This window comes from Marmota marmota, unplaced genomic scaffold (genome assembly GCF_001458135.2).
Source record: "Marmota marmota marmota unplaced genomic scaffold, marMar, whole genome shotgun sequence".
In the NCBI taxonomy this organism is placed as follows: Eukaryota; Metazoa; Chordata; class Mammalia; order Rodentia; family Sciuridae; genus Marmota; species Marmota marmota.
This window is the reverse complement of record NW_026000079.1, coordinates 6939000-7047265: the sequence shown is the minus strand read 5'-3', so window position 1 is coordinate 7047265 and position 108266 is coordinate 6939000. Positions and strand designations below refer to the sequence as shown.

General features: G+C 37.5%; 1 protein-coding gene and 1 long non-coding RNA gene across 4 annotated transcripts; one reads left to right on the top strand and one right to left on the bottom strand.

The window, feature by feature from the left end:
* Positions 1 to 34715: 34715 nt before the first annotated feature.
* On the bottom strand, positions 34716 to 51947 carry LOC107156855. Its single transcript, XR_001505410.2, has 2 exons — positions 51464 to 51947; positions 34716 to 36040 (listed from the first exon to the last, which is right to left on the bottom strand). It is a non-coding gene; the product is annotated as an uncharacterized LOC107156855 (long non-coding RNA).
* Positions 51948 to 52005: 58 nt separating this feature from the next.
* On the top strand, positions 52006 to 104361 carry Vps45 (vacuolar protein sorting 45 homolog). 3 transcript variants are annotated; one of them, XM_015503027.2, is made up of 15 exons: positions 52006 to 52209; positions 52806 to 52940; positions 55568 to 55628; positions 60274 to 60353; positions 62189 to 62257; positions 62372 to 62509; positions 62962 to 63072; positions 65506 to 65640; positions 66039 to 66152; positions 66566 to 66733; positions 75973 to 76131; positions 76344 to 76451; positions 77492 to 77613; positions 84851 to 84982; positions 103729 to 104361. In XM_015503027.2, the coding sequence occupies exons 1-15, from the start codon at positions 52117 to 52119 to the stop codon at positions 103814 to 103816; spliced, it is 1713 nt and encodes a 570-aa protein (XP_015358513.1). In that variant the 5' UTR covers positions 52006 to 52116; the 3' UTR covers positions 103817 to 104361. The 3 variants fall into 3 exon arrangements, with proteins under 3 accessions (XP_015358513.1, XP_015358512.1, XP_015358514.1); XM_015503026.2 differs by having other exon boundaries at positions 103707 to 104361; XM_015503028.2 differs by lacking the exon at positions 103729 to 104361 and adding an exon at positions 86275 to 87366.
* Positions 104362 to 108266: the final 3905 nt, after the last annotated feature.

Sequence of the window (108266 nt, the reverse complement as noted above, 5' to 3'; positions counted from 1 at the left end):
AATAGGAAGGAATGAATACCTGTTGATCTTCTGTTAATATGCTCGACACCTTTTAAATGTGAAAATATATTATCAATTACATAGGATAGACCTAGGTATTTTGGTAGAAGAATTCGAAGGTAGTTATCAATGTTAAATCTTTAAAAAAATCAAAATATATGAGGTACTAAGGATAATAAAGATCATTCTGTTTTGAAGCTGAAAGGAACCAAGCAAAATCTTGAAAATAGGACCATATCTAAGATGTTGTTGAGGCAGTGATAAGACAGACATACACAGCAATCAAATGTAGTGGGTTGGTGGTGACACCCAAGCCGCCCCCCGGCCTCCTCCCGCCCCGCCCCGCCCAGTAGCAGCCCCGCCTTCAGCGCCGCTCCCGGGGCTGTGGCTGATTTGGCGTTTGCCCTGCGAGTGACCCGGTGCCTTCCTGCCCTGCCTTCCTAAAGCCCCTGGACCGAACGTCTTGAATAGGAGCTGGAGGGTATAGGGTAGACTTTTGAGAATTTTGAGTAGAGTGAACTGGCTCCAAACCTTTGAGAAGGAACAGAAATGGGGTAGGGTAATTCTAGAAAGGTGAGAGGATGGAAATACTTTAGAAAAAAAAAAAATGAGATTTTAGTTACTCTACACAATCATCTGGACTGAGACGGAAAATTAACAGCGCTTCTTCCAAAACAGCCTCCACCCAGTTATGCATTTTCCCTGTTCCTGTGCTCTTGAAGTGAACATACCTTCTCTATAAACGCTTAATATTTACTTGCGTAACAACGATGCCCTGTTGACACATCTGCCTTAGAATGTTAGCACAATCAACAAAAGTTATGTCGCACTTTGTGCTTGTAATAGCTTTTACAGCATTACAGCATAATTCGACTCAAATATTTATTGAATTCCTACTATGTGTAATGCAATGTGCGCAATGATATTGTGGAGGTAAAAATCAACAGTACATAATTCCAGTCATCGAAGATTTTACAATTTAGTAAAATATATAAAACTTTCACATAAGGCAGAACTCACATATGTGCTATGTGAGTTACAGTAAGTTATGAATTTGAGAACATAAATAAGCCATCTGTGCCACATAGTAGAACTTCCACATTTGTTAAACGAATAAATAAACAGGAGAATGTGGAATGTTTCAAATAAGAGGCGTTGAATAATTATCTATGACAAAACAGGACCAGCTCCTGTTACAATACAACCAAAGTAATCCTAAATTCTAATTCATATTCCTAACATTATGGCACCTGGTCTGCATATTCAAGACAGTGTTTATTGTCTCAATTGTGCTCCTTAGGCCTAGGTAAAATAAATATTACAGTTAACTTCTCCTTCCTCTCACTACTTCCTGCAGTTCAGTTTCTGACACCTGAAAAAGGAAACTTCCTAGACAGTAATGACTCTTCAGAATACCCTGAAGTTTAAAAGTTGAAGATTGCTGGGCATGGTGGCACATGCCTGTAATCCCAGACACTCGGGAGTCTGAGGCAGGAGGATAGAAAGTTCAAGGCTAGCCTCAGAAACTTAGTGAGGCCCTAAGCATAGCAAGAGGTTCTGTCAAAATAAAAAGTAAAAAAGGTCTGGAGATGTAGCTCAATGGTAAAGCACCCCTGGGTTCAATCCCCTGTGCAAAAAAAAAAAAAAAAAAAAGTTGAAGATTTAAGAATGAATGGGCCTAGAGTCATGCTTACATATCCAGATCAAGCAAGTCAGAGTGCTTGGCATGGGACATGTACAGAGCCTTCCATACAGGCTAACAAACAGAGACATTGGACCTTGGTTTAAGTATTTAAATGGGGAATCACAAAATTTGGCCACTGTTCAGTGGCAAATATAAGGAGGAGAGTAAGACAAGATTAGTTATCTATGCTGATTCTAACTGGACTCCATTGCCACCCACCCTTACCAGTTAAATTTGAGGTAGGAGGGCAGAATGAGAAGCTCAAAATTCTGAAAGCCGTTTACTACCACTGCCACAGACTCATGAAGACCAGGAATGAGCTGTGCACAGTGGCACATACCTGTAATCACAGCAACCCAGGAGAATAAGACAGGAAGACAGCAAGTTCCAGGTCATCCTCAGCAACTTAGCAAGACTCTAAGCAACTTAGTAAGTCCCTGTCTCAAAATAAAAAAGGTTAAAAAGGTTGGGAATGTAGCTCAGTGGTAAACACCTAGGAGTTCAATCCCCAGTACCAAAAACAAACAAACAAACAAACCAGGTATGGAGTTCAAAGGCACTCTCTCTCTACCCTCAGCACAGGCAGACTCTTTCTTTTGGCAGGATCCATGAAAAGTTTCCAGATTCAAAAACTGGGCCAAGATGCTGGTCCAAGTTATTTAAGTGACCACACATTATAATCCTGCCTGGAAATTTAGGGACCAGGAAGTGATGGGTTTGCAGTTGCTTTGTGCCTATTTCTTGCTCTGACCATCCATCACTCATTGTTGTTTGTGCAATTGCTCAATGGGCTGCTTGTCTTTGGTCAGCCCAGGCTGTGTGGGTAGCAGTGTGGTCAGCTGGGCTGGGAGCCAGGCCACCTGGGTTCTGGTCCCAGCTCAGCCAACCCCTAATCCATTAATTGACTCCCTTCCTATGCCTATGTGTCTTTCTCTCCCTAGAAACTAGAGGCCTCCTCTCTAGTAGTGTACAGCCATTTAGGCTGTCACTATATAGATGCGTAAAAGGAGCTGTCTGATATAAATGTCACAGCAGCCTGAACACAGATGATTATTTTTTGCCCCAGGTGAAATTATAATAGTACAGAAAGAAAGAAAAAAAAAAACAGCAGAAAAAATCCTACCAGTATACACAGTGTACACCCTCAACTGCTATCAGGCTCAAAGTTCTTTTCCACCGTAATGGCCTGTCTTTGTTTACTCTTCTTAGCAATTCTAAGTTTGCTTCAAGGATCTCCCTGACCTTTTACTTGACTTTAAGCAACAGCAAAAAAAACACAACTTTGCATTTCACCAGAGGAACTAAAAAGAGAAATATATTAATACCAGGACTAATGGATAGAATAGGGGAAAATGTTCAGACAAAGTTATGTTGCTGCTGTCCAGAGAAAATAAAAAAAGAGAAAAATTACGTGCATTTATATGCTTTTGTGGTGGGGGAAAAAAAACAAACCAAAATAACTTCCTTTCCACCACCACCACTATAATTTAGACCAGTGGTTCTAAGGAGTTTTTAAAACTATGTACTATACATACCTAGAAACCTCAGATTAACTCAGAATTCTTGGGATTGAAGATCATGCAATGAAAAAAAAATTTATATATATATATATATATATGTATATATTTATATTTAAATCCAGGGTTCTTCTTAAAGGTAAACACCTTCCTGCCCTTTGACCAGCAAGTTTACTTCTAGGTATTTACTTACCAGAAATGAAAATATATGTCCCTGAAAACTTATACATGAATATTCATAATAGTTTCATTTATAATAGTCACAAACTGGAAATATCTCAGATGAACATAAACAGAAAAATGGAAACCTGCATTGATCATACCATGAAATACATTTTAAAAAAATAACCAACCTTTAAACACAACAATATGGATGAATCTCAAAATCATTTGTTGAGGGCCAGGGGTGTAGCTCAGTTGTGAGCATTTGCCTAGCATGCATGAGGCCCTGGGTTTGATCCCAGCACTAAAAAAAAAAAAAATTTGTTTTCAGGGAAAAAAAAAATTATATGACGTTCAAAAACAGGCAATCAGTCTGTTAGAAATCAGCCCTTTTTACCCATGGGAGGGGTGAAGAGTGAATGATTGAATAGAAGGGACATGAGGGAAATTTCTGGGTTGGTAGAAATGCTCTGTATATCTTGATAAGGGTACACATACATCAAATTGCATACTTAAGAATGGTGTGTGTCAAAACTCAACTCTAAATGGATCAAGGACCAAGGCATTCGACCAGAGACCCTGCACTTACTAGAAGAAAAAGTAGGCCCAGCTCTCCAACATATCAGCTTGGAAACCAAATTCCTCAGCAAAACTCCTAAAGCGCAAGAAGTAAAATCAAGAACTAATAAATGGGATGGTATCAAACGAAAAAGCTTCTTCACAGCAAAGGAAGCAATCAAGAACATGTACAGAGATCCTACAGACAGGCAGAAAATTGTTACCACCAGTACCTCAGATAAGGCATTAATTTCTAGAATATACAAAGAACTCAATAAGTTAATAAGTGGGCAAAGGAACTAAACAAACACTTCACTTAAGAAGAAATATGAAAGGTCAAAAATATATGAAAAGATGTTTAACATATCTAGCAATTAGAGAAATGCAAAATAAAACTACTTTAAGATTCCATCTCCAGTCAGAATAGCAATTATAAAGAATACAAATAACAGTAAATGTTGGTGAGGACGTGAGAGAAAGGGTACACTCAGACATTGCTGGTGGGAATGCAAATTGGTGCAACCACTCTGGGAAGCAGAATGGAAATTCCTCAGAAAACTTGAAATGGAACCACCATTTGACCCAACTATCCCAGTCCTAGGTTTATACCCAAAGGACATAAAATCAGCCTACTACAATAACATAGCCACATCAATGTTTATAGCAGCTCAACTCACAATAGCCAAGCTATCGAAACAAACTAGGTGCCCTTCAACTGATGAATGAATAAAGAAAATGTGGTATAGATACACAATGGACTATTATTCAGCCACAAAGAAGACTGAAATGGCATTTGCCGGTAAATGGATGGAACTGGAGAATATCATGCTAAGTGAAATAAACCAGTCCCCAAAATACCAAAGGTCAAATGTTCTCTCTACTTTGTGGATGCTAACCCAAAACAAGGAGGTTGGGAGGGGAATAATAGAAATCCACTGTATTATACAAAGGGAAATAAAAGGCAGGGACAGGGAAGGGGATAGGAAAGACAGTAGAATTAATCCGTGGTAAATTTCCTACCCTTGTATTTGTGTACAGACCAGAGTAACTTCACATCTTGAACAACCACAAGAGTGGGATCCTAAATAGATTAAAGTATACTCTATGTATGTTAATCTGCCAAAGTACATTCTACTGTCATTATAACTAAACAGATTTTTTTAAAGAGTATATGAATTTTACCTCAACTCCAAAAATGGAAAAAAATCCAGTATTCCTTAACCAGCCTATAAGTTTATATGAATTTGTGGATCATCCGATTGTTATTTGCTGATTATGAAGCTCCATGAGGTTAGTTCACAATTTCATGTACAGTAATTAGCATGGTATCTTGACTTATGTAGTCAGTTGTTAAATAGCTGTAGAATGAGTGAATGAATGAATTAGTAGCTAGCTACCATTGTTTGGGTAGCTTATTATTCCATATTTAGACTCTTATAAAAGTGTAACTAGAGCCAGGCATGGTGGCCCTTGCCTACAATCCCAGCAGCTTGGGAGGCCGAGACAGGAGGATGGCAAGTTCAAAACCAGCCAAAGCAATTCAGTGAAGTCCTAAGCAACTTTTGTGAGACTCTGTCTCAAAATAAAAAATCAAAAGGGCTGGGGATGTAGCTCAGTAGTAAAGTGCTCCTGGGCTCAATCCCCTGTACCAAAGGGGGAAAAAATTATAACTGGACCTCTCTATTCTCAGACCCTCTGTCTGCTTGCCTATCACTGCTAGATCATGCTTCCTAAAATATTTTATTGATCTTTTCTCTCTTTTCCAAAGCTATCACAGACATATTGATTGCTTAGCCAATGTCCATCCCCCTTCTTCCTCCTTGATTATAGAACTGTGATTATGTTCAAGTAGCCATCCTCTGTGAGGCTCTGAGCTTAGGGAAGATTGGTCCAATAGTGGAAGATTTGCCTTGGGCAGGGAAGGCTGAATGAGGGCTATGGGTGTGACACTGATGGAGGGCGAGCTTCCGTTCTCCTTGCCATTGCTCTGTTTAGGCAAGTGATAGAGTTCTGACCAGTGTGAGATTCGAGGAGACCTGCTGGAGGTTTGGGGGAAAGATTTCTTTATTCTTACGAAGAGACAGAAAGAATATATTCTCTTCTGCTGATGAACATTCACTTGGAATTATTGTACTGGTCATAAGACAAGCCAATGTGCTAAGGATGGCAAAGCAAAAGATTAAATGGTGAATGGTGGAATTAACCAACCTTGTAGTGGTCATACAACAAAACATTTTTAAACCATTTTGAATTAATTTTTCTGTTACTTATAGCCAAAAACATCTCAACTAATAAAATGTCATCAATAATTCTTCAGTAGCTATAGGGAAAAAGTCAAGATTCCTTAGCCTGCTTGTAAGAGCCTACACTTCCTGATTCACGTCTGGTCCTAACTCCAGAATATAATAATTTATTAATTTCCATCTCTACATTTGTGATCTACTTCCTTTACCATAAGTGGTGTGCTGGTAACTATTAACAACCAGTTCTACAATAGGACATAGGGAGGAGCTTAGATTTGTTGTATTTACCAATTTCCATGGTGCAAATATTCCTACCACTGGGCTGGGGTTGTGGCTCAGTGGTAGAGCACCCGCCTAGCACGTGCAAGGCCCTGGGTTTGATCCTCAGCACCACATAAAAATAAATAAATAAAACAAAGGTATTGTGTCCAACTACAACTAAAAAAAATATTTTTTAAAAATATTCCTACCACTGAAAATTTCAAGAAATTGGAGATACCAAGAGATACGCTTGAGCTGCCTTCAGCACACACCTGTGTTATACTATCCAACTTTCTCCCCTAATCTGCAAGTTTTCTCCCTATATAGAGTTCAAGGCCCAACCTATATCACTTCCTTTTTAAAGACTTCCTCTAAATTCCTAAACTATAAATGTCTTTACCCATCATTTGGAATTTGACAATTGCCTTAAATTATTAATTTTCATAGGTATTTGTTCATAAGTCAACTAATCAATTAATGGGGAAAAAACCAGAGAAATAATAAAAGTACTAAAAGAGAGAAGAGTTCAGTGACACCAGATTACCTTCCTGTACTTCCCAAAGACTTCCTGGGATTAGGCATTAGGGGGGACTCCTAAGAAGAAAATCCCTGCCTGCAGCCATTTGAGCACTCAAGACTGCTGGAGGTACTTTATTATAAATAGGACTTATCAGCTCCCAATTATTGCAAGTGCCAGTCCCTGGGAGAGGAATGTTAGAACATTAACTAAAGGTCTCTTGGCAAGATTGGGTGTGTTCCTATTCTGGTCCTGTCAAATCCCCTGAGGATGTCAAAAATGGGCTTTTAAGGTCATCAGAGGCCAACAGGTAGGAAAGAAGAGAAGCCAGTTCCTTAGGCTGACTGGAATGCCTGCTAGGTGGGTCAGCTTCATCTCCACCTCCCAGGTGTCACACCCTCGAGCTTGGAGGAAACAAATAATTAAGTCTGCCAAGACATTGGCTGAGGCAATGAGGAGAGGCCCAGGAATGAAATAAATGACTAAGTCCCTCGGCCCTTGACTAGGTCAGCATTGGGAGGCAAGGCAAACTGAAGCTACTAGAAACTGCAGAGTATTGGGAGGTGGTGGGCATAGAAGATGTGAGACTGCCTCAAGACCTGATTATTGCTTCAGGACATTTGCTTAAGCCTTCTAGTTAACTACCCCACCCCCCTTTTTATGTGACTAATGGCCCACATTGACCTCTATAGGATCTGCACACTAAGAATGTTTTCCTAAATTATAAATGTATGCTTCTTTTCCTGCTTCAGAGAGCTATATCTAACTGGCATCTACTAGACTCCCTCAGGGATGTACTTACTCCCTGACTACTGCTTTCCAGATTAACGGACTGAAGCATTATAGCTGTTCTGTGTAGCTTGTGGCCTGTGGACCAGCCTGCAGCTCCAGGTCATGGAGAAGCAAATGGAAGTCAGTGTCTTCAGCTGGAAAAGAAATACCTGAATTTGGAAAGTGTCAATATTTTTAACTGACCTTCCTCATAAAATCCTGAAGCCAGAAGAAATTAGTGGAATGAGAAGACTAAGAACTAGGGAAGTATCCATGGATGGGTAAAGAACTCTAGGAGCACCCAGGGAAAGGGGGAAGAAGTAAGAGAAATTTTAAAAGAAAGTACTGAACACGGTAGGAGAAAGGAAGGAAAATGAGGACCTGAATAACGAGAATTGGTAGCAAGAGGCCCCAAGTCAATCAGGGGGTGCTGGCTGTGCAACACTTTTTAAGTGGGTTAGCTGCCCCCAAATAGTGCCCTGCCTCTTCTTCCCTGAGCCATAGGTCACACTCAAGTGGAAACTCCACTATTACCTGCCAGTAAATAATGCTGAATCAAGCACCAGAATGCTTGCCTCCTTATTTAGACTCCCTACATGAGCACCAAGAGATCACCAGAAATGGGAATTGGTACAATATGTGAATTCTGTTGATATTTTTAAGTAACCACTATTAGGTAGAACTTGACACAAGCAATGCCATTTTGAAACATATCCTCCAGGGGGCTGGGATATACTCAGTTGGTAGAGTGCTTTCCTTGCATGCACAAGGCCCTGGGTTCAATCCCCAGCATAAAAAAAAAAAAAAAAAAAAACTCTTTCTTAGAACAAAAGTTACCTCAAGGTCACTGTAAACCTGACCTAAATCTCAGACAGTACTCCCCTATCATACAAAGAAAACCCCCTCCTCATTTTCCCTATGTCTACCCCAGACTATAAGCAAAAGACAGGTCTCAGTCTCCACTGCCCCCCCTTGTTGAGCCACCTCTTCCCTATTTCTTTTACTAGCTTCTTTCCTTACACCCACCATGTATAAGACAAGCAAAGATGAAATCATTGGGGCTGGGGTTGTGTCTCGGTGGTAGAGCACTTGCCTTGCATGTGAGGCACGGGTTCGATTGTTGTCACCACATATGAATAAATGAATAAAATAAAGGTCTGTCAACAACTTAAAAAAAAAAAGATGCAATCATTGCCAGTAAATAACTTTCATGAAAATATGTTGGAAGTCCAAATCCTTCTCAGCTTGACATGTCTTTCATCTTAGCCAGAAAAAAAAAAAAAAAAAAAGCTGGAAGGTGGTGTAGATTATATAGGGACAATGTGACCTGTGATTACAAAGATTATTCTTGAAAAACCTAAAAGGACAATTATTCTTGCTGCCCATAGAGTATATTACCTTTGAATTCCTGCTTTCTATGAGATGTTCCATTTAATCTTTAGCTTCCTCCTCCTTCTTTCTCTATACAAATAGTATTTGTAGGCCTTTATGCCACAAACAGCTTCTGACACTCAGCAAGAGAACCCAGCAGTCACTCCTAGTGAAGCTCAGCCAAGTGAGTTGATTTGTTCTGCCCACCCCTGCGGGATGCCTGCGGGATGCCCCGGTATCAGACATACACACACCTATGATAAGGAAACCCTATACGCAGTTTATACCAGTGTTCCTACTTTAACTTTAGGTTAGTGTTGTTTGTTTTGATGTCTGAATCCATGTCAATAGCTCTACATTTAATCACAGCAGCAATTCCTTTCTCAATTCTCACTGCTACAGTCCTTACTCATTACCTCTGACCCTAAACCATTGTAAAAATTATTTCATAATTGATCTTGTTGGCTCTCATCTCTCTTCTGCCACCTACTCTTGATGCCTGGCAGAAAGCTGATTTGTTACATCATTCCCCTGCTCAAAAACATTCAATTGTCCTTAAAGAAAAATGTATCTACTCCCAATAATACAAATAGTAGTATATGGGCTGGGATTGTGGCTCAGTGGTAGAGCGCTCACCTAGCACGCGGGAGGCCCTGGGTTTGATCCTCAGCACCACATAAAAAATTAATTAATTAATTAAAGGTATAAAAAATTGCATTTAAAAAATAGTAGTATTGTTATCATTGTTGGCATTACCAATAGGGACTATAAGAATTCAGAGAGCTCATGGATTGTTTTGGAATCATTGTATAACCGAAAAATAAAATGCTGTTATTTTAAATAAAAACCAATTGCTGCCACTGACCCTTGAGGGAGATGATATAATCTATACAGCAAAGAAATTATTCTTCACACTGACTTCTTGCCATAACAGAACTGACGAAGGGAATAATGGCCACTGCAAATCTCTGTTCATTCTTCTAGTCTCAGGTGGAAACTGGAAGGGATGTTCCTTTATCTAGAAAGACACATTAAAGAATCTTTGGCCATACTAAAATAAAAGGAATCAAATTATAAAAGAGGAGACCTATGGAAGGTTACTGAAAAAATGAAGAGTCTACAAGAAGAGCAGAGGCCAAACTATATGGCAATGTAAGACCTCGCCATTGCCCCGAAATCTTCAGCAGAGCCTCACATGTACACAAGCATTCTGTGTGGATGGTGTTTTTTTGGTGCAAAAGGAGCAATTGTTTCACATCTGAGTGCTATGTGGTACAAAACAGCAACAGCTCAGGATTGACAGAGCAATGATTCATCCAAGGAACTTGATCAGTAGACAGAGAAAGCATAAGGCACAGCCTCCAAATCCCTGGAGAAACTTGGAGGATCCTATCAAAAGGGGAAATGGCCTTGAGGTGATTACATTTGAATCTCAAAGCACCGAGTAACTTCACAAGAATGGGTTACCATTTCACAAGAGATTAAGTATTTTTCCTTTCACTCACTTTCCCCTGAGTACCACTGGGGCCCGTGTGGCTGCCAGGAGAAAATCAGTACCTCCGTGGTGATGGTGTTGACATTCTTCCATTTTCCTTTCATTTCAAGGGTCTACTCAGAGGCCTGGTCCCTCGTGGGGTTTCTGTCCCTCCCAAGCTGTGGTCAGTAAGCAATTTTCTTCCTTCCCAATATAAATGTTTGCTCCTTGGAGTCATCTCCCCTCCATCCGAGGGGTGGAATCTGGGCAAACCCTTTGGAACAGCAGTATCTAAGGTCTTTTTCTTAGTGAAAAAGAAAATCTGTCTCCTCCCCAGATTTATTGCTGCCCTTATTGCCATTTCTTCCCTGACAGGTCTCCTGTGGGTAAGCGTTGCTAATGAGGGAACCCAGATAATTAGTAGAGGGAATTGGAGTCAAAGAGAGAAACAGTGGAAGACACCATCCTACTGTCCTATTTAGTAAAACCAGTATCTGAACAGAACAATAGGCACTCTCCCTGTGGCCTGAGGGAAACAGTAGACCAGAAAAGAGGCAAAAGACAGGCAGAGAGGGGATTAGTACTAGAGGAGGAATAAGGAAGGGGAGACTCCCCAGGGAAAAATCAGCACTACCCTTGAGAACTATGCCATGTGCCTCCCAGCCCTAAGCCCTGAACTTGAAAAGGCCCCATTCTGTCCTTCCTCTGGCCACATCCCTCCCTATTGAATAATGAATCTGTAGAAGCAGGACACAGGAACTTCTAGAGCTCAAGACTCCTTCCAAGACCACCTGTGGGTGCCCAGGAATTTGGAATTTCCAGCTCAAATGGCCTGAGCCCCTTTCACAGTCTGTGCAGGCCTCTTCCCTCAGCCCCAGTTCTCAAAGGTGAACAGCACTCCTGATGGGCTGGCTCCAAACCACAGCTTCAGGGGTCCAGAAATTCCTAATTTGAACTTGGCATTCTAAGTTGTCTAGAAGGATAAGGATACATTTTATTTCACAAATTATTGGATGATTTTTAAATATTTAGACATATGATATATGGACCTATGTATCTTACCCCAGATCTCACAATGTTAAGGGTAGGCCTATTTAAAATAAAAAGTGCTTAAGACCAGAGAACTATATATTTAAGGAGAAAATGTGTTTCTCTGCTACTTAGTAAAAGCCCATTAACACTTAGATATTTATTTAAAGTTACTGAGTTATCTTGAAAATTTCCTCTGAAATCCAGTAGACCCCTACCATATCTATATATAAAATCATAATTCTCCAAAGATGTTTGGTGTACCTAACTATTGGAACTTGTTGATTTCTTAGTTTCCAACAATGGTGTGGTTCCTATCCTTAGGGGACTTATCTGGCTCTGATCTCATCTCTACTGGGGCAGCCCCTCCCAATCTCTTCTCCTCAGCCTGGCCTCAGTCTCCCTCCCTACCCACCCCCCCAATTTTCATTAGTAGAATTGTAATAAAACAAAAGTCATATTCTTTTAAAAACATGACAAGATTTTCTGTTATTTGGGTTTGTTTGTTTTTTAATAGCAAGTGGAGCCAGGTGCCATAGTGCATGCCTGAAATCCCTGTGACAGGACACTGAGGCAGGAGGATCTCAGGTTTGAGGCCAGCCTCAGCAATTTAGAGAGGCCCTAAGCAACTTAGCCAGAACTTGACTCAAAATGAAAAGGGCTGAGGATGTAGCTCAGTGGTAAAGCACCCCTGGGTTAATCCCCAGTGCCAAAACATAAAAATAAAATAAAACAACAAATGACTTGGCTTATTTGTAGTCCTTTCTTTAAAACAAAAATCAGCTAACAACTGTTTTTTTTTTTTTTAATGACTCATATTTTTCCCTCTTTGGGGTTATATAATTTTAGAAGGAAACGTATTCCATTTTGCTATATCAAATGGCCTATTGTTAAGGCTTTTGCTGTCTGTTTTTTTCCCTAGTGGGAGTGAGGAAGAAGGCAGGCCCAGGTGGGCAGGGTCCTAGAAATGGACTTTAATACCTCCCACAGCAGGTGGAAGGTGTAACAGTGGTCTACTTTATGCTTTGAATATAGCCCTTGCTGCTCTGCCACTGGGACTTATTTTTACAATGGACATGTTCCTTTCTCCTCTTCTCTCCCTGCTCCTCTCTAATCTCTTTCTTCCCCATCCTAAACAGAGTTACCTCAAGAAATGACTGTCTCCAAATTAACAAGTGAATTACAACTCAGGCAGAACACACAGAATGTAGTAGCCTTTGAATCCTTCTTTAGAACCTCCCTGTTCCCTGGGATGGGCAGAATCACAGCCTTGGGGACAGGGCTGTGTGAGTCCCCTGTGCTTCTCCTTTGCTAACAAAGCAATAAAACTTCTTTTTCCTTTTTCTCGAAACCATGTCCTTGTTATTAGATGAGGACTGGGAACAAGGACCAGGCTTTCAGTAACGAGGGAATGAAGCCAGGGGGTGTGTATAAAACTATATTTGGAGAGGTGTGGCATGGGTCAAACATTAATCTGGAGAAGCAAGATCTTGTCATCTCATCAAGTCTAAGGGTCAAATTCAGAGCCAAAAATAGGAGATGCAGTCAGAGATCAGGAACTCAGTACTAACTCAAGTCCACTGGTAAAAGCAGGTATGAGATGAGAGCCCCGTGCTCAGGAGTAAAGCAGGTGGAGTCCTGATGCTCCCTATTATGGGATGAGCAAACGCCAAATAAACCAGGGTCAGATTTAGTGAGAGAAGACACCGCAACACCAAGCACAGTAGAACCAGCTTCTAGTGCTCAATGAATACTCTTCACATGATGAAATGGATTTCTTCACTAGTCAGCAATTTTTATGGGGAATATATAAGATTTATTGAAATATGCATGTTGCTCACAAATTCAGCAGCTTTCCTGAAGAGAGACAGAAGGAATATTTAAAATTCACTAAAACTACAGACGCAGTGTTTGCTTTAGACTTTTTCTTGCTACCAAATACATTATCACGTTCAGTCATTTAAAAACAAACATTTTCTTATTCTAAAACAAAGGAAAATCTAGTCTCTCTATCTGTCTCTTAATTGTACTTCTCCAGTCGGAGTTTAGAACTCATTATGGAAGTAGTGAGTCAGGGTCATTTCCGCAGTCTTCACTTGTGACAAATACTGTGACATTTGCCTCCGGGGTTGAGGAAGTTGATCTGCTGGGGAAACATGGAAAAGAGCCATGTGCACAGGTACTCGCATAGTACAACTCACTTCATGGGCTTCTCTGTGTGACACCCAGCCCCAGCCACAGTGCGTCATCTGGGAGCTCACTGGAAATGCAGACAATAGACTTGTGGGCACAGACAAAAGTCACATAATGACATCTTATCACCATGTCTCTAAAATAGTCTTCTGAAAACCACTAACTACAGATGGGAGTCTACCCTCTGGGCAAATTGGTTGTGAGTCATTCTCCATTTACCTGAAGTTTCATTCAGCTCTTTAGTACCCCATCAGGTTCATCTTATGTATGAACACACACACACACACACACACACACACACACTCTCTCTCTCTCTCTCTCTCTCTCTCATCACACACACACACACACACACACACACACACACATTTGGGGAGCGTACCAGGGATTGAACCCCAGGGGAACTTAACCACTGAGCCACATCCCAGTCCTTTTTTTATATATTTTATTTTGAGACAGGGTCTTGCCAAGTTGCTAAGGGCCTCACTAATTTGCTAAGGTTGGCTTTGAACTTGTGGTTCTCCTGCCTTAGCCTCCCAAGCCACAGGGATTACAGGCGTATACCACCATGCCCAGCCAATGATATATATTTATTTATTTATTTAAGAACCTAAGGGAAAAAAAGAAAGATCTCAAAGTGCCCTGTTACCAAGGAATCCCTGGGGTTTTGTTTTTTGTTTTCTTGAGGGGTTTGTTTTGTCTGTTTTAGAGGGAGTCTCACTAAATTACCCAGGCTAGCATCAATCTCCTGCACTCAAGTGATCTTCAAAAGCTCAGGGAGTCTCTTTATTCAGCAGCAGCAATAGGAGCAAACAACATTAGCATCCACCAATATATTATTATTTGCCCCAATTGAGTAAAAACTTTGTCACAATTAAGTGACAGCTGGAAGTGGAGATGTGGGTACTAGAAAAGACAAGAAATTCCTCTTACCTAGTGTATGTTCTGAAAGCAGAATCAGGAAGAACTAACTTCAAAGGCACTGAGGCAAAAAATATGGAATTTTAGTTCCTAGAACACTCAGAACCACTATTATCAAAAATGTGAAAGATAACAAGCCCTGGTGAGGATGTGGAGAAAAAGTAAGCCTGGTTCTCTATAGGGAATGTAAATTAAAACAGTCACTTTGGAAAATAATATGCAGGTTTCTCAAAACACCAAAAGTAGAATTAGCATATGATCAGCAAACTCACAACTGAATATATATCTAAAAGAAAGGAAATCAGTATATCGAAGAGATACCAGAGCTCCCATGTTTATTTTAGCACTATTCTATGAATAGCCAAGATATGGAAGCAAATTAAGTGTCCCTCAATGAATGTGAGTGGCTTGTTTTAAAATATGGTGTATATACACGATGGAATTCTATACCGGTTTTCTTTCTTTCTTCCTCTCACAGTGCTGTGTTGGAACAGAGGGCTTCATACATGCTAGGTGAGTGCTCCACCACTGAACTACGCCCCTAGCAGTATACAGTCTTTTAAACAAAGATATTCTATCATGTGTAACAACATCAATGAACCTGGAGGACATTACACTAAGCGAAAAGTCAGGCACCGGAAAAAAAACACTGTATGTTCTCCCTCATATGCAAAATCTAAAAAAGTCCAATTCATAAAACAGAAAGTATAATAGTAGGAAGCTTTGGTCAAACAAAGTTTCAGTTAGACAAGAGGAGTAAGTTTAGAGAACTCATGTATAGTTAATAATAATATAATACATATTTCAAAATTGCTAAAAGAATAAATATTAAACATTCTCACCACAAAAAAAAGAATGAGCCAAAGGATATGATCATCAGCTTAATTTAATCTTTTTACAATGTAAACATACATTAAAAAGCACAGTATACCCCATAAGTATATATAATTATTTGTGAATTTTTAAAAATTTAGAGAGGATAACCTGACAGAGTGACGTCAATACTTCCTCCTTCCTCCTATACATGTGAGTGATGATGATTTCACTACTTTATCTGAGAGCAATCATATTTCCTTCGTCATTTTGACATACCAGATAGTGGTCAGTGCTGGGAACATAAGAAACAATGATTTCTAGTGGTGTACCACTTCTTGGCATATTAACAGAAACATTTTATGAGCACTTACCTCCATAAGTCAATGGAATAAGTATTTCATTCCACAAGTTCCAGTCTCTGTTTAGCTTTTCTAAGAGCTTATGATCTATTTTAGATTATAAACTGTAAGACTATTCAAGTAGAAACAATTATGTTTTTGTTGTCAAGAATTAGATGAGTGCAAATGCCCAGATAACCATTTTTCCGGCCGGAGTGTGTCCCTGGTTACTGCCTCTGTATTCCGGGGAATAAAGGATCTCACAAGCTTATGAGGGGACACTATCTTAAAAAGGAAGAGAACAATAAAGAGGATAAAGGATTTGAGCACAAGGTGATGAAGCCTAGCAACAGATGGCTGATGAAGAAAGCTAAAAAGGGAAAAAACACTCATCTCTATATTACCTTGAGTGTTCTTCTCAGAAATTAAAGAAATCATTCTTAATCTTTTAGGAGTTTATTCTGAGATATATAATAAGAATCATAAAGACATAGAGATAGTTGAAAATGGATGCCTCAATATATAGAAATAATATCAGCTACCATTTTAGAGTATGCTGTGGGCCAACAAATGTAAAACTAAAGGACTGGTGATGGTTTTCTTATTTAATCTTCCCAATGGCTCTTTTTTTAACCTAATGATCAATGAAGTTTTATAAAACACCACAATCTTTTCTTCACTCAGTGGTAAAGCATCCCTAAATTCAATCCCCAGTACCAAAAAAAAAAAAAAAAAACACAAAACAACAACAACAAAATAATTCTATTTATATTTGAATTATGTTTGAAGTGAGATCATTCTCAATACTTGGAAGACTTATGTCCAACAAATAACTATTATAAATAAATGCAATTATGACTCCATTGTTTAAGGATGTTTTAGATTTGTACTTCCAATAGATCAGGAATAAATTTACTAAAGAGTTCAGGAGACAGTGGCACATGACTATAATCCCAGGGATTAAGGAGGCTGAGGCAGGAGGATTACAAGTTTGAGGTTAACCTACACTTAGCAAGACCCTCAGCAATTTAGTGAGACCCTGTCTCAAAATAAAAACAAAAAGGACTGGGAGGATAGCCCAGTGTTAGAGCACCCTGGGTTCAATTCCCAGTATCAAAAGAAAAAAAAGGGAAAAAAAAGGTCCAGAAATTTTAGCAATTTAACCCAAGGCGAGTTCTAAGAACACATTCACAATTGCTTCCAGTAGAGGTTGTTCATTCTTTAAATCTCCATAGTCCCCAGGACAAGCAATTTGGGGGTAGCATTCTCCTGACCTCTCGTTTTTCATATGAAGAAACCAAAGATCAGAAATTTATGTAACTCACCCTAAATCATATAGCAGGGTAGTTGCTATGGATTCTCCAAAGGCTGTTTGTTACACAATATTGTCATCTCTGAAATCTAAAAGTCCATATTCCACAAACTGTAATGACGTATCCCTCCAGATGCTCCTTACGCTCTCACGCTTGTGTTCTAGCATCTGAGCCATCTCAAGTTCAGATGTCTTCCAGCAGCACTTTCTTCCAGGGAAACCTGAGTCCCACAGTCAAACTGTGGGTTACTGGTTCCCTCTTGTCCTTACAGACATAACCCTGAGCTCCTCCTAATCCTGCTCAGGCAGCTGGTTCTTCTCCCACTACATTCTAAGCACAGCTGGAGAAAATCACTCCTGCGGACTGGTAACAGTAGACCATTTTAAATGTTAAAAACCACTCTGTAAAGCCTTTGGTCACTATTGCAAACTTTCACCATCATCTCTTTAGAACCATCACCTTACTCTTTCTAAAAAAAATGACCTCGCTTCCCACTTCACAGACAAAATTGAGCCCTTCATGTACATTTGAAAGGATTTCTTTAACCTCAGGTCCTATGTATATGAACCTATATAGACCTGAATCCACCCAAGTCTTACACAAGTTTCTAGATAAATCCTTTCTTCCCAGCTTAGAGGAACTATCCCTGTGTTCAAAGTTAATTATCCCCATATAGTGCGAAGTCCCATCTCCTCCTTTTTCCTCAGGAAACTTTTACCACTAATGTCCCATTTATCTGCTATATTTTCAATTACTCTCTCCCATTTTACCTTCATTTTAAAATACACAAAACAAAAAATGAACTCATCTCTCTTTCTGCTTTCTGACTGTCATTAACTCAGCAACTTTCCTCCATCACACCATCCACCATGATTGTCTTCCTCACCTGTCACCCAGAGCTATGGAGGTGGCCAACCAGGGATTAACGCTCTGAAGCCATGAGCTCAAAATGAACTTTTGCTACTCTTGAAAAGAAAAAGAAAACCAGAAGTTTACACCAAATCTCTTGTTTTTACTTCCTCAAATTCCATTTGCTTTTCAAAACACTTGAATTGGACTTCCATTTCCATCAGTTCACTGAAACTGTTCTAGCAAATGTCTGCAACTACTGTAATAACTACTTTTAATGAATACTATTGTTTATACATTCTATTTTTCATTGAATACAGTTTTAAAACTTTGTTCATGCAGTTATTGCATATTTTCTTAGTTTTTAAATTATATAGATACAGATTATTAGATTTGATTATTATGTTATACTTATGTTTCTTTTTTTTTAATATTTATTTTTTAGTTTCAGTGGTCACAACATCTTTATTTTATTTGTATGTGGTGCTGAGGATTGAACCCAGCGCCCCGCGCATGCCAGGCAAGCGCGTTACCGCTTGAGCCACATCCCCAGCCCTTATACTTGTGTTTCTGATGTGAAAGGAAATTTTTTTCTATTTCATTTTCAAAGTGGTTATTACTGGTTTAGAAAAACACATCACTTTTGTATGTTAGCCTGCTCCAATAATTTGCCCATTTGTTTTCTTTTCTATGTAGATCATTATGTCATCTTCAAATAAAGACAATTTTCTTTTCCAGTATGTACACCTCTTATTGTTCTATATCATCCCATTGGTTTAACTTTCAGTAAATAATGAACAGTAGTCATGAATTCCCTTGTCTGCAAATTCTTCTAAAGTTGCACCATTGGGCTACGGTTGTAGGTCACAGGTAGAGTGCTTGCCTTGCACTTGTGAGGCCCTGGGTTCAATCCTCAGCACCACATAAAAATAAATAAATAAAAATAAAGATATTGTGTTCATCTCAACTAAAAAAATTTAAAGTTTTGAATTAAAAAAAATAAAATTGCACCATTAACTATACATATACTTAATTATTATGTAAAGTATGTAAGTATGTATATATATACATACATACATATAATGTCTTCATATATATATATATCTTCTTATATATAATATCTTAATGTATATTAATAATCTTTTTTTTATATACTGGGGATCGAATCCAGGGGTGCTTTACCACTGGGCTACATTCCTAGCCTTTTTTATATATTATTTTGAGACAGGGTCTTGCTAAACTTTGAGTCGTCCTGGCTCAGGCTCCCAAGTGGCTGGCATTACACGCATGTGCCACTGCTCCCAGTTACATTGAGAATCTTTTATCAAGTTAAAAAATTTCCTCCCTATTCCTTTTCTGCCACGAGTTTTTATTATTTACTCAGGAATGGATGTTGAATTTTATCAAATCCTTTTTATATATCTGTTGAAATTATATTTCTTTTCCCCTTCTGGAGTATCTAGTAAATTTTAGTCATTATTTAATATTAAGCCATTCCTACAAACCCAGAATGAAACCTTGTCACGATGCATTTCTTTTAATGCACTGCTGACTTTATATGCCAATATTTAAGACATTGCACTTGTATTCATAAAAAAGAACGGCCTATAATATTCTTTTCTGGTGCTAATATGTGCAGTGTGGCTATTCTGGGTGGCTTTGCCAGTGTATACACTAAGCTGGAGTGTTCCCTTTTCTTTTCTGTGTCTTTACAATAGTTTAAGTAATAATTATTACTTTTGTCTCCAGTGTTGAAATGTAAACTCCCTGAAGGCAGGAACTGTGTTTGCTCATCATCTGCTAATCTCCCAGCAACTAGAACACAGCCTAACAGTAGGGAGTCAAAAAGTAATGGATAAATAGATCTCTCCCTATTTATACAAAGGCAGATAGTATCTTTTTATTGGTAGTTGTTATGTTTTATGATATTCCTTATAATATCAGGAATTGTGTTATAAGGAATATTATTTTGTATTATAGGAAATATTATAGAATTCCTTATTTCCTTTACTATTAGTTTCTTATATGATTTTTTAACAATATGCTTAATAGTGCCTAGCAAGGAGGAATCTAAAGAATACTTATGAAGCCCGTTGGGGTGGCGCATGCCTGTAATCCCAGCAACTCAGGAGGCTGAGGCGGGAGGATTACAAGTTCAAAGCCAGCCTAGAGAAGCACTTAGCAACTAAACAAGATCCTGTCTCAAAATAAAATGTGAAAAAGGACTGGGCATGTGGCCCAGTGGTTAAGCCCCCCTGGTTCAATCCCTGGTACAAAAAAAAAAAAAGTGAAATAAATTAAAGAAAATTTTAAGTAACTTGAAAGAGCACTGTGCCACCGTATTTTAGATGGGGCACAGGGCCAGGCCTAAACAAAGCTTTTCTCCAGTGACAGCCACCTGCCCTGCACCCCTCATTGTGTTCCTCATTAACCTACTCTTGCTGTTTCTGGCTCGATGCTCTCAGCTGTCCCACAGCGCCTGTTAGGCCTGTTCCTCTCCCTTCTACCTCCATAAAATTTACCTGTCCTATTTTTTATTTCCTCAGGGCTTAAGGCTTCACACAGCAAATCAGACAAACTAATTTTCATTAAAAGAAAACAGTAATTGGAGAAGCAGGAAATGCCTAGCCAATAAATGTGCATTTTAATAAAACATTGGGCTTTTTTTCTGATTTTGAAATTCATGCTTGTTACAGGGAAAAAAATCACAAAGAAAATAAAAAGCACACAAGGAATCTCAGATAAATCATAAAATTTTGGTTTTAATATAGCATAGCGGTTAAGATCCCAGACTCTATTGCCTAAGCTTGAATTCCCACCTCTCTCACTGTCTGACCTTGGGTAAGTTACTTAGCCTTTCTCTGTTTCAGCCTTCATCTGTAAAATAAGGGTTAGTGTTAGTACCTATGATTACTAAGAAGATAAAATTAGTTAACATATGTGCTTAAAACAATCTGTGGGGGCTGGGGTTGTAGCTCAGTGGTGAGCACTTGCCTAGCACATGTCAATTCTTAGCACCACATATAAATAAATAAATAAATAAATAAATAAAGGTCCATTGACAAATTTTATTTTATTTTATTTTTTATTTTTATTTATTTTTTTAATTTTTTAAAAAGGTAATCAATTTGTATTAATAAAGCTAATCAGCACACAGATTCCCTTAAATACCAGGATCTCACCAGATAGTCCATATGCTCTTTAATGCCAAGAAAGGAAATGAAGAAATCTTTTATTGTTTTGCTGGTTTTACCAAAATAAAGTTTTTTTCATCTTCATAAATAGTAATAAACTTCAGAGATTTTAAAGGTTTTGTAGCCCAGTATTACAAGATTTCTCATAATAGTTATCTTGACTTTTGTAAAACAAAGACTATTATATCAAATAGCCCGATTAAGATCAATGATCAACTGGTAGGGACAGTTTCCACTTATGGATTGACTCCACTGATTTCAATTAGTAATTCAAAATTACAAACATGAAAATTTTCACTATTATTTTTAATAATATAAAACAAAGTTTTAAAAATTGCCTAAGTACATTAGTCAAAAAGTAAAAATTTAACGTTAAATGAGAAAATGCAAAATGTAATTATTTTATGGTAACATTAACTAACCTTTATTGTTTCAACTGCTAATTGACTATGTTAGTATTATATATACCAAATTTACTAGTTACTTTTCTTACTGTTTTCTTAAGTAGTAAATAAAATAAAGAAAAATATAAAAGCCATTTTCCACCAGGGATTCCTTACAGTTAGCAGCAAAACCTATCAACAAGGCCACCCACTAGAGAGGAAATTTAGAAGATATGCAAAACCTTTTTTTTTTTTTTCATATGGCATTGTAATCTTTTTTTTTTTAAATTGGTTGTTCAAAACATTACAAAGCTCTTGACATATCAAATTTCATACATTAGATTCAAGTGGGTTATGAACTCCCATTTTTACCCCAAATACAGATTGCAGAATCACATCGGTTACACATCCACATTTACCCCAAATACAGATTGCAGAATCACAAATTTTAAAAATTAAAAAATAAAACAATCTGTGAACCTTAGTAAGGTAAATGTTAAGTGTTTGCTATTATTATTTTGGCAAATATCTTCACAGATAGGCAAGGCAAATCAACTGACAGGCAGAAAAGGGATTTATCTATAACGACACATACTTCTAAAAAGCATTGGAATCATTCTTTACCTAATTTTTTTTCTTTCTTTTTTTGCAGTGCTGGAGATCCAACTCAGTGCAAGTGTTCTACCACTGAACTAAATCAACTAAATCTCTAGTCCCTGTCAGTACTTTTCTTTTCTTTCTTTTTTCTTTTTTTGTACTGGAGATTGAATCCAGGGACACTCAACCACTGAGTGTTGTTTATATTATATTTAGACACAGGGTCTCACTGAGTTGCTTAGTGCCTTGCATTTGTTGAGGCTGGCTTTGAACTCACGGTCCTCCTGCCTCAGCCTCCCAAACTGCTGGGATTACAGGCCTGTGCCACCACACCCAGCAATACCTTTCTTATTTATTTTTGTTTCTTTTTATTTATACATGACAGTAGAGACTATTTTTACATATTCATACAAGCACAGAATATATTTTATTCTAATTAGGATCCCAGTCTTATAGATGTACATGATGGTGAGATTCACTATGGTGTATTCATATATGTACATAAGTTTTTTTTACTTTTGTCACTTAAAATTACACGATAAATATCTTCCCACATTTTAATACTTTTCAACCGTTGATGTTTCAAATGGTAAGTTTGTAGGCAGAATTTAGACTCTGCCTTTTCTTGGCCAGAAACATGTTTTATAATTTGAATTTTAATGCTTTTGGGTGGAGCTTAAACTCTAAGTTACAACAATTCTTACCACTTCCTATTGTCTAAACAGCAAATAAATCTAAAGGCTTTGAGGTATTTTACTTCAAACATGATTTTTAGTAGTTGTATATTATTTCATCCTATGACTAGACAATTCTTAACTAATTTCTATTATTAGACATTTAACTTGTCTATAATGCTAGGAAGAACATCCATTTTAAAAAACCCTCTTTAGATATCTTTATATTTTTTTTACAGCTCTTTTCCTTAGAGAACTTTCCGAAAAGTAGAAATGCTGGGTCAAAGTTTGAATATTATTTATTTCCTTATTTATTTGTACTGGGGATTGAACCCAGGGGTGCTTAACCATTGAGCCACATCCCAATTCTTTTTTATATTTTTATTTGGAGACAGAGTCTCACTAAGTTGCTTAGGGCCAAGATCTTTAAAACATATTGCTTAGTTGCCTTATAAAAAAACTGTATTGCTTTATACTTCCTGTAGCCATTGCCTTGAGCAATTACTGATACTGATATTATCAGTTTTTTAACTTTTGCCAAGAGGTCTATTTCTACAATAATATACATCTCTTAAACATGTCCTATTGAGGACAAAATATTTCCCCACCCTTAGCCTCTCAAACTCATTCTTTTCTCTGCTGCCCAGATAACTAAGTAGAAGATAAGAATCTTAGCTATATCCTTAAATGACCTCCAAGATTACTCAAGTGTCTCTATACTGCAAAGAATTTGCCAGAGGTAAATAACAGGAGTAAGATATGGAATATCTTTAGTCTCTGGTAACCTCTATCATTAAGGTATAAAATTAACATTAATGTAATTACTACTGTTAGTGTTAATAAAAGCAGCAGTTATCATCTATGCTGACTTTACTATGTTTATTAATCCTCGGAATAAACCTTTAGATCAGTATTATAAGTATTATAATAGACAAAACTAAGGATCACACGGGTCAAAGAAGCTTGTGTAAAAGTATATGACAAAAAGCAGTAAAGACAGAATTCAAGCTCAGGCTAATTTAATTCCCAAACCACAATACTAAATGGCTCTATGCATAGTATTATTACTAATAGGCCTCTTTCATTTAGCGCTTTTACTTCCTCAAAAGGCTTTCATACACTTAGTTTGGCCCTGATAATAAGTCTGTAGGATATAATTGAGAGGTATTAGAACTAATTTATAGATTATGTCAGTAAGCCAAAGTTTGTTGCAGTATACAGTAATAATAAATACAAAACCTCTAGTGTCTGTTGTTTTCCATTAAGGTCATAATCAGTACCATATTTACAGTTAGAACATAAAAATTACTCCCATAAGCACTTTGAGTTAGATAGAGAGGACAGCCCTATAGATTTTCCACTCAGACTTCTTTTAGCTGCATCAGGAATGCCAAATACAGAATTATGACAGGAGTTCTGGCCTACTCCAGCCCATCCTCATTCAGCAAGTTTGTTCTTTTTCTGTTTCTGCTCCCAGCTGACAGAGCTACTTTTAAAAAAAGAAATCATTTCTGCAAACACATTTGAAGCAGCTCATCCCTCTGGCTTTTAACAGAATAGGACTCTGACAGAATAATCTAGAAATTGTTTTCCAATGCTCAAATAAAAGTGCTTGAGTTTTTACTATTGGGGGAGGGTGTTATGCCGTTAGATTAAACAAAAAATATAAATATCTGTGTAGGTTTTGGCTTGTCCAAAATAGCAGATTTTGGACATTGCAGCTTTTGGACTTCTGGGCATTTAAAAATGCTCATATGCTGTAAGTGTTATTGCATAATTAATTTTAGAAGCTTTCTTCATAAAGATCAACACCTGTTTCTTTATTCTTAATTTGTTTCCTAATGAGTGATAAATTGGAGATAGAATATTCCAATTCAGGGCAAGGCTGGGGAAAGTTTGAGCCCAGGGAATGAGTGGGCGTAGCAGCAGGAAAGAAAGATAGCCTGGGGACTAACACCTGAGTTTAAGGGACCGAAGGGGAACACCAAGTGCAGGTGTGGGTTGTATGGGTACCCTCACAAAATATAGTGACATTTAGAACACCTAATATCCTCTCACACAGAACTGTCAGCTTCCTGGGTTCTAGAAAAAATAAAAGTAATATGCCAATCTCTATCCCGATTATGGGAGTTACCAAATGTTATGTTTCTACTGCTTCCTTTAAATGTACATCTCTTACATGAGCATGGTGGTGCACACCTGTAATTCCAGCGACTCAGAAGGCAGGAATATTGCAAGTTCAAGGCCAACCTCAGCAACTTATGGAGACCCTGTCTCAAAACATAATAAAAAGGGCTGGGGATGTGGCCCAGTGATAAAGTACCTCTGGCTTCAATCTCTGGTACCTAAATAAATTTATATCTCTTTTATGGTTGCAATAAAAATACATGCTCAATTAATGTTACCACTGTGTGCCAATGACAGTGCTAGGAAAGGATTTCTCATTTTTACAGTGCACCTGCAGAATAGTCAATTATATCTTCCATTGGACAGTTGGGAACACTGGACCCAGTGAGTCAAGTCACATAGCTTGTGAGGGAATAAAGCTAAGACCGGGATTCTGGTTGCTTCAGGTTCAAAGTCAGTCTTTTCATGACATCATTCTATTTCCTGATGACATATCTTTGTCTGCTAATTGCTCATATATTGTTTTGTTATGAAACTTGACCATGTTACTACATGGTCTTCATCATTGATCTTGTGATTGTTCAACATTCCAAATGAGATAGGCAGGCTCGTAGGAAGAAAGAGACCCTTAATAGATGGAGACCCAGAATTATGAGTGACCAGCCATGCTTGTCTTTAATTAGATGAACAAAACCTCCAGCATATGCTTGTACCAGATCAATCAGAACAAAAACATAATCTGCCGCAGCCCGGCTGGCTGGGCAAAATAAGCGGAGGGTGACGAATAACTTGTGTACGTTGATACAGCAGGAGTGGGAGCCATTTATTGCAGGACAGGAGCAGTATTTATACATTCCACACAGCTTATCTAATTAGCATAAACTAGATACAGCAGTCAACCAATCAGGAATCTCCACACTTAATGGCTTGCTTTTGTTACTTCTCAAACCACTCCCTCTGGCATTTTGCCAGGCACCATCCAGACTTGTTTATGAACTCTAACATTCCCCTGGCAAAATGCCAGGTGTTATTTTGACTTGTTTACAGACTCTAACATTTCCCCCTTTTGTTTAATTTAAATAACGACCATAGTGGTTTTTACAGAAACACCATAAATAACCTGCTACAAACAGAAAGGGAGGATACAAAATGCCACAATACCAAGCCAATTGATGGCTCCATGCAAGAAGCCCTTGGAAAAATTATACCAGCAATGACACCATTAGCAAAGATATCGAGTTACAATTTGTTGTAGATTACAGTTTGTTGTCTCAGTCCAGGTAAAGCAGTGTATCAATAGATTAACTCACAGTCCAGGTAAATTACAATCCAGGTAAGTTCTGCAGGCAGCTAGCTTGATCCGAAGTCTCGTCTGTTTCTCAGCCGAAGTCTCGTCCGGTTTTCAGCAACACTGGAAATTCTTCCACCTTGGTCTTTACCGGCACTGGGACGAAGGCAGGAACTCCGGATGGCTAAAGAAAATCCTGTAGCATTCTACTAAGAAAACAACCTTCTGAACAATTTAGTACATTATCTCAAGGTTTTTTTGCATTTGAAATAGCATTAATAGTGCTCATTACTCATCAGCTTCCAGGTGTGGGAGAACCATTGTAGCTTAGTTATTGGCATTGAAAATGACCAAACATCAGGGACACCAGTAGCGTCTTCTGCTGGCTGTAGTGCCTGGGCAGCCCCAGATGGCCCTGGGGAGTGTCCCGGACTCAAACTGCTACTGGGCACAGGGAGCAAGAGCCTGCGAGACTGTGCCTCCAGGTCAGGTCTAGATTTGGGCTCGCGGCAGTGGAAGAGCCAGCTCTCCGGCCAGGAGGCGGGGAAGGGCCAGTCGCCGCCGCCTCTTGGAAAATCCTTGCTGCGCTGTGACTGGCTTGCACACTCGGCAGCCGCCTCTCCGCTTCACGTACCCTCCGGTAAGTATTTAGTAATAGCCTTTTGCTGCAACTTTTTTCCTGATAATCCTTCTTCTTCTGAACTTTCTTTTTCTTTCTGACTAGAGTTCCTGGGCTCTTATCAACACATGCCCTAACTATTCTTGGTTCCACTGGGGTGCCTTCTTCCCTTAGAAATTTACTTCTCACCCCTTCCATATTTTCATCATAAAGACAATACAATACACTGAGACAAAACAAGACACAAACATACTGTATCAATCTTTTCCATTTTCTCGAAATGGCCATTTTTCCTCTCGCCCTATCTGCCTAGGGACGAGCAGATTTGCTCCCGTCCTATCTATGGACAGGCAGCTTTTTTTCGTCACTTACCCCCGAGTGTCCCGGGGCTCCCGGTACGGGCCACCATCTGCCGCAGCCCGGCTGGCTGGGCAAAATAAGCGGAGGGTGACGAATAACTTGTGTACGTTGATACAGCAGGAGTGGGAGCCATTTATTGCAGGACAGGAGCAGTATTTATACATTCCACACAGCTTATCTAATTAGCATAAACTAGATACAGCAGTCAACCAATCAGGAATCTCCACACTTAATGGCTTGCTTTTGTTACTTCTCAAACCACTCCCTCTGGCATTTTGCCAGGCACCATCCAGACTTGTTTATGAACTCTAACATTCCCCTGGCAAAATGCCAGGTGTTATTTTGACTTGTTTACAGACTCTAACAATAATCAATTTAATTGTCACCAGATTCAAAGACCTACACAATGTGCCCACAAGTGATTTATGGCTAGATCAGTTAACCAAGAAGAAATATTCTGAACTCCAAATATCAAATAATTGAAATGAGATTTGATTTTCAAAAAAGCTTGCCTGGGAACTTGCACATTTCTTCCCAGGAAAATCATCCTCTCTGGGAGGTGAAGGTTATCTGCAACCCCTGCCTTTGGAGTGTGTATGTCTTTGTCGTCTTTTAACCAGTCTTTATTGTGCCTTGCTTTCAATGCATCCTAAAATTCTTTTCAGCAGCATAAATCAAGAGCTCTACCAGCTGATTTGAGGTCTCACTACCCCCTTGGAAGGACCTCCTCAAACCTCTATCTGGTGACACAAAAAGTGAAGCCATGGGGCTGGGGATGTGGCTCAGTGGTAGAGTGCTCACCTAGCATATGTAGGGCTCTGGGGTCGAGCCTCAGCACAACATTAAAAAAATAAATAAATAAAATGAAGGTATTGTGTCCAACAACAACTAAAACAAAATTATTTTTTTAAAAAGTGAAGCCATGATTATATAATCAATTATTTTCCCATTTCTGATACTTTTAGGATGATAAATAAAGCTACAATGCATTTGGGAGTGGGGGTACTGGGGATTGAACCCAGGGGCACTTAACCACTGGGACACATCCCCAGCCCTTTTTTGTACAGGGTCTCACTAAATTGTATAGGACCTCACTAAGTTGCTGAGGCTGGCTTTGAACTTGCAATCCTCCTACCTCAGCCTCCTGAGCTGCTGGGATTACAGGCATGAGCCACTGCACCTGCTATAGTGAATGTTTTAAAAACTGTTTTAATAGAATGGTCCTCAAAGTTGAATCCAGGGAAAAAAAAACAGTATGAAATTCAGATCAACTTTCAGACTAGGCTCAGTGGCTCATGACTCAGGCAGCTAAGGCAAGAGGATCTCAAGTTTGAGGACAGACTCATCAATTTGTTGAGTCCCTAAGCAACTTAGTGAGACTGTATGTCAAAATGAAAAGAAAAAGGGCAGGGGATGTAGCTCAATGGTAAAGTGCCACTGGGTTCAATGCTTAATAACAAAAGAAAAAGAAAAAAGCTTTCAGGTGATTTCCATATTGATTAAAATCATTGATTCATCTTACTTAGTGAAAAAAAGAATACTTATGCCAACTTATCAATATCAACAACACATAAAAAATTAAACAATTGGAGGTCATGAATGTCTTGTTTAGTTTTAGAACTGAATTATTCATCTGATAAGATTTATATGTAAGTAACATAAACTCTGTTACCCTGGATAACAAAGTTATTATTATTAATTATTGATATTAATTTATAAGTTAGATATGTTCTTTACCTATGGCTATTTTCAAGCATATATGAAAAATAAGAGCTAGCAAAAGTAACTTTTGGCAATAAAGACATATATCTCTAAGATAATGAACAAAGAGGGTAGGAGAATAGATTGAACAAAAACAAAATTTTTGAAGTTGGATAGTAAGTATCTAATTTAGCAGATGATGCATTATCATACAGATGACACCTTATCATAAATTTTAATTCTTTAAAAATGTATGAAAAAACAAAAATATATGAATATTTGCTAATCTTAAAAAATTAAACACTCTGAGTATACTGTAGAATATATAGTTTTGAACATTATTTTTCTCTTACTGTGACTGAAGTTCAATTTGCTTTTTTTGGCAGGGTGGTGGGGATTAAACCCAGGGCCTTATACATACTAGGCAAACACTCTATCATTGAGCTACATCCCCAGCTTTTTAGCCTCCTTTTTTTAATTTTCTTTTACATTAGCAAAGATCTCTGCTGTTAAATAGCAGCAGTCACAACAGGCATTCTCGTCTTATTCATGAAAAGGCTTCTAATATTTCATAATAAAGTGTAATGTTTAATTAAGTTTTTAAATAGATAGCCTTTATTAAATTAAGGAAATCTCCTTTGTCTACTTATAATAGCTTTCATTAAGAGTGGGAGTTAAATTTTATCAAGTTTTTTTTCAGTACTTTAAATAATTATCTTTTTATTCTTTTTAAAAAAATTTTTTTAGTTGTCAATGGAACTTTTTATTTTTTATTTATTTATATGCAGTGCTCAGAATCGAGCCCAGTGCCTCACACATGGTAGGCAAGAGCTCTACCACTGAGCCACAACCCCAGCCCTATTCTTTATCTCTCAGTACAGTGAACATATTCCCTATTGTCACTTATTTTACTGAGATTAATCTTGATTAGTTAGGATTAGTCAATTCAACAAATATGTATGTACCTAATATATGCAGGTTCTGGTCTCGTCAGTTGGCATGTATTAGGGAACAGGCAATGATTGTATCCCAATGGAGTTTATATTCTATAGACACATCTATGATCTATTTTTCTTTTAACGCATTGCCAAATTTAAATTGCTAATATTAGACTTAGCGTTTTTATATTTACATTCATAAGTGAGATTGATTCAAGTTATGTTTATTTTTGCTTTTATGATAAACTTGTTGACTTCCCTTTCAAAATTAGGCTAACCTTAAGGAAATATATTGCTGAGCACCATGATACACCCCTATAATCCCAATAGCTCCAGAGGCCAAAACAGGAGGATCGCAAGTTCAAAGCCAGCCTCAGCAATTTAGCAAGACCCTGTCTCAAAATTAAGATAAATAAAAAGAGTCACTGGGGCTGGACTGTGGCTCAGTGGCAGAGCACTTGCCTAGCATGTGTAAGGCACTAGGTTTGATCCTTAGCACCTCATAAAAAAAGTGAAATAAAGGCATACTGTCCACCTACAACTATTAATTTTTTTTTTTAAAGGAACCACTGGTTTGATTCCTGGTACCAATAAAAAAAGAAAGAAATATATTGCAAGTGTTCCGTTATTTTCTATGCTATAGGAATATAGAAATAACTGATAAATTTCTTAAGAGGTTTTCTATAACTCACCCATAAAGCCACCTAGGCCTGGAACTTTTTTTTTTTTCTTTTAATTAAAAAATATTTTAAATTGTGATTTTTAAAATTGTTGTAAAACACATAAAATTTACCATCTTAATTTTCCCCTCTTTGGGTGGTGGGAATTGAACCAAATACCTCAAGTTCTCTACATCTGAGCTGCATGTCCAACACCCTTAACCATTTTTAAGTGTATAGTTCAGTAATATTAATTATATTCATATTGTTTGGTTTATTTTCCTCTTAAATTATTTTTACTACCTTTTAAATTGTTTCTATAGATTTTGGTTTATTAGTTCTCTACCTCTTTTTGAGTCAATTTGGTTTCTATTATCCCAGAAATTTCTGATTCACCTAGATTTTTAATGTATTGATCTTAAATAATGTCTAATACTTTCTTATGCTTTAAAATTTTTCCTGTTATGTACTCCCCTTTTTTTTCCTTTTCATGTTTTTATATTTTTCTCCTTTTCTATCTTTCTTTCTCTTTGCATCAGGCCTGCCAAAGATTTATCTATTTGACAGTTACCAAGAATCAGTTTTTTAATATAGTAATTAAGTCACCTTCTCTCTCTCTCTCTCTCTCTCTCTCTCTCTCTCTCTCTGGAGAGGGGATGGAGGAGTCTTGGGGATTGAACCACTGAGCTACATCCCCAGCCCTTTATTTACTTATTTATTTATTTGAGACAGGATCTTGCCAAGTTGCCCAGGCTGACCTTGAACCTGTGAGTATGCTGCCTTAGCCTCCCCAGTCTCTGGGATAACAGGTGTGTGCCATCATGCCTGCTCAAATACACTTTTGTTTAAAATGTTTTTATTTTGTTTATTCATATGCAGTGCTGAGAATCCAACCCAGGGCCTCACACATGCTAGGCAAGTGCTCTACCATTAAGCTACGACCCCAGCCCTCAAATACTTTTTATTGTTTGTTTTCCACCTCATTAATTTCTGCTTTTATTTCTTTTGATGATATCCTTCAGTGTTTTTCAAGGGTTGTCGATGATGTTCTTTGTCTAGCTTATTGAGTTTAATGTGTGGTTCATTGATTTTTCAATCTCTCACTTTCTAGAGTGAAACACTAGTGCATTTCTAAAGCCATACATTTTTTAAAATACCACTTTCTGTATACTTAAAGGTTTAGCTTTGTAATGTTTTCAGTGTTGTTTTAAATTTCAATTTCTATTTACACTTTAATTAAAGAGTTATTTACAAAAGTTTTTTTTTAGAGAGAGAGAGAGAGAATTTTTTTTTTAATATTTATTTTTTAGTTTTCGGCGGACACAACATCTTTGTTTGTATGTGGTGCTGAGGATCAAACCCGGGCCGCATGCATGCCAGGCGAGCGCGCTACTGCTTGAGCCACATGCCCAGCCCACAAAAGATTTTTCTTTTTCTTTTTTTGTACTGGGTATTGAACCCAGGGCCTTGTGTGTACAAGGCAAGCACTCTACCAACTGAGCTATATCCCCAGGCCTATGAAAGTTCTTGTTGGCACTATATACTTTTACCCCAACTCTCTTTTCACATTCGTTTCCACCCAGGGAATCAGTCCCCCACCTCAGGGCAGACACTCTCTAAACTAGCCCCCTCCACTGAGCTAAAGATGAGCATGCCTTCTTCAGCTGGTGGTCCCCAGACACTCACTTTACCCTGCTCCACCTTTCTTTATGCATCTCTTTCCTGGCCCCGCTGAGGCCCTAAGGTAAGGAATTCAGAGATCTGTTATTACCATATTTTGAAACAATGATTCTCAAAAGGAGGTTCAGAAAACTTTGCATTAGAATCACCAGCGGTATTAATTTAAAGCATTGTTTCCTGAGTCCCATCTCACATCTATTATGTCTGATTGAACTCAGGGGCGCTTAACCAGAGAGCCACATGCCAGCCCTATTTTGTATTTTATTTAGAGACAGGGTCTCACTGAGTTGCTTAGTGCCTCGCCTTTACTGAGTATGGCTTTGAACTCCAGTCTCAGCCTCCTTAGCCGCTGGGATTACAGGCGTGCCCCATTACACCTGCCCCAGTCCTTTTTACATTTTATTTTGAGACAGGATCTTGCTAAATTGCTTAGGGTCTCACTAAATTGCTAAAGCTGGCTTTGAACTCATGATCCTTCTGCCTCCGCCTCCTGAGCCACTGGGATTACAAGTTTGTGCCACCATGCCCGGCTCTATTATGTCTTTTGGGGTAGGGCCCCAGAACTTCCATTTTTAACAAGCTGAATCTATTCTAGCACATTGAAGTAACAATCATTGCTCAGAGTGACACACAATATGCTTTAGGCAAGTTCAGAGCAATCCAACTGGGTAGAAAGGTGTTAGGAATCATGTCATGTAAAGAATACTGTATTGGGATTGGGGTTGTGGCTCCAATGTAAAGCATATACTTCTGATCTATGCTTGAGGCCCTGGGTTCAATACCCAGCACTCTTCCTCTCAATCCCAACCCTTTCATCACCACCCAGCAACAACAAAAATTTTGTGTCAAAGGAAACTAAGATGTTTAAAGCTAGAAAAATAAAAGACTCGGTGGGCAGAAACCAAGATGCCACTTGTGCAAAAGGTCCTTTAAATTTATTCCATAAAGTTTTCAAAAGGTTAAGACAAAAATGTAAAAATTGGTGATCAGTTTTGTCTCTAAAGTAAGGAATAGATTTCCAACAATTTAAGCTCTTTAAAACTAGAATAAGGTTCTTGTGAATTAGTGAGTTCACCCCATCTGAACAAGCAGATAATGAGTGACTTACGCCAGAAATGTTGAAAAGGGACTTTTACAACAGGCTAGGTGATCTCTATGTTCCTTTCTGTTGGGATAAACACTAATCAGTGCCTAGAAAGACTTGTTCTAAGCAGGTGAGATAAGAAGGACTCCAAGGAATGTGATAATGAAGAAAATTTATAAGGGAAACTGGCCACGTTCCGTGTCTCCAGTGTTTAGGGTGGGGGTCAAAGCAGAACCATCTTGGTTGTAAAGTAAAAGAAAATACTCGTAAAAAACTGAAGAAATCCATCTGCACAGTGGGCGTGCAACCTGTCTTATATTCTCCCCCTAATGTGGGCACGGGGCAGCCCTCCATATCATCCTGGCCTGCTGCCACTGAGGAGCACAAATATTAAAATGTTCCAGCCTCTCCGCTGAGTTCCTCAGGTTCCTTTATGCAGATCTGTAAACAGTATGCTGAGGCCTTTGAAGCCCTGAGGTTGAACACTTTCCAACCCTCAGGATTCTTAAGATTCTCTAATTTTAGGTACCTGAGCTCAGTAAGAATTATAAAAACAGATACTAAGACCCATTTCCTCATAGTCAAAGATTCAGAGCACACTTAGTGAGTAAACAGGACATGTACAAAAACTGGTCTGAATACACAGGTGTGGTGGCATACGCCAGTAATCCCAGCAGTTTGGGAGGCTAAGGCAGGAGGATTGTGAGTTCAAAGATAGCCTCAGCAATTTAGTGAGGCCCTAAGCAACTCAGTGAGACCCTGNACCAAAACCCTTTTTGTTTTTGAGACAGGGTCTCACAAAGTTGCTTAGGGTCTTGCTAAGTCATGATGGAGGCTGGCTTTGAACTTGTGATCCTCCTACTGCAGCCTTCTTAGTCACTGGGATTACAGGCATGCACCACCACACCCAGCATTGTTCTTAAACTAAATTATTCAAATCAGAAATATTATTTGGGGCTAAGGATGTTTCCATTCCCAGCATTGAAAAGAGAGACAGAGCTCAAGGAAATATTGTTCAATGAATATATACCAGAGTTTAGGGAAATTTTGGAACACGGAAACAAAGAAAGCACTGAGAAATTTATTACTCTACTAATATTAGAAGTAAAAGTTTTACTTAGATAGCAATTTACTTGCCTTGCTGTACCTTATGTCATCTTCACTAAGTCTACGCTGTTACAGTTCTACGTTAAATAACAAAAACAAACTAATTATATATTTTGCGTAATTGTTATGTTACAACAGTAAGCTAAGACTAATAATATAAATCCACCATCCACTGCCAACTACATTCTTATAGTGGGTGCTCAAGTACATAAAAATGTGAACAAAAAGGCTTTATATTTATCTTACAGAGGATATAAACATCAATTTATAAGGAAGAGACACAGGCCTTATTCAGTTAAAAGTAATATAATTAACATGATTACAAAAGCATTTATAATAAAGCAGCAGAAGTGTTTAGATCACTTGTAGTTCCATTCGGAGTTTATATAACCTTTTAAAACAATGTCAAAACAATAAAATATGAGGCAAATATCCAATTAATTTGTATTGCTCTAGCATTTATTTCCCCCAAACAACCTAGTCTTAATTCCTATGGCATACAGCATGGTTTGGGAAAGTAAGAAGCTGAAAATTGGTCATTTCTGAGTTCCAGTTGTGTGGCCTGTAGGTGACAAAAGTGACAGTGAAGCTAACAGGGAAATGCAGTCTTCCCCCACAGAACCCACTTTTCCTACAGTCTGTTATCACAGTCTTCAGAATCCAACCTCGCCCTCCCCATCTCCAGGTCTCCAGCTAAAATCTCCCAACTCAATCTAAACTATTTATTTTAAAGACTCCTAACTGATTTCCCTTCTTTTGCCTAGGTCCCCTGAAATTAATTCTCAGCAGTGAGCCTCTCTTCTCAAAGCTCTCCAGTGACATTCTTTTTTTTTTTCTTTTTTTGAGAAAAAAAAAGAAAAAGAAGGTTTATTGCTTAGCTAGCAAAGGAGAAACAGGGAACTCCTGTCCCAAAGGCTGTGATTCTGCCCATCTGCAGGAACATGGGGCTTTTAAAGAGGTGACTCAAAGGCCACATTCCATGTGTTCTCTGTCTGGAGTTGTATTCACTTGTTAATTTGGGAGAGAATCATTTCTGAGATCTTCTGGTCCATCCCCAAAGTCTAGATTAGTTCGTTCCTCTGGTGGGAGTGTGCTCAGGGACAGAAGGGGAAGAGAGGAAATCCCCTGTCCCCAGAGATTAGGGAGGGGGAAAGATTAGGGAGGAGCTGGGAGAGGGGAAGAGAAAGAAACATGTTCATTTTGAAAATAAGGTGCATGGCAGAGCAGCAAGGGCTATATTCCAAGCATAAAGTGGACCTCTGTTACATTTCCCACTATCAATTTCTACAATCCATTTCTATGGAAAAATGGGCAAGGACATCTCCAAAGTGTTTCCTGCTGAAAGTGGGAGAAGTTGGGAGAAGTCACCCAAGTCCTTGTTCTCTCTTAGATGGGGCGGGGATAGCATCCAGCATCAGAGCAGTCCAGAGGTCCACAGTGGCAGATGGCAGGTGAGTGGCCAAGGCATACACAAGGCAGGGGTCATGGGTTCAGAGGTCTCAGTCCATAGAAGGCGGCTTCATTCCCTGGTGCTCCAGCAGGATGTCAGGGCAGAGGAGTGTGGCAGAGGGAAGCAGCTCACACGTTGATCAGGAAGCAGAGAGTGACATTCTGTCTTAGGGGAAAGTCGACATCCTCACGTTAGAGTCACACACAAACTACTGTCCATCATCTGTCTGCCCCTCGGCTACCCTGACCACTTTGCTCTTTATGAACAGCTCACTCCCACTTCAGGAATTTTGTAGTTGCTCTTCCCTTTACCTGGAAAGTTTTCTGTTTATTTGTTTTGTTTTTTTTTTTATCAAGAGTCCATGTGGCTTATTCCTTTCACTTCCTTCCAGTTTTTGCTCCATGTCCACTTTTCAGCAAATTATTTCCTGAATATTTTATTACCTTTTTTTTTTTTTCCTTTTCTCTTTTTGTACTAGGGGTTGAACTCAGGGGCACTTAACCACTGAGCCACATCCCCAGCCCGTTTTAAAATTTTTTGTTTTGAGACAAGGTCTAAGTTGCTTAGGGCCTTGCTAAATTGCTGAGGTTGGCTTTGAACTCACTACCCTCTGGCCTCATCCTCCAGAACTGCTGGGATTAGAGACATGCACCATCACACCAGTGTCTTTTTTCTTTTTTAAAGACAGCGTCTCATTACCTTGCCCAGTCTGCCCCCAAACGCTTGGGTTTAAGCAATCCTCCTGCTTCAGCTTTCTGAGTGCTGGGACTACAGACTACAGGCACGTGCCACCATGTCTCGCTGAATACTCTATTTATAACTGCAAACTTTACACATTCCAATACTCCTCTATCTCCCTTCTTTAAACAAGTTTTATTTTTCTCTATAGAATCTACCACCATATAATTACTATATATTATACTTATTTTCTTTATTGACTTATTGTCCTCACTAGATTGTAAGTTCCATGAGGTTAGGGATGTTTGTGTTTTGTTCAAGGCTATATTTCCATGGTTAACACAGTGTTCAATGCTTGTTGAATGAATGTATACCATCTACAAATCCTTTAGTAACTAATAAGAACTAGATGTACACATATGTGGCCCAAAGACTTTTCTCTAAAACTGTAGAGAAAAATAACTTTAGCAGAGGTACAGTGGTAGATGCTGTAATCCTGTAACCCCCAGCTACTTGGGATGCTAAGGCAGGAGGATGGCAAATTGGAGGCCAGCATAAGCAATTTAGTAAGACCCTGTCTCAAAATAAAAGGGCTAGGATGTAGCTCAGTGGTAAAGTGTCCCTGGGTTCAATCCCCGGTGCCAAAAAAAGAGAAAGAAAAAAAAAAAAAGCAGCATTATATTAACCATTCACAGAAGAATTGGGCGATCATTCTCTTCACGTTTTGCTTATTTTAAGAACTGATGCCATCACTTAACTTTCAGAAAGATATAATTCCTAAATGCCTCCACAGAAGAAAGGTAAGGAATAAAAATAGAGATTATGACATCCTTTATTCTGCAGTCTTCTTCCAAAAGTTGACAAATTCCACACCCCTTCACCAAGAGTTAAAGACCAGATATAGCCTTTTTTTCCTCTAAGGAAATGATTTAACCAAAATTAAAGGAAGAATGTACAAGCTATTCCCAGGAACTCATGGATAGATAGAAGAAAGACCATGTCCTAAGAAATGTCACAGACAAATGACTCTGAACTTTACACCCTTTTGAGAATTCCTCACGAGTGCTAAATGAGGCACATTATCTCATTTATATTAACACAGTGCTCCCAGAAATTGAACAAGACATGTTAACATGTGGATATGAAACAGAAAAATTCCCACATACAAAACCACCAAACTCAGATTTGGGAACTGAAGTTTCCTAGTCCTTCATTTGAAAGACAGTGGTCTAGTGAGATTAGTTCTGAAACACATTCAGATATTAGTAAAATACACTATAAATCAGATTACCTGGTTCTCAATTTCAGTTTTCATTGTATCATGCTACTTTCTAAATATGAGTGTTTTGACCAGGAATCAAATCATTCTACGGCATCTGAGTTTAAATTACTATCCCACCAGGAAATTAAAAGTCAAATTTCCCAGTAATTTTCCTAAAGTAAGTAGTGGAGGGTCAGAATGTTGTTACATACTTCAATAACAACTGAAAGTTAAAGGGGAAAAAACTCAAATTCACTATTATTCACATAATTGGGCCATGAACAGAGGAAAAGAGTCATTTGCTGTAAAATTTACTAGGCATAAGCATGGATTCTGGTGTTCAAACCTCCAATTCAAGTCCCAGTTTTGTTACTTATCAGTGGAAATCATCTTGAACTAAGAAACTATTTTCTTATTTTTTGTTGTTTTTGTCTTTAGAGACAGGGTCTTGCTATGTTACCTAAGCTGGTCCCAAATTCCTAGGTTCAAGGGATCCTTCTGCCTCAACCTGCCAAGTAGCTGGAATTAGCAGCAAGCACAACTGGGCCTCTTTTGTGTTCTTTTTGGTTTTTGTTTTGTTTTTGTGGTATTGGAGATTGAACCCAGGGGTATTCTACCACTGAGCTATATCCCCAGCCTTTAAAAAAAAATTGGGGGGCGGTACTAGGGATTCCCTAGTCCTTTATTTACTTTTTTTTATTTCAAGTCAGGGTCTTGCTTAGGGCCTTGCTAAATTGCTGAAGCCGGCCTCAAACTTATGCTCCTCCTGCCTCAGCCTCCTGAGTAGCTGGGATTGCCAGTATGTGCCACCATGCCTAGCTTCTTTTCTTGTTTTTTTAAAAGCAGATAAAACATATTTCAAAACAATATGTTGTATTCAATAAACATGATTTTGTAAATTAAAAATAAATAAAAATTTAAAAATAAAAAGAGAATAAGAACACTATTCATTTCATAGAGCTGTTCTGAGAATAATGTACAGAAAGTTCTTAGCCCATGGCCTAACACACTGATATATTCATATTGACAGATACATTGTATGTTTCAATCAGTATTGCCATCAGACATGAATGGAAATTATCATTTTCGCACACTTCAAACTTTATAGATATTTATTAAACAAATCTTCCAAATTAGAATGCTTGTTGATTTGAAACCTACAGCAGTTACTTTTATCTAGTCTTTAAGAAATGAAAAAATTATATAGTAAATTCATGCAATCATTCATACCCTGTAGTCCCAGCTACTTGGGAGTCTGAAACAGGAGGATCGCTTGAGCCCAGTTAACCACAAAGCTGGCAACCTAGCAAGACCTTGTTTCAGAAGAAAGACTGCAATAAACAAGCTTTTTATTATCTATTTCAGTTAAAAAAAAATGCTTCCCTCTCTTTTTTTAAAAAAAAAATACTTTTTAGTTATAGATGGGCACAATATCTTTATTTTATTTTTATGTGGTGCTGAGGATCGAACCCAGTGCTTCATGCACGCTAGGTGAGCCATGGCCCCAACCTGCTTCCCTCTCTTATTCATATAACCATTACTCAGTGGGACAGCACCCAGTTTTGAAGAACCCATTAGTTCTTGGTACCTTCTTGGTAGTTCAACACCGCCCTCTGCCGGACTGCTGAAAAATTCCAAAGCCAAATTAAATAATAAAAATTGATGTTTTCTCAAGTAAATTCTAAACAGTTCTATGGAATTGATCTTTTCTTTAATCACTGCTAGAAGATAGTCGGGGAAAAAAGCAAATATTATGTCCTTTCTTAGAAGACCACCAGAATGGTCAAATCTACCCTCCTCTGTAATTTACCCGGGAAAGAGGATTCATATTTCTCTTATGTCATCCAATAAATTTACTGGTATGAACCACCTAGGTAAGTTTACTGCCTCTTTGTTTGTTCTGCCCGTGTAAAACTACACTTTGTTTAACATGCCAGTGTAGCAGTTTGCCCAGTAACAACATTAAATATTTACTGGGTATCCTCTACGTGCAGGACACTGTACTAGGTAAAAAGGACAGGAAAAAACCTTCCCTGTCCTTAAGGAGATGATAATCTAGTTTCCAAAACAGGATGTGTAAAGAGGATGTGTACAAAGAAACATTCAGTAAAAGGCCCACTGAAGAAGCGTGCTTCTCTAAATTTGCTGCTTTGTGGCACCTTGGGAAAGTTACTCAGTTTCTCTGAACCTCAGTGTATCTGTAGTATGGCAATAACACCCAGCTCAAAACAAAATTTGCAAAGGCTATTTGAAATATTTGTAAAGGTCTCAACAAAAGATGGCTGTTATTTATTATGACCCTTATGAGGAAAATCTTGAATAATAATGTCCTACATTATAAATTTCAAACATACCTCAACATTATAAAAGCTATATATGCTAAACCCAAGGCTAACATCTTATAAATGGAGAAAATTTGAAAGCATTCCCTCTAAAAACTGGAACAAGACAAGGATGCCCTCTTTCACCACTTCAACAATGTCCTTGAAACTCTAGCCAGAGCAATTAGACAGAAGAAAGAAATTGAAGGGATATGAATAGGAAAAGAAGAACTCAAATTATCACTATTTGCCAATGACATAATTCTATAGCTAGAAGATCCAAAAAATTCCATCAGAAAACTCCTAGAATAAACGAATTCAGCAAATTAGCAGGATAAAAAATCAACACCCATAAATCAAATATGTTCCTGTACATCAGTGATGAATCCACTGAAAAAGAATTAGGAAAAATACCCTATTTACAATATTCTCAACTAAAGTAAAATATTTGGGAATCAACCTAACAAAAGAGGTGAATGACCACTACAATGAAAACTAAAGAAAGAAATTGAAGAAGATCTTAGAATATGAAAAAATCTCCCATGCTCCTGGATAGGTAGAATTACTCTTGTCAAAATGGCCATAGTACCAAAAGCATTATACAGATTTAATGCAATTCCTATTAAAATCTCAATGACATTCTTCATAGAACTAGATGAAGCAACCATTAAATTCATTTGAAGACATAAGAGGCCCAGAATAGCCAAAGCAATCCTTAGCACGAAGAGTAAAACAGGAGGCATCATAATACCAGACCTTAAATTATACAACAGAGCATAGTATTGGCACCAAAACAGAAGACCAATGGTACAGAATAGAAGACACAGAGACAAACCCACATAAATACAGTTATCTCATACTAGCCAAAGGCACCAAAAACATAGAGAAGACAGTCTCTTCAACAAATGGTGCTGGGAAAACTGGAAATCCATATGTGGCAAAATAAAATTAAACCTTATCTTTCACCCTGCACAAAACTCAACTCAAAGTGGATCAAAGATGTAGGCACTAGAACAGAAACCCTATGCCTAAGTAGACCCAAATCTTCACCATGTCAGCTTAGGAACTGATTTCCTTAACATGACTACTAAAGCACAAGAAGTAAAATCAAGAATCAATAAATGAGATGGGCTCAAACTAAAAAGCTTCTTTCTCAGCAAAGGAAACAATAATGTGAACAGAGAGCCTACAGAATGGGAGAAAATCTGGTAAATGAATCTCAGATAGAGCATTAATCTCCAGAACTCAAAAACCCCAACACCAAAAAAACAAAATATCCCAATCAATAAATGGGCTAAGGAACTGAAAAGACACTTCACAGCAGAAGAAACACAATCAATCAATATATGAAAAAATGCTCCAACATCTCTAGCAATTAGAGAAGTGTAAATCAAAACTACTCTAAGATTTCATCTCACTCCAGTCAGAATGGTAATTATCAAGAATATAAGCAACATGGGGCTGGGTTTGTGGCTCAGTGGTAAAGTGCTCGCCTAGCATGCATGAGGCACTGGGTTCAATATTCAGCACCACATAAATGTAAAATAAAGATATTGTGTCCACTTAAACCTAAAAAATAAATATAAAAAAAGAATATAAGCAACAATAAATGTTGGCAAGGATGTGGGGACAAAGGTACACTCATATACTGCTGGTGGTGCAACCACTACGGAAAGCAGTCCTTAGAAAACTTGGAATGGAACCACCATTTGACCCAGCTAGCCCACTCCTAGGTTTATACCCAAAGGACTTAAAAATCAGCATACAACAGTGACACAGCCACATAAATGTTTATAGCCGTTCACTTCACAATAGCTAACTATGGAACCAACCTAGGTGCCCTTCAACAGATGAATGGATAAAGAAAATGTGGTATAGATACACAATGGAATATTATGCAGCCTTAAAGATGAATGAAATAGTGTTTGCCAGTAAATAGATGGAGCTGGAGAATATCATGCTAAACAAAATAAGCCAATCCCAAAGAACCAAAGGCCAAATGTTTTCACTGTTGTGTGGATGCTAATTCACAATAAGTGGGAGGGTTAGAGAAGAATAGAAATACTTTGGATTAGACAGACAGGAGCGAAGGGAGGGGAGGCAATATAGGGGTAGGAAGCATGAATCAGACATTATGACCCTATGTGCATATATGATTACGCGACCAATGGAATCCTACATCAGGTACAACCAGAAGAATGAGAAGTTATACTCCATTTATGTATGATGCATTCTATTGTCATGTACAACTAATTAGAACAAATAAAAAAATTTTTCATTTTCTTCAAGTGGAAAGATATATAAATAATTTGCAACTTTTTATAATATTAAATATTCTTTCTAGCAAATAAAAAGTGATCTTGATTGCCGCAGTCCGGCTGCAGCAAAATAACTCGGGGGGTGACGAATAACTTGTGTACGTTGATACAGCAAGAGTGGAAGCCGTTTATTACAGGACAGGAGCAGTATTTATACATTCCACACAGCTTATCTAATTAGCATAAACTAGATACATCAGTCAACCAATAAGGAATCTCCACACTTAATGGCTCGCTTTTGTTACTTTTCAAACCACTCCCTCTGGCATTTTGCCAGGCACCATCCAGACTTGTTTATTAACTCTAACATTCCCCTGGCAAAATGCCAGGTGTTATTTTGACTTGTTTACAGACTCTAACACTTGATCAAACATTTGATTGAGTTGATAAGTTATTTCTTTTTTAAAATATTTTTTAGTTGCTGATAGATCTTTATTTTTTTAATATGTGGTGCTGAGAATTGAACCCAATGCCTCACACATACCAGGCACATGCGCTACCACTGAGCCCCAGCCCCAGCCCCAATAAGAAGTCATTTCTAATGGAATAATTTCTTTTTAAAAAAACTTTTTTGTAGTTGTAAATGGACAGAATGCCTTTTATTTTGTTTATTTTTATGAGGTGCTAAGGATTGAACCCAGTGCCTCACATGTGCTAGGCTCTGCCATTGAGCTACAGACCCAGCCCTAATGGAATAATTCAATATGAAAAATATCACACTCTAGACTCCTTTATCCCTAATGAGATTTAAGGAGATATTAGAATATGAATTTTCTTATACTTAAGTCATATGACTTTCCCAGTCCCTTGAAACATTATCTAAGATCTTAAAAATAATTGAATCATGTTTATGGTCCTTTACATATCTAACACCACGGAGCAGCCCCACAACAGAATCATGATTCTAGCAATAATCAAACTTGATACATTTTAAGAAATTAGAACTTATGAGTCTCCTTAACATTATAAGGCATTTTAAAATTTATTTCATGGATTTTTCATAATTTCTCAGGGAAGCAAGAATATAATAAATGCTTTATATTTAGTTTGTAGATGAGGAAACACAGCAAAACTAAGCATGGTATAAAACATTTGCTAAGAAAAATTAAAGCTAGGCCAAAGACTGTATGTATTATCTCAATTCTCACACTAACCACAGTAGCTGTTATTTTCTCCTTTCACAAATGAGAAAACTAAGGCAGAGAGGGGTTATGTAACTTGCCAAATTCACACAGAAGAATTTAATCCAGGGTGGTTTATTCCAGAGTCTGAAACTTTAATCTCTATCTTATGTTCTTTCTATTACTTAAAAATAATAGTTTTCTTAAAAATTTATGTGTCCGACACCAGTATGTGATTGAATAAATAAACTCTTCTTTACAGAAGAGTTTCTATTTATTTATTTATTTGTTTGTTTGTTTACTTATTTATGGTACTGGGGACTGAACCCAGAGGCACTTAAACACTGAGCCACATCCTCAGCCATTTCTGTATTTTTTAGAGAGACAGGGTCTCACCTCGATGAGTTGCTGGGGCTGGCTTTGAATTCATGATCCTCCTGTCTCAGCCTCCAGAGCCACTGGGATTATAGACATGCGCCACCGTGCCCAGCAAGAAATTCAATTTATAAGTGTAGAAGAAATAAGGAAAATAATCCCTGTTACGTAAACATCGGTTGTTTGAGGCAAGACCTATTAATGGATTGCTGATAATATTAAACAGGGACAAATATGAGAAACAAGATCTTTTCATCATTTTATTAAGTACATTTGTCTACATGATAAATACTTATTACAAGGAGATAAGTAGTTTACAGTGGAGAAACCCAGCAGATACCATCTAACCCAAGTGATCAAAGTTAGCATCATCAATAATAAGAAATATCAACATTATATTCTCCCTGTATTGAAAGTACATCATTTCTGTGATGATTCTGCCAGAACAACTTTACTCTAATAATGAGAAAACATTAGATAAATCTATACTGACATTTTACAAAACAACTGACCTTTGACTCTCCAGCAGTGCCATGAAAGGCTGAAAAACTGCCACTGATTGGAGAAAACTAGGACATGACGACTAAATGCAGCATGGGATTCTGGACTGGTTCCTGGACCAGAAAAAAAACTTAGTTGGAAACTGGTGAATTTGAATAAAGTTTTTAATTTAGTTCATGGTGTTTTGTTGATGTTAATTTCCTGGTTTTGATCTCTGCACTATGTACAAAAATCTTTGTAAGATGTTAATTTTAGGAAAGATTGGCAAAGGTTATAAGGGAATTCTATTTTTGCAACTTTTTTCTAAGTCTTATTTCAAAATAAAAAAATTGAAAAAGAAACAATTTTCTTAAAATTCATAATTCAACCTTTACTAATTTATCTTTCTCTGTCTCCTCAGAGAGTCCAAATTGGTAAATTCTTCCATGAGGTGACTAGTGTCACTGGGAGAGGAGCTAAGAATTATCATCCAAGGGTCAAACCTGTCCTTCATGTACTATATGCTTCTTTTTTTTTTTTTTTTTTTTTTTTTTAAATTAATATTTATTTTTTAGTGGACACAACATCTTTGTTTGTATGTGGTGCTGAGGATCGAACCCGGGCCGCACGCATGTCAGGCGAGCACGCTACCGCTTGAGCCACATCCCCAGCCCAACTATATGCTTCTTAATGAGACTGGATGATGACATTATCCAATAAACTTGTATATATAAATTGTAAAACCAAACATTTCAAAACTAAAGGTCTGCTGGGTACAGAGGCACAAGGAATCTGAGATAGGAGGATTGTGAGTTCAAAGCCAGCCTCAGCAACAGCAAGGTGCTAAGCAACTCAGTGAGACCCTGTCTCTAAAAACAACAACAACAACAACAAAAATCCAAAGAATCTCTTTCCTAGATTAGTATCCATAAGTCTCTAATCATGAAATAAAATCATTGCTTATGATTCCGAAATTTTGTGGTTTTTTTTTTTTAATATTTTATTTTTTAGTTTTCGGCGGACACAACATCTTTGTTTGTATGTGGTGCTGAGGATCGAACCTGGGCCGCACGCATGCCAGGCGAGCGTGCTACCGCTTGAGCCACATCCCCAGCCCCGAAATTTTGTGTTTTAATATAAGACATTATACAGTGAAATAACACTGTTAAGCTTTGCTTAATAAAGTACATTTCATTATCAATATGCTTTATACATGTTAACTAATATTTACTGTAAGAATGTAGAAATAACTGTGTAAAGCCCATAAACGTGAATAAACAAATTTATAGTTATCTAACATTATAGCTACACCCAAAATGTATTAACCAAATCCAAAGAAGAAAAGTGAGTGTGAAAGCATTTCCCTCAGGTCCTTAGAGTATTATTATGAGTCCATTTCATGAGCAGATACTAGCAGAAATGGACCAAGGATTATGAAGCAGAAGGTTTAGGGGAATGTAATAGTATTATTATTATTATTATCATCATCATCATCATCATCATCATCATAGTTGTAGATGGACAGCGCGCCTTTATTTATTTTAATGCGGTGCTAAGGATTTAACCCAGTGCCTCTCACATGCCAGGTGAGCACTCTGCCTCTGAGCTACAGCCCCAGCCCACTTGTTATTGTTATTATTATACCAGGGATTGAAGCCAGGGGCACTTTACCACTGAGCCACATCCCAGGTCTTTTATTTTTTATTTTGAGACAGGGTCTCACTTAGTAGCTTAAGTCCTCAATAAATTGCTGAGGCTAGCTTTGAGCTTGTGATCCTTGCCTCAACTTCCCAAGTAGCTGGGATTATAGGTATGGACCCAGCATTTATTCTCTTTCTTTAATGCCCAATCTAGTTAGGGGAAAACAAACGTTCACTATATTTATCAGGGTAAACTTAAGCTTAACTACACAACATAAACACAAATGATTGAACTAAAAGTGGGAGGGATCAATATGGATTGCATGATCAGTTTTATCTATTTGACATTTCCAAAAGAGCACCAACAACAGGGAAAAAAAAAACTGCCTTTTTTTTTTCTTTTGCTATTGTGTATTTTCAGTATTCTCAACCATTTTATAAAGTACAAGTAAGGGAAAAATCAAAGGATAGACGTAGGGCTGCACATCCTTATTTAAGATTTAAGTATAGAAATACCACATAAGCAGTGGCTCCTTCGAAGAGTTTCAGTGCTTTTTCACACATTTTTTTTTTTTCTATAGGTAACATCCAGGGCTGAAGGACTTACTCAGCAATAAATACCTATTAGGGGATGAACTGTATCCCTTTCAAAATTTGTATGTTGAAGTCCTAATGTCCAGTATCTCAGAATGCAACATATGTAGACAGGCTCTTTAAAGAAACAATTAAATTTAAATAAGGTCATTAGGGCAGGCCCTAATGCAACAGACTGGTATTCTTATAAAATGAGGAGATTAGCAGACATACACATTGGGAAAGATCACCCAAACACTGGGAGAAGATCACTATCTACAAAAGACCTCAGATGCCTTCATCTTGGACTTCTAGCCTCCAGAAATGTGAGAAAATACACTTCTGCTGTTTAAGCCACTCAGTCTGTGGTATTTTATTACAGCAACCCTAGCAACTTAATATAGCAACTAAAAAAGTATGCAATAGATATTTATTTAAGGAATGAATGTTGTATTTTTTTCGGCACTTAATTCTGCTCAAAGCTGAGGCTGGTGGCTGACTTTCCACCAGTAAGGCTGAGGAAACATTTTTAATGAAATAAAACATGTTGAGAGCCACAATCAAGTCAAGTTGGCGCCTGGCATTTTGCTAGAAGGAGTGGTTGAGAAGTAATGCCAGCGAGCCATTAAGATGATGATAATTAAGTTAAGCTGTGTATAATTATTAAGATAATGACTGATTGCTGTAACTGGATGATGCTAAATTGAAACAAGCTGTGTATTCAGTTGTGTATATAAACCTCTGCTGTCTGGCAATAAGGCGGCTCCTGCTACCTCGGGTGCCCACTACTTTTGAGTTCCCGTTAAGTTCTCGCAGATATTGTGTCCATCTACAGATAAAAAAATATTTTAAAAAATATAGTATCAGTATTATAATTGAAGGACTCTGTTCCGATCGCCAGCTGTCACCCTCTTGCTCCCACTTTAGACACAACCACTAATTTGAATTTGGTTATAATTTGCATGCAGCATTTCTTTGTACATTTTTCTACAGGCCTGTAGTCCTAATCAATATGCTACTGTTTTTTGCTTGCTTCCCAATGTTATGTAAATAATACCATATTCTACAAAGACTGTGTATGCTGCCTTTATCCCCCTACCATTTTTTTGAGATTCGACCACAAGGATGCCCTTAACTCTGGTTCATTTAAAAACACTGAATATAGTATTTTATTATGAAACTACTATTTATTATAAACAGGATTTATTTATTCATTCTTCTATTGATGGACATTTATTTTCAATTTAGGTTACTTTTAACTTTTTTACTATTATCAGAAATACCTGTAAGGACATTTTTGTACATGTCTTATAAACATGTAAGAAATCCTATAATCCCAGCAATTTGGGAGGCTGAGACAGGAGAGGGTTTGCAAGTTCAAGGCCAGCCTGGGTAACCCAGTGAGACCCGGTCTGAAAACTTATAAAATAAACAAATACAAAAGGCTAGGGATGTAGCTTGTGTGGGTGTGGGGGGAGTCCCTGAGTTCAATCCCAGGTACTGAAAACACACGAGAATTCTCAAGAGCAGTGAAATTTCTTTTATGACTATACACACTGGGAAAACATAGGTAAAGGACTAGGGCTGTTCAGACAGTGGAGACCTGCTCAGGGACTCTAGCTGTCTCAAGTCCTGCTTGGCCACTTTTGACATAACAATAAGGAAGGAAAGCTCTGTTCTAGATGTGTACCAAGAGCAGAATTTTTGAGCCCAAGAATGCATTGTCAGCTTTTTAAGATATTTCCACTTGCTCTTCAAGACATCACACCAATGTTTACACTCCTCCTGGCAATACATTGTTTTCTACATTTTCTCCAAACTTCTGTCCAAGAAAATTTTTCCTACTCTGAGCAAGTGTTCTTTTCTACCTATGTTGGCTAGGATCCTCTCTTGAACAATAAAGTACATTCTATATTATATATTAGAATTACTTACAAAACTACCATGGTCCACAGTCTACATCTTGAAAACTGCTAACCCATACAACGGTATAGAATTGGTTAAAAAGTGAACAAGAAAACATGAATTACATTCACAATAATTCCAAATCCATAGAATCAAAATTTCACTCAGACTAGATCATTTCAGCCTTGGTAATGCAAAGGTCTTATTTAAAGGAATTTTAGTTACCTGGCTCTTTCAAAATATTGATGGTGTTTCTGTGGATAGGAATGGTTCTTGCTGTGGGCTTGTTCCCACACAGAAATCCAGCTTCTTTGGTAATCTCAAAATCTCAAAAATAAATAAATAAGCAAGCAAACCTGATGCAGTGGTGCACTCCTGTAATCCCAGAAGCTTGGGAGGCTGAGTCAGGATTTCAAGTTCAAAGCCAGTCTCAGCAAAAGCAAAGTGCTAAGCAAATCAGCAAGACCCTGTCTCTAAATAAAATACAAAACAGGGCTGGGGATTTGGCTCAGTGGTTGAGTGCCCCTGAATTCAACTCCCAGTACCAGGAAAAAAAACAACTCACAAACGAATTTATTTGTAATCAAAACTATGAATTCAGGATCATTACTTTAAAAAAAGCCTGCCCGGATTCCACAGATGGTTGGCAGTCATGCTATACAAACTCAGCTAAGCAATACAACCACTCACTAGGACTATTATCAATTAACTTACCCAGAAAGCTGGAGTTATTGATTGTGCAGAAAGAACTCTTTATGCAAATATTTTTTTACTTAATGATTGGAAGGTATTAATACTTTCACTGAGCCAACTGGGATGAAAATTTTACAAATTATTTGATTCTAAACCTTTGAAATCACTTGAAGCACATTTTTTCCCAAGTTTTGCCTTCATAAAAATTGCATGCTTTACAAATTATGATGGAGTGGGCCAAATCTTCCCATGCATATTTCTATTATTGCATAGTAACACAAAATAAGATTATTATGGAAACTACATTTAGAAGTTATACTTACAAATTCTGAAATCAATTCTATTTTTAAACTTCCTTGTTAACAGGTATATTAAAGAAAGAAATGAGTTAAGAAAGCATACTAATCTTTTTATTTCCAATAACTAAAGCTAATACATGTCTGTGTGTATGTATATGTAAAAAGAGTGAGCATTTACCATGTGCAAGCTCTGTACACTTTTGGCACATCATTTCATTTAATTCTCACAATTTCTTGTGGTAGATTATGTTATCACCATTTATCAGAGGCAAGCAAGGTTTTCCCAATATTTTTTCAATTGCTATCAAATAGGAAAGCTAGGTAACTGCAGTCTCACTGAATTTTATCTTTACTTCTCTCCTCGTCGGGACTTGAAGGAGAAGTGTTTATACAATTCAGAATAACCCAGAGTTTGTCATATCTTTATTGTAATTATACTGAACCTTATTTACATATTGTTTTATATTGAGTTTTAATGGGGGTAAAACATGATTTTGATTAAAACCTCTAAATATACATTTTGGAAGAAGCTGAGGTGCATATAATTATCATTAACTAATTTACATATATACAAGTTTAAATAAAATGCATAAATGTAAAGATCCCATTTTTAAACTTCTTGTTGTCTATACTTAAAGCATTGATTTCTTAGACCCAGTGAAATTAAACGTCTCAATTAAGTGCATTTGAAGCTTTTGTAGCATAATCATTCATATTTGAAAGACATTACTTATTTTCCAAGTTTAAGATCTTTATTTTAAAATATATTTCTTGATTACAGTTTATTTACAGTCTAAACAAGTAAAACACTTCAATTGACTGAATTTTCTATCTGTTGCCTATAACAAATCACTCTGAGTTTATCCTGGATGAGTCACAAAGCAAGAGTTCGGACTTTATCACTGGTTTCAGCGCTAGTTTTAGAGAGATGGGGAGACAAAAAATGTTCTTGATCTGGAGACAATGAAAATGGCTTGTGTGGCTTTCTTCACGAAGAAAGTAACGCTGTCAAATTTCAGGACCATGGAGGCACCCTTTAAATATACAATTATTTTGTTCAAAATGTTTTTTCCATATCTTATCACTAAATACATAAAATAACACAGCCACTGACATCAATGGAATTTTATGGGAAATGGAAAAATCCCTTGTCAAAATAGGCATTTTCCTTCTCCCTCAAAAAAGTTATAACTGCCCAAGTATAAATAACCAAAAGGATGTAGATTCTTTCCATGTTTTCTTGGCAAACGATTAAGGTCTAAAAAAACACAAATTTCATGGACATGCCTTTTTCTCCTCTAGGTTCTTTCTCAAAAAAGTGCAGAAAATAGGGGGGAAAACCCCTTATAATACAGTCCAAATTATAGGTAAGAAACACAAAATTCAAGTGACAAGGGAGGTGAATTTTACTAGTGGTATTTGTAGGTGAATTTTTTTTTTTCATGAGCATTGTTTCATCGATTTCCGTAATGTAGGAACATTTTTAGTTGACAAGGACAGAATTTTAGGGGCTGGGATTGTGGCTGAGTGGTGGGGCACCTGCCTAGCCCATGCGAGGCACTGGGTCCCATCCTCAGCACCACATTAAAAAACATACCAATAAAGACATCGTGTCCATCTACAACTAAACAAATTTTTTAAAAAGAATTTTACATAACATTTGCTTTTATTTGTATCCATTTAACATAGTTATTAAAGACTTGCTTCAAAACACATCTCAAAAGTAATAAAACATTCAACTTCCAGTAGAAAAACCCGAAAAGAATGCATTCTTCTCAATTTCGGAGATGACAAAAGTTCCAAGTTTCCAGTGACTCCTGGTGTCCTCTCGAGGATCTGGAAGTTGGATATGCTGTATAATATCAGCCCGACTAAGGCCCTGTCTTAATCGACTACTTCTTAACGATAAACTGAAATAACTTACTTGTTAATGCTGGATACACTGATTAAACCCATCCCCAAACGCTGGCCGCCGTCTTAGTGGGAATACTCAGGAGCATCTAGTCCATCCACAACGCGGGGGCCGGCCGCGGGCCGGGGAGGCCTGCCGGCCCCGCTCCCCCCACGCCCAGCCGCGCGTCTCGGCGGCAGCGAAGTCGGGGCGCCGGCAGCACCGGGCCCCTCCGCTCGCCCCTCCCCGCCGCGCCCGAGAAGGCGCGCAGGCACGCGGCCACCACGGCCACGCTCGGTCCTTCTCGCCTCCGAGCCGGCCTCAAAATGAGGCGCCATCCTCTACCCACGCAGGAGAGGTTCGGGCCGAGGCCCGGGTAAGGCACCCACTGCCCGGAGGGGTCTGAGAGCCCAGGCTGTCGACCCCTCCGGGCGGAAGGAGGCTCGCGCGTCAGGTCCGTGCGCCGCACCTCCCGCGCTCTCACCGCGTTTTCCCACCCGGCGGAGGGGCTTCCCCGCCAGGACTCTACAGCGGAACTACAACTCCCAACGCGGTGGCCGCCCGGACTCCCGGAAGCCGAGGCCTGGCTGAGCGGAAGCCGCTGCGACCCCGCCAACAGGCCGGGTGTTAATTCAGCTAGAAAAAGGGGGCGGGAAGGGCTGCGGGGCACCTGTCAGCTCGCCACCATGAACGTGGTTTTCGCTGTTAAGCAGTATGTCTCCAAAATGATAGAGGACAGCGGGCCCGGGATGAAAGTGCTTCTCATGGACAGAGAGACGGTGAGTTTGCTTTTGCTCAGTATTTGTGTGTGAAGGAACCCTCCCTCCCTGAGAAGGTCCCCTTTCACCATAGGGTTTAGTATTTAATGCAGATCCCAAGGTTCGGTTCTGCGCGGGACTGAAAAGTTGCATAAAGCTTGCGCAGTGGGTTTCCAGTTAAAGGCTTTCACTGCTGCCCACAGACTTTTGTACCTGGAACGGCGTCTCCGCCAAGAAGTCATTCCTGGGAGAGCGGTGGGAACCTTCGGGGTGCCTGGGATTTCCCTCAACCTGGCACTTTTAAAATAAAGCTGTCGGAGGCTTAAGCTGATGCCTCGGGTTATTTGTTGGCCACAGATTTTTAAAAAAAGGAAAAAAAATAAAACTCTAAGGCTACGGATAAATTATTTTTGGAAATTTATGGATTGTTTGTGTTCAGAGAGATCGTGTTTTTCATTCTGCTACATTACTATACTTTTTGGATGTTCCGTAGATGTTATTCGGTATGTTAATGTGTAAATTACCCTAAGTACTAGTGGGAAAAAAAGATATAATATTGATGCTTGTTTTTATTATTCTGAGCTAGCATAATCTTAGTTCATTCTTCTTCTTTACAGACTGGCATAGTGAGTATGGTATACACACAATCGGAGATTCTTCAGAAGGAAGTGTACCTTTTTGAACGCATTGATTCTCAAAATCGAGAGATCATGAAACACCTGAAGGCAATTTGTTTTCTTCGACCTACGAAGGTACTATGTAAATCGACCTGCTGTCTGCTTAGGCAAATGCAGAACTCTCTGATCTGAAAGCAAAGAAGGCAAAATAAATTTGTATTATCATCATTTGTGGCATCATAATTATCATGGTTTGTCAAGAGTTATAACCTTCATTGTTCTCCTTTCCATAGCTCGGTTTACCCCTTACAGCCATTTCTTATTTCAAGATATCGTTTAGCTTCACGGTTACTCCCAAAGTCATAAGCAACTCTAAGACCCACATCACTTTATTCCTGGACCGACCTCCATACTTACTACTGAACACCATTTCCACTTAGTCTTATTACTTTCTTGAGCTTTTACCATTTCATTCACGTCTATGTTCAGGAAACGATAATGGCTCAATTTGATCTCCATGATTAGTAGCTTAGCAAAGTCCTCCTTCAGCTGGTTTGGTCTGCCCTTACTTATCCTACCTTTCTATGTACTGATTTTCTTCCTCCACTCTAACCAACTAGGCTTTTTTATCATCCCTCGACATGGTCATTCCTGTCCCTTCTTTGTTTGTTTTCCCCTAATCAAAGGATCTTTAGCCATTTGTCAGTTTTTGTTCATCAGCTTCTAAATCTAGCTTGAGTATCTCCTTTAAAAATTCTTTCCTATTTCAATCTCAGTTTGTACATTCTCTTGCCTCATTCATATTCTTAAATTCTAATGCACTTTTATCACATTTGTATTTTCCAAAATGCAAATCTGATCATGTCATCCCTATTTTAAATCTTTGAATGACTTATTATTGCTTTTATGATAAAACAAAATTCCTTTCTTGTTTTCTACAAGGCCCAATATAGGTCTAAATCCTACACTGTCTCCAGTCTCATTTCAAATCATTTCCCTTTTTACACCCTGCACCTTAGCCACACTAATCTTTTAGTTCACACTATTCTCCTTGTTTCATCAGGCCAGAGGACCTTTGCATGGTCTCTTCTCTTTGCCTGGAACTTCTTCATCCCTAAACAAACCTTTCCTGGCCTTCCTGACCTTTTATAAGCACTTCCAGCACCCATCTTCCTCTCTCATCACTTGTCATGATAGAAGTTGTGAGGTATAAATGATTACTTAATATCTGTCTCACCTACTAGCAGTAAGCTCCATGACAGCAGAGATGTTATCTGTTTTTCTGACTTTTATGTCCCTCATATCGGACACTCGATAAATAGCTGCTGAATTAATGAATACATATTGTGTTATGGTGGTTTCCAATTGTTTCACATTTGTACTCATGAAACTTTGGCTTGAGAGGGATCTTAGAGATCATTTAGTTCATTATTTCCTACATTTTTAATGAGAAAATATCATTCACAGTTATATATTTTCTCTCAAACTCTCAGGCTTTGTTATTTTTATCTAGCATATTGTGAGGAAGTAATATTAAGTTTAAAATATTTTTATTAAGAACAGTTCTTAAGATTATATCATAAAATTAATTTTTAATTTATTTTAAGTCTAAATGATAGTTAAGCTTTTTTCCATTTAATAAGCAATGTGCATTTCTTTTTTGTTTTACAGTACTGGAGATTGAACTCACAGCTCTTTACCACTGAGCTACATTCTCCAATCTACAGTCTTTTTTTTTTTTTTTTTTTTTTTAGTTGTAGATGGATACAATACCTTTATCTTATTTATTTATTTTTATGTGGTACTGAGAATCCAACCCAGAGCCTCACACTTGCTGGGCAAACGCTCTACCACTGAGCCACAACCTCAGCCCCTACAGTCTTTTTTTTTTTTTTTTTGGAGACAAGATCTCACTGAATTTCTGAGGTTGGCCTCAAATCCTGCTTCACCCTCCTGAGCAGATGCGATTACAGATGTATACCACTGTTCCCAGCTATAATGTGCATTTCTTAAACTAATTTTAATACTGTATTCATGTGATATTTTTTAAAAATTCAGGAATTATATATCATGTTTACTTTGGAGGCCCAATTTATAGTGAAATTTAACTATGGGTACTACAAAAAAAAAGCATGCAATTTGATATTATGTAATTGGAATTCTCATATTTCAACCACATAAAAATAACTCATTTTTTGCTTGTAACACTCATTTTATTTTAAAATAATACAATTATAGAAAAGGTCTTTGCCTGATGTTGCAAATATTTACAAATATTGCTGTTGTTCAGACTCTTAGGTCCAATAAGTTAAAAGCCGAAGTGAATATAATTAACTATATTTTCTCTTGAATGTTGTTGAAGGACCAGACGCATTTTGATGTTTGGGGTGGAAATTTTCATCAGATGAATATAATTTATAGACAAGCAACTTGAGGCAAATTTGAAGAAATATTATTAATCTTATGTTGTATTTCAATATGTGGCCTTTATATATTTAACTTAATTTGGCCAGGATAATTCAGCTAATTAATATTTAACATTAATTAATATTACCTGTATCCTATAAAATCATGTGTATGATTCTGATCATTATGTTTAATGTAGCTCTTTTTTTGTCCCCAGTCCTCACTGCCCAACATACACACAGTCTCAACCTCAGCATACAGTAGGCCCTCAGAAAATCAATGAATGAATGGATAATACTTGTTATTTTTTTATTTAAGCAACTCCCCTCATAATTTGTTTGCTCTTTATTTTCTAGGAGAATGTGGATTATCTAATTCAGGAGCTTCGAAGACCTAAATACAGTATATATTTTATTTGTAAGTATGTTAATTCACTTTTTCAATCATATACTTATATCCCCCCTAGTATGTTCCACTGAACACTTCATATCAAGTTCATTGAATTCATCACCATAAAAATCTAGTTTAGTTAGTGTTCAATCAAAGTATTATAAGTATTGTGACCAGCATTCTCTTTCAGAGAACTAAATATGGTTTTCATTCATTGATTGCCTTGATTTTAAAAATTTAAGTGTTTTTTGTGACTTTATCTTATTTATTTATTTTTAATGTGGTGAGAATCGAACCCAGTGCCTCACACATGCTAGGCAAGCACTCTACCACCGAGCCCCAACCACAGCCCCTAAAAATTTTAAGTCTTATTTGCCTTTCAAGATGCTTAATAAGTCAAAAGTTGTAAGTAGCCAAATTTTATATCCCACCTCCATCAAAACAAAGTCTATATTTATTCCTATTTTTCACTTATGAATTGAGGTATATAAACTGATTTATTTATTTGGGAGAGGATATACTTGAGTTTGTTGGAAAACCAGAGGTTTCTTTATGTACCAGATGAAAACATCCCAATTCTCTTTGTCACTTTATCTAATTCATGAAAGTATAAACCACCGGGAAGTTATCTCTTATGTGTATACCTTTTTTAGGTAGAGGTTGCATAGGGAAACTATGGAAGTAAACTAGGTTTATGTTTGCTATACAATTTATATGGATTTTTCTGATCTAATACATTCTGCTATGGAAATTACATCTGTTCTCCTCTAGATGTCATTATTGATCTTTGTAGGATAGCTATAACCTATTTGGTAATGTTCCCAAAACCAAGAACAAAACATAACACTCACTTAACTTACTTAATAGTAAGCAGGGCATTTGAGAGGTTTTAAAAATAACTTAAAGGCTTTAGAATTTTAGGGTTTAGACTATAAGGCATACATATTTTCTTTAATTATATCCAGGGGGCCAGCGTTGTGGCTCAGTGGTAGAGCGCTTGCCTAGCATGCCTGAAGCACTGGGTTCAATCTGTCACCACATAAAAATAAAAACAAATAAAATAAAAGTATGTGTCCATCTACAACTAAAAAATAAAATATTGAAAAAAATGATACCCAGAATTAACATTTGTAGTAAGACTAAATATTTTATAGAGTTGTATCATTTTATTTCATTTGGCTCTTTGCAACATTCCAAGAGGTAAAAATAGGTTATTTTATTTGTCTCTCATCCTAGGTTTTGTTTAGGGCTAACAGTCACAGGTTTTCCTTCTTTCTTTCTTCCTTTCTTCCTCTCTCTTTCTTTCTTTCTAATTTTCCTTCTTTCTTCTTTATTTGCAGTACTGATGATTGAACCTAGGGCCTCACCAGTGCTAAGCAAGTTGTCTGCCATTGAGCTATATCCCCAACAGACCATTTTACTTTTGAGATGGTCTTGCTAAGTTGCCCAGGCTAGCCTTCAACTTGAAATGCTCCTGCCTCAGCTTTCCCAGTTTCTGGGATTATAGCCATGGGCCACTGCCCCTGCAGCTTTCCTTTTTTAATTAAACTTTTTATTTTGAAATAATTGTAGAGTTACATGTGCTATGATTTGAATATGATTTATCCCCTCTAAAATTCATGTTGAAATTTAATCGCTGTAGTAGGATATTAAAAGGTAGGAAAATTTAAGAAGCAATTGATATAAACTTTAAGAGGTTATTGATCCATTTATGTGATTGAGGTGTTAATGTGTTATTTGAATGGATCTGCTTTAAAAGCTTAGATTGGCTAGGTCTCTCTGTCTTACCATGTGATGCCTTGCACTGCCTCAGGACTATACCAGCAGGAAGGCCATCCACAGATGCTGCCCTAATCTTTGGACCAGAACCATGAGCCAAAATAAACTTCTTTTCCTTATAACTTACCCAGTTTGAGGTATTGTGTTATTAGCAGCTGAAAACTGACAAAGATAACATGCAGTTGTTAAAAATAATACAGAAATCTCATATATCTTTTACCCATTTCCCCCTAATATAGCATCTTACATGACAATATTGTGTACAAAAACACAACCAGCATATTAACATTGATACATTCAGGTTATAGAACATTTCTGTCTCCACAAGGTTCTCTCTCATATTGGGCTTTTATGAGCCATGTCTACTTCTTTCCTACCTTAATCCATCATTAACCCTGGGAACTACTGCTCTGTTCTCCATTCTGTAATTTTGTCATTTCAAAAGTATGGAATAAATGGAATCATACAATATGTAACCTTTGGGGATTGGCTTTTTTCACTTAGCATAGTTCTCTGAAGATTCATCCAGGTTGTTGTGTATATCAGCAGTTTGTTTCTTTTTATTGCTGAGTAGTATTCCATTGTAAATTTTATTTAACTATTCTCTGTTTCTAGTTTTGACTACTACAAATAAAACTACTTTAAATATCTTTATATAGGTTTTTATGTGAACATAGTCTTTATTTATTCAGATAAATAAAGCTTAGGAATGCAATTGCTGGGTCATGTGGTAGTTATTTGTGTTTAGTGTTTTAAGAAACTGCCAAATATTTTCCAGAATAACTATATCATTTTACATGTCCACTAGCAATATACTGGTGATCTGGTTTCTTTGCATCTTCTCAGGCATTTGGAATTATCTCTGTATTTTATTTCAGCATTTTTTAGTCTTATCACAAGCTAGGTCCTCTGTTAATATATATAAATAAAATATCCACACATATTCATGTATGTATGGGTGTGTAATATACATGTATATATTTGGCAGCATAGAGAATATCTATACATATTCATATTCTCTATGCTGCCAAATTTAATTGGATTTATAATATAAATACTGTTTTACTAAGACTCTACTAAAAATTGAAGGGGGTCATGTGACAAAAGACCATTTTATCCTGTAAAGAGAGTTCTTTCATGCAACAATTGAGATTAAGGATAGTAATGATAATTAAGAGTATTTACTGGGCTGGGATTGTGGCTCGGCATTAGAGCACTCACCTAGCATGGGCGGGACCCAGGTTCGATCCTCAGCACCACATAAAAGTAAAGGCATTGTGTTGTGTCCATCTACACCTAAAAAATAAAAAAAGTTTAAAAATTTAAAAAGAGTATTTACTCTTCTGCTTCTAAAGATTGTTTAATTCAAGACATAACTATGAAGTGGAAGAAAAAAATTATATTAGTTAATACTAAATCTATGAAAAATAGATTTGTTAAAGTAAACTAAAATATATTTTTATACTAATTTTGGGGGGCAAGGTACCAGGCAATGAACTCACAGGCACTCAGCCACTGTGCCATATCCCCAGTCCTTTTTTTATTTTATTTAGCGACAGGGTCTCACTTATTGCTTTTTGCTGAGGGTGGCTTTGAACTCCTGATCCTCCTGCCTCAGCCTCCTGAGCTGCTGCGAATACAGACTTGTGCCACATAGGCAGCTATTGGAATTTTATGCATTATAAATTTTTAGCACAATTTATATTGACACTAAACTGTCCTTTTGTTTATCTTTTTTCTTATCATTTTTTGGCATGTTTTAGGCCTACTAAATTGGTTATATAACCAGCTCTTCCTCTTATTAAAAAACTTTTTATTATGAAAATTTTCAAATGTATAACAATATAACAAATCTCAATGTACCCATCACCCAGGTTCAACAATTATTGAGCCATGCCCAATCTTGTTTTAGCTATGTTGATACCTTCTCCTCCATCAATATTATTTTGAAGCAAATCTAAGACATCATACATTTCATCCATAAGTATTTCAATATGCCTCTCTAAAAGATAGATTAATTTTTATAAATACTAGTATTTTAGACAAATAAAAAATGAAAAATAATTCCTTAATATTTTCAAATACTCATTCAGTGTTCAAATTTCAAATTCTCTAATGTCTTTTTTTTTTCATTGTTTGTTTGAATCAGGATCAAAATAAAGTTCACATATTGCTATTGGTCAATATGTTGAATTTCTTTAATCTTCTATAGGTCCCTCTCTTCCATTCAATTTATTTATTGAAGAAACTAATTTTTCCTCAGCCTGAATCTTGCTGATTGTATCCCTGTGGGGGTAGTTGTACATGTTCCTTGCAATTCAAAATATTCTTCTTTCCTTGTACCTATAAATTTGTAAGTGGATATGGAGCCTTATTTAGATGTCTCAGTTTCCTTTTGGAAAGAATAATTAAGTGATGTGGTATAGTTTCATTGGATGTTTCTTCTTGTGATGCTAGCAGCTGTAGATAAACAATGCTTAGATCCATCTACTGATTCATTAGGGGCTGGAAAAATTGATGAAATTCTAATTATTAACATTCTTTCTTTGTTTTTTAGATGGAATACTTCCATAAAGAAAATCTTTCCTAGTTTCTTTTTTGGTTCAATGTCTATATATAATAGAGGATAAGAGCTTATTTCTTTCCCTTTAGTTGTTATTTTCAATGTAATAAGTTGGTTCCCTGACATCCACCAGTCATAGCCCCCCTTTTTTAGTACTGTTATTAATTTATTTAAACACCTTTATGCTTCTCATTCCAATTTGAAGCAGTGTGGTTTGGCATATACCACAATATGTATCAAACATTGCTTGTTCATTAGGCTTTAACTCTCAGGCCCATTTATGTCTTATTACAGCAGAGATGATCTTGCACACTCATGTGTCTGTTTCAGATTTCAGTAATGTGATCAGCAAGAGTGATGTGAAGTCATTAGCTGAAGCTGATGAACAGGAAGTTGTGGCTGAGGTTCAGGTAAACATGTTGGTCCTGTAACACTGTCTTATTTGGCCCTTTTAAAAGATCTTACTCTAAAAATAAGGTGAGTTGGAGTTGTAGCCTAGAGGTTGAGCACTTGCCTAGCAAGTGGTTGAGCACTTGTGAAGCACTGGGTTCAATCCTCAGCACCACACCAATAAATAAAGATAGTGTGTCCATCTACAACTAAAAAACTTTTTAAAAATAAATAAATAAAAATAAGGAAGGTGCTGTCTCAATTTGGGACGCTATTGACTAGATGGAATAACTATGCCAGACTCTACTTATATTCAGAAAGTTTGGAAGAGGTATCAAATTGGATAAGAACAATTAAAGGAATAAGTAAAAAGGAGAGAGGGCTAATGAATTGATAGGAAGAGTTTCACTGGGTTGAGGACAGTCAAGTATGTCCTATGTTAGTTTTATGAACCACACTATAAAAATGTTCATCAACAGGACTATACTTAATGGGAAGAGAATAACAAGAATGGTTGTGAATGACATTTCTTAAAGTTCTGTTTGTGGTTATTATTCTTTGGGAGGTAATGGATGACTTTTGTCATTAGGTTAAAACTTGGAAACTCCTAAACGTTCATTCTGCGTGCTATATAATACAGCACTAAAAAACCAGGACATATTATATTACCTTTCCTTCTTGAATACTTTAGTATTCTTAAATACATTTATCACAAAAGTGTGAATATATTTATCATCTAAGTGAAAAATATTGTCTTCAGGGGCAGCAAATAAATTAGTTTTGAAATTTTTAGAAGAACTGCTAGGTGAATTGCTCTTTTTTAATATTTTTGGTACTGGGAATTTAACCCAAAGGTACTTTACCATGGAGCTACATCCCCAGTCCTTTTTATTTTTCATTTTAAGGCAGGGTCTCACTAAGTTGCTGAGAGTCTCACTAAATTGCTAAAGCTGTACTCAAACTTGCAATCCTCCTGACTCAGCCTCCCAAGTCGCTGAGATTATAGGCAAGCAACACTATGCCTGGCTGATAAATGAATTTTTCAAATGACCAATTTTTTTTTTTTTTTTTGGATACTGGGGATTGAACTCAGGGACACTTGACCATTGAGCCATCCCCAGCCCTATTTTGTATTTTATTTAGAGACAGGGTCTCACTGAGTTGCTAAGTGCCTCACTTTTGCTGAAGCTAGTTTTGAACTTGTAATCCTTCTGCCTCAGCCTCCCAAGCTGCTGGGATGATAGGTGTGTGCCACTGTGCCCAGCTAAATGACCTATTTTAAATCATATTCTTCCTCATGAGAATGTATTAGCCGGGTGGAGTGGCCCTCGGCTGTAATCGTAGCAGCTTGGTAGGCTGAGTCAGGAAGATCAAAGGTTCAAAGCCAGCCTCAGCAACTTGGCGAGGCCCTAAACAATTTAGTAAGACCCTGTCTTACAATAAAAAGGGCTGGGGATGTGACTCAGTTTTTAAGGGCCCCTGGATTCAATCCCTAGTACCAAAAAAAAAAGGGGGGGATACATTAGACAGCAAAGCTCTTTTTAATCTGAGTGTAACTTTGTATATCCTATAGCAGTATTTTATTTTTACTAATTGATATGTGTATAGAGGTCTCCTGAAATATAATGTGTATACTGCTATGACTTTTGTTTTTTTAAATTCATCATTATTGCTGGTGGTTTATAATTATTTTAATTCTACCACACTGACTATTGTTACTCAATTTTTATTTGAACATTTCATATTTCTTTATACCTGGGTCTTACCATTTGTTTATATCATAGTATTTTATCACATATAATACTTGTGCTTTATAGAATTCATGGAATGACTCATCTTGATGCTTTATTTACAGGAATTTTATGGTGATTACATTGCTGTGAATCCACATTTGTTTTCCCTCAATATTTTGGGTTGCTGTCAGGTAGGAAATGAAAGGATTTAAAAAATAATTTATTGGGTGGAGTTAATTCCGCAATAAATTGGACTTGTAAGAGAAATAAAATATTTTCTCTGAATGTATGTTTTTAACACAAAGGGTCAAAATTGGGATCCAGCTCAACTATCCAGAACAACTCAAGGACTGACAGCTCTTCTTTTATCTCTGAAGAAGTGTCCCATGATTCGTTATCAGCTTTCATCAGAGGCAGCAAAGAGACTGGCAGAATGTGTAAAGGTATGGCATTCCCTGTCCCTAGCTCCAAATCATCAAGGCCATTTATTTCCCTTTTGTATTTTAGAAACCATCAGGAATATTTTCTCTACAGCCAAGGGGAGGTTGATATGTTAGGTTTACTGGCAAAGAAGAATGTCTATATATAATTCAAAACAAAAAAAGCAACAAATTAGAGCTAAGTTTGGATTTAACCTAACAAACATTCACAAGCTTTTTGGATAAATGACTGGTAGAGTTTCAAGTCTTAAGCTCTTACATAGTATGCTGCAAAACTTGTAAAGTTTAAAAAAAAAACAAAAAAAAACCCTTGTAACGTTTTAAAATCCTTTTATGGAAGGCCTATGAGGGTATGAAGAATGGCTAAAAGTGGTTTTATTTATCAATTTTCTATTTTTACCATCTCTATCTACAGCTAATTAGTTGTTCAAACCTTCTCTCTCTCTTACCTACAGCAAGTAATAACTAAAGAATATGAGCTGTTTGAGTTCCGGCGGACAGAGGTTCCTCCATTGCTACTTATTTTAGATCGCTGCGATGACGCCATCACTCCATTGCTCAACCAGGTGTAGAACCCTTTGTTAGCATGATATAAGGATGATTTTAAGTGATTTTCATCCAACTGCAGACAAAGTCCCTTCACTTGTCTCCTTTTCCCCTCTGTTCTTGTTTCTTTGCCTAGTATTGGTGTTTTGGTATCACTATTTTTCCAACCACAGTCACGGTCACTCCCTCTTCCGCCTCATCCTTCCTATCCCTTTCTGCCACTAATCAAGGATTCTTGTTTGTTTGTTTGTTTCTTTGTTGTTGCTTTTATTAGAGCATTATAATTATATGTAGTATTTAGTTTAATTTTGACAAAACCACGCATGTAAGGAATTTGATTTTAATCCCCATTCCCCCTCCCTCTTCTTTCCCTCCTACCTCCTCTTATTTTCTCTCTTCTCCTCTATTGATCTTTTCTTTCTTTATTTATTTTTGCCTAATCATGGGTTCTCATTTCCAGTGTTTAATTCTATATGCTCTTTTCCATTATGATTGTATTGCCTTAGTGTAGACCCTAATCTGTTATAGAAACACTGCAATAGTCACCTGTTTGGTTCCTTTCTTTTAATTTCTTTTCACTCTAATATATTCCACAAACACGATGTTATTGAATTATTTTTCCTAAGCCCAATTCCAATCCTATTATTTCTGGCCTAAAACTCTTTATTGGTTCCTATCTGCCTGCTGGGTTAAAACACAACACACACGCACCCCTGACTTTGGCATACCAGCTTCTTAACAGTGTGTACTGAACCTCATATAAAACTGATAGCTCACTGCTACATAGACGCCACATGTTTTCTTGACATCTTGCTTTTGCTGTGGCCACTGTCTAAACTCTGAAATGTTTGGAATACCTTCTCTTCCCATCTTTATTTTTCAAAATTTTCTCCCTTAAAACCACTCAAAAGTCACATAACATCTTTTTGAAGACTGTTATTACTTTTTTATTCAGACAGGTTCTTTTATCCCTAAAATCACTGTGGAACTGTGTCTCCACTGTATCTGGACCTGCACTGAGTTCTGTCTTTGGTTGTTTTTACCCTTCCCTGGATTACATGATCTGTTCAGGCAAACTGTGTCTCACCAGTGTTTATTTTCTTTCAAGTAAAAGCACAGTTCCTTGCACTTAGTAGGTGCTCCATGAATAATGACTTTGGATTTATAAGGAAAAGCAGAATCTGTTTCAGTTTCTGCCCAGCTTATAATGTTGATGCTAAGAGAAATCTGTAGCTGTGGAAACTTCTTTATTGTATAAGATAATCCTGTATTTCTAAAATTGAAAGTAACATATGTTTACTAAAGAAACCTTTGATAATATAAAAAGTTAGAAAGAAAAATAATTGCCTATAATTCTGTCTCACAAAATAAAGCAACCATTTGTTCAACAATTTTCACTAAGAATCTATTATGTGCCACACACTAAACTAAGTACTAGAGATAAAAGGTCAGGAGATGCAGTCTCTGCCTTCAAAAAACTCAATGGCCCAATGAGGAAAGCAGAAAACACATGGCTTTATTACAGCGTAAAGTGGTGTGGTAGAGCCAAGTACGAAACATGACATTATACTTATTTTAAATGCCCTAATGGAACTTGCTTTATTAAAGGTTCCTTTGGCAAATGTTTTAGGAAATAAAGCACCTTTTTTGTTAATTTATAAGTTATTTATTAATAAATCTAGTTTGTTTGAACTAAAATATATTTATATAAAAATTTTAGCATTTGAATTCTAGATTTAAAAGATAACATGCTGGAAATATTTAGTTTTATGTAATGGACTTATGACAGAAGTAATCCATTCTCCATTAGTGGTGAGAAGGCAAAATTTGGAAGTGTTTTCTTTTCAGTTTTACCAGATGAATTTACATTTGAGTACCAGTCTTCTTTGTAATTTGTACTAGGTAAAAATATAAAACAAAGTGGATTGAGAGGCAAGTTTTCTGAATATGCCAGTGTTTTGACCAACTCACAAGGTTTCTTCTGATAATATTAGTGTTCCCAGGATAAATATAGCATCTCTCAGATCTGCAAGAACACACTTCTCGTGCTGCAGAAAACCACAGAAGCATACAGGAAATGGCACAGCTTGTCACTGCAGTACCGATATAGCCCTGTCTGTGAAGCCAAAAATATACTCAATTCACAGGCGAAAATTAGAGCTAATGATAAATATAATTTGTTTTCTTTCTATCAAGAATATTAATCTTGTTGTCTTTCTTCCAAAAGTGTGAAATCTAAAAGTATTTTGACTTTTAGGTGTTTAACCAATTAAAATGATAATCTTAATGCTTATTATAGCATAAACTATTAATAAAATTTGAACAAAATAGAGAATCTTCATGTAAGCAGACTAGTTAATTAAGAATGTTATCAATTTTACTTATTTTCCTGAATATGTACTATATCCATGTTTTGTTAATAACCAGTTTTTTTGTCTTAATTCTTTATTTAGTGGACATATCAGGCCATGGTTCATGAACTACTAGGCATAAACAACAATCGGATTGATCTTTCCAGAGTGCCGGGGATTAGTAAAGACTTAAGAGAGGTGGTTCTGTCTGCTGAAAATGATGAATTCTATGCTAATGTAAGTGGTGTTAAATTTTTAAAATTTTGTTTGTTTTTATGTAACAAGGTCAATATTGACTTGTTAGAATGGGGACAAGTATGGAATTTCATGTAAAAAAAAATGATAGAAGCATACCACAGATAGGTTGCATCTCAAGGGAATGCAAAAGACTTGGATTCTGATCCTCTAAAATAATTTTTTTCCATAGATATCACATAGTTATTTACTTCCCTCCCTTCCAGTGGCTCTTTGTGAGAATAATAATGGTATTCATCACTGGTGTCCTGGCTAATGTCCAAATTTGGTAATTAAAATGGAATTTTCCCTTCAATTCTGTATTCAGGATTCTTTTTCACTTCTTTTAAATTATCTGAAAGACTAGTTCATGAACTGTCTTCCAACTTCCTTTTTCACAGAATATGTACCTGAACTTTGCAGAGATTGGCAGCAATATAAAGAATCTCATGGAAGACTTCCAGAAGAAGAAACCAAAAGAACAGCAAAAACTAGAATCAATAGCAGACATGAAGGTAAATTGAATACACACGTGGTTGACTTACATGTGACACTTTGGAATTATTCATGTAAACAAGATTCTTGGAATTTCTGGGCCTGATTTCTATCTTGGTTCATCTGGTTTTGTTGAGACATTTTCTGTAACGTGTCTCTTTAGTAAAAAATATAGTGAGAAGTTCATAATAAGCCTTGTGCTTGTTTCTGTTGTTTAGTCATATTTGTATTCTTTAAAGACTTAGTCTATTGCCATACATCAGTTTTTCTCTCAAGCATCACAAAATGTTGTATGATAGAGAGCTGTAGGTGCCTTAGCCTGTACAGAAAAACAACTCCTGGATTTTTTAATTATTATTATTCCTTCTTCATATATGTCTGTTCTCAGTCAAAAAGTAACAGAACCTTTCCTCTTGCTGTTTTATCATGGCAGGCCTTTGTTGAGAATTATCCACAGTTCAAAAAGATGTCTGGGACTGTATCAAAGCATGTGACAGTGGTTGGAGAACTGTCTCGGTTGGTCAGTGAGCGGAATCTGCTGGAGGTTTCAGAGGTTGAGCAAGAACTGGCCTGTCAAAATGACCATTCTAGTGCTCTTCAGGTCAGTCCAATTTGATGAGCACCCACTATGTGTAAGACACTGTGCCAGGCAGAGCAAGAGATGCAAAGGCAAGTACCTTCTTCATCAACGTGGAATTCCATTTATCAAGAAGTTAAGACAAGGACACAAATGAACACCATTAAGATAGATATTATAAGAGCTACAGAAGAAGTATAAAGTGCAGTCCCCAAGGTTCAGTCAGTTAATTGAGTATTTATGAGAGCAGCCTCATTAACTAGAAAGAGCAGTAGACTAGAATTAAGTTCTGGATATTAGTGTTTGGTTTACAACTTACTGGCTTTGTGACCTGGAGCTATTGACTTAATCTCTGAGCCAGTTTTCTCATTTGTGAAATGGATATAATAATACTTGTTTCACGGGGTTGTTAAGAAGACCTTGACAGATAAAATGAATTATCTAAGTTTTAAAAAAATTATTGAAGATTGCTTTTCATTCCATAACATGTGAATGCCTCTTATATGCACATACTGCTATGAGGATCTAGGAGTACAGAGATGAATAGATACCATCCCCTTCTTCAATATGCTCATATTATGGGAGGTAAGGAACTATAATACCATGCAGTAAGTGCTATAATAGTGGTATTTCCAAAAGAGTTTGGAAATACAGAGGAAAGACAAGGGTGAGGCTTGTTAAAACTTCCTAGAGAAATGTGACATGAAAACGGGGTCTGGACAGCTAAATAACTAGGAGTGCACCAGGCCGAGCAAAGGGAGGAACATTCTCAGCAAAGAGTATGCAAACATGGAGGGGTGTATGTATGAATAGAGTGTAGTTCAGTGTAACTAGTGTAGGAATAGATGCTGAGGAGAGGTTTTAGATAAACTAGAAAGACATATTAGGGTTAATTATGACCATTGAAATGAGGTTGAGCTTTAATTTTAAAATGATGAGAGCTACCAGAGGATTTTAGAAGAACAGTGACATAATCATACCCTGACCTCAAGAAATTTATAGTCTATTATAAAACTAAATTTATAGTCTGCTATAAAACTAAGCTAAAGCCAAAGAAATAAATAATGTTTATTATTAGACAAAACTAAAGCACAAGAAATAAATAGTGTTTCAAGATAATATTTAATTAAGTTAAAATTATGATACTAACTATAATAGGATTTTAAGTTATTAGGAAGACTTTCTTAGTGAGGGCAATATGAAGATGAACCAAAAGAATGAATAGAATTTAGAGGAGGATTTCAGTCAGGAATAACAGCAAAAGAAAAGATGCATAAGTATGCAGGAAATAATACATAGCTTCACTTGTTGAGAGTGGGCGTGAAAGAGAAAGAGAAGATGAAGTTGGATTGATAAACAGGAATCAGTTTATAAAGAAGCTAGTAAGAGAAGTTTATATTTGCTGAGATAGGTGAGAGATCCAGTGCAGATCTTATGTAGAAAGTTGATGTTATGAAGGCAGGTTTTAACCTAGTGAGGATGCATTACGGTGAAAAAACTGAGAGGCTGTAGACTTATCGTGATATTAATGACAGTGTATAATAAGGGGAGATCTAAGAGACATTACAAAGGGAGAAAACCATTAAATGACAGATTGGATGTAAGGATTGAAAGAACAAATCAGACGTAATTCTAAGGTTCATGAGTTAAAAAAAAAAAAAATGTGTTGTCCCCAACAATTAATTTAGGAGTGAGTCCTTTGGGAGATAATAATTTCTAAGCCACCTGTAAGAAGCACATTTCCTCAATAATAGGATTTTATATGCTAAAACTTAGTTTTACTTTCCCCACTGCAATTCTACTTGATTTCATAAAATAAACCCAGTCTGGTATATCGGAAACATCACAGGCTTTGGAGCCAGGCTGTCCTGGCTGGTATCTTATCTCTACTTGCCAAAGTTTTTTGGGAAAAATTTCTTACTTTGTCCAAGCATTAAAGATAGTGATTTCAAACTTTCAGATTGTTATAAAGAATCAGTGTGATAATAAAATGTTTCATATATGATAGGTGCTTTGTAAATATTATTTCCCTTCCTCTAAGCATAATATTTTTTGCATGGTATAATCAAAAGAAGGAAACCCACCTATGGGTACTCTGTGTTATATCAAGATCTTTATTGAGATTTTTAGTTTTTAGTTTTAAATTTTTAAAATGTTTATCAGGATTTCTCAGAAAACACCTTCATTTTGAAAATTACAAAGTTGCTATTTGCTTTATATTTTATTTTTATGTAAAGTGCTTCTCTATCATTGTTTTATTTTGTCCCCGTGTTTCTAAATCTTCACAAAGGACTCTGTTCTTTAGACTGACATTATTTTAATAGTGTATTAACTTTTAACTCTTAAATAGATGATATAAGTATTTGGTAAAAGAGGTGTATAGTGAAAACTGAGTCTGTTGTTTTATATGCATCCTTTCAGTTCTCCATGTATATGCAAGGCTTGGTGTGTGTGTGTGTGTGTGTGTGTGTGTGTATGTGTTTTAATTAAAATGTTACCATACTAGACACAGAATTCTGCATTTTTTAAAAATATTTTTTTAGTTGTTGATGGACCTTTATTTTATTTGCTTACTTAAATGTGGTGCTGGGAATCGAACCTACTGCCTCACACATATGAGGCGAGCGCTCTACTGCTGAGCTACGACTATAGTGCCCTACAGTTGTTTTTTTTTTTAACTTTGTATCTCAGAGACTGTTTCATATCAGAACCTAAAGTCTCCTTCATTTTAATCACTAAATAGTATCTTTTATAAAAATGTATTAAAATCTATTTTACCAGGGCTAGGGTTGTGGCTCAGTGGTAGAGCGCTCACTTCTCAAGTGTAAGGCACTGGGTCAGATCCTCAGCACCACATAAAAATAAAGTAAAGGTACTGTGTCTACCTACAAACAAAAAATATTTTTAAAAAAACCTGTTTAACTTTGCCAATTTATTTTAAACAACCCTACTAATAGTTTTTAGTTGTTTTATAGGCCTAACAGAAGTGTTCCTATCTTTATCTCAATAAAATGAGTTTTCTGCCTCTTATTAAATAAAAACAAAACTTTTTCCAATAACCAAATATAATTTTTCTTATGTTTATCACTTGATTTTTCCTTTTAAAAGGATAGAACCAAATTTAGCCAGGTGTAATGGTACATATCTGTAATCCTAGCACCTTGGAGGCTGAGTTAGGAGGATTGGAAGTTCCAGATCAGCCTGAGCATCTTAGGGAGACCAGTCTCAAGATAAAATTTTTAAAGGGCTGGAGGTGTAACTCAGAGGTAGAGCATGTCTGGGTTCAGTCCTCAGTGTGGAAAGGAAAAAAAATGTCAAAGCTTTATCACTAGCCAATTTCAGTGTCTTTATTTGTATCTCTCTATCATATGGAAAGCAGTTAGAAAAATTATTGTAATTCCTTCTTTGAAACTTTGTTCACTTTAAAAGTAGATATTTTAAAATGTGAACCTGATTTCTGATCTACTTTTTATTTCTAAAACTTATCTTTTGAAGACTTTCTTGTCCAGGGTATTGGAGTTTTACGGTAAGCAGTGGATTCGGACTCTCCCACCATAAATGATTTCTTTGGCGACATGATTTAAATAGTCTATAAAGGGAACTTTTGTTTGATAGTAAGTAGATGCCAGGGGCCTGATCCCTAAATGGCTATAGCATTCCTTGGCTTGACCTTAGAGAATAATACGTCATGAAGCAATGAATTGAGGTTTTGAGTAGAGATGGGTTGTTTTATTGAGTAGTAAGTATATCATGGTTAGAAAAAGAAAAGCTCATACATTGCTAAAAATTAACCTATAAATTGCTGCCCCTTCTATCCTACAGGTTAACAAAAATATGATTTATAAAGAATTTTACCAGAACCAAAGTGCAATGTACTACTATTGAAGCACATTCATATTCTCAAAAAAAGAGATTGATTTGATTAGTAATGAAGATTTTTCATATCATTAAGAGAAACATCTGCAGAAAGTGAGCAATCCCCACCCTACTCCCACAGTCCCACCCATGTTGTCATATCACAACTTTTTATTTGAGAGGAGGAACTGGTCTATTTTATATCCTTTTTTCCTGATCTTGCATGAAAGATCTCAAATCATACTGTTAATGACACATGGTAAAAACTCAATAAATATTTATTAGAAAAATGAGGAGAATGAATCCTTTTTGAAGCAATATAGAATGATGGCTTAAAGCTTGGACTTTTGATGACTTCAGTTTGGAAATGATTCTTAACTACCCTAAGCCCCAGTCTTTATCTCTAAATGTGGGGAAATAACAGTACTTAATTCAAAGATTGTGGAGAGGATATAATGTGCTAATATATGTAAACACTTATTATGTACCAGGTACTTAAAATTTTCAACAAATATTGTCACATTAATCATAATATTATTTGATGGTACATTCTATTTTCATTCTGGGATTTAGAACATGTTTTTTTAATCCACAGGTGACTTTGGATCACTCCCCACTTTCAGAAAGGTTTTTCTGTAAAATTATAATAAAACTGCTTGGAACACATTGGACCATTTTATTTTAATCAATTAAGAGTAAAAATGACCCTTTTTTCTCTAAACCACCACTTAACCAGTATTTCAGAAATAATGTTGACCCTCAGGAGATCTACTAGAAAGCTAAATTTTATGTTAGCTAGTCATTAAGAAAAATAATACTGACTCACATGTATTTATCAGTCAGTAGTATTGGGTTCTGACTACTTTCTATTATTTTTCCTAAATAAGCTCTTTATTGTTCTACAACACTGCTAGATCAGACTCATTTTTATCAGATCAACATATTGAATACCTCTGCCAATTTCATCTTCATACCCTAATCTATTATTATTATGATGATGATGATTATTATAATACCAGGGATTGAACTCAGGGGCACTTGACCACTGAGCCACATCCCCAGCCCTATTTTGTATTTTATTTAGAGAGGGTCTCACTGAGTGCGCAGTGCCTCGTTTTTGCTAAGGCTAGCTTTGAACTTGTGATCCTCCTGCCTCATCCTCCCAAGCAGCTGGGATTACAGGTACACCACTGCACCTGGCCCTAATCTATTACTTTAATTACTTATTCATTAACTGTTTACTACATTATTGTGATGGTTGTTAGCAAGGAGGGAATCCTGTTCTTTAGGTTAAACTAAAGTGGCGAGGTGTGGGGGAAGGAGACTCTCTGATTACTGAGTACTCTGAAATTTGTATAATGTATGTATGTCATACAAAATTTTTTTCTTTTTCTATGCTGATTCATCAGTTTTAATAGAAGAAAACAAAAAGCAGTCAGCTAGAAACAATGAAAGAATCTCTAAATATTAGAAAATAATTGTTTTCTCATTATGAGTGGATGTTAGTGCCTTTTGGAAACTTTCCCTCTAAAAGACAGTATTTTTGCTTTTCTTTTCCTGTTTCTTGTTTAGACCTACACAAAGTTTTTGAATCCTATCTTCTTAAATAGACACTAATTTTCTGTTTTGCTCTTTATTCATCTATTGTCATTATGAGGCAGTGACCTTTTCTCTCTTGGTAGTTTCAAGACTTGTAGAAATTTTATCTATCGGTAGTAGGAATTGAACTCAGGGGTCCTCTACTACTGACCTGCATCCCCAGGCCCTTTCATTTTTATTTTTGAGACAGGGTCTCCCTAAGTTGCCCAGGCTGGCCTCAACTTGCAATCCTCCTGCATCTGCCCTAACCACCCTAACCCCGTTTCCCCACCACTACTCAACACTGCACCCCAACCAATAGCTGGGATTATAGGCGTGCACCACCACACATAGCAGCCTATGGAAATTTTATTGAGAAATTAGAAATTTTAAAATTTATTATAGAATTCAGTAATATTTCCAACATATAAATACTACCATATGGCACATACCAGGTCTGCAGTTAAAAGTCTCTCTAATTATTTTTCCTCCTCTTCTCTGGTTAGTACTCTGGAATCTCAATATAACATATGCCATTGTCAGTCAAGTTGATGAGTCAAGTAGCCATAGGGAGATAGTTTAAAATCAAAAGATAACATGGGATCAAGTCAGACAAAAAAAAAGCCCTGCTTTTTCAAGGACTGACATTGCTGAAAGAGAAGAAAGAACTCAACTTGTACCTACAGGTTTCTTCTCATGAGGAAATAGGTTAAGTCTAGCCAGATCGTGGATCTGAACCCTGAGTTGGGTTCTAAGAACTCAAAAGTAGGCAGACTAATCTACTCAAAGTAATCCTAGGTCAGATCTGGTCAAAGTCAGGGAATCTGCATACCAGTACCATATCTCAAGAAAATAGGAGTGGGGCTGGGGACGTGGCTCAAGCGGTAGGGCGCTCGCCTAGCATGCGTGTGGCCCGGGTTCAATCCTCAGCACCACATACAAACAAAGATGTTGTGTCCGCAGAAAACTGAAAAAAAAAATTTAAAAAAAAAAAGAAAGAAAATAGGAGTGGATTCTTTTATATTTTTTAATCTGTTCTAATTAGTTATACAGGACAATAGAATGCATTTTGATACATTGTGCACAAATGGAGGAGTGGATTCTTAAATGGGAAACAGAACCCAGAGTCAAGATCCAAGTGAAGGTAATTAGGAAGGAAGCAAGCAGGAAGGGTATTAACTGATTGCTGCAAATAGTCTTTAACTTTTTGATGCCAGTTATCTGGGTTTATAGTTACATGGGTATCTCATCTCAGATTTGTTTTAAAGTACAGAGACAGGTCAGCCAGAAATTGAGCAGATTATACATGAAAGAGTGCAAGGGCAGGAAATGAAACATTGTGCCTGTAAGAAAAGTGACAATAGCGATTCCAAGGTGGGATTTCTTAATGTTTTAAATTTATGCCCAGTTGATTAAAATATATGTGAAGTTGTACATAAATACTTGAAGAATAAACTGTACCCTGTCATATCTTTATATTATGATAGAAAATAGTAGAACACTTGAGCACGTATTTTAAATAAGTTATATTCCATTGTTGCTCTGTGGAAAACATACAACAAAGGGAGAAAAAATTAAATTTTCTTATGAATGTGGGTCTAAAGGAGAAATTTATTCCTTTTTTAGTCTCTTAAGGATGATGATAATGAAATATTAACCAGAAAAGCCACAACAGGAGTCCCTCTCAGAGAACTTTCTACTTGAGAGCTCCTGGGGAGGCTCCCATTATCATCCTCGTCGCTACTCGTTATGTACAGAGAGATTCTTAGACGTTGGACATGGCTGTTGTGGGACACCAAAGAATGATGTGTATGACAGCATCGTATACATTATAAAGTGCCACACAGACGGCGGTTGTCATGTCCTCAGAAGCCGGTGCCCTCCCAGTTGCTTGCCACTCTCACGTTCTTTCCTCTGCTTTCACATTCCTGTTCGGGATGACACTGCTTTCATTCCTTTATACCAATTCCAACTGTTACTGATTCTTTTGCAGATGTCACCTCCGTTGTGAAGTCTTTCCTGTTTCCTCAACAATCAGATGTACTTTATTTTTGTCTTTTCTCCCCTCCCCATGGCACTGATTTTCAGCCTGTTTTCTATACATATATGTCTGTTATAACGCCACATATTTGTTCCTGAAAACTCTTATTTTCTACAAAATCATGCATTAAAAATAAACAGATTATGGGAAAATACGGTTATAAGCAGACCACTTAAAAATCTAAAAAAATATATAGATCTATATAACTTTGTAATCAGAGCACTAATAAAAATTTGGCAATCCTAATAAAAATACTAACAAAGGAAATCTCCACTGGAATTTGCACATAGAAATTGAGCCAGTCCACATTCGAAGCCTTATTCCTGAGGTTCCTGTTTTCTTTAAGATCCAAGGTCTTGCTGGGTGCAGTGGCACATGCCTATAATCCCAGCAGCTCTGGAGGCTGAAGCAAGCAGGAAGATTGTGAGTTCAAAGCCAGCCTCAGCAAAAGTGAAGCACTTAGCAACTCAGTGAGACCCTCTCTATAAATAAAATGCAAAATAGGGCTGGGGAGTGGCTCAGTGGTGGAGTGCCCCTGAGTTCAATCCCCTGTAAACCTCCACCCCCACCACCAACAGATCCAAGGTCTTAAAGACATTTGCTTCTCATGGAGACTAATTTCATCAAAATTAAAAATACCATTTGAGGTAGCCTTCTTCATTCATCAATTTTTGCTCATCATTTTGTTTTGATTTTTAACAGTGAAATGTCTTTGAATCCTTTTCATTCGCACTTGCTCCTTCTCCAGATAGTTTAACAGTGGAAAGTGCAGCAACTCCTAAAACCAGATCCTTCCTGTAGAAAATACTTTTGTAGCATTGTCATCTTTTTTTTTTTTTTTCTCTTAAAATTTTGATAAAGCTTCTTCTTTAATCATCAGGAAGCCTGTCCATGCTGGAAAAATTACATGTGACTCAACATGCCTTCTGATATCATACCATTTTTACTGTTCTCGTAAAGCTAAAGTACATTAACTAGACATGCTTTGTAACAGAATGGATTATACTCATTTCACTTCTCTTTACCTCATTGTCTGTGTACTCGCTGAGGACAGAAATTGGCTCTAACTCATCTGTGTTTCCCTAACAATGCCTGGCATAGTGCCTGATGGGACTTAAAAAGTTTTTTTTTGTTGTTGATTTTTTTTTTTTTTTTTTTGCTTAAATGGAATTATTTGTTCTGTATAATAAATATAAATCTGTACCATATGGAAGACCCTTAATGTGAAAATGGAAAAATCTAAACATGTTTTCTTTTGGCTCCTTTTGCTATCTGTATCTGTACTTTAAGATCATAAATACTCAATTTAGAGATTGCATGCTTTACCATCTTGAGACATATTGTTACTTCTGATGTTTCTTGGGGATTAAGTTTAGTCCTATGTAAAATTCTATCAACTCGTCTCAGTGTTTAATCAAAGCAAAGAGAAAGCAGTAGAGTTGCAAGTCAGCTGCTCAATTCTGTGTGCTGTATTGACTAAAGTGGTGGAAAATAGTATCTATTCTTATTTCAGCAAGGAAATGATAACTTGGGTTATTAGAAAACAGGAACAATCCAGTATTAAATTAATTTTTTCTAAAGCAATTATAATGGGAATATATTTCCTTATTTAATTCTTATCTTGAGCAAAAGGCAGTTAATTTTCTATAGTTGAGACCTGGGCATTGTCATCATAGCCATCTCATGAATTCAGATGTATCACTATCGCTCAATAATTGTTAACTCTAAACCATTATACAAGAGATCACTCATGTGAAAGGGGATAAATATCAGTTCCTTCTTCCTTCAGAATGTAAAGAGGCTCCTACAGAACCCCAAAGTGACAGAGTTTGATGCTGCTCGCCTGGTGATGCTCTATGCTCTACACTATGAGCGGCACAGCAGCAACAGCCTGCCAGGACTAATAGTGGACCTCAGGAATAAAGGTGTTTCTGAGAAGTATCGAAAGGTAACCAACTTTACATGTTGAGCCCAGTAAGTAGGAACCGGTTCTGTCATATTCTTAGCACCAACCAATGATAAATCATACCATTTTTATTTATAGAACTGTATAATTCTGTCTTGTCATGTCTTCATTTCCTTAATAAAGGTATTTTTTATTAAATGGGCTTGCTGATCCCTAAGCAATAAAAGATAATTTCTGGTTTTTTCTTTCTATAGCTCGTGTCAGCAGTTGTTGAATATGGTGGTAAACGGGTTAGAGGAAGTGACCTTTTTAGCCCCAAAGATGCTGTGGCTATTACCAAACAGTTCCTCAAAGGATTGAAGGTATAGACATCTCTTCTGTGCTGAGAAACAGTCAAAGCCCCTAAGGCAGAAAGTACATGAACATGATCTTCAAATTAACTTCAGGAGTGCTGCTGGTTTAGTACTAGATCAGTTAAATGAAATTATATCAACCATCTCTTGAAAGCTTTTTCTTTCAGTGCTTTCCTGTATTGGAGTAGTATCAGCACTGGCTCAAATAGCCAAGCAGGAAATAGCTGAAGATATTTCCAGGAAGTACTCAAGAATAAAAAGACAAACAATTCTGTTAGTTACAGCTATTTTTCATATTCATTTGTTTATAATCTAGGATTTAGATAGTTTCTCTTTGAAGGACATTAAAGAGAAAGCAAACATTTTTGATCTTTTAAAAATACTAACCAAATTTTTTTTAATGGTCAAAAATTAGTTTTAATTTGCTAGCCTTTCTCATGTTTCCTGAAGTTTCTTTCTTTTTTCTTCCATGTTTACAGTCTCCTTTTCTACAGTTCTTTCCTTTCATTTGCTTTACTTGTCATTTAACATTTTCACAACAAAATGAGCAAGACTCATTAAAGACATGATAGAAGATTTAAGCAACTCCAGTTTTAAAATTCTTTTATAATAGTTAGCATTAATTTTAGTATTTTTATGAGATTGGAACATTTCTGATTAAATTTTTGAGTAAAATGTTTTTCTTTTTCTTTTTTTTTTGGTACCAGAGATAGAACCCAGGGACACTTAATCACTCAGCCACATCCCCAGCCTTTTTTATATTTTATTTAGACAGGGTAGCGATCAGTTGCTTAGGGCCTCGATAAGTTACTGAGGTTGGCTTTGAACTCACGATCCTCCTGCCTCAGCCTCCCAAGCCTGTGGGATTACAGGCATGTGCCAGTGTACCCAAAGAAATAAAATAATTTTTAAAATATCATAAAATTCCTATTTGAATTTATCCCAGGAAATATCTATTGAGTGTATGTCCTTTTCTAATGTGAGTATTATAAGCTGTTGTATTGCTAGTTTTCCCAAAATGACCTAAGAACCATTTTCCCCTGTTTTAGGGAGTAGAAAATGTATATACTCAGCATCAGCCTTTCCTACATGAGACCCTGGACCATCTCATCAAAGGAAAGCTTAAGGAAAACCTCTATCCTTATCTAGGCCCCAGCACACTCAGAGACAGGTAAGGTAACAAATATATTAATAATAAAAACCAGAAACACTCTGAGAATAGGACATTTAGAGTAATGATAGGAACAGACACCAAAGTTATGTCATGTCCTCCTTCCTCTGCTTGAGTTCTAATATTCTTTTTGTTTTACATATGTGAATATTAGATATGAATTCCCCTGGTAAGCCTGAAACATTTATGTACTTGGGAATAAAGAGACAGATGTTTTGGAGGGTCCCGATCCTTAATATTCTGTGTTTTAGTAGCAGACCAGTTTACTTATGCCATGTAAGGTTCAGTTCTATGGCATCTGGCATTTGGAGTTTCAAACATTAAGGCCAAAAATAGATCTGGGCTTGATTGCCATCCAGAGCAGGTTGTTACTATTTTTGGTGAGGACTGGACTTTGCCAAATGTGGCCAGCACACAACCTGAGAGACCTAATTAACAAAAGCCATGTGTTACAAAGGAGAAAGAGATAGGCTGTCTTTTAGTTGTAATTTCAATCCAGTAGGTAATAAATTTTAATAAATATAAAACATGTCCAGAACAATTTACTTATATCAGCCTGAAATTTTAAATATACACAAATTCTACTAGTTAAAAATACATTCCTATATTTGTTATTTGGACCGTATGTTATGCAGGACTTACTATATATAGCTGAACTCTATCGGGCAGTTTAATGTGAAAATTTTATATTAGTAGTATAATTCTTCTGTTATTTCAGCTACTAATAATCTAAGAGTCTTGGGCAGGGTAGTATTTTAAAAATGAATTTCTGAAAAGGGAAAATGTTTTGAGGTTCAGAGATGACTCTTTTATATGATGAAATATATTTCTTCACTCTGTCCCTTTAAAAAAAATTTCTATAATTTGATACAAAACAGGAAAAAAATCATCTTTTTAAAATCCAAGGTTGAAAGGCAATGTTAAATTAAGAGAGTACATTCATTCAAATAAATGTTTAAGGTCCTTGGCATCAAGATTCAGAAATGTCAACTAAGGGGGAAGAATGAATACCAATCCAAGATATTTGTCTGAGAGGATTTTCAAAAAAATGTAACTCTATTGTTGAGACTTTTAATTTGAATAAAGGAAAAATATTAATTTGCTTATGATATTTATATAAGAATTGCTGAAGAAGAAATCAGCTACTCATTGCTAGAGGGAAACCATAGGCTGGAAGAATATATTGTGTATGATTAGTGCACAACAACAAACCTTTCTAAGTTTCATGGTTCATGCCCAAACAAAGCTCAAAATAATGCTCTTCATCCAAAATACACATTTATCAATTGTTGGCATCTGTTAGCGTGTCACTATAGTCTAAATATGTGTATAGTTAATAATTCAATCACTTCACTCTTTTATACAGATGCTTATTTAATGCCTTCAATATGTTAACTGTTTTAGATGCTAGGGATACAGAAGTGGCAGGAAAGAAAAGATACCTGCCCTCAAGGAACTAAAATGAAGGAGACAGAGTAAATAAGTAAAAAAACCTAAGTGCTATTAGGATGTAAATAGGATAATAAGCTGCAAAGTATCTGTGGAAGTGGGGAGAACTACTATAGATGGAGAGAGCCTCTCTGTGGAAGTGATACTTAAAATGAGTTTTGAATCACAAGAAAGCCAGTCACATAATGATTAGGAGAAAGAGCATCCCAAGCAGAGGCAACACCAGATCACAGTCTTTGAAGAAAGGGAGAACTTGGTAGGTAGGTAAGCCAGAAGGAAGCCCTGTGTGGCTAGAGTGGAGTAAGGAAGGAGGAAATTGAAGAAGATAAATAGGAGCTGGATCACAGAGGGTCTTGTAGGCCTGGTTAAAAAGTTTTTGTTTAATTTTTTATTTTAATATATTATAGGAAGCTGTTGAAGAACTTGAAACATGTAAGCAATGTGAACTGAATTATGTTTTAAAAGTTCATTTTGTGGGCTGGGGATGTGGCTCAAGTGGTAGCGCGCTCGCCTGGCCTGCGTGCGGCCCGGGTTCAGTCCTCAGCACCACATACAAACAAAGATGTTGTGTCCGCCGAAAACTAAAAAATAAATATTAAAAAAATTCTCTCTCTCTCAAAAAAATTTAAAAAAAAAAAGTTCACTTTGTGGAGCAAATGGATTCTTGAAGGCAAAAAATAGAAGGAGGAGATGTCTATAAAAGTCAGAAATCAAAGTGGGTTGGATAGGAGGCTGAGGAAGAAAATAGAATCCATAGATTTATTTAGTGGTATAGATTGATGGAACAAAGGTAAAAGAAGCCAAGAATAATGCTCAGTCTTGTTAATTGGAGATGCCTATTAACCAAATAGAAATATCATGCTGAATTGAGAGTTAACAAGGTATTAGTGATACCTAAGCCACAGGATTAGATAAGATTACTTAAGGAGAAAGCATAGAGAGAGAGGAGAAGGTCAGTGGGGTCACACACTGTCTGGAGGAAAGGAGCCGGCAGTAGAGACTGAGGAGGAGCCAGAGTGGTAGAAGGGAGTCCAGGAGAACATGGTCAGAAAGGCATCCAGTGAGCAGGGAATGTAAGAAGGTGAAGGAAGTAAAGAACCTATCAAGGTGGCAATATAAAGAAGGTCTTTGATGTTCTTATTCCTACGTTTCAGTGAGGTTAGAAGCCAAATTAGGTTTACAGGATATAAAATAAAATGGAGACATTTATATGTAACACTTTTTAAGAAGTTTTGTATAAAGGAGACAGAGAAATAGGAGGGTATCTAAGAGATTGTGAGTTCAAAAGAGAGATTCCAGAGCATGTTTGTGATCTGTTGAGGGCTATCCAATAGAGGAGGAGAAATAGATGATGAGGAAGAGCTGCAGAAGTAAAATCCTTAGGGGATCTAGAGCACAAAGGAATTGCCTTTGATAGTGGCAAAGGTACTTTCATTTTAACAGGAGAGAAAACAATGTGTATAGTCACACCAGGTTTGTAGTTCATTTTTTGTTTGTTTGGTATCAGGGATTGAACCCAAGGGCACTCAACCACTGAACCACATCCCCAGCCCTTTTTATGTTTTATTTTGAAACAGGTCTCACTAAGTTGCTTAGGGCTTTACTAAATTGCTGAGGCTGGCTTTGAACTTGTGATCCTCCTGCCTCAGCCTCCTGAGTTGTCAGGATTGTAGGCATGTGCCACCATACCCAGCCACCTTAGGTTTATAGTTCTAGCACTCAGTCCCTATCCTAGTATTTATGTTTTGTCCACACATCTGTATAACCTGCACCCACAGATAGCTATCCATGACATTTTCTTCCCTCTTTAAAAATACCCTGCACCCTGCAATTATCAACTAAAGGACAACATTCTAGAAGTCTGCTTGAGTTATTCTCTCCCAGTTCTCATTTTTCTTTTCCATAACAGACAGCTGTATTCTTGAGGTAGATTAGTTGTAGTTGTCAGTACCTTTATTTTTTTATTTATTTTTTTATGTGGTGCTGAGGATTGAACCCAGGGCCTCACATGCACTAGGCAAGCGCTCTACTGCTGAGCCCCAGCCCCAGCCCCAGCCCAACAATCTGTGTAATTCATCAGTGTTCAAATAAACCTGTATGATGGACCTCAGTAGTGTTGTCCCTCACCATAAGGGACATTGCACATGGAATCTTACTGTTACAAAACACTCAATTGGTAGAGTGCTTGCCTCGAATGCACAAAGCCCTGGGTTCAATCCCCAGCACCACCACCAAAAAAAAAAAAAAAATACTCCTCCAGGTGTGGTGGTAATCCCAAAGACTCGAGGCTGAGGCAGGAGAATTGTGAATTTAAGTTTAGCCTCAGCAACTTAGCAAGACTGTAAGCAACTCAATGAGACCCTGTCTCTAAGTAAAATATCAAAAAGGGCTGGGGATATGGCTTAGAGGTTAAGTGCCCCTGGGTTCAATCCCCAGTACCAAAAAATAAATAAATAAAATACTCGTTTTCTGAGAATATATTGTCTGTATTCTCTGGTCTCTCTTCTTTCTTTTTTACTTAGCCACCAGTATTCAGTCATGGGAGTCCACCCTGATAACTTTATCTAACTCTAATCAGCTCCCAGAGGTCCTGCTTCTAAATGCCATAGCCCCCTCACCAAGGGAATTAAATTTCAGGATACGAACCCTTGGGGGACACCCTCAAATAATATCTAAACCCTAGCAGGTAGCCACTAGCTACATGTGGCTATTGAACACTTGAAATGTGTCTAAAGGTACTGAGGAGCTGAACATTTTTATTTTATTTTGTTTTAATTAAGTTAAATTTGAATAACCATATGTAGCTAGTAGACACACTATTAGAGCAGATCTAGGGAGTATGTTAGGTTAGGAAGGAAGAAGAACCAATGACTGGACTCTGGGCACTATATCATTAAGAGATTAGGGAGATGAAATAGACTCATCAAGAGACACTGAAAAGTAACAGCCAACGGAGTAGGGAGAAAACAAAGAATGTGTATCCTGGAAACCAAGTCAAGAAACTGTGTCCAGGAGGAACAGTGATCAACTTAGTCAAAAGTTGCTGACAGCTGGGCATGATGGCCCAGGCCTGGAACCCCAGCTACTCAGGAGACTAAGGCAGGAAGGTCACAAATTCAAGGCCACTCTGGGCAACTTAGGAAGACCCTATCTCAAAATTAAAATAAATAAATAAAAGGGCTGAGGTTGTAGCTCAGTGGGAGAGCACCCCTAGGTTCAATCCCTAATACCAAAAGAAAAAATATTTAAAGAAAATAACTGAAATGAGAAAGGACCTTATTTTTCAGTGTAGCCTTTTGTATTTTATACTATGTGCATGCATTTATCCTTTCAAAATCAATTATTTTTTTTAAAAAAACAAACAAACATGATTTTAGATAAATACACAGCAGTCTAACTTTTTAAGTGATATGGTGTTAGTCTATTGTTTCAGGTGGGTAGTCTTGAATGATGTTTATTTTGTCTTAAACAGTAAACTTAGTCCTGTCAGTGCCACATACCTGTAATCCCAGTAACTCAGGAGGCTGAAGCAAAAGATTGCAAATTTGAGGCCAGTCTCAGCAAGTTAGTGAGGCCTTAAGCAATTTAGCAAGACCCTGTCTCAAAATAAAAAATAAATGGGCTAGGATATAGGTCAGTGGTAAAGGACCCTTGAGTTCAATACTCAGTACAAAAAAAAAAAAATGCAAATTTAGAATTTGGGTACAGTGACACACATTTATAATTCCCACTACTTTGGAGACAGACAAGAGGATTACAATTCAGTTCTTTTGTGTCTCATGGTTTTAAGTCCCATCAATATAGAAATGTAATAATTGACTCTACCTTGTTGATTGCATTTCTTCATAATTGGGAAATTTCTGCAATGTGAAGACTATCTGAACATCCTTAAATAGCTACAGTACCTGATTCTGTTCTGTGAAGTTCCACTAAAACAAATACCCTCTACATTAATTAATTAATTCCTTCCAGGTGTCTTAGAAAGAGACAAACAGAAAGGAAATGTAGAGTTGGAGTTTTATTTGAGATTTATACATAAGCGTGTGTATCTCTTAATTAAAGATGTTTCTGGTTGAGTATTATGTCATAACCTCCAAAATGGGTGTTTCTGCTTGATGTAGTTTTAAATAGTGTCCAATGAGTAATTTAATAAAATTGCTTTCCTTCTAAGATAAAGTAATTTTATCTTTCTGATGGCACAAGGAAAAGAAAACAAGACAAGGCCCGCCGTCAGGATGGCCGAGCGGTCTAAGGCGCTGCGTTCAGAAAACAAGACAAATAATAGCTTTAAAAAATAACATGAGGGGGCTGGGTTTGCAGCCCAGAGCGCTTGCCTCATACATGTGAGGCACTGAGTTCCATCCTCAACACCACATAAAAATAAATAAACAAAATAAAGATATTGTGTCCATGTGTAATTAAAAAATATTTAAAGAAAACAACATAAGGGGCTAGGGTTATAGCTCAGTGGGATAAAACACTTGCCTAGTCTGTGTGAGGCACTGGGTTCCATTCTTAGCACCACATATAAATAAATGAAAAAAAAAGCTACAAAAGAAAAACTTAAAGAATTAGAAGTTTAAAAAATAATAATATGAGGGACTGGGGTTGTGGCTCAGTGGTAGAGCATAGCATGTGTGAGGCACTGGGTTCAATTCTCAGCCCTGTATATAAATAAATAAATAAATAAAATATAGATCCATTGGCCGGGTTTGGTGGCCCATACCTGTAATCACAGTGGCTTAGGAGGCTGAGACAGGAGTATCATGAGTTCAAAGCCAGTCTAGCAGCAGTGAGGTGCAAGGCAATTCAGTGAGACCCTGTCTCTAAGTAAATACAAAATAGGGTTAAGGATGTGGTTCAGTGGTCAAGTGCCCCTGAGTTCAATCCCCAGTGCCCTCCTTCCCCCAAAATCCATCAACAATTAAAAAAAAAAAAAAACACTTTTTTTTAAATAGTAATAATATGAGTTTGTTGATATCTGCAAAAGAAGCTCATAGGAGAATCATTCATTTGTTATGAAGCCATTTTAATAGATAGAAACACAGTAAAACAACCTAGTGTCCCCAAATTAAGCTAGTGGCTGAGCTGATATGTGATATGTCAACATGTCCAGTATCAAAATTACACCCACTTTTTGTTGTTGTTATTGTTTCCATGGTTTCTTTTTCTTGCTTTATCAAAGGATTCCAAAACAAAAAATTTAAGAAGAGGTGGAGTTCTTGGAAGTGCTATTAATTTATGTGTTACGTTCTTTTTATGTACTCAAAATACTAAATGTTTCTAGTTCGAGTGTTATGGATATCCAAATATACTATTACTTTCCGAAATGCTTTGAGGTCCTTGGACAGAAGCCATTGTAATAACACTGTACCAACTATTTGACACAGGGTATACATGAAAGGAGATTCATGATACAAGTCCAAATTAGTGCTGATATCATGTCACAGTATGGTATTCTGCAGCCTCTTGATTATGAAAGATTATTTCTACGTTTGGTTCCAGCAAACACTATTGTGCTATTCTGAAATCCACAGCACAGAAATTATAAGACATCCGCTCATACACAGAAAGCAAATCACTATTCAGCATTTCCTGTTCTGTTTCCTGCCAATTTCAGATAATTAAAACTTTTTTTAAACCTTTTATTCTATTCTGCTTTAATTCTGCTTCCTCCACCAAAAAAGAAAGATTAAGAAATTAAAACTCTATATAATAACAACAACAACAAATCTTTGCCCTAGTTTTTTCTTATCCTGTGACATTATCTCTGTCTTCATTTTCTCAGACCTCAAGATATCATTGTATTTGTAATTGGAGGAGCCACCTATGAGGAGGCTCTAACAGTTTATAACCTGAACCGGACCACTCCTGGAGTGAGGATCGTCCTGGGAGGAACCACGGTGCACAACACAAAAAGGTAAAAGACAACAACCATCCCTGCGGCTCTCTCCCTTTTCCCAGAGAATAAAGCTTAAATTCCCTGTAGGTTGGAGAGATTGGTCAGTGATGACCAAACTCCTATTAACCAAATGCTCTGTGTATGCAGCATCAGTTCATAGAATAATTGATCATTTGTGAGATGAAGGTTCTATAGTCCCTTAAGTTCATCACTCACTTTATTAGGTCAAAGACCTGGAGAACCATCCTATGCTGTCAACAATTTGTGTGTTCTGTGTTCAAATAAAGAGAAACCCAGTAGTCATAGGCTGGCATTTTAAAAATAGCTAAGCATAATGGCATTGAATTGACAGTTTTTCTATGTTGTCATTAAGTACATTGTTTAATAAGTATTTAGTAAGAAGACTACAAAGACAAACTGAAGATCTTGTCTCAAGTTAGTCATTGTCTATTAGGAAAGACAGAACAAAAAAGTAAGAAAATAAGTGCCTGGAGAGACAGAGAAAAGACTCATGGATTCTTAAGAGTGGCTATAGGAAATCAGCAAACGTTTCATGGAAAAGACAGTATGAAAACTATGCCTTAGGCAGAAAACCGGCATATGGAAAGAGAGTATATTCTAGGTAGAATTAACCACAAGGAAAATTTGTGAAAGCTGTAGACAACAAACATACACAAAGAACAAGTAGTCAGCTATCTGGAAGGAGTGTTAAAGTAAAAAGATTGTTATAATTATGGAAGGGCTTAGATGCTAGGCTAAGTAAGGAATTTGTGCTTTTTTATGTAGAAAATATTGAAAGTTTTTAAGCAATGAAATTTTAAAAGAGTCACAGTACTTTAGGAAGATTAATTTGTCAGCAAAAGGTAGAGGAAAGAGAAACTGGAGAATTGTGGCAAGATGATTGAATTTAGTGATTGGGGCCCCTGAGAGAGCAATGCATGGATAACTGGGAATCATTAAAGATATTTGTGTATTTTTCTTTGTGTATTATTATTTGGTTTTAAAAAATACAACTTTCACCTTTATTATGATATAATATATGCTTATTCTGAAATTTGTTTGTTTGTTTTTTAATTCAGGAAGCATATAGAAAATAAAACCTACCATAACCTAATCACTGTTACATTTTGATCTTTTCAGACTTCTTCTAAGCCTGTATAGCCATTTGTGTTGAGTGTATGGGCAGAAATAGTTCTCATTGTACAGTCTGCCTTATAAGTTTCATTTCACAGTTTGATAGAAACACCTTTAGTGTTTTATATATATATATATATATTTTTTTTTTTTTTTTTTTTTTTCCTCCCACTCAGGTAAATTACCTAACATCTTTGTCAGTGTCCAGAGCTCATTGACCATTTGTATATTTTTTGGGTGAATTACCCATTCATGTTCTCTACTCATTGCCAGGTATTTTTTAATTTTTATGAATAATTTTTCAAAAATTCTGTATATATAATTAAAAATTTTGTCCATTCACATTGTATTTTACAAATCTTTTTCTTCTATTTGATGTTTTTATTTTATTCAGTGTTTTGCAATATGAAAGTTTTCTTGTTATTGTGTTCATTTTATTTAGCCAAAACTACCAGCGATTTCTGCCTTTGGTATTATGCTTGGAAAGTTCTTTCTCCATCAAGATTATACTAACTATACTAACATCCATTTTTCCATTGCTTTTAGAACTCATATTTAAACTTATATCTTCATAATCTATCAGAATTTTATTTTGGTTTAAACTGTTCTGTAGAGTTTTCTTTTAAAACTTTGAAAGAACTATTTTATTGAACTATTATTGTATTTTTGTCATTAAGTACATTATTTAATAAGTATTTAGTAAGAAGACTACAAAGACAAACTGAAGATCTTGTCTCAAGATAGTGCTCCTGACTATCAAATACCTGGCATCTTCTCTAACACTACTTCTCCATTTCTCTCGATACCAACTGGATGCTGAACAATTCAATTCTAACACTAACTGGAGTTAGCATCAGATCTCACGAATTAAAGAGACTCATTTCCACAAGACTGTCGGTCCTTCAAATGCCAGTCACAAGTCCCAGACCACCCATACTCTGTCTGACCACCTATAAATTCAGGATTCTCATGACCACTTCTCCAAGTTTGAGAATTTATTAGAAGAGCTCACAGAACTTTACTTGCTTTACTTGCATTGCCAATTTATTAGGAAGGACACAACTCAAAAAACAGCCAAATGGAAGAGATGCACAGGGCAAAGTACAGTGGCGAGAGGGATTTTCCAGGTCTGCTCCAAGCACACCACCCTCCCAGTACCCTACCAGGCTGGAAGATCTTCCAACCTAATCATTTAGGGGAATTTAAACAGGTTTCATTATTTGTGTCAATGGATTAAATTATGATTGATTAAACTATTGGCCATCTGGGATTAACTCAATCTCTAGTCATTTTCTCCTCCCTAAAGGTTAAAGGGTGGGCTGAAAGTTCTGAGCTTTAGATCAAGACTTGGTCTTTCTAGTGACCAGTCCCCTATCCTGAAATATGTAGGCATCCTTCAAGGATGGCCTCATTGGTATAAAAGACACTCTTATCACCCCTCAGCAAGTTTCAAGGGTTTTAGGAGCTATGTATCAAGAATGAGGGACAAAGTCAGATATCTTAATGTGATACCACATACATGTATTAAATATAGAAAAATATATAAATGATAAGACATCTCAATAAAATATCACAAAACAAATAATTCAGTATAGCCACTGCCAGCACCCTCAAAATCACCTCTTTTGCCCACTCCATGTCTTAACTCCCCACAAAGTAATCAATATTAAGACCTCTGTCACCATAGATTACTTTTATTTGTCCTTAAAACATATTTGTTGGGGCTGGGGATGTGGCTCAAGTGGTAGCGCGCTTGCCTGGCATGCGTGCGGCCTGGGTTCGATCCTCAGCACCACATACAAACAGAGATGTTGTGTCTGCCAAAAACTAAAAAATAAATATTAAAAAAAAAAAACCATATTTGTTGCCAGGCATGGTGGCGCACACCTGTAATCCCAGCAACTTGGGAGGCTGAGGCAAAAGAATTGCACGTTTGAGGCCAGTTTTAGCAGCATAGCAAGCAACTTAGTAAGATCCTGTCTCAAAACAAAAAAATAAAAAAGGTTGGGGGATGGGGTTAGGGATTTAGCTCAGTGGCACCCCTGGGTTTAATCCTCAGTACCCTCCCCCACAAAAAAGATACTTGTTTACTTGTTGAATAAAGAAATAGAGAAATAGACACCAAATTTTTCCCTCCTGTGCTGTGGATCAACCTAGGCAAGCACTCTACCACTGAGTTACATCCTCAACCGCCATAGAGGTTAAATTAATCTATCTCAAACTTTTCTCACAAATAGATTTGCCACCCATTTTCCTCGGTTTTGTTTGTTTCATCCTGACTCTTTCTTTCAGTTTTCTTCTTACTAAAGAATATCCTGTAGTAATTCTTTCAGCTACTGGTCAACCTGGCATTTTTGTCGGAAAATGTCTTAGTTTAGCTAAGTTTAGAATTCTAGGTTGATAGTTTTCTCTCAGCACTTAAAATCAAGATGAAAATGGACTATTAACTGTTGCCATTAAGAAGTTTGCTCTCAATATCATTATTTTCCTTTTGTAGGTAATCATCTATGATTCATTTTTAATATTAGTCTTTAATGTTTTGGCTTTAATATTCTGTATCTAAATGTTTATATATTTTTATTTATGTTACTTGATATGAAAATTTGTGTTTGGCATATTTTTGGAAGTTTTCCAGTCACATTTCTTTGAGTATCACCACTCTTTCATTTCCTCTTCTCTCTCCTTCTAGAACCTCTTATGAGATATGTGTTGGACATTCATCTGTTCTTCGGGCTTCTTAACCTTTCATTTATATCACCTATCTGTTTTTTCTATTTGCTGCCTTCTGTATAATTTTTTCAGATCAGTATTCCAATGCAGTTAAACTCTCTCTAGCTGTATCTAATTTACATTTAATTAAATTTTAATTTAAAATAGTTACATTTTATACCTATAAGTTCTATTTGCTTCTTATTCAGATTTGCCTGATATTTTTAATACTGTGTTTTTTTGTGTTTTCAACTCCTTCATCATCTTTCAAAGCCCATAATTTTTCTTTAGAAATTACAGGAGCACCTACAGAAGTTAAGTACCTCTATAATCTAAAGTACTTGGAGGTGTGATACTACTATTGTATCTGCTAACATTAGCTCACAACGAATCATTTCCACATGTTCTATTAGTTTGAACCATAAGTCATTTTAAGCAGAGTTTTATTTATGGGACCCAAGAGGCCTAGGTTGAAGATATATTTCTCCTGCATAGTTTTCCTTTCACTTTGGCTAGGTATATCAAGAACATTATCAGTCTGGAATCATTTTTATGTTGATTTCTATATAGTACTTGAGGTTTCCTGCACTGTTCAAAACAGTGCCAATTTAGGTTCAAACTTCCTTGTTATCTCTCTGTACAGATAGATTTTTTGTAAATCTACTTTTTTAGTATGGTCCTCTACATTATGTGGGAGTCTTGATTCTAATTCCTCTTCGTATTGAAGTGTATGCCTTGTTTCCTGACCCTATGTGGCTTTTAAAACACAATGCTCTTGTTTAATAACACTAGCACACGTCTATCAGGTAGCCATAGCATTGGCTTATACTTACCAACCTAAGTTCTGACTCCATTTTTGTGATGACTCTGGAGACTTCATTTCTCCTTAGGAGGTTAGATATTCCAGAAACTAGTTATTTTAAAGGGAAAGGAAGGAAGGTGAATGTATTAGCCAACAGGTCCTGAGTACCACCTGAACAATCACCTGTCCTGCAGTTTAGCACTTCTTAAGACATTTTGGGGTTTTTTTTTTGTTGTTGTTGTTTTACATTTTTTTAAAGTTGTAGATGGACATACTACCTTTATTTATTTATGTTTTTGTGGTGCTGAGAATTGAACTCAAGCGCTCCACCACTGAGCCACAACCCCAGCCCCTTCTTAAGACTTTGGACAGACAGAAAAGTAAATCCTGCTAGATGACCCCAAATCAGCAATCCTCTTACTCCCAGATTCCCTTTTAGGTCAGTAATAATGACTGCACGTTATAGGTTCGCTATATTCAATTAAAATTGAATTAGATTCAATTAGGCCCTTATTAGCTATAAATCTGCAAAATGATTAATAATCCTCTCTTCAATTATTTTCCCTTTAACTGGCAAAGTTGTATAGTGCCTATAGACATTCCCCTACCACCACCAAGTAAATAATTCCTTCTGGTTCTAAAAAATAGATAAAACTGTTTTTGTTTGTTTTCAGGACTGGGCATTGACTCCAGGAGTGCTCTGTCACTAAGCTACACCCCCAAAGTTTTTTCCTTCTTTCTTTTTTTCTCTTCCTTTTTTTTTTTTTTTTTTGTTGTTGTTGTTGTTGTTGTTGTTGTTATTATTGTTAGTTGCCCAGGCTGGCCTCCAACTTGTAATCCTCCTATCTCAGCCTCCCAAGACACTGGGATTCCAGGCATGCACTGCAACACCTGTGAGGATGTGTCTTTAACCATTGTCACATAAATGATTCTCAAAAAACATTGTATATATTAGAAGTCCCTGACACCATCCCTGATTATTTCCTTATGATAAATCTGCAGTGAGGCAATCTCAAATATGGCTAGTAGAAATGTAAATTGGTATAACTTCTCTGGAGAACATTTGGCATTATGTATTCAGAGGGGTATTAAGGCTCTTGTTTTTGTTGGATTTTGTTGGTTGTTGGATTTTGTTGGTTAGAAATGTCTTTTATCTTAACTGAGGAAGTGGTGATGTAACTGGAATGTTAGTCAAATTCATCAAATGATACCCCTTAAAGGCAGTGAATTTTATTGTCTGTGAATTATATCTCAATAAAAATATTAAAATGTAAAAAAGCAAAGCACCATAGTACCAAACTGATACTTTCTCCTTGACACAATCAGAAAGATGGAAAAACAATTTTTAAAAGAAATGGTTTTCTGCCAGGCGCGGTGGCACATGCCTGTTATCCCAGCAGCTCAGGAGGCTGAGGCAAAAGCCTGGCGAGTTCTAAGCCAGCCTCAGCAAAAGCAAGATGTAAGCAACTCAGTGAGACTCTGTCTCTAAATAAAATACTAAATAGGGCTGGGATGTGGCCCAATGGTTGAGTGCCCCTGAATTAAATCCCTGGTACCTGCCCCGCCCCCCAAAAAAAGAAAGAAATGGTTTTCTTACTGCATGATTCAGTGTTATTTAATGCCATGTTCCAGAAACCCGATGTCAGCTGGTATTCTGAGGAACACACTTTGAGGAATACTGGTCTATGGCAATCTAGACAGGTTGTGATGACAATGAGAACTAAAATGTACTGAGAACATACCATGTGCTAGTGTTCCTCTATACTTTATACATATGCTGTCCAGTGGTGTAGCCTCTTAGCAGTATGGAGCTACTGAGAACATGAAATGTGGTTATTTTGTAAGTAATACACCTGTAATCCCAGCAACTTGGGAGGTTGAGGCAGGAGGGCAACTATCTGAACAGCCAAGACCCTCTCAAAATAAAAAATAAAAATGGCTGGAGTTTTAGTGTGGTGGTAGAGCCTATGCCCCTGGGTTTAGTCCCCAGTAACTAACACACACACACACACACACAGAGATGAAGAATGAGATTTAAGTGACCATGTTATTCTTTGAATAAAAGTGATTAACTTGATAACTAGTAACAGCTGGTATTTTAATGACTATCTGAAATGATGCCTAAGTCTTGATAATGATTTAACTTTTCAGTAAATCGGTGATATTAATCTTTTTTTTGTAGAGAACACAATTAAGAGCTTAGAAAACAGTTGATTAAATTTGAAGCCCGAAAGGGGCCAATTCATGTTATCAAGAGTACTTTATAGATTTCTGCCTAAACCAGTAACACTAGAAACTTGGACCTTCTCCTATAACCACAAGTTGGTTGATCTCTGAATTATTTACAGAAAAATTAGGATACTATGACAGAATTTGCATTTCAAAGAGAAGAGAATCCAGAGAGCTCTCTTCTTCACTTATTGGCATTTCAAGTTCCTGTTTGAAACTGTTGAAACCATTACCTTCTTTGTAAAGATTTTCTTGGGAGTTTCTTTTCCTCCTATGACCAAAGTATGAAACATTGCAGAAGTCATAATGGAGTGCACTGCCTGCACCGACAGGCGTTTATTGAATACTGATTGCATGTCAGGTTCTGTTCAAGGTTAGAAAGATGAAGGCATGTTCTACACCTGCAACATCTTAATGTCTAATGGGAAAATAAACATAAATGAGATCTAATAAGATCCTTCTTTTAAAGTTGAATTTAACTGAAGACTCAAATCTAGGTATATTTCCTGATTCCAGTTTATTTATGTACATAACATTTTTAAATTAAAAATAGCTTTTCATTACAAAATCAATACATAATCCTTGTAGGAAGAAAAATTAAATGTAGCTAAGCCAAAAACAAAAAAGATAATAGGGGGCCTGGGGTTGTGGCTCAGTGGTAGAGCGCTTGCCTAGCATGTGAGGCACTGGGCTTGATTCTCAGCACTGCATATAAGTAAATGAATAAATAAAGGTCCATCAGCAACTAAAGATATATTTTTAAAAAATAAAATAAAAAGATAATAGGAGGTGGGGATTTAGCTCAGTGGGCAGAGTGCGTGCCCAGCAAGCACAAGGCTCTGAGTTCCGTCCTTGGCCCTGGGGAAAAAAAAAAAGAAGATAATAAAAGTATCCATATTGCCACCATCCCATCATAGGGAATGTTGTCAGCATCCTAATGCATACACTTTTAGACTTTTTAAATAAAAAGAAGTATACGAACATGTGTTTTCAATGAAAATACTCATCTATGTCATTTCTAATGACTGAGTCACATTCTATTGGATTAAGCCACAATTTGTCAGTCCTCAGTTTTTGGTTCATTCAGCAAATACTTATTGTGCACCAAGTTCCAAGAGCTATCTTGAGACTGGACATATATTGAAGAACAACAACAACAACAAGAATTTGTTTGATATTAAATTTTTGTAATTTTTCTATAATAAACATCACTTTATATACATCTTTATAGACATATCCAGTTGTTCACTCAAGATATGCTATATGCCAGACTACTTAATTCACTGTGTATATTATCTCATTTAATCTTCATGATTCAAGAAGTAAGATTATTATCATCACAATTTTATTTATTTATTTATTTATTTATTTTGGTACCAGGGATTGAACTCAAAGGCACCCAACCACTGAGCCACATCCCTAGCTCTATTTTATATTTTATTTAGAGACCAGGGTCTCACAGAGATTCTTAGCACCTTGCTGTTGCTGAGGCTGGCTTTGAATTCTCAATCCTCCTGTCTCAGCCTCCCAAGCCACTGGGATTACAGGTGTGTGCCACCGCTCCCAGCAGGTGTAAGCATTTTTAAGATGCTAAATTACTAAATTTACAGCCAGGAAAGTCTTCTATACCTTTATAATCTAAATACCTAAAAGTGTATTTATACTTTCACATCATGCCTTGCCAGCACTGAGGTTAGCTGCTGCTGATTCTTAAACTTAAATTTTTTAAATCATCAATTTATATGTGAAAAGGTTGGCTAAAAACCAGTTTACTTCAACCCAGATGCAAAGAAGAATAAACTAGATTAATACTGTGAAGCTTATGGAATGAAACAAGAATCAGAGGGGTAGATGCTCTCTGGTTCCAAAGCAGTCTTCCAACTCATCACTCCTCGCTCCACCTCCAATGCCATACGATAAACACTTTTCTTTTGCTTGAGCTAATTTGGATGAGTTCCTATTTCTTGCAACCAGAATGTGACTTGTGGGAAAATATTATAGGAAAACATTCTCTCTCACAAGTTTGTAAGAAATGCCTTTTTGTGTGGTGTGTAAAATTCAATACAGCGTTTGCATATTTCTTCCAGGATTTGTTTGGTAAAATAATAAAAAGTTAAAATGGAAGAAAAAGTCCAAACATGCTAACTCTGTATAGTGGGTCACTTCATTCCTCTGCCAAAACTGTGCTACTTTATTTTAAGAACCCTTACTTTAACATAATTCAGGGGCAGGATTGTATTATTATTCCAAGTAGAAATATACCAAGGCAATGATAAAACTTACTGTGGAGGTAGTCCAGAGGCCACATGGCCTTCGTGTTCTGAGAGGAGAAAAACCTTGTGGTTCCATTTCCATTTGTGCTCACTTAAAATTTCCACTTGGAAGCCCCCAGCATCAGTACCTCTATAATTAAAGACTTACAAAGAGTCTTCAGCCTCCACGGCTGCTACAGCTGGGTTATTTGGGGCTTTGTTTCCTATTTTTTTAATAGTAGGCATGATTCTTCTGCTGCAGTTGTGGTTGCTCTGACAAATCGATGTGGTCTTGAATGTCCCCAGTGGTGGGAAAGCACATCTATAGCTCTTTTCTTTCTCAGATGATAACCTCCTTTCAGACTTGTGTGACTGATATTATAGGCATTTCTGTCTCCAAAGAATCTGTCTCTTACCCCGTGGGATCTGAGGGCAATTCCTTCCTTTCTCTTCACATGGTATTCTAAGGAATAAAACATGCACAATGCTGGATGCGTGTAGAATTCCATTGTGTTCTCTTTTGTCCTGTGGAACTAAAAATAGGGTCAAGGACTCCATTTTTCCTTTGTTTTATTTTACTTAGTTTGTTTTTCATAAGTCAGGTGTCCTGTAAAAAGGTGGGACTTGGGAAGGAGTAGCTATATTTTTTAATAGGCAATTACATCTTTTGGAAGAAAGTATCTCAGGTGAAGTAACCTCAGTGGAACTGGTTATAATCAAGGAAATATTTTATACCTTAATTGTTTCCCAAGGTCCACTCTATAGAAAATTTGGAGAGATAAAGTTTTTCCATATTTTAAAAAAGATTTTGTAGTCAACCGAGTTCAGAAAATGCTATTTCCCTTTCTTGGAAAAATTGCAAATCACATTTGCATGTTAAAGAATCTGAGGAAATCTAGAGTAAAGAACCTCACTCTGAGGCTGGAGTTGTGGCTCAGTGGCAGAGCGTTTGCTTAGCACCTGTTAGGCCCTGGGTTCCATCCTCAGCACCACATAAAAGGATAAATAAATTAAATAAAGGCATTGTGTCCATTCTACAATTAAATATATGTATATATATATTTTTTTTTAAAAAAAAAAGAGAATCTCACAAATTAAAATTTTTTTTTAAATCAAAAAAAGAAAAAAAGAGAATCTCACTCTGGCTGGGCACATTTGGCACACGCCGTAATCCCAGCAATTTGAGAAGCTGAGGTAGGAGGATCACAAGTTTAAGGCCAGCCTCAGCAATTTAGCAATGTCCTAAACAACTTAGTGAGACTCTGTCTCAAAATAAAAAATAAACAATGTTGAGGATGTGTGTGGATGTGGCTCAGTGGTAAAGCATTTCTGGGTTCAATCCCTAGTACCAAAGGAAAGAATCTTGCTCAGCACTCAGGTTTTGTGGTTTTTATTGTATTTTAATATAACATTTGATAATTGTAAAACAAGATATATAACACGTGAGTTAGAAGGCATAATTATATAATGAACGTCCTTGAACTGTTTGTTCACTTAACTCAAGAGAAAACTAGAAAATTGGCAGTAACATAGATCTACCCATGTGTTCCTCTTCAGTTACATCTCTCATCTTCCCACAACAAGAAAGCACTCTCCTAAATTTTGTGTTTAATTCCCTTGCTTTGGTGGGGAAAGGTTGTATTTTTGTCACTTATCTATGTATTTCTAAATAACATGTTTATGTTTTTGAGCTTTATAAAAATGATATTATACTTTTTTCAGTAAATATTGTTTCTAAGAGTTGTCAGTATTATTGCATGTAACCTTGTTCATTCATTTTTCAGTGTTGTGTAAGATTTTATTGTGTGGATATACCACAGTCAACTTCTTCGTTTTTTATTTTGTTTTTTTACTATCTCTGTTGCTTCTCTCAGGAACAGAAGAAATATGAACAACGAGTATTGACAGAATATTATTATTACTTGAGAGCAGTGGGGAGACTATTTATGGAGTGGCTATAAGCTACTATTCAAGGATGAAACTAAAATACAAAAATAAATAGGATGTGCCTATCTTTCATGAGCCAGTGGGGGGAATCAAACAAATCTATTTTTCTCAAATTAGAATGTTATCAGTCCTAGGGACACACAAAGGCACAAAATAAACATGACACATCTTTTGGAGTGTCCATTTTCTTACATTTTAGAGGGATATGTGGGGGATAATTAAATAATTTAACTGAAAGTGCCTTAAAATATGTTTATGTCAAAATTTAAAAGGTCAATTTATGAAAAATAGTAAAATCATACATTTTTAAAACACTAGTCAAACTCAAAGAAAGGTGTAAACTGGTCTGCCAATCCAGTCTCCCCCTCCAAGACCAAAAATTTTTTTTCTAAGACCAAAAAATTCTGCTATTAGGGGTTCTTAGGTCTGATAAAAATTTGAGAAGTGTCAATGAATATAAATAAAGTGTGTCCCACCTAGAAATAACTAATTCTAACTGAGTACTCTGGAAGTGCTTCACATAAAGAGTGAGCAGGATCTCCGCAGGGCCCCTGAGCAGTCAGGGCTGAGAAAACATGACTAAGAGCAGGAGGAGGAGGAGGAGGAGGAGGAGGAGGAGGAGAAAAGCAAAGCAGAAGTTCTTTATGGTGGAGCATATGTCCAGAGAGGAGCAGGATGATCCTTGTGTAAGACTCCTGGTGTGCAGACCTAGATGCCGAGTGCCAGCCTCCTCTTTTGCTCCCGATACAACTGCTATTGGGTATTCAAAAAAAGTTTGCATAGTAGGCGACATCTGTACTGGGAGGCCTTGACGCATTTAAAACTTGTATCTATTCATGTATTCATTCAGCAAACCGTTCAGTACTTACTTATATGAAGACGGTAACGCTGAGGGTGTACACCAGTTGTAAGAGAAACCATGAGGAAAGAGCATCACAAGGGGCGCAGCTGGTAGGGGGCTCGCCCTGCATGCCAAGGACCTGGGTTCATCCCCAGCACCACAAGAAAAAATTTTAAAAATAGAGGAGAACATCAGAGCTCCCACCACCACGGCTTCTAGCCACCTTCCACCTGTCACGCTGGATGGGTGCTCTTGGCTAAAGCCAGCCCTTCTAAAATGTGGGCACGAGATCCCTCCTGCCCACCTCCTCCAGAGCACACTCCACACTTGCCCCCCTTTCTTTCCAAATCACTTCCCCCACCACCCTATCGGGTCATTCAAGAAGCATAGAAACACACTGCTGTTTCCTTAAAACCCTCTCTTTAGCCTCCTTTTTCTCTCAGGGCTTTCTTGGGTGTCCTCTCCCTCGCCTCCTCCCTCACCCTCCTCCCTCACCTCCTCCTCCCTCACCCTCCTCCCTCACCTCCTCCCTCACCTCCTCCATTACCCTCCTCCCTTACCCCCTCCCTCACCTCCTCCCTCGCCCTAACCCTGGGGCAGGGAATTGAGCCCGGGGCTTATTGCATGGTCAGCACATGCTCTGCACATGAGCTGTGCCCCAGCCCCTCTGAGGCTTTTACAGCAAGATACTCCAAGATGTTGGCACTCCTCTCTTAATTCCTCCCCTCATCTAGTCTCTTCAACCCACGCTCTCCTAAACCACTCCACTCATTCCCCAGATTGCCCTTGTCATGGTCCCCAGGAACCTCCATATGGCTAAACCCAGAGTGAATTCACTCCTCATTGTCTTGTCCTATGGGTAGCATTTGACACATTTAGTCAGTTCTTTTTACTTTTTCCCTCCCCCACGGTTCTGGGGATGGAACCCAGGGCCTCACACATGCTGGGCCAGTGCTTACCACTGAGCCTCACACTCGGCCCCTGAAACATTCTTCTTCACTCGCTTCCAGGAAATGCGCTGTTCTGCCCTTCCTACTTCAGTGGCCACTCCTCTGTCTTGTGCTGGTTCTCCCTCCTTGGGGGATTTCTGGGACGCAGGCCTTAGACCATCTCTTACCTCCACACCTGCTGCCTTGACAGTCTTATCTGGTCTCCTGATTTTAAAGTCTCTCTATCCACTTCTGACTCCCAAATTTATATTTTTAGTCCAAAGTTTCTTAACCTTAACACTCTAATAATTTGAACCAGATAATTTTTGTTGTAGGGAAATGTCCTTTGCATTGTAGAATTTTCAACAATATCCCTGGCCTCTACGCACTAGATGCCAATTATTACAATGAAAAATGTGGCCAGAAATTGCCAGCTATCCCCCTGAAAGTGAAATACGACACCTCCATTGAAACCCTGTTTCTAGTCTGAACTTCTTCCCCCAACTCCAGACTTCTGTGCCCATCCTCCCCCCCTACTGCCATTTCTACTTGAATGTCTATAAGCATCCATATTTAATGAGATCAGAAACAAACCTCTGGGGCTTGGGATATAAGCCAAGGGTTAGAGTGTGTGTCTGGCATGTGTAGGTTCTGGGTTCCCTTCCCAGGGCTGATGAAAACACACATACACCTTCTTCCTGCCTCAACCTGATCCCCCTCAGACTTCCCACCGCAGCATTTCCACTCTTTAAGTTACTTAAGGTGAAAGACCTTGGCGTTTTCTTGACCCTCCTGTTTCTCTCACATCTGTGTCCTGATTCGTCGGTGAACCCTGTGAGCCTTACCTTCAAAATCAGTCCAGAACCTCATGTCCTCTGGCTATCATACTGCCTCACCCTTGTCCCCCCAGACCTCTTCTCAATAGAGGAGTAGAGTGGTCATGTGAAAATATGTGATCTGGGATACGTCACTTTGTGAAAAAACCCTCCAGATATCCCTCGTTTTACCCAAAAATCGAAAATCCTTACCACCATCGGCAGGTCTTCCGCGATCTCCTCTTCACACTCCCCTCCATCCCCTCCTCTGGTCTGTCTGATCTCATCCTTGCTACCTCACACCTATTCACACCAGCCACACCAGCCTCCTTTCTGCTCCTTTGCACATGCTCTTCCCCCAGGTAAATGCTCTACCACCTCATGCAGGTCTTGATTAAATGTCCGTTTACCAGTGAGGCCCTCCAGGAGCACTGAATTTAAAACCTCACACCACTGACAGTGTCTCCAGTTCTTCTTTCAACGGGCTTTATTTTTCTCCATAACATGTTCTTCATCGAGCATTGCATCAGGAGAACAAACTCTGAAACTGGAATGTCTAGTACTGTAAGATAAAAGACCTTGACTTTTCTGTGCCTCATTTTCTTTGTCTGAAGTGGCGTACTTTCTACCTTCTTCCTGTTCTGTGTTATATATCTATTTTTTTTACCCATTAATTACTTTTATCTTTCTTACTCCCCCATTGGAATATAAATTCCATGAGTCCAGAGTTGGTTTTTTTATGTTCTTTCTTGTTTCTAGCACAGTGCTTTTGGCACATAGTATGTGCTCAATAAAATATTTGTTGATCAAATCTGTTGTTATCTTTGAAAAGAGTAATGGGGAGAAGAGTCAAGGAAGACGTGAGATTTTATGTGTGCTACTTAAAACTTTTACAGTATTTCTGTATCACTTGTGCCCTCAAAAATTCACAGGCTTACATGAAAAGTAGACATGTAGACAAATTACACACCGTGTAAGATACAGAGAAACAAGCAGGTGACTGACTGTTTAGGGGGAAGGCAGGACAGGCAAGGACAGCTTCCTAGGAGAGATCATGTGAGAGGTGTGTTTTAAAGAGGCATAGTTCCACTAGACAAAGCGTGAGGCAGAAGGGATATTGTGTGTAAGAGTAAAGATACATGAAAACCTAATAGTGTCTCTGAAAACTGGGAGGAAAGGCAAGAGGAACTCTCATTGTTTTAAGATATTAAAAATTCCATCCTATTAGTCTCCCTCACCAACTCCCATGCTCAAATACCTCCAGCCAAGTGTGTGGCTTAATTAGAAGCTTACTTCTGCTTAAAGCTAAGATCTTAGCCAGGCGCAGTGGTGCACACCTGTCACCCCAGCAGCTCAGGAGGCTGAGGCAGGAGGATTGTGAGTTCAGAACCAGCCTCAGCAACAGTGAGGTGCTAAGCAACTCAGTGAGACCCTGTCTCTAAAAAGAGCTGTGGATGTGGCTTAGTGGTCAAGTGCCCCCAAGCCTGGTACCAAAAAAAAAAAAAAAAACTAATATCTTGGGGTTTTCTCATTTTTTAAAAAATATTTTTTAGTTGTCAATGGACCTGTATTTCATCTATTTATAAGTGGTGCTGAGAATCAAACCCAGGGCCTCACACATGCTAAGCACTCTCTACCACTGAGCCACCACCCCAGCCCCGGTTTTCTCATTTAAAAAAAAAAAAGAAAAAAAAATATATATATATGTAGACAGACAGAATACCTTTATTTTGTTTATTTTTATGTGGTGCTGGCATCGAACCCAGGGCCTCACCCATGCTCAGTAGGCGCTCTGCCACTGAGCCCCAGCCCTGCCTGGCTGGTTTCCTCATGTTTTTGAAAGTCATTTTCTATTTTCCTGTTCCCTACAAGTTCTTTTTTTTTTTTTTTTTTTTTTTCATCATACCATTCTTCAGATTTTAGGTTCCCTTGTTGTCTTGGTTACAAGAAACTAATATGTAATTTTTTATTTGAAATTTATTTTTCAATGATACCTAAAAACCAAAATACATATTTATGGGGTATCATATGACATTTCAATACATATATTTTCCAGTGATTAAATCAGGATAAACATACCTGTCTTCTCAAATATTTCTCATTTCTTTATTGTAGAAACATTTAAAATCCTTTCTTCTGGCTTTTTAAAATACAAAGTGCATTACTGTCACCTATAGTCACCTCTTGACAGTAGCACCCCGGGACTTCTTCGTCCTATCTGCCTGTAGCTCAGTTCACACTGACCCACCTTCCCCATGGCTCCCGCCCCGGCACTTCTGATTTCTGTCTGTAGGTTACGGTGGGCAAGGAGGAGCACATACTTTAAATGTACACCATACACATATGTCATTTTGTGATGTTATGTAGCTAGTTTAGGGATATAGTGATGAGCTTAATTACATTTGTCATTAAAATTTTTAATTCTGTAAGTGTTGGTCCCTAGATCTTTACCAGAGACTTAGACAGTGAACACCCTTGTTTATTGATGTGTGACTCAGGACTTTTTAAAATCTGGGTGGAGGATTCTGTTTTTCCCACCCACCTTCCTCTATCTATAGAGTGGGGAACGCACCCTTGATCGCGGTACAAACCAAGAAGAGCAGCAGTGTCAACTCACCGATGACTTAGTGAGTCTCTGGTGTTACCCCTGTTGACACCATGTCTCGTGGTGAGCTGTGATTGGGACCCGTCTCTGACTGAGAGCCCCTGAAGATAAGAATCGTAACAGGTGTTCATTCATACTCCTAGTTCAGTGCCTGGTTCACAGTGGACGCTCAGTAAACATTCATTAAATTGAATTAAACTGAATTGAATTGGATTATAGCACCACAGGAGATGGGGATTTTTGAGTTTGCATTTTAAGTGAGATTGATTTAAAACAAATCTAGAAAGAAAAATTATTCTTTTTGTTTTGTTTTTAAACATAGACTAAATTTAGGATACAGCTAGCTACCAGTATGTTCACTGCCCATAATCTTTTAAGCATTCTGTGCAATGACTCACCGAAGTCCCCAAATAGATTTTTTTTTTTTTTTAAGTCACAATGGCCATAAGAAGCAAAATAAGGTTTGGAAAATATAGTGTTTCCTTTTTGCAGTCAGCAATGTAGGGTCTTGTTGATATACAGAGGAGGATCTTTCAAGTATAATTTTAGCAAAGTTATTTTTTCCTTTGTGTTGAAATGAAACACAGATCACCTGATAAGTTCCTATAGGGCTTCTCACTTGTTTCATTCTTACTAGGAGTCACTCATCAAAGACCTGTGATGTTCACTTTCAGAAAAGCAGCACCACCTCGTTTCCTAAGTCTTCTGACCTCCAAGTGTTCCAGTCCAGCTGGCCAACAGACCAGGCCACCCAGAGAGGCCTGTGTTTCAGGAGAGTAAATAAACTCAACATACTCCTTTCCCTCTACTTAACTATTTTTTTTTTCTTTTGCAAAGGAGTTTGGAATTTAAATCCTTCAAACCCAGAATCTTCCAGGTCTGAAACTATGAAACAATAATAATAAAGTACCTGGTCATTCTTTCAACCCTTTGTCTTCTGTAGATCTGTCTCCTTCTGAGAAAGTCCTGAGCATACTTATAAATACCATTCCAAATAACCCCTGTGTTATAGAAAAGGTTCTCTTGCCAATGGGTTGCTAGTTTAATTAATTCATTTCTTCAGCATACCTTTACTGGGTACCTTTGCTAAGCCCTGGAGAAACAAGCTGAGTAAACGGTATTCCCACCCTGAGGAGTTCATGATCTATTTTGGCAACAAGAATATAGACAGTGCCATGTTAATAATACAGTACTAAAATAGCCCTAGGACTAAGGGATAATAGTGGTACAAGTGACAGTTCAGCATGGGGGGTTTGTGAAGGCTTTGCAGGAAAAGTGATTTTTGATTCTTAGCCTTAAAGATAAAAAGGATTTCGGCAGAGAGAGAAGGGGCAAACTTACATCTCAGACACAGAGCACAGTAAGAGCAAAAGTATGGAGGTATGAATGTTTGTGACACGTTTAGGGAAGAGTGAGTGCTGTTGGGCGTGGATGGCAGGGACTACCCTGCGGGACACTGACCTAGACAAGTGAGGGGCAGCCTTAAAATTCAGATCATGCTGAAGGGCATGGTCTCCAGTCCATGGGTTTGAATCCCAGCTAAGCCACTCACTAGCTGTTGTGACACTGGCAAGTCACTTTACCTCTCTATAACTTTTTTCATTTTTTCAAATAAAGATAATAGGAGCAGCTATTTCATAGGGCTTCTTGTATATATATTCACACATACATGTATAAAACAGTTCTCTGAACAAAATAAATACAATGTATTATCAGGCCACAGTAAATGTAAATACTAGTTATTATCAGGCTACAGTATGAAGGGCTTGAAACTTTATATACATTTTTCTGTAAGTAAAAGGTTTTAAAGAAGAGGTGAGAGTATGTAATATGATATAATCTGTATTTTAGAAAAGTTACTCTGGTGTGTCTTTGGAGAGTAGATAAAATAAGGAAGAAACTCAGGCACAATAAAAGTTCTGAGACAATTTCAAGAGTATAGGTAGAAGATGCTGATGTAACATGGTCCTGAGTTAATATAGGAGCCTTGCCCTTTAAAATTCTGGGTTCCTATCTAGAAATTTCAAACTTAAAATCTCTCTCTCTCTCTCTCTCTCTCTCTCTCTCTCAGTACTAGCAACTGAACCCAGGGATGCTTTACCACTGAGCCACATCCCCAGTCCTTTTTATTCATTTTGAGACAGGGTCTCATCAAGTTGCCAAGGCTGGCCTTGAACTTAGAATCCTCCTGCCTCAGTTTCCTGAGTCACTGGGATCACAGGCATGTGCCACCTCACTCAGCATAATATTAATCTTAACAGACGTTACAAATTTAATCTAGAAAACACAGTGAGGACCCTGGGGAAGAACACAAAGGGACTTTCCTTCTGGTTTGGATGTGTTAAGGCTCAACTGATAACTTGTATTTTACACCAACTATCAGACCAATGCTTTTGCATCCTATTCATATCTGTCTATGTAGTTCAGTGTCATGAGCAAGGTATTCTATTTTTGATGATACCTTTGCTTTTCCTTTAAGTAACCTCAAGTCTTCTTGTCAGCTTCCTAGAGGAAATTCTGGCTTCTGGACTGCACAGCCGGAGCAAGGAGAGCTCTCAAGTCCTTTCCAGGCCAGCAAGCAGGAGATGAGATGATGATGGAGAACGTGGAGAACGGCACAGCTTCCCCCTGGCCCCCCACAGCCTCCCACTGACCCGAGGGCTGGGAGAGGGTCTTGTGCTCTTGTTAGAATTCATCTCCTGGTACCTGTGGTTCCTGAACTGCTAGCACAGACACCAAGACTCCCAGAGATGCGCTCGCTGAGAATAAGTCCGAACCCTTCCCAACCTACTTTTCTTGTGGTTTCTTTATCGAGTAAATGTATTCCTTGTGTATTTGATAGTACAATCACTTCAGTTTATGGTGGATTTTGTTGGGATCTTACTTGGGAAAAGAGTTATCAGATCCCAGGGGGTTTAAAAGTAATCATGTATGTACATGCCACCTTCCTCGATTTCCTCTCTTCCCTTGACCCTTTGTTTCTTTCTATTAACCACATGCCTGCACAACTCAGTTCTGAGAACTTACCATGTTTCTTTAGAGAGACATCCAAAAATTGTTTGTCCCTACCCTGGAACTTTCTGTGGCACTGAGAAACCATGTATGACCACAATAAAAAAAAGCATTTTGTGAAATGATACGAGTGATTTCATTTTATTTCTTTAGGCTTCCTTTATGGAAATTCAAAAAGTGAGGCTTGAGATGGCTTTTTTCTTTTAAAAATTTTTTAGTGTTTTTTTTTGTTGTTTTTTAATGTGGTGCTGAGGGTGGAACCCAGTGCCTCACACATGCTAGGCGAGCGCTCTACCACTGAGCCACAGCCCCAGCCCTTGAGATGACTTTATACCAAACAACGCAGGCATTGCCTCTACCCAAGGACATTTAAAGTACACCAAAGCAAGAATTATCCTGGTATCAATTTGCCTCTCGGGAAAGCAGAAGAAAGTGATGGCATCAATGATGCCAGGAAATTAAGGCACTCTCAGATCATCATAGCAAAAACACCACAGTTCAATCTCTCCTTTAATCTTTTGAGGCTCAGTTTCCTCATTTATAGTATGGGAGTAATACTGGTACCTTCCTCCTAGGATTGTTAAGGGTTAAATGAGATAATACCTGTGAAGTACTTAGAACATTGTCTGCACTGATAAAGGTAAATAAAATGGATTCCTTTCTCTAAGTTGGGGAATACAGGATTACTATGCAAAGTAACTGGCATGAGACAGGGAGAGATCTCTGTGTGAGGGAGTGTGAATGCTTCCAGTGCAGGGAAAGAAACGGAAAAGCTGAAAGATGGGTCCCTCTCCATTTTCTCCACTCCTCAACTCATAGCGTTGTTTCCTTACATTCACTCATGGGAAGCCATCAGGATTCTGTTCACATTACACCTAAGATCAAAGGGGTTTTTAGATAATTTTTAAAAAATTCTTCAGTTTTTGTAAGTTTTCAAGACACTTCGCACTTGGGGAGGCAGTATGTTAAATGCAGCATTCTACAAGTTATATAGTCTTCAAAAAAAAGTGGAGAATTCCTTCCTTCAAGTAGAAGTACCTGTACTTCCTTTCCTCTTGACAAAATAACTCTGGAATTTAAAAAAAAAAAAAACAACAACAGACTTCTTATATCATTCTCTTCATTATTTGCTTGCTTCCATTGTGGCTATTCATCTAACAATATCTAGAAATCTTAGAAATGAACACTACCCACAAGGAGTTTTTTTAACAGCACTTCAAAAAAAATGGCATTTCTTTGGTAACAATGACTCATTTTTATATCATTTACAGAACTGAATCCCTTATTTCTGGTCCTTAATTTTCCCTTTTAAAAACATCATTTTGATTAAGGTCTTTTATGCTTTTTTTTTTTAACAGTCATTGCACATTTTATGCTTTTAATAACCCCCTCCCCTCAAAGATTGAAACACCCTAGTCAAAACCCATTTACAAAAGCCAAAGAATTTATTCTTTTTTAGAGAGAGAATTTTAATATTTATCTTTAAGTTTTCGGCGGACACAACATCTTTGTTTGTATGTGGTGCTGAGGGTTGAACCCGGGCCGCACGCATGCCAGGCGAGTGCGCTACCGCTTGAGCCACATCCCCAGCCCCAATGATATTTGTTTTTAAACAACTGTTTGGTTAACAGTTTTTGCTCAGTAAATTTGCAGGCAGCAAATCACAAGTTTTTACCTCTGGTAGTCTTCTTTTTCCCATAAGTGGAGTTACCTATAAAATATTCAATTGAATGATTACTGGCACTGATACCTTAAGAATGGACATAATTAGGGAGGTATCCCAATCATAGGTCCTCCCAGTATCTCATCTTCACCAAAGACGAGATAAAAATTGGCTTGAGCGTTATTTTTGTAGTTTGTGTATATGGTAGTGTCAAGTTCATTGAAGAGACAGTGCTATAAAAATGTGTAAAGAAACCCAAGAGTGCTTATTCCAACTTCTTAAGCTTTTGGAAAACAGTCCCCCGCAGATCTAAAATCAGGTGCTATGAGGTTCACCTGGTAAAAGAGAAATCAGCTTTAAGAACAGGTCAGGGGAAGAGTATGGCATGTGGAAAGAGGGGTGGCTGGCATGAGACAGGGAGAGAGTGTGAGGGATCGTAAGGGCAGTGTGATAGGAAGAAACAGTACAATAGTTCAGGTTAATGAGAGAGAGAGAGAGAGAGGGCTCCAGCCAGAGATTTATGTAACATCTCAAGGAGCAGACAGGCAGAGAAGGTTCTGCAGCCCACATGCATCTGCTCTTAAATCTGAAAATTACTTTGGAGGGTTACTTTTTATGGGTCCCTCGGCCTGATGTTTCACAAAGCTGTAGCTCTTATGTGATGCAGTGACAAGAAGCCCTATACCTTGCCTTTAGAAGGGACTCAGGTATTTGTTGACTTAAAGAGCTACTGTGAAGGGAGGAAGATAGGGCAAGTCATTGATTCTTTCTTTCTCATAAGCCAGAATCTACTTGAACTTTACTTTTTTTTTTTTCCCTCCAAGTGCTGGAGATGAATAAAACCGGGGGCTTTGTGCATGCTAGGCAAGCATTCTACCACTGAGCCACACCCCCAACCCCTATTTAAACTACTAATCCAAACCATTCCAATCTGCCTGGCTAAGAAGCCCTCAAAAAATCATGCAGGCTGATTTCTTCACCATGTCCTAATATTGGTACATTTTGCTTCCTCTTACTCATGTAGCCAGGATTTTTAATTCTTTTTTCCATCACTTTTTAAACCGGATGGGAAATAGAGACAGTAGGAAGGAGAAGATGGTTTGAGAAACGTGTTTTCTTGTGTGTGTGTGTGGGGGGGGGTGCACGCACACAGGCGCGTGCACAAAATCTGAATAGTTGACTAGAGTCAGAAAGCCTGGATTCGAATCCATTTAGCCAGTAACGTGTAAATTTGGGCAAGTCAGATTTGCCATGCCATCTCCTCATTTCCCAAGTGAGGATATTAATACTTTTCTATATGCCTCACAAGGTGGCACTAAAGATTTAATGAAATGATGAGTAGTTTTAAAGGATCAAGTTCTGTATCCGGCTAAAATAAAGGAACGAGTTAGGATGGTTATTACTGAGAGGAGTATCACTGGGTTAGGAGGAAAGGCGAGTCTGTGAACAGAAATGGCATCCCCCTTAAATTTGACAGATACCAGAAAAATAAAAAACATCCTCAGCCCCTCAATCCACAAATTTAGCCAACGTTTTATCTTGAGACATCTCCGGAAAAAGAATTTTTGCTTTTTTTCCTACTCTTCCGAGCCAGGGATATTTAATTCATTTTGTGGTTATTGTGTGCCTCCCATATGCCAGGCAATGTGTTTATTAGCTTACTGTCATCTCGTGATTAGCCCAGAGAACCATACTCCTATTTTCGAAGGACTTTCCCAGGTCATCTCGTATACTCCTCTTTCCTTGACGATGGAAGTGGCAGTCCATCCCTCACCATTGAATATGTTGAGGACCAGAGGCTTAAAGAAATGCAGTGACTTGATAAGGGCCACTGAGTTGTGATGAAGCCAGTGGTCACCGTGGCTTTCCGACCACCCCCCTCCCGTCTACACGAACTGAAAGAAGTTGCTAAGGTGTGTCCTGCAGGCTCTGAGGCAGACCCGGGCAAGAGGGGTCAGCAGAGGTTCCCCTCGTCAGAGCATCCTCTGGGCCCTGGGCCCTTCCCTGGCCTGGACTCCAGTGTAGACAGGATCTGGGGTTACAGAGCGGGCAGGGGGACAGACCCCCAGGAAGGCTGCGCCCCACCTAGAGCTCACATTCCAAGTCCCCTGGTATAACGGATCATGGCTTTGGGGACAGGGCTCTCTGGCCAGCACTTGGGCGGCTGCGTCTGGATATCCTCGTCTTCCCGAGTCTCAGCGTCTCCCTGAGTGGAGCTCAGAAGACCCACCTCCAGTTTGGGGCTACTCTGCGGCCCCAGAGGCCCGAGGCTTTGTCACTGGGGAGTCGCGCAGCTCCGCAGCCCCCTCGTGCCCCTGCCGGCTCGGCCCCTGGGAGGCATGAAACTTTTCCCCGACACCTGAC

What these genes read in the sequence shown, in the direction of transcription:
- Vps45 (XM_015503026.2), top strand. Translation starts at nt 52,117, where the DNA reads ATGAACGTGGTTTTCGCTGTTAAGCAGTATGTCTCCAAAATGATAGAG. An exon ending in ACCATTCTAGTGCTCTTCAG is followed by an intron (nt 66,734 to 75,972) that starts GTCAGTCCAATT and finishes TTCTTCCTTCAG; the next exon opens with AATGTAAAGAGGCTCCTACA. An exon ending in AGTTCCTCAAAGGATTGAAG is followed by an intron (nt 76,452 to 77,491) that starts GTATAGACATCT and finishes CCCCTGTTTTAG; the next exon opens with GGAGTAGAAAATGTATATAC.